This window comes from Heteronotia binoei, chromosome 6, assembly GCF_032191835.1.
Source record: "Heteronotia binoei isolate CCM8104 ecotype False Entrance Well chromosome 6, APGP_CSIRO_Hbin_v1, whole genome shotgun sequence".
NCBI classification, from domain to species: Eukaryota; Metazoa; Chordata; class Lepidosauria; order Squamata; family Gekkonidae; genus Heteronotia; species Heteronotia binoei.
In genome coordinates, this window is record NC_083228.1 from 102,905,853 (window position 1) to 103,050,031 (window position 144,179).

The following is a 144,179-nucleotide window of genomic DNA, read 5'->3' on the forward strand; positions in this document are numbered from 1 at the left end:
GAATAGTCAAAATTTGTGTTAAGTCCAAATGGGGATATAAGATCATAATTTATATATCCAATAGCATTCCTATTAATCTAATATTTTAGTGACATCCTCCCTTACATATGGGTAAGTCAAAAAGATTTTTAATTCTTAATAGAGCGGTGTCTCCTTAAAGTGCAGTGCCATTGGTGCATCTAGCACTTCATGTTTTATTCTAGAATGGCATTCAAGCACCCTCATTTTTAATTTCCTGGTGAACATTCCCACATATAGCTTATTACACCCAAATACAGTGAAATATACAATTTGTCTCCCAGCAGAGCCATTATATCAGCAATAGGGTCTGCATTAGAACCAGCAGCTCAATACTTAGTTTTTTACAGCCTTTTGTTTCCAAAGACCAATCATATATTAAACACACCAAACACTTATGAATCTTACAGAAGATGTTACCATTCCTGAGCAAGCTACAGTAGTAACTCTGGACCAGGGGTGGCCAAACTGTGGCTCTTTCACACATACCATGTGACTCTTGAAGCACCTACTACCCATCAGTTGGCTTGGAGAAGGGGTCTGTCTCTTCTCCAAGTGCATTGGAGAATGCATTAAAGTTAAAGTTGTTTTCTTTCCCCCTCCCTCTCCCATTTGTCTTCCTGCCTGCCTGCCTTCCTGTTTTGCGGCTCTCAAACAGCATAGCATCTGGTGCTTCTCCTAAAAAAACACCCCCTAAGTTTCAAAGGGATCCAATTCTATGAGCCCCAGAAGAGGATGCCCCTATACTCCATTATCTCCAATGAACAGAAGGCATTTAAAAGGAGCACAGTCCCTTTAAATAAGATGGCCAGAACTCCCTTCGGGGTTCAGTCATACTTGTCACAACCTTACTCCTGGCTTCACCCCAAATTCTCCTGGCTCCACCCCCAAAGTGCCCAGATATTTCCTGAGTCAGACATGGCAACCCTATCCACTTCTCATGGCAGCTATTTTGAGTTTGAGTCCAATACCCGCTGTCCAAATTCAATTCCAAATGTGCCCATGGGCTTGAAAGGTTGGGGATCCCTGTTCTAGAGAAAATTGGAATATAGTGCTACCCCCAATGATCAAGCATGTTGAGTTGCCTTAACCTCAACAGTGAGGCTGGCTACAGTGTTATACTTAGAAATGGGGAAACCATAACCAATTCCTGCTCCTCCATGAAGCCAAGTAGAACTGGAAAAGTAATTCTCAGCCTGACCGCAGCAGCAGCAGGAGGAGGAGGAGAAGGAGGAGGATTTGGTTTATATCTCACCCTTCACTACCCAAAGGAATCTCGGAGCAGCTTACAATCACCTTCCCTTTCTCTCCCCATAACAGATACCCTGTGAGGTAGGTGGGGCTGAGAAAGTTCTGAGAGGACTGTGACTGACCCAAGGTCCCACAGCTGGCTAAGATATATATATACCCAGAATTAAGCTCTGTTGATCTTAAAGGTGCCATTGGATTCAAACTTTGTTCTGTTGCTTCAGACCAACACAGCTTTCCTCCTGAATCTAAGCTATTGACTGTTTGGATGATGAGTTAATGTACATCTTTCCCTGGAATGACATGCTAATGATGTAAAGGCCTTACTACAAACCCATTATCTCAAATCCACTGTCCACATACTCTTCTTTGATGGTTTTGTGCTCAGTGGTATCTGTTTCTTCCCAGCATCTGTACCCATGGAAATGACCACTGGAGCATGGTTGGTTGGGCTGAAAAACAAAAGCTATGTAACTCTCTCCTCTCCCTTGTTATTATTTTAAATACAACCTTACAATGCGATCCTAAGAACACTTTGCTGGAAAAGTGAATAGAATAAAACTGATCAGAATTCTGAATATACCTATTTAGGATGCTCTCATAATGATTCAAAGTATGAAATAATCACAGCCATCAAATGAGTTAATAGACCAGAAGTACCCTATTACACATAGGTTGTTTGCCCACCCTTCCCCATACTTCTCCACAGCACTGTGGTGTTTTCATGCATCTTCCAGGTTTTCCCTATCTTTCCTTCATCTGTCCCAAACCTGCTTCACAGTGACATTGTGGGAAGGATCACAGCAAAACTGGGTTGGCTGCAACGTGGGTGAGAATATCTGGATTTCCCCAGTACCACCCACATCAGCACCAATTCTCATGCCCCGGCCCTCATGATGGACATTTCTTCCTCACATCACCAGTGGTTTTTTTGAGGGTTTATTTTTAAATTTGTAATTTTAAAAATACTGATATACTTAGAAATTGGTATGTCAGTTATCAGTTTTAAAAAAAAAAACTGCAAAAAGCTCCTCTGGTGGTGGGGGAGGGGCGTAGATGATTATCATAGGAACTAAGGTTAAGAAAATCCCGGAAAGCTTTCTATGTGGAAACAGCATTGTTGCTGAAAAGCATCACTTGTGAGAAAAAGACCCCTAATTTCAGAACATCGTAGTCACCCATTTGGTTGCCAGGGTGCCTGGAGACTCAACTCACACACATCTGCCAGGAAAACCTGGGTTTTGTCTACCAGACTGTAAGGGAACCATCGAGAAGTCACGTAGTGTAAAGTTGTTAAGTCCAATTACCATGAAAATGATATTCTGCTTCCTACAAGTAGTCACAATTTCCGTAGTTGTGATGAAGAATGGATTAGACCCCCAGATCTAGTTCTACTCTGTGTAGGAACAAGAGCAGAGGTGCAGGAATTGTATTGTTTTTCTCATGCTGATACATTTGGTGCCATTACATTGCACGTATGTCCCAAAAGGCCACTAAAAGGTCTAAAGGTAATCCCGAGCGCCACTCCAGCCTTTGACAACTTTCTAGAGGACATGGGGCCATACTGCGATGTAGCTATTGTGTTGACCGCAGTATGGAAAGCAGGGGATTCCTTTAAACTGATAGTCACAATTGGCTCTAGAGAGACCCAAAAGGTAGCCCTCTCCATAAGCTCACCTAAAGGAAGGGCATACCAATATAATGTGACCATGTGGAAAGATCAGACTTGGGTAATTACCAAGAATGAACTCACGGAGAAGGGCCCTCCAGATTGGTTTTTGATCCTAAACAATCTATGCAATGGGAAACGTTTGGCTGCCATGAAATTTACAAAATTAGGAACCTTTAGCACAGAACTCTTTTTTGAGGAAGGAGAATATACATTGACAGTAGGAACCTCCAGTCTAACGCAGCTACAATTTAACCCGTTGATAGCCAACAGTGAGACTCTCCTAGAAACTGACTCCCATATAGTTGGCTCACACGTTGTGAAAAGGGACATAAGGGAACAGGTTTTAATCCAATCCCAAATGCTGTTAAAGGAAATCCATGTCAGTCTTACCGGGCTGAACGCTACGGAATGGCTACCTCAATGCGCTCCATACTTGTAGCCCAGCAACAAAGGCTGGGAGGCATGGCTCCAGCTGTGGACAGGAAAAACCCATCACAGATCTAAATGGTTTGTAGGAGACTGGCTTGCACCAGTCGCTGGGGGAGTGGCTGTGCTAGATTCTATGAATATTGAAATTCTGACTAATACATTTGCTTATGCCACCTCATACATGTCTCAGTTGGGCAAACCCATTAATGATTCATTTCACACGATATCTGAAGTCCAGCATTCCATTAGTTCAATTTTGGTTAATTGGGAAAGGCAAATTGAAAAAGATTTTGCTCTCTTATTAAAAGAAACTCAATCCCTTCAAGGTAATATGTCTTTGGCACTAGCGTGTACCCAAGCCCAGTCTATGAATTTGGCCATGGCTATGGGTATGATCAGGCAGGCCACCGAAGGACATATCCCTTTAGAGATTAAACATCTGATAAAACCCAAAATTACAGACCTTGTATTAGACGCTGGTGGACGCTGGTAAACACTTCTTTCCTAGTGGAGACTCAGAAATTAAGTCTTCTTCTCCTAATGACGCATGCAAAAAGGTTTTTCTATGTACATCCCATCATTCCATTAGGACTGCAAACAGGACCAAATGAGGTTCTATATTCTCTAGACTCAGATAAATGGGCTAGATCTACTGGAAGGGGATGGGAAGCAGTGAGCATGCAAGCATGTGTGCACAAGGACAATTTGGGTTTCATTTGTGAAGAGCAAACCTTAAAGGCACACCACCCCTGCGTGACTCCCCTAAGAGACTCCCCACAAGAATGCCACTAGACCCTGAGGCATGAGAACACTTCCGCATTTGTTTATTTAGGAAAGGAGTGTGCGTGTGTGAGGACTTTTTGTGATTATGTAATCATTAATACCTTCCAAATTCAACCCATGCTTCCAGGAGTAAATAGATGCTTTTGCAATCTGTCCTCTATTCTGGGATGCGACCTCCCATCTGGACTAGAGAAGAGATCGTAATAACCCCTACCATATTTAAAATTGTTAAGCCAATTTTTCTAGGAATGGGTCTAGAAGAAGAAGAAGATATTGGATTTATATCCCGCCCTCCACTCCGAAGAGTCTCAGAGTGGCTCACAATCTCCTTTACCTTTCTCCCCCGCAACAGACACCCTGTGAGGTGGGTGGGGCTGGAGAGGGCTCTCACAGCAGCTGCCCTTTCAAGGACAACCTCTGCCAGAGCTATGGCTGACCCAAGGCCATGCTAGCAGGTGCAAGTGGAGGAGTGGGGAATCAAACCCGGTTCTCCCAGATAAGAGTCCGCATACTTAACCACTACACCAAACTGGCTCTCCGAAGCAATTCTCTATTAACCTATCCTCACCTGAGGCAAACCTTGCAAGAAATAAAGAGAGCTGGAGATACAGCTTCCATGGTGATAGAGCACAATGCCAAAGACATCTCCAATATTTTTACAAAGATTAAAGACACAGAAAAACACTCATTCCTTGACTCAATTTTGGGATGAAGCCCGACTTCGAGTGCAGTTTTGAAGGTGTTATTACACCCCATTGTCATAATCTTGGTATTCCAAATAATTTTCTGTGCAGCCCTAATTGGTCTTGAGTGCTGGATGAGAAAACAAATTAGGAAAGTGGAGATGTTCCAAACCATGTTGAAATACTGTCCCATACCACAGAAAAAATAGTAATTGTTGAGCCTCGACCCTGCATTCTCTCCTCAGAATTTTTCTTTTTTTTGTATTTTTGTCTTGTTTCACTTGACCTGGGTCTTAAACCAAAAGACCTTGGCATTAAGTTTTTTTGGTATATGCCTATTCTTTCTTTTACCATATAGAGGAAGGGCTTAAAAGCCCTAGATCTTTGTGGGGGTCCGAACCAGAGACGTCAAAAATTGGGGTTTGCCAAACTCCGAATGCTCTTAGAAGTCAAGTAGCCAACGCACAACAAGCTGTTGGACGCGTGGTTTTCCCCAGCACTCTATGAGCCTTAAGTACCAATCAGACTTGGAAGCAGGGGAAAGTTACCCAACGGCGCCCAAGGTTGACACCTGAACAGAACCTGTCCTGACCCAAAGAGCCATCTGGAAATGCAGATCACATCGGAGCGAAAGGGAACCAGATAGGTATGAGGACGAACCAGGGAGGTGAGATCGGCAACTTTTTCAGGACAGCCTTTTCCCGCCAACTTACCTCTTGGTTACAGCTAGGTCAGTACGACCACTGCTTCCTCACAAATTTAGTCCTTTATTCCTTTTTCAACTGCTTAAAGATCTCTTCCTTGGTCTTTGCATCCCCAAACATGTTTGTTTTGGCTAATGGTTATCCTAATCATTACTCCCAGATGACCTCAGGCTTGGTACATTTGCATTGTCACACTCTTCACATGCTCCAACCCACCAGCCGGGTGCAAAGGAAGATGGGAGATAGAGTTCTTTCCCCAGCTTGTAGTTATATGTGTTTTGAATGTCTTTTTACCAAAGAAGGTAGGGCCGTACCAATGGCCCTGAGGATTAAAAGAGGACAGGCACTGATACTTGTCCCCTAGAGCACGGTGGCTCCAGCTAAAAATTTTCCCCTTCCAGGGTCTCGGTGTATCAGAACAGATCCTCTTCAGATGCCAACTTATAAGAGTATCTGGAGTTTGGATCAGACACGCGGGTCCCTGGAGGGAGAAGAATGGTTGGGTCCATCTCAGCCGAGCCACGCAACGGGAAGCATTTGTCAATTACAGTGCCTGAGCATTACTGTGTGTTTTCCCAATCTACCACCAAAATATTATTGTAAATTGTGTTTTGCAAATATCAATATCTTATGTGTTTCTGGTGAGGCCAAAACACATACACACAAAGGCATGGAAGGTCTGTTTCAATGGAGAGGGTAATTTACATAGTCCCTCCTAATCAAACCCTCGTTTACATTCCCTCCTCCATCCCTTGTATACCGCCTCAGTTGCCAGCGGGAGGCAGCACTTAGTACAATATGTGACGTGTCCAGTTGACAGTTGCCCAGGCAGGAGATGTCACTAAAATGGTATTTCCAACTAGACATGGATATGTATATGTATTTTCAAGTCTATTCTTTACAAGGGAAGGTGAGCCAGTCCTTTGAGGTAGTCTATCAGCTGAACTGGGGAGTCTGAACCTGTATCAGGACCCCGAGGGAGCCCAGCACAAGACCATCAATGGCAGAAACAAGGGACAGGCCCCTGAACTCTCCAATGGGTTCGGAGAAGATAGCCTCTGCATGGGTATTCCCAATGGCGTTGGGAGGGGGGGCGGGCGGGGCGGTCCGCCCCAGGTCCGTGGGGTCCCCGCATTGCCAAGGGGGCCCCCAAACAATAGCCATGTTGCTGCGCTGCGAGGGGGAGCGCGCGCGCACGGCGGGGCTCCTCGTTCCCTTCCCTTCCCCCTCTCCCCTTTTTTCCCCCTCTCTCTCATGCAATCGGCTGAAAGCGCGGGAAAGGCGCGTCGCTTTTTCTCCACCCCCCTCCCTCGTTCCCTCGCCTCAGAGGCGAGAGCAAGTCTCTTTTCTGACCTCTTGAGGCCGGTTCTTTGCGGGAAAGAAGGCCGGCGTTGGCGCGCCTTTTCAGCCGAGGGGAGGCGCCAGTCCGAGGAGAGCCGTGCGCGGGCCTGTGCTCCGACTTGGGCATGTCTGCAGAAGCGGCAGCCAGACAGCAGCTGCCGCTATCCTCCGTGGGGCCAGGTAAGAGGGCATGGGATAGCGTCGTGGCTGGTTTCTGCCCTTTTCCAGTCCCTGCCGCTGTCAAGGGCGCTTGCGAGTTGGAGCCAGGGCCCATCATTAGGGAAAGGGATTCTTCAAATGTTCCCTCCCCTGGGCAGAAACCTTGTCGCTTGGACATGTCCGGGCAAGCTGGGAACAGTCTCAAGTATTCTGCATTTGCCTCCAAGATGTCACTTGAGCATATGTGATGCTCTTCACATACAGCATAAGCCTTGTTATTAATGGCCTGACTTTAAACTGCCTACCAGCTATGAATGGCTCTGCTCAGCTATATATGGCTTTGCTCACTGTGCTGGATTCCTCGTCTGATAAAGTGTGCTTAAGAGCACACGAAAGCTTACGTTCTAAATAAGAATTGGTTGGTCTTAAAGGTGCAACTTGACTCCTGCTTTGTTTAAAATGCTCGGAACACTTGGGCGCCTGACTTAAAGGAATTTTGTCAACTCCTGATAATGTATCTGAGGAAGTGTGCATACACCCAGAATGTAAGGAAGTGTGCATACACCCAGAATTAAACTTTCTTTAGCCTTAAAGGTGCCTCTGGACTCAAACTTCCTACTATTGCTTCTAAAGCTTATACCCCAAATTACACACACACACACACACACACACACACACACACAAGTTCTTTGATACATTGCTTCATGACTAGACATACCGTTCACCAGTGGAACCAGAAACTTGCATCTTTCCCCCCTCTAAATGTGACTTTGGAACCTTCTTTCCTAACAATTAGAAATCCAATTTTCACGAAGGAGAAAAATAGCTTAGAGTCCCCTTCTTCTCGTTTTCAATATGCTAACCATCTGGGGCTGTGGTGACTAATTTTGAATGGATTTAGAAATATCCTAGTGTGTGGATCCCCAAAGAATTCTTTGAGCCTCTCCAAAGCAATGGTATTTTTATCCCCCCCCCCCCCCCGAAAGGACAGCATTTAAATTAAAATTCCAACATTGGCGACAATGTGCCTTATCACATTGGATAGCTTTGTGTCATTGTGAAACTGAAGTAGCAATTCAGTCTCAAAATGGAGGGCCTGTAAGTTGTCCGAGGGAGGGCAGGGTTGGGATCTGGAGTAGAGACAGTCTTCTGTGGGCTGAGAATGCATTAGACATATTTCAAGAGGACTGCATCCTGGCAACTTTGCTGTATGTATTTAGCATGTTTTTACTTACATCGAATTGCTCTTTCATTTGGATAAGAGGCCAAGGTCTGGCTCTGCTGGTGGACTTTCTGATGGCACCTGGGTTTTGGCCACTGTGTGACACAGAGTGTTGGACCAGATGGGCCATTGGCCTGAACCAACATGGATTCTCTTACATTCTTATGTCTGAGGCAGTGGTGCCGGGTATTCTTGGTGCTTGGGGGGCAAGAGTGGGAGGGCTTCTGGAGTTCTGGCCCCACTGGTGGACCTCCTGATGGCACCTGGGTTTTTTGGCCACTCTGTGATACAGTGTGTTGAACTGTGTTGAACTGGATGGGCCATTGGCCTGATCCAACATGGCTTCTCTTATGTTCTTAGGTCTGAGGCAGTGATGCTCCATATTCTTGGTGCTTGGAGGGGCACAGTGGGAGGGCTTCTAGTGTACTGGCTCCTCTGATGGACCTCCTGATGGCACCTGGGTTTTGGCCACTGTGTGACACAGAGTGTTGGACCAGATGGGTCATTGGCCTGATCCAATGTAGCTTCTGTTATGTTCTTATGTCTAGGGCAGTGATGCTCTGCATTCTTAGAGCTTGGGGGGCAACAGTGGTCGGGGGAGGCTTCTGGAGTTCTGGCCCTGCTTGTGGTAGACTTCCTGATAACCCCTGGGCTTTGCCCACTGTGTGGCACAGAGTGTTGAACTGGATGGGCCGTTGGTCCGTTGGTCTGATCCAACATGGCTTCTGTTACGTTGTTATGTCTAGGGCAGTGATGCTCTGCATTTTTAGTGCTTGGGGGGCAACAGTGTGGGGGAGCTTCTGGAGCTCTGGCCCAACTGGAGGACCTTTTGATGGCACCTGGGTCTTTTTGGCCACTGTATGACACAGAGTGTGTTAGACTGGATGAGCCACTGGTCTGACTCAACATGGCTTCTCTTATGCTCTTAGGGACACTGACTTGAAATGTACAGACACCAGTCACCTAGCTCTTGTAAGCAAGGGTTTTTTTATACAGAGAAAATGTCATGCATTACCAGAGCTTTTTGAGTAGAAAAAGCCCAGCAGGAACTCATCTGCATATTAGGCCACACCTCCTGACATCACTATTGTTTTTGCAGGGCATTTTTGGTAGAAGAAGCCCAGCAGGAAGTCATTTGCATATGAGACCACACCCCCTGACACCAAGCTAGTAAGCAGTGGGGTGCCGCAGGGCTCAGTACTGGGTCCCATGCTCTTTAACTTGTTCATAAATGATTTGGAGTTGGGAGTGAGCAGTGAAGTGGCCAAGTCTGCAGATGACGCTAAATTGTTCAGGGTGGTGAGAACCAGAGAGGATTGTGAGGCACTCCAAAGGGATCTGTTGAGGCTGGGTGAGTGGGCAGATGAGGTTCAGTGTGGCCAAGTGCAAACTGCAAAGCAATGCACATTGGGGCCAAGAATCCCAGCTACAAATACAAGTTGATGGGTTGTGAACGGCAGAGACTGACCAAGAGAAAGATCTTGGGGTCATGGTAGATAACTCACTGAAAATGTCAAGACAGTGTGCGTTTGCAATAAAAAAGGCCAACGCCATGCTGGGAATTATTAGGAAGGGAATTGAAAACAAATCAACCAGTATCATAAACCCCTGTATAAATTGATGGTGCAGTCTCATTTGGAATACTGTGTGCAATTCTGGTCACCGCACCTCAAAAAGGATATTATAGCATTGGAAAAAGTCCAGAAAAGGGCAACTAGAATGATTAAAGGGCTGGAACACTTTCCCTATGAAGAAAGGTTGAAACTCTTGGGACTCTTTAGCTTGGAGAAACGTCAACTGCGGGGTGACATGATATAGGTTTACAAGATAATGCATGGGATGGAGAAAGTAGAGAAAGAAGTACTTTTCTCCCTTTCTCACAATACAAGAACTTGTGGGCATTCAATGAAATTGCTGAGCAGTCAGGTTAAAACGGATAAAAGGAAGTACTTCTTGACCCAAAGGGTGGAATAGATAAAGAACTGCTTTTAACAAATAGCTGACTGGCTTATTCTTACTTATGGGACATCCAGGGATCCCTGGAAAGATCTGATAGTAGCAACTAGCATAAAGGCAAGGGAAATCCTAGCTTGGGAGAAAATCTAAGTGATTAGACGTTCCATGGGGACCTCCTTATAGCTTTGCTTGTTGAAAACCACATCAGTATGCCTGTTTTTGTTTTCCTTGTTTTTCTTGTAAGCTTGCTTAATATAGAAGTCCCACAAGTTCAGGGCACAAGGGGAACAGCTGGGCCAGCAGGCTGCTTGTGGCATTTCCCCCTGTCACATGGTGTGGTGGGGTAATCAGGTTATCAATCACATGACCTAGATCGCACCAGCAGTGCCATCTTGGGGGGGGTGCCGCCCGCAAAGTGACACCACTTCCTCTTTCCCCCCCCACATGTGGTGGCCCCTGGGTATTCCTTCCAACATGCCAGCAGCCCAACCAGCCCGATCCATTGTTAGCTCTAAGTGTCCAAATGTACCCAGGGGTAAATGACAGGCACCCAAGAGCAGTGGTTCAACTGGGAACAAATGCTCATTAAAACTGAGACATCAATTTTTATGGTTATGTTTTTAAAATATTGTTGATAAATATGTTGTACCATCATGCATTGCAAGTAATCGGGTCTATCTGCATAAGTCGGCCCACGCTCCGAATAAGACCGACCAAATTTGAGGGATATTTGGACATGTATAATGGATTGTGTAGCACAAGACTGCGATGGCCCCTCCCCCTTCAAGTAAGCAAAAGGCTTGTTGAGGGACGGACCTCAGAGTGAGTGACAGGCTATGCTGATTGTGCACAAACCTGGATTGCTCTATTTTTAACTTTGTATAGGGGGAGTCCTCCAGCCAGGGAGGGATTCCAAGCAGGCTAACACCGGGTCCCTCAGGGCCACAAAGGCTCTAGATTAAAAAGAGGAGAAGGCACACTAGGCTGGCTTCTCCGAACCCATTGGAAGGGGAGGAGCACCATGCAGATGCAGACTCCCTGGTATGGAGTGTCAGCTCGGTGCCATTTTCTCCCAGGAAACATGACCATCTGTAGCAACTAGTGCTCAGTACATGCCCATAGACATTCCTTAAGGACATAATGTGCACATTCCAGTCAATGCAAAAATGGAACCTTAGGGTCTAGATAATGGGAAACCTGTTGTATTTGATGATGTATGTATTGTTTAAGGACATGTCAAACACAATAATGATGCAAACATCTCCCCCAGAAGCCTTTGCGATTGCCTGTTTGCATATGTAGATGGAAGCCTCCTCATAATTTGGTCTGACTATGCCATGTGAGTCCAGAACTGAGGGAGGTGAAGGAACCTGATCTGACTCGGGAAGTATCGGGAAATCCCACATTGAGCATGCTCTGCAAAGAATTTGGCTTCAACCCGGGCATTCTCGATTCAAGGGAGGGGGGTGGGAAGAATAATGACTGCCACTAGGCACTCTCTATCTCTCCCTCCACCAGGACATACACCTAATAGAGATATGGAAGAAGATTCTCCTCTACCCCCAGCATAAGAAGCTTATCGAGGAGGGGAGAAGAAGAATAGAAGGTTAAATAGTGGCTAGGAAACAAACGTATTAGAATAGTTATAGGGGAATAATGTACAAATTCAACTTGTAACCATGAATTCTGATATAATTGTGTACTTTTCTAATTAATTATTGATATAATTGTGTATTTTTCCAATCAATTATTGTTATTTATCTCGCTTGAATAGCAGCAATGATTTTATGAAATCACCCTTTTATACCAATGATTATGAAAATTGCAACCCTGTGTCAAAAATCCTGTATGCTGAACAATGTTGCCAATGTTCATTGCCTTCACATCGTAGTATTTGAGGAAATAGCCTTTGGCCCATTGGATACTGTATTTTCAAAGTCATTTTTGAATACTTTAGCTTAGTGGCTCCAGTCTTTTAGGTACACCCCGATAGATACTTGGCTCTCAGTGGGAACGTCGCCTGTCAAGATCAGCTGTGGACTTTTGTTGTTCAAGACCTTGTCTCCATTCGGTGACGTGGGTCTTGAAGGGGTGGAATCGTGAGAAAAAGACCCCTAATTTCAGAACATCATAGTCACCCGTTTGGTTGCCAGGGTGCCTGGAGATTCAACTCATACACATCTGCCAGGAAAAGAGGGGTTTGTCTACCAGACTGTAAGGGACTTATGTGAGTACTAACAACCACAATGTTGCGGCAGCACTCTGTGTCTCTGGAAGAGTGCTAACCAGGAGGAAAGATGGATTTCCAGTTGCTCCATGCGCTCACCATCTTGGCCGTTGCAGCGGAAGAAGTTGCGCCGCCAGGAACTGTCCAGGCAAGCAGATTCCAGCCTTGACCATAGAATCCATATCGGAAGGCTAACATCACCAGCAACTATCATCCTGCAGTGCCAGACTCCATTACAGCGAAGCGGGAGGCTCACATACTCAACAGATGTCACATATGCATAAGGTAATCAAGCTTATCTTAGGTGTGGATCCTGTCAGACTGCCTAAAGCCTTTGTCCAATGGAACCCAAGACAAAGGATGGTGCCAGTAGAGGAATGAAGAAGAGGAAGAACATCTTCACCCAAAGCCAAGTTTCTTTGTATAGATCGGATGTTACCTTAGGTAGCAATTTGGCCATCTATTGTCACCTTTTAGATAAGTTTTGATAGCCTTTTAATCACTTCCACCCCAATAATTTCACCCATTCTTTCCCATAATGGAGCCTCCCTCTTTGGCCCATTGTTACCTGGAGGTCCATTTAGGTACCCAAGGCCAGGTCTGCTCATTGGCCAGGTATGGGCATCCAATCAGGTGCCCCCAAAAAACTGGCTATTGGCTACCACATAAGTCATTGGTCACTGCCTTATGGTCATTGCGGAGCCTCCCCCTTTTCTGAGGTCATGTTCCAGCTGACCACCTGTCATCCGCCCCTGTACCTCCTACCCCCTAAGGGCTCATGGTAGTCCTTATAACCACAGTCCCAGCTCCCCACAGGTGTGCATCTAGCAGTATCCCATTCCTGCTGCTTAGATACATCCCCGATTCTTGGCCAGTTGAGGGTCCCCTTCCCCCTAGTCCTCGTTTGTCACCATTGGAGCCTTCCTTGAAGACTACGATCAGCAATTATCACCCTGTTTTCCATCCTTATGTTACCTCTATGCATTTATCTCTATTTTTATTAGGTCTGTATGTATGTTATATGAGTCTATTGTCTTGTATGTGTGTTCTATATTTTCTGTAATAAATTCATGATTGTTTTACTTAATTAGTGTCCTTGGTAAATTTAGCAATAATTTCTGGAAGTGGAATCCTGTATACATAGATTCTAGATCCTTTTTAAGCCAAAGGTGCCCACCTGTCAATTCCCCTACCTCTTTTGAGGTCATTTTGGCTTACACACTGTAGAAGACCAGAACTATATGTAAAATAATATAGAACTAGGGCAGAGCTATATATACTTTCCCACACACACACACACCAAAATTAAGTTGTTAGGACTCTGAGAGGCCATCAGGGAAGACAGATTTTAAAACCCTTTCCCCTAGAGTCACTTTCCTGCTGAAAACCATCACACCAAGCTCCTCCCCCCTCCGAAAACTATGCATATTCATAAACTAGCTTCTGTGGGCATACAACAGCCCCAAGGGGACTTTTAATGGAGAAATGGCCTGAGAGATAAGGGTTAAACATCGGTATTTCTATTTTAAATCTCAGTCCTGGCCACTACATTTTGGAGGGAGGGAAAATAAAAGAAAAATAGCTTCAACAAGAATTAAAGAACTAGATACACGATATGCAAAGCTAAAATAGTAAGAATTCAGCCATATTGTTTTGGGAAATAGAAGAACACAGAAGACGACAGTAAAAGGAAAAGTGGAACATTCTTCCAGATATGTTGTCAGTGGTGTCAGGGAGGACAACAACTTAACACCCCATGTGAAAGCAGAAGTTTGCTCTAAACTTGAGATGTTTGCTGTGTAAAAAGATCTTGTGCTGAGCACAACGAGCTAATTCCCCTTTTGTAAAGGTATCCAAGGAATAGAAAAGAAAACTGTGCATGGAGAGAAAGAATAATTTTGTTTTAATCTACCACTTAAGAAAAAAGTCTGCATGTTTATTTCCTGGGATCCATCTTTTAACCTCAGGATGACTCAACAGAGAAGAGTTCTGAAGTGCTATAGCAAGAGCTTCAAGACACCGCCTCAGAAGAGGATGCTGACTGATTGTAATCAAAAAAGCAAAGACATAAGAGATATGAAGACAGAACTATCAGCTAGTGGTGGGGAGACAGAAATTAGATTGGGATTAGGGTGGCCAGACCGTCCCGGTCTCCCGGGACTTTCCCGGTTCTGGCCCCCAATTCCCGGCTCCCGGGCTGGGTATACCGGGACCATTAGAGGTCCCGGTTTAGCTAGCCAGAGAGCCGGGGGCCGCGCACACGGGCGGGGAAGGCGGCGAGTGAGGGAGGGAGCGACCCTGCGCGTGCGCAGATCGCCCTGCGCACGCGCAGGGACGCTCCCTCCCTTACTCGCTGCCTTCCCCACCCGCGCACGGGGCCCGGCGGTGGCGGCGGAGGCCCGGGAGGGCGTCGGAAAGGCCCGCGCTGGTCGCTGGAGGCCCTCCAGCGACCACCGCGGGCCTTTCCGACGCCCTCCCGGCCTCTACCACCCCCCCCGGTGCTCCTCCGCCCGGTCCCATCATTGTGGGGCCCAGGGGGCCGGCGCAGCGGCATGCTGAAGCAGCCTGTCGGTCACTTCCGGGTTCCTGTCCTGCATCTCGACCGGTGTTATTAGTGACAGGCTGCTTCGGCGGGCCGCTGCGCCGGCCCCCTGGGCCCCACAACGATGGGACCGATGCCACAGGGACGGGCTCGAAACACTCTATAACCCCTCAAAAGAACAGCAGTCTAGCTCGCTTCCCCCGAGCCCTGCCGCCATAAGCCTCAAGGGGGCTCATTTTGCGGCATCTCCCGGCGGGAGGGTGGCACCCGCACGGGACACATATCAAATGAAAGAGGGGGCGCAGAGCTATCAGAAACAGTCAGCGGAGGGAGTCGGGAGACCACCCCACTGGGGGATCCACATCCCGAAAGTGATGAAGGTGGCGCAGATAGAGCCAACAGAGCCAACAGGACAAAATAAATAGGCTGCATTATGCAGCACAGTTGAGAAAGTGCCTTATCCCATATACTGATGAAGTATATACAGGATTTGAGAACAAAATTGTTTCCGGCGGTGATATTTGGGGGATTTTTGGGGACGTCACAGGAAGTGCTGTGAAGTCACTTCCTGTTTCCGGCAGTGGCATTTGGGGGAAATGATGTCATTTGGGGGAAATGATGTCACAGGAAGTGATGTCACTTCCCATTTCCGGCAGGTGACGCGAGGGAAATGATGTCACAAGAAGTGATGCCACTTCCTGTTTCCGGTGGTGGCATGACGTCACCGGAAGTGACGTCACTTCCTGTTTCCGGCGGCGCGCGCACACCCCTACCTCCCCCCCCCCCAGTGTCCCTGGCTGGCCTTCAGACATTATGGTCACCCTAATTGCGATACATTTATAGAAAATGTGAGTGAGGGTTGACAGTGGAAAGTAATGAACATGGGAGCCACCATGCTAAGGGACTTGGTGGTTTATATCTGATACAGTTATCAGGAAGCAACAGGAGCTAGAATCAATATAACATAATTTGTTATCTGAGAGAAGATTAGAAATAAAAACAAGATATGAAAGAGTGTAGAAACAAAATATACATATCCAGAAAAAATTACATTCTTCAAAAAGAAAGAGAACTAAAACCACACCTTGATTACAGTAAAAGCAATAACATTGAAGTCTGATTCTAGTATTACATGAAGAGATCCAAGAGCTGTCATTGTGTTTCTATCTGTTGGACATCTGCCATGGAATCTCTTCATATTGCTGAGGATTCTGGGAACTATACTTGAGTTCTTCCTCTCAGTTCATGGAGGGTACTGCAGGCCGGCCCTATTGAGAGTCACCTTAGCCCTTTCTGAATGATAAGTGTTGTTGGAAGTGAAGGTGCTGTCCCCCCTGCCTCAGCCTCCAGACTGCATGGCAACAGAGAACAGATAGCCAGATAGGCACACTGACCTTTGCAACGCTTTGTATAAAAATGGTTGGGTGCATTGTCATTCTATAACTTCATTAAGATATTTACAGGAAGGTGAAGACTTGCATGTTTTACCGATTCTCATTGTGTGCCGCAAGGATTATGAAATAGTAGATATCTTTTCAGAATATATTAAAGATAGGCTTCCCAACCCCCCCGCTCTGGCGGGGGACTTCTGGGTTCGCAGCCTAATCTCCCGCCCCCCAGAAATCAGGAAGCGGGGGTGGGGGGTGGAGGGGGGGAGAACATACCTGCAGGCTTCATATTGTTGAGATCCTGAGCCGTTTGTAAAATGTGTGGCCCCTTTAAGGCTGGGCAGGAAGCAGGAAGAGCTTCGGAGAACAGCCCCTCCCTTTTTTTTTCTTTCGTTTTCACAGCAAGTAGAGTTCTCCAATCTGGTAAGTATTTGTGTGTGAGAGAGGGAGGGGGTAGGGGATTCCCTGGTTTGGAGGCCCTCCCCCCTTTAGAAAGCATGGGGGGAGGGAAATGTCTACTGGGCACTCTATTATTCCCTATGGAGAACGATTCCCATAGGGAATAATAGGGAATTGATCCGTGGGTATTGGGGGCTCTGGGGGGGGTTATTTTTTGAGGTAGAGGCACCAAATTTTTAGTATAACATCTAGTGCCTCTCCCCAAAATACCCCCCAAGTTTCAAGAAGATTGGACCAGGGGGTCCAATTCTATGAGCCCCCAAAGATGGTGCCCCTATCCTTCATTATTTCCTATGGAAGGAAAGCATTGAAAAGGTGTGCCGTCCCTTTAAATGTGATGGCCAGAACTCCTTTGGAGTTCAATTATGCTTGTCACATCCTTGTTCCTGGCTCCACCCCCAATGTCTCCTGGCTCCACCCCCAAAGTCTCCTGGCTCCGCCCCCAAAGTCCCCAGATTTTTTTTTTAATTGGACTTGGCAACCCTCATTAAAGAACTTTTTGGTTGGTTTTTTGTTGTTGTTGACAGGATGTGATGCCAGATCCTCTTACTTTAGCTTGGCTCAACAGTGAATTATGGCTGTTTAAAAACATACTGAAAATGGAACTATTGTGTCTGCTAGAATAATCAAGGCGTGGCACCGCTTATGTAACAACAGTTTAAAAAAAAACATATCCTGGAAGATTTTGAAGTTGAATACAAAAATAATTAGACTGTTTGCTGGGGTGTAAAACTACAAGGTGTGAACATAAGGATAATTTTAAAAAATATTAAAATTGTGTGAAAGAAGCGGTCTTTGGTGTTTCCTGTTGAAATAATGTAGCATTAATTGTACTCATATAAGAATGTTTATATCAGATAAGAAAGTATGCTATTGCCTTTTTGTCTTTTAAAGGGTATTTCTAACACAGACATATCTAAAAACACCCCTGTCATTTTGAATATGAATTAGGATTTGGCTTATTTGAATTTAGTTAAATTAAAATGAAGCATGATAGACACAATCTCATTGTGAGTTTTTTGAAATCATTACTGTATGAGCATGGAATATATTTTAACATATATGTGCTTCACATTAACACTGGGCCAAAACCTGTTTCCTTGGCAACCAAATCCTGTTAATGGGGGCAACGGCAGATATTCAAAGGTAGTTATTATTGTTTAATTCCACAATGCAAATGGTGATCTCATCTTACATTTCTGGGCGGCTGAAGTTTCTTAAATGATAGGAGGTTTCAGCACTGCATATAACAACAGGATCTCCTGTCCTCTTCAACTGATTACTGAAAAAATGCAACTGTATGTTTTTAAAAGTAATCCCCACAGTAGTTCAGTGTGACATGTATGTGAATTTACAGTAGTAATTCCATATCAGTACTATAGAAATATACCTCAAGTTATAGACATATTAAAATAGTAAATACCGTATGTTTAAACCCTTCAGTGATTCACATAATCCTTAAGGCTTATCAATATGTACACCTTCTAAAATGACAGGGAGGGTGGGAGATGATCCGATTTGCCGTTAACTGTAGCACTGACCTTTCTTTCCTGTGCTTACTCTTCTGCCACTGTCCCCTTTGGAGTGTGTAGATCATACTCTCAGGGACAACTTCTTTCCTTCTGTTGACTCTATCAGACGAAGTTCCCCTTTTGTAAAGGTATCCTTTCTCCTTTCTCCCTACACATACCAAGAGAGACAACAACATGCTGTCCTCTCTTGGAACCATGAAGCAAATGGCCCTCTTGCCATCTGCTTCCATCCTTAGCTAGTAAGATAGTACTCTATTCTCTTTTCTTTCTAAAGCAGGGGTGATGAACTCATTTGTTATGAGGGCCGGATGGAACATAAATGAGATCTTGTCAGGCTGGCCCATGTGTGAACCTATTTAAGATTAGGTAGCAGGGATACAAACTTTATAAAGGGCACAAACACAATTAATTTTATTTTTTAAAAACCTTAAAATAAAACATGCTTAAAACATTAGCATTTGCTGGTCTTAAGGGTGCTTTCTTTGTATTTCTCCCATGGAATCCAGGGAACTGGGCAAAGGAAGCTCTGACTCTTTCCTTCCTCCCGCAGGGGACCAGGAGGAGGAGAAGCCTCAGCCAATAGAAGGAAGAGAGACTTGGCTCAGTAGCTCTGCTGTGCAATTGAGAGAACCTGGCAAAGCAAGTGGAGGAGCCTCAGCCAATTAATAAAATAGAGGCTTTGCTCTGTAGCTCCTGTGCAATTGAGTAAGCTTTGCAAAACAAGCTGTTATGCAGAAGGAAGCAAGTGAGAGGGAGAATGAAGCAGATGATAGCCAGTTGTTTGGGGGCCTGATAGGAGCCCTCCAGGGGCTTGATTTGGTCCCTCAGGCTGCATGTTTGACACCCCTGAGCTAAAGTGTACTTCCCAAATAAAGAGAGAGAGATTTCTGTTTTAAACTTGCAACGTGGCTCTGTATAGCTTTGTTAGCTGAGCAACCTGGTGAAAAGCACTCTGCTAGCTAGTAGGTACTGGACTAAACTATACCAGAGGAGGAGGAGGAGGAGGAGGAGAAGGAGAAGGAGAAGGAGAAGGAGAAGGAGAAGAAATTGGATTTATATCCCGCCCTCCACTCCGAAGAGTCTCAGAGCGGCTCACAATCTCCTTTACCTTCCTCCCCCACAACAGTCACCCTGTGAGGTGGGTGGGGCTGGAGAGGGCTCTCACAGCAGCTGCCCTTTCAAGGACAACCTCTGCCAGAGCTATGGCTGACCCAAGGCCATGCTAGTAGATGCAAGTGGAGGAGTGGGGAATCAAACCCGGTTCTCCCAGATAAGAGTCTGCACACTTAACCACTACACCAAACCAGCTCTCCAACATTGTGTGTGTGTGTCACGCCCAACATTTGATTGTGGCTGTGCTTTCAAAGGGAAACTCAGTTGAGCAAAGCTGGGCTAGGAGTGAAGATGGGTACGTGGTAAAGCCCAAATGCTGACCAGACAAATGGTCAGCACAGGGAGGTTGGCAATTCTACTTTTAGGGATGCCAGTCCCCAGGTAGGGGCAGGAGGCCCCCCAATTTTGTGGGCTCCTATCTGCTGGCCAGCTGGTCAGTGGGGGAGAAGCCCCATCCCCAAGGGCAACCACCAGAGACCACCCCTCTCCCTCCCCTCCAGAAAGATTTAAAGGGCCCTCCAGCTGATCAGCTGGAGCACACGGCCCACTGATCAGTGGGAAGGCCCTTTAAATCTTGCATGGGAGGAGAGAGAGGGGCGGCCACTAACCACACACTTGAACTGCAAGCTTCACCACTTGGAATTGTGGCACAAGCAGTCCCTTTCTAACTAGTGTCACACCCAATACTTGATTGTGGCTGTGGGTATTTGCTGCTTGCAGTTCAGGCACGCACAGCCCCCACTTGTAAAAAGCATTTAAAGGGACCCCAACTGCAAGTGGTGAATTTGCCGCTTGGAATTCAGGCATGATGATCCCCATTTGTAAAGGGACCCTTTAAATGCTTTTTATAAGCAAGGGCCACCGTTGCCTGAACTGCTAGCAGCAAATTTGCCACTTGCAGTTGGGCTGTGTTCCTAACATGATGACATCACTTCTGTGTAATGCCATCATGTTGGGGGATGTCCCCTTTCCCTCCAGGAATACTGCCCCCTCCCCAAGCTCCCCGATGGTGAGGAGACAGGACCTGGCAACCCTACCTACTTTCCTTGCCATTTTCATCAGGAACCTGAGGAAGTGGCAAACAGGTCTGCCAACAACTGCTTCTGTAATCTGTGTCGTTTTCAATTTAACATGGGTTTTTATTTATCTTAAAAGGTTTAGCAAGTAGGGCCTAGGGAGCAAAAGGTCACAGAGGGCAAGCAGGTGATCAAGTTGGTCCTGTATTTCCTGTGGGAGCCTCACCCCCTCAATCAGTCTGGCCTGCAGCAGGGAAGAAAGGCCTGGAGGTGAACTGAGGAAATTGCTAATGTCTTTGTAAGTATCTGATGGTCCAACCAAGAAAAAGCTGCATATTAGAAAGTTCCCTTTTAGGTGATCTTATTAAAGAAAGGTTTGTCAAGCTGTTAGATATTGTTTAAAACACCTTCCCCTCAGTATGGCCTGTAGCAGGAGGGAGAAGGCCTAGAGCTGAACTGAGGGAACCGCTAACTTCTTTGCAGGCCCAAGCCAGAGCAGCAGCAAAGGCCACTGAAGAGCAACTGCAGGAAAAGCAGCCCAGCACTTCTTTAAAATTAACATTTTAGACTTCCTCTTCTCTTTACGCTACTGTGCACTGTTTCCTAGAGTAGACTTTCTTCTGAGTCCCCTTTCTGAAGGTCACTAACAATCCTGTCTTGTCAAATGTTGCTGTGTTCATAGCCATCATGATGCAGTTTTACCTCTTGGGAGAGCCAGTTTGGTGTAGTGGTTAAGTGCGCCGACTCTTATCTGGGAGAACTGGGTTTGATTCCCCACTCCTCTACTTGCTGGAATGGCCTTGGGTCAGCCATAGCTCTGGAAGAGGTTGTCCTTGAAAGGGCAGCTGCTGTGAGAGCCCTCTCCAGCCCCACCCACCTCACAGGGTGTCTGTTGTGAGGGGAGAAGATATAGGAGATTGTAAGCCGCTCTGAGACTCTGATTCAGAGAGACGGGCGGGGTATAAATCTGCAATTCTTATTTTAGTTGTAAAGTTGTTGGGTTTGTGATAAATGTTTTATTACCTTGAAATGTATAAAACCATTTTCCCCCCTTTTGAAGCATTTTCAGATCTGCTGGCCCAGCTCAAGGTTGCTGTATATTGACCTGAATTCCCCCCAGCTCTCCAATTGTAAAAGGAGATTTAGGAGATGGATTTATATGGACAGGATTTTGCTGGGTTACATTTCCACTGGCAAAAACAGCATGTGAGATAAGTTTCCTTTTGGAACCACAGCAAACCTGTGCTTTCAAAGCCCAGTACATGACAACAAATTGCATCAGACACCTGTGTCTCAATTTGTGTCACACATTGTATATTTTGGCCCTAAACAGTTTCATCTATTTTGAGTCTAATCCACCAACCAATCAGGGTTTTTCATAGCTGCCCTAATAACTTCAGTACCTACATTTGTCACCAGGAGGCTCATAAACCTTAAAGAGCAGAGAATAGAGGTTGTGATGAAGTTTGTGCTTCAGGTTATTTTGGCTGCAGAAAAAGTATTTCCTGAGACTGATCTTGCTCTTACACTATCTGCAAGACGTAGTATGTGAAGGACTGTGAATTAGTATGGGTGTTTGCCAAAACTGGTAAATCTAAGCAAGATTCAGTTCAAAGTTTGTCTTGCATGTCTGGGTAATTGCAAATGCAAGAGTGATTAGTCTTCCTATAGTATATGGTACAAACCAGTTTGGTTTTAGTTGTGATATCCAATTGCTCCAAAAAGTAATTCCTTATTGTCCTATATTTCAGAGTGACACATGGGTTATTTGTTATGGAGATAGAGGGAAGGTGGCATGGTTCTGCCCAATCTTGTAAGATCTTGGCTGCTAAGCAGCATCAGTACTTGGATGGGGGAACCACCAAGGAAGACTTTGCAGAGAAAGGCATTGGTAAACTACCTCTGCTTCTCACTGGCCTGAAAAGCCCTTTGCTGAGGTTGCCATAAGTCAGTTGCAATGTTATGGCACTTAGGTATGCATGTGTTCTTGATTCAATGGTTTGGTAAGCAGGTTTTCTTCCTGCTTCCCCAGGGCATTGTGGTATATTTGAGTACCTCCACAGATCCCAGGACTTTCCCAGTTTTTCTCTGATTCTCTCCCTGCCCCCCCCCCCAAAAAAACGTTACTTTGTTGTGAAGTTTTTAGAAAGATTACAGTAATGCCTAGACCGCTGTGGTGTGAAAATTTGGATTTTCCCATCCACATGGCAGATATTTTCCCTGTCACTGCAGTGGCCATTTCTCCCCCATCATCACCAGGGGGCGTTTTTATTATTTTAAAAATCAGCAACTGGATATCTTTAGAGTAACAGTGTAACAATCTGTGTATCAGTATCTCTGGATTATCAGTTTTCATCTTTAAAAATGCTCTAGCCCGGGGCAGTCAAACTTGCTTCACGTAGGTGTTAAATAAATGTCAGATGTTTGAGAGCTGCAAGACAGGAAGGAAAGCAGATAAATGGAGGGAGGGGTGGAAAAAAGCAATTTTAACTTTAAATGCATTCTCCAAGCTGCTGGCTTGGCTTGAAGAAATTATTTAAAGAGACAAATGCCTTCTCCAAACTGGCTGATGGGGTGGTGGAGGCTTCGAGAGCCACACAATATGCGTGAAAGAGCCACATGTGGCTCCTGAGCTGCAGTTTGGCCACCCCTGCTCTAGCCCCTTTTCTTGCAGAGATATGAGAGCAAAGGCATATCTCTATAATGAAAGGGACTAGAGAGAGAGATCCTAGTACACAGAGTTTATAACATTATAATGATATTTAATTGAAAGTTTTTTTGGAAAAAAAATGTAAAAGCTCCAGTGGTCTGGGGGAGGAGGATAGCTGCTGTCACAGAACTAGGGTAGGGAAACTGCAGGGAAATCTGTTATGTGGAAGTCCTATTGTTTTTTCATGGTATTAGTAGCTGCTGTAGCAACCAGGATATGGTGCAAGTTGTCCCCATGCAGAAACCATATGTCTTTTTTTTTAATAAGATGCTAGTTGGGGCAACTCAGTAGCTGGATTCTGAGCAGACACATAACAGGTGTGTTGCTGAGCCTGCTTCGGCGGGGAGGGCAGGATATAAATCCAAGAAATAAATAAATAAATAAATTTCTGTAGCTGTCAAATGAGTTTCATCTGTTCTGGTAAAAGCAACATATTTTATACAAGCAGAGCATGCTTGACTTTTTAATGAGTTTATTAATGCTCACCAGCAAGATTATATAATTATTTTCCAGAGCAAAAGGAGTAGAAAGATACCATCATTCATTTCCCTCTGATGATCAAGCAACTAGAAACTTGAACGTAAATGTCTGTTTAATGGTGTAGTGGTTAGAGTATTGGACTAAGTTCTGGGAGACTCAGGTTCAAATTCCCCCTCTACCATGAAAACTGACTGGGTAATCATTGGGGCACTGATTCTTTCAGGCTAACCTTCCTCACAGGTTTGTTATTCTGATGATCAAATGAAGGAGGGGAGAATGACGTTGTAAGTTGCTTTGTGTCCCCATGGTGGAGAAAGTTGGATATAAATATATAAATAAAGGGTGGTATCCTACTTTAAGGTGGAACATGTCATTCCAGCTTAAGGACCCTTCTTCTACCCTGAGGATACCTAACCTTTTTCAGCCTGGGGCACATTAGGAATTTTGAGAGGAGGTGACAAGTGCCATGTCAAAATGGCTTCCACAGGAGACAAAGCTGAACCCAAAATGGCTACCTCAGGAGGCAGAGCCAAACATGACACCTTCCTCCTTAGTTTGCAAAAGAATCACAGAAGGGCAAAATGGTGAAAACCTGGGGAAAAAGAAGGAAAGCCTGAAAGGAGAATGGAACCACAAGCCTAGTTGCTTACCAGTCCTCGATCCTCCAGTGGCTGCAGATGCTGCTAAAGCAGCCATGGAAAATCCTTTCATTTGAACAAGAGCAGCAGTAACAAGCCCTGCATCATCACAGTGCCCTCCCCCAACACTTTCTGAAAAACTTGATGGGTGCCAGGTGAAGTACTTAGTGGGTGCTGTGTTAGGGAACACTGCTGTGGTTTAAAGAGACAAGTGGTTATTCTGGCAGCTAAAAGGCACTGGAGGGAAGATTTCTTTGTTCCCAGTCTATCAAAAAGGAGGCCTTTACTGAAAATCTCAGCTACAGTTGTTCCTTATATTTGGAGGATAGTCATTGGACAAGGATGTATATCGCAACCAAAGTCATGTCCTTGAGATAGGAAAACTACATAAATAGAGGTAAGTGAAATCAGCTGAGGTTCAAAACTGTTAGTGGACACTCATTTATATCTCATTGGTGAGTTGGTAACCATTACCGTAATCTGTAAATAGACTGAACATTGCTGAAGACGTGCAAGACAGTTTTAAAACACACACAATTCAGCCTCCAATTATGTTGTAATTTGAACATAGCACATGCGTATGCTGCTGTGATGTGAATAGACAATAGCAGTGGCATCAATTAACATATCCATATGCCAGCCGTATTTTATTATTCCAGCTTCAAAATCTTCACTCATTCAATCTGTTGGGAGTTTTCTCATTGGCCTGTAGAGTATATTCCATAGTTTTAAAAAATTAAGTGACTATAACTGCAGTAGTTCTGCTGCTGTGAAGACAGGTCCAGGAAAACACTTATTTTGTCATGTCTGGTGCCCATATCTGTTTGTAAACCTAGCCTCAGTTGTTTCTGGATTGCTTCCACTGCTGTTTGATTTGTGTCATGTCTTGAGGGGGGGGAAGAATGATGCATATTTTAAAAAGCTGATTTTTTTTTAGACATTGTGATTTTTAAGCTTTAAACCTGATGATAACACATATTGAAACAAAAAAAACTTAAAGACAGAGAAATTATTTGCTTAGAAAGTAGTTTATTCATGTTTAAAAAGCAGCTACCTGAGAATGAAGAAAATTCAAATCCATATAATAGAAAAAGGTTTAGGAAAAAAAATCTGAATAACAGTTTTTAGTTATTTAACAGGTTACACTTTTTTAAACCCACTGAAGTTAGTGAGCTTAGAAGAGTATAACTCTGGTTAGGGTTGCACTTTAAATGTTTTCCCTTAATTTGCGATATAGATCACAAATCATGCCTACTGATACATAATTCATGAGTCAATTTGTTGAGCATGCAACCATCTTTATTGTTTAGAATTCCTTTTAGAAGATAGGAATTTGTACCAGTAATACATTTGCTCATTAATTTTATTACCATTCAGTGTCATATGTACATATTGGTGCTGGATGTATATAGATTTAATACATAAACTCATTGGAAATACACAAAAGGTTTTGCAAAATTTCCTCAGGTTCTCAGTTTGTTCCATAATGGCAGAAGCAAGAGGGCATAGAAAAGTACAAGCTAAAAATTACAGATTCCAGCTGGATATAGCTTTGAGATGTTTGCTTCTTTAACTAGCACTTCAGCGTTAAGGGACTGCAGCATCAGCCACACCAAGCTGTTTTAATTCCTCCCCTCTTTTCCTCCTCAGGGAAATGCTGGCATTGAACACAAAGAAAGATATTTTCACATTCTAAGTGTTTTTTTAAAAAAATGTTAATGAATTTCATTTGAATTTTTCTTTGTCTTAAATATTAAATGCAGTTTAAACTTCTTTAGGAAAATGGAAGACAACTCTTTTCAACAACTGCTGTTATATATATATATATGTATGTTTAAATTCTCACAGCCTCTGTAGAGAATTTTGCCAGTTTCATTTGCGCAGTGGAAACAAGATAACGCCTTATTAATCTCCAAAGCAAGAGGAATGGCAATTTGGAGGTGATGTATTTGCTTTTGGTGATATTTAATTTCAGTTTAATTCATTTGGATTTGGATCATTAAAATGGACAGAGCTGGAGACTCCAGCCTGGAGTGCCTGCATTGACCTCTATGATGTCAGAATGTCACTGTGCAACGGTAACTAAGAAAAGCCTCTGAGGAGAGATAAAATAGAAAAAAAAACAAAGGAGCATTGCCTCCCCCTCCCTTAACATAAGATGTGTGCATACAGTGCATTGCAATTTAGAGAAGATACTGTGGTAGAGTCTGTGCTTTCCATCTGATCACTCAATCCTCATTTCGCTTCCTTGCTTACACTGTGAGTATATGTGCGCATGTATGCTACTTAAGTCGTCTTAGCATTATTTAGGTCACTATGCTTAAAAGTAGCCTTTACAGTCTTTCACTGCTTAAAGCTCAGAGCAATGCAGAAGATAGTGACACAATTTTTTTTTTTCTAAGAAGCTCTCCATCTTTATGCGCTCTTAAGGATGGCTGAGCATTTTGTAATGCAATCTCTACAGCAAAATAGCTTCCGCTTATGCCTGGCAGATATATTTAGCTCTTAACCTTCCTTGTGGTTAGCAGGGTGCAACACAGACGCAGGGACAGCTGATTGTACAGCTAGCCCCCATGTGCTTGTGATTTCTGATAATCCAGTGCAGAATATTTCAGCTACACAGTGTTATTTTTTTACATGCTTAACAATAAAAACAAGCAAAATACACAGGTTAAAGGAAATAAGAAAGCACAGCAAACAGACATACATTTAGGACCTAATACATACCATGTGAATGAAATCTTTCAGTCAAGCAAGAAGCTGTAACTGCTGATGTTCTGTCCAGTTCCTTCCTCCAGCAAGAGAGAGGAGTCTTCTTTTCTCAATAGAGGGAGACTGCCATTTTGCAGGCAGGTTTTGGCTACAGAATCTGAAACATTTTAAGATGGTATCGTTGAACATGGAGCTTCGCTGAACAGTGCATAGTAACGATTCATCCTGCATCATCAGATGATTACAATTTTTCCCCCTTTGTTCCCTCCCACCTAGTTGTTCTAAGACTCCGGTAGCAGATTTGCAATGTCACTTGACAACATTAATCAGATACTGCATTTAAGGTGAGCTGTCCCTTGCCTTTTTCCCCCTTACCAGATCTGTTCTGCTGCAGTGTGCATTATACTGCTGCAAGTCTTAAAATGGCAGGCAGGATTAATGTTGCTTCAGCTGCGTGCATGCTGTGGACACAGCATTCATTATGCCATGCCTAGTGTTTCTAATGGGAGCATGTAAATGGTCTGTGTGCCATCTCGTGCAGTAGGGAAAATGTGGCGTTTCCTGATGGTCATTGCCACTTAAGCCAGCCACCTTGTAGACTTCATTTTCTGCATACTGAATTGCCACTTTGCTGTTGCATTCTACAGCCAGTGTTACCTCTTATTTTTAATTGATTTTTTTTTATTAAAAAAAAACTGAACTGGACTTTCCAGTGGTGTCACTCTTATTCATCTTGCTTTTGACTGCTATTTAAATAATGTATGTTGTATTGTTAATTAATGGCAATATCGAATTAAACCCCCCTGAAACGAACATATTTATTATGCAGGCACATCCAATCTATTTTTAACTCTTACGCAGTCCGTGCACGTTGTGTAATGGGCTTTGGTTGCTGAGTTTTTCTTTTCAGTAAGGGGGTAGCGTTAGGCTGATTTTCAGCAGATGTGACAAGTGGCCCTTGCAGTGGTCAGCTTCAAGCTTTGAACCCTTCCTTGGAAGAAAAGAAGGGGGGGCAGGAAGCCCTTGCCGCTGCAGCTTTTTTTTTTAAAAAAACCCCACCTTAGATGAGGACATCTCCCCCCCCCCCCCCCATTCCCTCCTGTTCTTGCCATTGATAAGTTCAGCTATTCTGATACAGTCTCTTCAAGCAAGCAGCTTTTGAATACAGCTTTCATCTATTTATTTATTTTTAGAAGACCAAGATTTCAATGACTTTCCAACGCTTTGTATAAAAATGGTTGGGTGCATTGTCATTCTAAAACATCATTAAGACATATTTACAGGTAGGTGAAGACTTGCATGTTTTACCGATTCTCATTGTATGCCGCAAGGTTTATGAAATAGTGGATATCTTTTCAGAATATATTAAATAACTTTTTGGTTGGTTTTTTGTTGTTGTTGACAGGATGTGATGCCAGCTCCTCTAACTTTAGCTTGGCTCAACAGTGGATTATGGCTGTTTAAAAACATACTGAAAATGGAACTATTGTGTCTGCTAGAATAATCAGGGCGTGGCACCGCTTATGTAATAAAAGGGTTTTTTTAAAAAAAAACAACATATCCTGGAAGATTTTGAAGTTGAATACAAAAATAATTAGACTGTTTGCTGGGGTGTAAAACTACAAGGTACAAACATAAGAATAATTTTAAAAAATATTAAAATTGTGTGAAAGAAGCGGTCTTTGGTGTTTCCTGTTGAAATAATGTAGCATTAATTGTACTCATATAAGAATGTTTATATTAGATAAGAAAGTATGCTATTGCCTTTTGGTCTTTTAAAGGGTATTTCTAACACAGACATATCTAAAAACACCCCTGTCATTTTGAATATGAATTAGGATTTGGCTTATTTGAATTTAGTTAAATTAAAATGAAGCATGATAGACAAAATCTCATTATGAGTTTTTTGAAATCCTTACTGTATGAGCATGGAATATATTTTAACATATATGTGCTTCACATTAACACTGGGCCAAAACCTGTTTCCTTGGCAACCAAATCCTGTTAATGGGGGCAACGGCAGATATTCAAAGGTAGTTGTTATTGTTTAATTCCACAATGCAAATGGTGATCTCATCTTACATTTCTGGGCGGCTGAAGTTTCTTAAATGATAGGAGGTTTCAGCACTGCATATAACAACAGGATCTCCTGTCCTCTTCAACTGATTATTGAAAAAATGCAACTGTATGTTTTTAAAAGTAACCCCCCACAATTGTTCAGTGTGACATGTATGTGTATTTACAGTAGTAATTCCATATCAGTACAATAGAAATATACCTCAAGTTATAGACATATTAAAATAGTAAATGTTTAAACCCTTCAGTGATTCACATAATCCTTAAGGTTTATCAATATGTACACCTTCTAAAATGACAGGGTGGGGGGGAGATGATCCGATTTGCGGTTTACTGTAGCACTGATGGAAGGTATCAGATTATTATGAAAGGTGTTCATGTAAATTGTTTAATGGAAAGCAGCTCACATCACATGTCTAATAGAATCTGTAAAAATTAAACCCAAAGGTAAAATATATTATCTTAGTCTGCAGTGTCGCTACACATTTCACACAGTTTATTTAGGGGGTCTTACTCTCTGACTACAGTAAGTGTCATTACAAAGATGTTTCTCAGCAAGGCAGCCATTTTTGTTTCATGTCCTTGACTATACAACTGGTAGGAAGATGGTGTGTCGGTCGCGATCAGCAGCAAAAGCACAGGCTCGAAGGAGATATTAAAAGTATAATTCTGTTGACCAGTTATATTACTGCAAGTAGCAAAGCGATTTTTCAGGTACAATGTTAATTTGTACTTATTTCTAAAAATCACTAGTACAGTAAACTTCCAATAAGTATTTCTGTTTTAGAGAATTACCAATAAGTTATTTTAGAATGACTTCTTAATTCATGACAATCACGAATGCAGTACGATCAAGCTTTCCTTTCTATTTTCTTTTCAAGTTTCTTTAAAAACGAGTTGTTTCAAATGGTATTTTAACTGTCCTGTTCATTATACTGTAGATTTCATTCTTCACAGTTGAATAATTTTGATGGGGAATTTTTTTTAAGTGCCTTTTGAGCATCAGTTCTCAGTGACATCATTAATGTTATCTATTTCAGTCATGGAATTTTATGGTTTAAAAAAATGGCTTGTTGCCAAGTTTAAGTTGCCTTGTAATAGTACTGTGTGTGTTAATTCTTCTTTTTAAACAAAATTGCTATAGGCTAAAATAACCATCTATAAAACAGTTGTTCTTATATTCCCCTTTCCTACATCACCATATTTCAGTGTAGATGGTTTTTGATCTTTATTTTATTTCAGATTAAGAGGACATTTTCCTTTCTCAGATCATTGGTTTCCTACCATATTTAGGAAAAATGTATCTGTAATTTGCAGACACCTATTGTACTTACATTGTAAGTTATTTTACTTATTTCTGAGATTTATATATTGATGGCCCCCAGTTTGAATACTTCTTTGCTGTTCACAGCAAAAGCAATATACGCTCTGTCTTATTTATATTTTTGGAAGTGATGTGAATCAGAGAACTGCAGGTTTTCATCTGAGCCATCTAGCATCTATCTACCTTTCTTGGACTTTTTTCATACTAAAAAGAATTACTTTGGATGGCCATGTAAATTCATTTGTTCTTTCCAAATCGTCATTGGAATACAGAGGTTGCTTTGGATTGTCCAGTGGAACACGCTGGTTGTTTACGAATCCTTCCACAAATGGGCAAAAGCAAAAGGTATTAGCCTTATAAATAAGTAAAATGCATTGAGAAGACCAAGGAAAGCAGAATAAGTATCTTTATGAAAAAGGAGTTTCACAACTGTGTGATGCTTATAGTCCAGTTTTTCTCTACTACTCACTCAGCATTTATATATTGCTGTTCCATGCTGAACATTTTTCCAGTAGTCCATATCCTGCAAAGTACACCAGTACTACCGTATTTCCCCAGTATTACAGAATAAGGCACTATGGTTAATGGTTCTTGCACTACTGATGCTTGCTTTAATGTATTCCAGTGGCCCTTCAATTTGAACTCCATGCATTCACTGACAAATCCCTGATATATAACACCCAGATTTGGTTAATTGCTCCATTATATAAAAGCTTCTTGAACCAGCTTTTGGGAGCAGAATACAATTTTTGATTGTTGGGCATCTGCTAATAACATTAAGAACATAAGAGAAGCAATGTTAGATCAGGCCAATGGCCCATCCAGTCCAACACTCTGTGTCACACAGTGGCCAAAAAAAATTATATACACACACATATACACACTGTGGCTAATAGCCACTGATGGACCTCTGCTCCATATTTTTATCTAACCCCCTCTTGAAGGTGGCTATGCTTGTGGCCGCCACCACCTCCTGTGGCAGTGAATTCCACATGTTAATCACCCTTTGAGTGAAGAAGTACTTCCTTTTATCCGTTTTAACCTGTCTGCTCAGCAATTTCATCAAATGCCCACGAGTTCTTGTATTGTGAGAAAGGGAGAAAAGTACTTCTTTCTCTGCTTTCTCCATCCCATATCTTGTAAACCTCTATCATGTCACCCCACAGTCGACGTTTCTCCAAGCTAAAGAGCCCCAAGCGTTTCAACCTTTCTTCATAGGGAAAGTGCTCCAGCCCTTTAATCATTCTAGTTGCCCTTTTCTGGACTTTCTCCAATGCTATAATATCCTTTTTGAGGTGCGGCGACCAGAACTGTACACAGTACTCCAAATGAGACCGCACCATCGATTTATACAGGGGCATTATGATACTGGCTGATTTGTTTTCAATTCCCTTCCTAATAATTCCCAGCATGGAGTTGGCCTTTTTTATTGCAAACGCACACTGTCTTGACATTTTCAGTGAATTATCTACCACGACCCCAAGATCTCTCTCATGGTCAGTCTCTGCCAGTTCACACCCCATCAACTTGTATTTGTAGCTGGGATTCTTGGCCCCAATGTGCATCACTTTGCACTTGGCCACATTGAACCGCATCTGCCACGTTGACGCCCACTCACCCAGCCTCAACCGATCCCTTTGGAGTTCCTCACAATCCTCTCTGGTTCTCACCACCCTGAACAATTTAGTGTCATCCACAAATTTCAGATTGATTCAGTAGTTTAAGTGGGAAAAATCTGGATGGGAATGGACAAGGTGCAGATCAGTGCAAAACTAACACAAGACTAGTTTATTCCACAGGAGAGGACAAATTATGTGCATGGAAATGTACTGAAAGAAGACATAACTTTATAGCTATCAGGGCTTTTTTTGTAGCAGAAATCCTTTGTATATTAGGCTACACCCCACTTATAATAGCCAATCCTCCAAGAGTTTACAGTAGGCCCTGTAAAAAGAGCCCTGTAAGCTCTTGGAAGATTGGCTACATTGGAGTGTGTGTGGTATAGCCTAATATGCAAAGGAGTTTCTGCTACAAAAAAAGCCCTGGCTAAAATTATACAACATAAGGTCATCTGCTGCTTCCTTTTCTTCTATTCTGCTTACCTCCTTTGTCCTGCAACTATCCTCTGAATGAATTTGTATACAAAGGCTGGCAGAACAGGTGAGCTGGTCACAAACCAATGCATAGAAATGAATGTCAACAAAATGGAGGCTGAAAGGTTACGGCATCTATGAAAATATTCTCCAAAGGACTTCTTGCCTCACAACTATTACCCACCCCTCTTTCCTCATTGCTGTAGTAGTGGCCAGCTGACCATGATCGATGGTCTGACCTGCTGTTTGCAGAAATCAACAGGGAAAGCTTTTGTCTTGAGACAAAATCAGCTAGCACTGTCTAACCTATAAAACTGCTTGTAAAGAAATTCATTTTCTCCTGAGTGGTTGGCAAGGAGCAAAGCCTCCACTTTGCATTTTGACGGGATTTTTTTCTCTGGGCAGAGAAAGTCAGTTCGTTTGTACCTCAGCCCACCTTGGTACAAATTTTAATAAGTCTTATATTTTATTATTTATTTTTCATACTTATATCCCGCCCTCTCCACCGAGGCAGGCTCAGGGCGGCTAACAACATTTTAACATCAAACAACAAAGGGATGGTCAAGCCTCTCCCTTCTCCCCCACCCTTCAGGCAGGGAACTGAGGTTTTGGAGGAATAGAATTCTAGAGTGTCTCCAGGAACAAGCTTCCTGAAAATCTACAGGAAACACCTCTTTGACCTGATGTGACTTGGTCAGGGGTGGGATGTAGGGAGAGGAGATAAAAACTCTTTGTCACAGGAAGGAACTCTTTTATCTTGGGGACGATGCATTCTAGCTTTCCCAACCCTCCCGCTCTGGCGGGGGATGCCAGGATTTCCACCCTCTTCCCCCGCTCCCCCAAAAAACGGAAATGGGAGGAGGGGAAATGGCGGGCACCCCATCCCAGAGCGGGCGACGCTGCCACGCTGCTGCCACCCCCTCCCTCCCCGCAGCTGCTCCTCTGAGATGGGCCCAGGCTGAGCCCATCTCGGAGGAGCAGCCAAACCAGAGAAGGGGAGGGTGGAGGCGGGCCAGGAGCATGGCGAGCCGCGAATCCGGGCCCTTCTAGGACCCGGACTCGCGGCTCGCCACGCTCCTGGCCCGCCTCCACCCCCCCATTCCAACCCAGAGGCGGAGCGCGCGACGCTGCCGCGCCGCCGCCCCCCCCCCCCCCCGGCAGCTGCTCCTTCGAGATGGGCCCAGCCTGAGCCCATCTCGGAGGAGCAGCCACGGCAGCGCAGCGACGCTCCCCGGCGCCGTTTCCCCCCCTCCCCCTAGCTCCACCCCAGTGTCTCCTGGCTCCACCCCCAGAGTCCCCAGATATTTTAAAAATGGGACTTGGCAACCCTAATGCATTCATGAGAACTCTTAGCTGAGGACTGCAAGCAGGTAGCCATTAATCATGTACTCACCTGGGAGAGTTGGAGCAAACTTCAAGGTAATAGCACTGTAGAGATCGGGAACATCTAAGCTAAAGAGCCTGTCCTATATTTTACTGTCTGATCGGGTATGTATAGAGACAGGAACAGAGGATTTGCATTTTTGTCTATTCTTTTGGATTCCTTGCTCAGTCTGGTTCTGTGCTAAAAGTATGCTTGTAAACATTTTATTTTAATGAATTCTTGATAACTTTTGATGCGGAGAGTGGTTCTCTGTACCATAGACTTCCACCGTCTTGGATGTACATTGTAAAAGAAATGCCAAGGAAAAGACAGGCAGTTGGCAAGTGACTATTCCTCCAGGGGCGCCAGTGGGAGGTACGGAAACAAGGCCTCAGAACTTGGAATGAAAGCTGGAAGTCCTGCCATTCTCAGTGGGCAATTCCTTACAAAAGGGCAGGTGGTGGTGGAAAGCTACCCTGAGAGAGAAAGAAAAGCCCCTCCAGGTTGTAGAAACACCCAGGCGGGCAGGGCAGAATAGGGCCTGCAGGCCAGCTCCACCACACTGCTCTTAAAAACCAAAGCAAGTATGGTGTAGTTCAGAGGTGTCAAACATGTGGTCCAGGGGCCAAATCATGCCCCCAGAGGGCTCCTATCAGGCCCCCAAGCAACGGGCTTTCATCTGCTTCCTTCTCCCTATCTCTTGCTTCTTCCTGCATAATAACTTGCTTTGCAAGGCTTGCTCAATTGCACAGCAGAGCCACTGAGCCAAGCCTTTCTTCCTTCTATTGGCTGAGGCTCCTCCCCCTCCTGGTTCCCTAAGGAAGGAAGGAAAGAGCCAGAGCTTCCTTTGCCAAGTTCCTGGATTCCATGGGAGAAATACAAAGAAAGCACCAACGAGTGCTAATGTTTTAAACGTTTTAATTTTTTAAAACTATATATATTTAATTTGTTTGTGTTCTTTATATATCTCTGCTACCTAATCTTAGATAGGTACACACATGGCCCAGCCCAACATGGCTCAGCCCAACAAGGTCTCATTTATGTCATATCCAGCTCTCATAACAAATGAGTTTGACATCTCTGTGGAGTGTTAGACTAGGATTTGGGAGACCCAGGTTCAGATTCCCCCTGTCCCTCCATCATGGAAGCTTGCTGATCATTCACAACCTCAGCCTAACTTACTTCACAGGGTTGTTGTGAGGATAAAATGGAGAAGAATGATGTAAGCCACTTTGGGTCCCCACTGGGGAGAAAGGCAGGCTATAAATTAAGTACATACATAAAGAAAGCTACAGCAACTGAGCAGTGGAAAAGTCTGTTCTCTTTCATTCCAGAGGTCTCAGCATTCCCATGACTTGGCCTCCTCTTTTGTTTCTGTTGCCCTAACCAAAAATCTCTATGTACCTCAGCTCCCATAACTGTACTCTTCTTCCTTCACTTTATATATTTTTGTTCTGTTACTGTCCTCTGACATGCATGTGCATATACAGACAGACACACTAGTATTCTGCTGTTCCTTACAGAGCTCAGCAACAGATGGCAACAGTACACAAAGCTTTCACTCTCAAAGGAGTTTGTGTGCTGAGGGACATTCAGTGCAGATGGACATGTAGTATAGCTGGTTAACTACAACAAAATGGAAAAACAGGTGCAAATTTTGCCCACACCTCTGAGTACATGAGAGCAGGGAAAACATTGCAAATATAACCTAGCCTGTTGACAGGCTGGGCCACAGATAGATCTGCAAATAATTGCTTTGAGAATTTCCCTTGGGCCACAAATAGACAGGGCACAGTCTACAATAATAGCACAGGCCTTATGTTTTGCAGGCCTGGTTTTAAATGGACAGGGGATGGGTGATGTTCAGTGTGAACGAACCAGGGAAACATTTCTTAGGGTACATTACATTCCACTGTGATCTCTCAGTACAGGTATTTATGAGACAACAAATCTTGGGTAAATCTGTTCAAAATGGGTAATTACCTTTGGTCATAGCAGTTCCTGTAAATATGTTTTTTCTATCAATTACAGCCTCTTTAGATACTATTCGCTGCTAAGCCAATAGAGAGAAGTAGAAATGGTTAATTTCATACATTCCCAGTCTTTTGATCACTCTGATTTGCTAATCTAGTTTATAGCAAAACCACCCCACAAACTGCTAACTTTATAGTTTTGGTATTACAACACTGAATACTGTCTTTTAGGGTGTTTTCGCACTCACGTTTTACTGGCGCCACGACCCTTCTCACGCCGGCGGATCTGCATTGATTTCGCACTAGAAGCGCCGGCGCAGCCCATTGCGCCGGCTACTTCCGTCGCTAAGCCAGCGCAAACGGAAACCGCCAAGAAGCAGGAAAACGTTTGGGCTGCGCCGGCGCTGCGAAATCAATGCAGATCCGCCGGCGTGAGGAGGGTCGTGGCGTCAGTAAAACGTGAGTGCGAAAACACCCTTAGCTAGTAGATCTTCACAAACCACAGAAGAAGAGCTAAAATGAATTTCATTATACTGCTCTTGATTTCTTTGACTGATGCAAGCAAGATAATTGAGTCTAAGGACTTCATCCTGCAGCTCTCTTCCCCTAAGAGAGGATCTTTCAGGGTACAAAGTATTTTGGAGGAAGTCTCTTCTGTTGGTGGAAAGGATCCAACACTTTTAAATGCTAATATGGAAAGGTTTTTTTCTTTGTAAGATAATGCTTCAGTGCCTGTGCCTTGGGGTGAATCTGCAGACTGCTGCTACATAAGAGCTAGAAGGGGACTCCGATTGAATAGACAGCTTCAATCTTTCCTTGCTTCAGTAGCAGGTGACTCTTGTCTCCCTTCCCCATCTCTGAATGGCTGAGTCTCACTGCAGATTGAGATGGAATTTTTGAGCAGCAGTCCTTACAGGTACAGCAAAAGCTGCTTACTGAGTTCCTGTCTGTTTACTGGGAACTAGTGTAGTGAATGGAGGTGTACCAAAAAGACTTGGGCTCAAATCCTCTCTAACATAACTCACAGAACAAAGTAGGAATCCAGTAGAACCTTTAAGACTAACAATGTTTTATTCAAGGTATAACTCACAGAAATGTGGGAAAGCATGAGATAACTTCATTGGTGGGAAAAATGAGATGTAAATGTAGTAATAAAGATAAAGAGACACAATGTTCCCAAAGCACTTGGCCACTTCTTGGAAGGAACTGGTAAATAGTTATGCAATGCAATTATATTAAGTTTCAATTAAGCACTTTTAAAAATCCCTTCACTGTTGCACCACTTTTTAAAATTTTTGAGTAAATTTAATTTTTAAAAAATCCCTTCACTACATAAATTTAAAGTGTGGCTTCAGCTAAACATGCATTTGCTCTTTTGTCAATTGGAATTTCTTAATAATTAAGCAATGTATTGATTAGTTATTTACAAGTAACAGTTTCACTTTAAGCCTGTAGAATGAATTGCTCCAGAAGGCATTCAGTGACTAAAACGTGTCACAAACCACTAATCTGATTCTAAACTCATTCATTTCAGGTTTGTCGTTCACATTTCTCAATCTGTCAAAGGCACAAAACTTGATAATAGAATTGTAGAGTTACTTTTACTTAGCTTGTGTATAAGTCCTTCTGCTGCTAAAGATTGCTAGGATTTTGTCTTGAGTCTCAGTGAGAAAGGTGAGCTATAAATGAAATAAATAAAATCTGCTATCATAGACCAAGATAGGACAGCAACCATTATGTCAAGGCCAAGGATTTAATCTCAATTTTGAGGTGGGGGAGTAGAATTGGGAATAACTGCCCCTCTGCTACCTAGTGCAATGTTGTACTTCACAAGTATAAGACAGAGGGACTCCTGGGGGGAAGAGTCTCTTCCCCCTCCCCTTTCTTGTTGAGCTTGGGTACAGCTCCTAGGATCTCTGACAACCACCAATGTAAGGTGCAGTTTACTTTGGGGGGAATTAACTGCAGCCATGTATTTTTTTTTAAGATTTCAGATTTTTGGGTGACTCACCTAAGTGTGCAGGAAAATCTGTTTTGTGTAAGTGTGGCCCCGATCCACAGACTTGGTATCTGCAAGAATAGATATATAGATATCTGGCCTGTATTAATCCATGATGTTATCAAGATAGACAGCAGGTGAATGTTACTTTCCAGCATGATTACTACCAGATTTTGAGAGACTTGAGTAAATGACAAATACTGAAAATTTACTTTGAATTTAGAAACCTTTGGCATCTCTAATTGCCATATACAAAACTGTCTTTGTCTTAGGCAGCTTGGCTGACTGCAGAAAAGGAATACTGATAGCAGTCTTCAAGAAATAACTTTGATGACAGTCTCAGGTTTTAATTGTTTTTAATTCTAAGTTTTATCAGATATTATGAAATTATATCAAGCTAGAGCATTGTGGAGTCGGTGGGAGAGCTATTATTAAAAAAAAAACAATGATCATAAGTAGCCATTTGAGTTCTTATTTAGAATTAGTATTGCCCATACCATATTCCTTTGGCAATCATGTAGCAATAAAGAAGAAATTAATAATGCTGCAGATGTGTTCTTGGGCATACATTAGCCTGCAGAATGAGTTTCTATAGCATGGGCTCATGATTGGGGAAAATGATGGTTATGAGAAAGTACCAAGAGGGGATTTTAAATTCTCAGAGGAATTGGAACTACAGATTTATTAAACAAAAAATACATTAAGCTTGCTCAAGGCCTTGACCATAGAACATACTGAGTTCTTATTTCACCCCCTGAACACAAAGATACTTGTTTGCCGTTTATCAGCTTTGCTAGAATGTCTTTTCGTATTACTGCTTACTATTGATACATGAGTCTACCCCTTACCAAACTGTCAGAATGTCTTTCTGTATTTGTAGGAATAAGCAGATGTATTAAGTGTTATCCCATGCTAACATTATGCATCTGGATAGGATAGCATGGGATGACATTTTGTTCCCCTCCCCCCCAATTTTGATCATCCCTTCTTATGAGTGGCTCAGGTATTCCTTCAATTCTGTAACCAAACCAAAATGATAAAATACATTTATAACAATGTGACAAACAACTTCCTACATACCATACTACTCTGCACTGCACTACAATACACTATGATAAACCCCATGTATACTTATAGCTGGCCACTGCCAGATGATAAAGGAAAAAATGGCACACATTTGGTAACCATTATTTTTTCATTTAAATTGCTTTTATTTGTGTTTTTTAAGTATATAACAACTTTCAGAATGGACAGATTAAATAATGAACAAATGGAGATGGGACATGGCAGAACATAATAAAGATTTTATAAAGGATGTACTGGAAAGTAAATTCTTGCAGTACTATTTGGTAGGATTCAAAGGTGTGTGAGTGGAGTGAAGCTTGTGGAATAGGACATTCTTGCATTCAAGGGCACTGAAGAGGAGACTGGGGATACAAAATTCCCAGCGCCCAAGTAAGCTTGAGCACCCACTAAAGCTAGAACCATCGTTTTAGAGTTTCAGATGGTTGCTTTAGGTGCAGTTCTGCACTACAGCCAGTAGGGGCACAAGCAAGGCAGAGAAAAATGTGTTTATGGCTGCAAACGTTTTAAGCTATGAGGTTGAGGAAAATGTTTCTCTGTCATCAGTCAGTCAATATCTTCACTGGCATAAATTAAAATCAAACAAAGCCCTATATGGCGTGGGACCTGCCTACCTTCAGGACCACCTCTCCTCATATGTGCCCCAGAGAGCACTCAGTTTGGGGTCTCAAAACCTCCTTAAGATCCCCGGACTGAAAGAGGCTTGACTGTCCAGCGCCAGAGCGTTTTCAGTAATGGCCCCTGCTTTGTGGAAACATCAGGGCCCTGAGGGACCTGCCATAGTTCCACAGGGCCTGTAAAACCAAATTATTTAAACTCACTTAATGGTTGAAGGGAGGTAGCTATTACTCCACAGCACCAATAATCCCACTGAATTATTATAACTGAAACAAGAACATCAGAGAAATTAGAAATGCACATCTTGGTTTTAGGATTGTAAATTGTATGAATGATTTTATTGTGTATTTTGTTTTTAATATTTATATGGTTTAATTTGTTGTTGTTAGCCACCCTGAGCTCGTCAGGGGAAGGTGGGATATAAATTTGATAAAATAAAAATAAATATTAAAATATACAGAGTACAAACAAAAAACAGTCATCGCTCCAAAACTTTAATCTTATATTCCCTGATTCTCATAGCAATCAGAAAAAACCTCACTGTTGAGAGGGTGATATGGGAACACTGATCTGATAAAAGAAGAGAAACAAGTCTTACTTCTGGGAGGCTATGCTTGTTACACAAAATAGGGCTAATAACATCCCGTATTTGGATGTAAAATTCACATAAAAGCAAAATATAAGCAATCAATTCTGGTTCCCTACTGTTGCATGGGCAGTTTCTTTTGGTGCAAGGCAAATTCACAAATCTCCCATAGAGAACTGCTGATGGGAAGACATTAAATTGTGTGAATATAAAAGCATGACGTAGTTGTGGGGTGTAAACTAGGCTGCTGAAAGCCCCTGTCTCGATGTCATAGTAAACTGCAGAGGGGAACAAGTTTTACCTGCAAGAGACCAAAGGGTTTGTTTCTCAATGTCAAGGAGCCTCTGTTTCATGGATCTAAATACTTGAAGCTCATCTAACATAAAAAGAGAGTCCAGGTATATCAATGACTATTTTCCTCAAGATTAAGTGGAACCAGTGAGATGAAAAGGAATCCGACAGCCACAGAGAGATGTAACTACTAGGCCTTGTCCTGTATTTGAGGCATAACCAAAATTTCAGTTTGAGAGTCCAATGCTAGTTGCCAGAAGACCCTGCCCTGTCTCCAGGCACATGGCTGCATAACCTACACAGTTTGGGAGGGACCCCAAGGATACATCCCAAAACTATAGCCTCAACATGTGAATTAAATGAATTGATCCAGATAGGGATACCACAAAGTAATTGGGATACAGCTTTAGCATTGAAAACTTTCATGGCTGCAGGGACAAATTGGTCATACACATTAAGGAAAACTCTCCAGCAATTGTGGACAGACTACTTTTGGCCAATTGTAATGCTTGTTTCTTCTGGGTTGTCCAGCTGTTATACTGGAAGACAACTCCAAGAATTTAAAATATTTAATTTGCTCGATTAAGTTGCAATTAATGTACCAATTAAAACACCTCCAAGACTTCAAAAACACCAGAATTTTTGATTTTTCCAAGTTAGCAACAGGTTGGTCTCACAATAATATGTAAATGTAAGTAGGAGGCGGTTGAGACCTTTGTGAGTGCAGGATAATACAACCATCTCACCTGCATACAATAATAAAGGGACCGCTTGAGAGCCAAGTTTAGGAAAGTGGCCATCAACTGCATGTAAGGTAGATTCTATGTCATTCAAAAATAGATTGAATAAATAGGGAGCCAAGATGCTTAATGCCACAATTCATGGGGATCTTAGATGTTAACAGACCTGAATTCCTGTATCTAATTTGCCAGCTGGTGGAAGAATATCATTTCCAAATAAAAAATAGCCATTTTTCCATTCCCATCATGTGCATATTTCCCTATCATAATCCCTAAGATAATTCCCTAAAATAATCAATCAACCTGATATACCTGCATTTTCTCCCATCTAATTCTTCTGTGTTTTTCTCTCCCCTCCCTTTCCAGCCTTATTCCTTCTCATCCCTACCCTGACTGGAGAATCAAAACATATGTAGTAGTAGAACAGAAAACCTCTGTGTCAAGTAAATGTTTGCCAAGAATCTATCCAAGTAATGAAAGGGCCATTTTCCTCACAGACTTTACCTGCACTGTGATCTGTATTGATCTATATTGGAGGCTATAAATATGGAATAGTGGATGCCTAGCTGAATGCCTTAGTGTCAGTTTATATCACATCCTGAGTTACTAATTCATTGAATAAACTACTTTGAGGTGACATCAAGTGGTTTAAAAGGTTTTAAAAGGGGATTAGACAGATTCGTGGGTGTGGAAAGGTCCATGAGTGGCCATTAGCTGTGATAACCAAATAGAATCTCCATGTTCATGGGTAGTATACTCTTGAATGCCAGTAGGGGAGGCAACTTTTGGGGGTGTCTATTGCCTTTATTCCCTGCCATCTATATCTTGACATTTCCAGCATTTTCCTTTGTAAGTTTTGTCTACTTTTTCAATATCCTTTGGAGCAATAAACCATCTGGAAAACATTTTATAATGGCTGGCTGTGAGCTTAATTTCTGAGAGCCAGTTTGGTGCAGTGGTTAAGTGTGTGGACTCTTATCTGGCAGAGCCTGGTTTGATTCCCCACTCCTCCGCTTGCAGCTGCTGGAATGCCCTTGGGTTAGCCATAGCTATCACAGGAGTTGTCCTTGAAAGGGCAGCTGCTGTGAGAGCCCTCTCAGGACCACTCACTTCACAGGGTGTCTGTTGTGGGGCGAGAAGATAAAGAAGATTGTAAGCTGCTCTGAGTCTCTGATTCAGAGAGAAGGGCGGGGTATAAATCTGTAATTCTTTTTCTTTTAGTTGTAAAGTTGTTGGGTTGTGATAAATGTTTTATTACCTTGAAATGCATCCGTTTAATCATACATTTTTTACTTTTTCTTCTGTTTTTGACTGAAATAATTTATGTATCCATTGTAGTAAGTGATTTTTTTAAATTTTGAACTGTTCAAACTGAGTAATCTATTTTAGAGCTTCACCTTCCATGTTAAAAAACTAATCTTGAAATATATTGTAACCATAGTAATATATAGTAACCATTGAATGTGGATTCCTCATCTCTGATATCTTACTAGGACTTAAGTATCCCCTGAGCATTTACTGTATTGCCATACATTAAGAAACCACTTTTATTTCCTCTATTCTTATAGTGAGAAGTTTCTATTGGGGACATGAGTGAAGAATTTGGAGGATCCAGTAAGTTTTGACATGTAAACCATCTTCTCAAAAGTCCATTACTCCTTTCTTGAGTTATGATCATTTGGGTTGATTTCTTTATCCATAAATGATTATGTAAACCTTCAGCAAGGTCTGCTGATTCAAGTTTTACTATTCCTTGTCTTGGATTATTAATCCAATCTACAATTCAGACCAGACCTGCTGCTTCATAATATAATTTTATATTTGGGACTGCTCATCCTCTCTTTTTCTCATCTTGGAGCATTTTAAACTTACTTTTTCTATATGTATAGATAGCATTTGGAATGGAAAAATTAATTTTCGCAATTTCTTTTTGATTGCTGAAATTCTACCCAGCACAAAATTATTAAATTTTTTCCATCTGGATAAATCTGTATCACCTTCCAATAATTATTTTTGAAAAGATTTCTGTTTTGTCCAGTCACATTTACCTCCAGATATTTAATAGAATCAGTGGCTACTGTGCATTGTAATATCTTCCTGTTGTATTAAGAATTTTATTATAATTTTTATTACTTTCCTGTTGATTTTATATCCTGAAAAGGATCCAAATTTTTCATTATGTTTAATTACATACTGTAGTGATTTATGTGGATCCAGTACTATTACGACAATGTCATTTACGTAACTTTTCATTTGCAATTCTGTCATCCACTTTTATTCCTTTGATTGTTGTATCTTGTCTAAAATCTCTAATGCTAGAATAAATAATAGAGATGGAAGGGGGCAGCCCTGGCATGCTCCTTTTTAAATCAAAACTCCTTCCGTCAGTTTTCCATTTATAGTATTTGCTTGTTGGTTCAAGTATATACCTTGCATCCAGTTCCAGAACTCCATGCCACAGCACAAGAGGGCAGAAATATTTTTATAAAGTCTTTTTCAGCTTAGTATGGACACTGATGTCTAGGGATGGGCTCATACTGGGAAAATGCAGTTAAGTTCATGTTTCATAATGTGGCCCGTATGCAAATTGTCATGAATTTATAGCCACCTTACAAACTAGCATAGTTTGTGAGGTCTGTGGCTTGATAGAATGCCCCCCCCCCCCGAAGCAAGCTTGAGACACCAAACTCACAAGTAATCTATCTGCCTCTCTTCTAGCTGCCATCCAAGTTTGATGAAGATTGGATTTATGAGGTTCAATTTATGCCCCCCCCCCACAAGAAAGTGGCCTCAGGAAAATGCTTCCTGGGGAAATAACCACCTGTTATTTCCCCAGAAAGCACTTTCATAGGGCACCTTCTTTGCAGGGGACATAACTCAGACCCCATAAATCTGATCCTCACAAAACCTGAAGGACAGCTAGAGGAGAGGCAGCCAGAGTTTGGTGTCTCTAGCTTGCACAGGATCCATTCTATACACCCCTGAAGCCATTGAAGCTGTGCCTGTCAAAATTACTGCCTGTCAGTTGCCATTTTGACAGGCACAGGGTCAGAAGGTTCAGGAGTGTATAAAATGGATCCTGTGCAAGCTAGAGACACCAAACTTGGAGGGGAGCGTCCGGGGGAGGACCACTGTGAGTTTGGTGGCTCTAGCCTGCACAGGATCCCTTCTATACATTTCTGAACCTGCGCGTGTCAAAATGACCAAGGTTTGGGAGTGTATAGAATGGATTCTGTGCAAGCTAGAGACATCAGAGTCACAGAAGACCTTCCCATGGATGCTCCTCTGCATGCCCTCTTGCTTTGAAGTTTTGTGAACATTTTGATTGAACTGAGACAATCTGGGAGCGTATCTGCTCATGAACTGGCATGAACAGTGTCAAAGTTCATGCCCAGTGCCCTTGTTGAACCCCGAACGGTAAAATTTGTGATGAATTTTGCTTTGTTGTTCAGTTTGTGCCCATCCCTACTAATGCCTCACTTAATTAAACAGATTATTATTCTGTTCACATTAACAGAAAACAAAATGATTTGTTTTATTATGATGTTTGCTTTGAATCAGGGTCATGAGAGGGGGGCCCAGATGCAGTTTTGTTCAGGGGCCCAAGATGGATGTCTCCTGCTGCAGTTATGCTCCTAAAAGCCACAAGCACCATGGAGGATGAAGTGCTCTTGGCCTATAGCTCTCACTGAACCTGTGGACCTGAGTATGCTGGTTCAGTGGAACCAGAACTAGCCAAGAGCTGGAGTAGGACAACTTTTGGTTCTTGGCTCGAATAAGTGCAACTCTGTGTTGGTCTGTGGCCTTTACTTCCTGTTTCAGCTTAAAGTTTTACCAGCTGAAGCAGTAACTAAATTTAAGAAAGTGTTCAGCAAAAAATGTACCAGCTATAGTGTACATAGTAGTTGGTGTTTGCATCAAAATAGCATTACACAGATGAAAATAATTTTGAAACCTCTTCATCAGAAGCAGCAAGATGTTTCCAGTGTTGGCCACATGGCTTTTTTTTTTTTTTTTTTGCCTGTTACCACTTGCCTGTTAGTGCAGTGGTTTGACCTCCTTCATCATAATGGTTTGGATCCTGTTACCGTTAGGTGGATCTGTAACTGGTTGACAGATCGCACCCAAAGCATGCTTGAGAATGGTTCCTCATCCTCTTGAAGAGGAGTGACAAGTGGAGTGCCTCAAGGATCTGTCTTGGGACCTGTTTTGTTCAACATCTTTATCAATGATTTGGATGAAGGAATAGAGGGAATGCTTTTTAAATCTGCAGATGATACTAAATTGGGAGGGGTTGCAAACACAGAAGAAGACAGACACAGGATACAGGATGACCTTGACAGGCTGGAAAACTGGGCTAAAATCAATAAAATGAATTTTAACAGGATAAATGTAAAGTTCTGCATTTAGGTAGGAAAAATCCAATGCATGATTATAGGATGAGGGAGACTTTTCTTAGCAGTAGTATGTGCGAAAAGGATCTAGGGGTCTCAGTGGATCATACACTGAACATGAATCAACAGTGTGATGCGGTGGCTAAAAAGGCAAATACAATTTTGGGCTGTATCAACAGAAGTATAGTGTCCAGATCACGTGATGTGATCGTATCACTTTACTCTGCTCTGGTAAGACCTCACTTGGAGTATTGTGTTGTTTTGGGCACCACATTTTAAGAAGGATATAGACAAGCTGGAACGGGTCCAGAGGAGGGCGACAAAGATGGTGAGGGGTCTGGAGACCAAGTCCTATAAGGAGAGGTTGAAGGAGCTGGGGATGTTTAGCCTGGAGAGGAGGCGGCTGAGAGGTGATATGATCACCATCTTCAAGTACTTGAAGGGCTGTCATATGGAGGATGGCATGGAGTGGTTTTCTGTGGCTCCGGAAGGTAGGACCAGAACCAATGGGTTGAAATTAAATCAAAAGAGTTTCCGGCTCAACATTAGGAAGAACTTCCTGACCATTAGAGCAATTCCTCAGTGGAACAGGCTTCCTCGGGAGGTGGTGAGCTCTCCTTCCTTGGAGGTTTTTAAACAGAGGCTAGGTGGCCATCTGACAGCAATGAAGATCCTGTGAATTTAGGGGGAGGTATTTGTGAGTTACCTGCATTGTGCAGGGGTTGGACTAGATGACACTGGAGGTCCCTTCCAACTCTATGATTCTAAGAGAGGCTTTTCTTTTTAGGCACATTTGCCTCAACCTCATTTTTTACATTGGGACTGAATAATGTCCATTAAGCACCACAAATCATAAAATAGAGGATCAGTCTGATTTTGATGCAGTTTTATAAGCAATATCTTTATTTATGATCAGTGAACACAGAAGGAAAACACACCAAAGGATATAATAATTGCCTTGCTGCTTTGAGTCTTGGCGAAAAAGACAAAATAAAAATGAACTAAAAATTAAGGATTCATCTAGTACAGCATACTTGGTCTTCAGCAGAAGTTGGCTGTATGCTGCTTATACCTTTTATGCAGATTAACAGTTTGGTGACGTTTTAGTTTATGACTCCCAGGTACATTCTGAGCTTCTGAGAGTAAACTCAGAATTTAGGAAGAATTAACTTACGGTGGCAACAGACAGTCAATGCTCTAGGAATGCTTTTTCTACAGTATCTCATGGAGACTAGGAGGAACTGATTGACTGTCACCTTTAAAGACAACAAAGGCCAGAAGATGGTTGGTGATTGAAAGATAGATGGGGCTGGTGTCCTCTTTAACACTGAGGGAAAATACTGAAGAGAATTTTGAGAGATTTTTAGGTTGAATGGAACAAGGATGGATAGCAGTCAGTTGGTGGTTGTGGAAAGTGACATCAAGTCATAGCTGACTTATTGTGATTTCATAGGGTTTTCAAGGTTAGTTGGGCTTACAGAAGCCTACAAGTGATGTCATATGGGAGAAAAAGGCAGAGGGAAGTGATATGAAACAGGAAATTTAATTTTAAAATATGAATGTTGGTAAGAGGAAGTCATGTCACAGGAAAAAGAGGTGTTGGAGGAGATTACCTTTGACCTGCTTGTAACATCACAGAAAATATCACATGATGTCAGAGGCAAACTAGAAGGGGGAAAACAGCTTGGGGAAAGGAGCATGCTCACTGCCCTGGCCCTACCCCCAAGGGAGGGAGGAAGAGGCAGCCTACCTACCCAATGGTTGTTCACCACCTTCCTTGCCTGACACAGGGCTTGGGTGGGCTAAGCTCTGTCTTTCTCACATCACACAGGCCAGGGGTCACCTCCCTCATCTCACCTGGAGCTTAAACAGTCTAGATGTTGCCTCCCTCACTAACAGAGCTCTGGTGGGCCTGACACATCCCTTCTGCCACTGGGCTGGTCCAACCCAAGGGGGAATGGACCAACTGGGGTTTATTCTGGTGCCCATAATAGCCCATCTGCCCCTGCATTGTGTGATAGCATGCCCATCCCTTCCTTTGGGTAAGCTTTGCCATTCCTAGGCATCACATCCAAATCGCCAGGAATTTTCAAGCAAGAGTTCGCAACCCTAGTTAGTGTAGTGGTATAAGACCTGTAACAACAAAAGGCTTATAGAATAAATGACAGTATAGAAACAAGAATCTTGGGTGTACTTGCAAACTCATTGTTGTCTTTAGATAACTGACAAAAGTTCTCCAGGATGTCTTTTACCAACTGGGACTAGTTTGCTAGCTGCATTGCCTCCTGTAGAAAGCTGATCTGGCTTCAATCATAAGCTTCCGAATTGTTCACTACTTGAATTGTTCACTTGACTACTGTAATGTACTCTGTATGAGATTACCCTTGAAAACAATTCAGAAACTTTGGCACTTGCCAGAGTGACCATACTAAGCCAGTGTTATTTCATCTTCTGATTTCCATCTGTTCTGGACTCAGTATGAGGGAGGTGTTGTTTTGTGACCTTTAAAACCCTAAACGGCTTCAGTCCAGGGTACTTAAAGGATGAACTCCACCCATATCAACCAAGGGAGATTTTACATCAGCCTAGGAAACCTCCCTCTGGGTAACACCCTTAGCAGAGTTTTATTTGATGGACATCCACAGGAAGAGTTTTTTTCAGCTCATCTTCTGGGCATGGAGCAGGATAAGTGGGAGTGTGAAGGGAAGTATTTGTGAATTTCTTGCATTGTGCAGGGGGCTGGATCAGATGACCCTGGAGGTTCCTTACAACTCTATGATTCTATTATTTTAGTTTGAAACCCCCTTCCCCAGGAATTGAGAATGGCTACTTTCCTAAAGGCCTTGTGGATAAATTTGAAGACCTACTTTTCCTTGGAGCTAGGTCAATAAGAATGATGTGGCAGGGGGACTGGTATGATTGTACTTAAACCATTTTTTTATTTTATGCTACCTGTAATTTTATCTTAGTGCACTGTAAACTGCCACAGGGACCTTTTTAGTTGAAAGGCAGTTTGTAAATCAACTAACTAAACAGATAAATACTGAAAGTAACAGTGGCCATTTTTCATAGGTGAGAAATTACCAAGCAAACAAAACTCAGATGCTTCAAAACTTCATGCGGGTCTTTCAGAAAAAGAACCCATGCCTTTTCTGTCTATGTGCGGCATGGACAGAGAAATGCAAAACAATGCAGTATAACAACACAAAGTATAGTTTTGGACAGCAAGTCACCATCATGCTTCTTCAGCTGTCTTTTTAGAATGTTTGTAGGCCACCTTTCCCAGTATTTGCTTGAGGTGGTTAACAAGACGAAACGATGTAATATATACTTTAAAACAATAAGTCAAAATTATAAAACTAACCCAGTTTAAACATGGAAAAAAATCTCCTGCTGCCAATTCCATTTCCCCCCCAACTCAAGTATAAAAAAACCCCTCCCCAGCATCCATCTTTGCTCTGAGCCATGCAGTACCCCTCACCCCTTACATATTACATTCTTAGTGGGGATTGTCTCTCATCAAAGAATACCAACAAAACATTTTCCTATAGCATTCACACATATTCTCAAGTACATCAAACCTCCTGCAAATTCAACTCAACTAAATGAATTCCATAAAATTAACTTTCTGAATAGATAAAGCAAGTGGCAAGAAAAACCAGCTGTGAACTTGGATGGGATAGATCAGTGGTACTCACTCTACAGCCCACGGAGAGTGACATTCACAATTATCAACCAATTCACAATTATCAACCAAAAGAGCCAAAGTCACTTCCATCTCCAGCATGAGGCCTGGATCCTCAGGGAGGCTCACAATTTACCCATTCCTCTGGTGACTCAGCCATCACTCAGTGGTAGAGTATCTGCTTGGTATGCAGAAAGTCCCAGGTTCAATCCCTGACAGGTTCAGATAATTGATTAGCAATAGTTTAATTAAACCATGGTTCTATGTTACATGTGAACCCACACAATATTTTTACATTGTAGTTCAGGATATAAATATTTGTTTTTAAAAGAATATGCTCCTGTCTTAGAAAACAGTTCATGAAATTGGCCATGCAATACTGAATGTAGTGTCATAGGCGCATGCACAAATTATAGACTTTTAGTGCAACCACAGACAGAGTTACACTTTTGAAGTGCCAATGTTGCTGAACCTTAGAGATCCAGTGAAGTCAATTGGTTAGAAAGGTGCATTTCTGCTTATGCCTACACTGCTTCTGTACATTCGCTTGTGAAGTCTTTGACTGCTTAGCTAATGTATCAAAACAAAGGACATGACTCAGGCAAATTAAGCATTTCAAAGCTGACCCCCCCAGCCTATTTTAAAGTATGTGCTTAGATTTTCTATTGAAACCAAAGTACTTAATTTTGCCTAGATTATGCCTCAAGCATGTTAAGTTTCAAGACAACTTTCTCATTAGACTGGCTCTGTTAGTGTGGATATACTTTAAATCAGTGGCTCCCAACCTTTTTGACACCAGGGACCAGTTTCATAGAAGACAATTTTTCCATGGACTGAGGGGGGCAGTGCTGGGGTTTCTGCTGTCCCAGGCCACCCCCCTGCCCCGTCCCTGCCCCCATGGGGGTCTTTAAATGGGGGAGGAGACGGGCTGCTTCTGCCACCTCCCCACTAGTTGGTCAGGCAGCAGAAGCAGCCAATCTGCCTTCCCCTCCCATTTAAAACCCTGTTGATCAGCTGATCAGCGGGGGTCTTTAAATGAGGGGTAGGCAAAGGTCACTGCTGCGCTGCCCTTTCTGCCTGTCTGGGACCTGGGTGGACAAAAGAGGCAATGTGACCATGCTCTGAGGCTGCCTCCCCTGCAAGGGGTCCCATTACGGGTGAAAGGGGCAGTGCGGCACCTCTGCCTTGCTCTGCGGCCCAGTTGTTAACAGGCCACGGACTGGTACCAGTTCGTGGCCCAGGGGCTGGGGACCTTTGCTTTAAATGACCAAAGACGTGCAGTTTGTAGACTGTGCACTATCAGTGAGGCATGAGCAAATCAGAAATCAATTCCTTTTTTGAGCGAAGTCCTTGTATCCTGCTATAGAAAGAAGTGAGATGTATCTACCCTTACTTCCCAAGTATCAGAAAAGCTATTTATTGTTCTAAGAAATAATGTCAACATCTCAGCCATTTGCAGAACTGCTGCTATACAGTAACTGATAAACCGCCACATAACAGTTCTCATGACCCATATAGTATGTTAATTCATATGTTCAGATTTGCTACTGTGCTGCTCACCCACAACAAATATGGTTGCCATTACTTCTGCTTTTGATTCTTCCAAATAAAGGATAATTATTTCAGTGACACTGCCTGGAGAACAGTACATCTATAACTAGTTCCAAGAAGTTTTAGGAAAGGCCAGTAAATAACACAGATGTACTGTTTCATGTCTATAATATGTCAGGATACAAATACTGACAAGCAGGAAACATCTTCAAGTTGCTGTTAAAATATGGGGGCACAAGATAACACTGATAGTAAGAGTAAAAAAAATCAGAAATGTGTTTTGTTGAGGTTCATAACCAAGTGCTCAGTCTTTTGAAGAATTTCTCAATTGACTGTGTTCAATTCCACTATCTCAGCACGTCTGAATCGCAATATGAATTTTTTCTTTGTACTTGGCTCCATCTTGTGGTCACACATGCCAAGATAGAGTGTATATATGTGAGACAGATAAAGGCTGAAGATGGACTGGATAATAGGGAGAAAATGCATAGGGAGAAAATGCATTTATGGGTTTCACAGAATATAGTCAACTTTATTTTATAATAGATCTTAAAATATGTTTAGATTTTTGAACAAAGAGAAGCTGATAAAATTTTCCAAAAGTATAAGCTTTCCCACATAAAATAATGTTCCTTAATTTGCTAGATGTGACTTGCTAGGGGCTATGGCTGCAATCCTAAAGACACTTTTCTGGCAGTATGCCCCACTGAATAATATGGGACTTATGAGTAGACCTGCTTAGAAGTACTCCCTATAGCTATCAACATATCCCATCATGTCCAAATTATCAATCATTATTGGGCACACAGACAAGATCCATAATGGGCAGTGGTGAACTTCAAAGCTCCAACACTAGTGAATTCAAAGTTTCCAATTCAAATATTATTCCCCTGGCACCCAAGTGATTAACTGCCCTGAGCCTACTTTGGCGGGGAGGGTGGGATATAAATCGAATAAACCTAAACCTTAGTGGAGTTGCTAAAATACATAGTTATAGTTCTGTTGGTCAGTATTCTGCAACATAACAGGAAAAAGGAAAGAGAAAGAAGGAAACGTGCTCAAGGAAAAAACGATGACAAAAGTGGACTGCAGATGAAATAGAAGAACACTGTTGGATGGTGGGATCCTGCCTAACTTTACCAGGCATCTGGTGGGGGCAGGGCTGGAAGTGGCAGGCAGGCTGGCCTCTGAAATAAGTGGCAGTCCAGTGGACAGGTGATGGCCATTGGGCATAACACTGAATGGATGGGGGTGGGAGGAACCTGCCCAGGCCAAGGAGATCTTTTCTCCAATCGCTAGGACTTTAAGGTTATGTGGGTGGGATGGAAATGGCCCACTGGTTATTTAAGGAGGACCAAGAACCATTCCAGGGATGTTGTAATGATCCTGCTCAGATTGCTGGGAACCAAAAGTCAGTGACGAGGATGAGGAAGAGCTCCATGTTGCAACCCCCTCCCCGTATCTCACTGAGGTCTAGCAGGTGTTCTAGCAGTAGGATCAGTTTTGATGGAGGCAGGAAGAGACATACAAATACACTGCAGGATCAACTGATGCAGAAGCTGTAGTTTAATTGGGCTGTAAAGAAGAGCATAGTGGACTTCTGCTTTGTAGTTTAATATTGGCTTTCCATATTAGATCCAATAGCTGTAAGTAAAGTAATTTCCTAAGAAGACATTGGAAAATAATCTGTTTTGCAAGTAGGGTTGTCACCTCTGTGTTGAGAAATATCTGGAGATTTTGGAAATGGAGCCTGTGGAGAGCAGGGCTTGGGGAGGAGCCGCAGCAGAGTATAATGCCACAGAGCCCACCTTCTAAAGCTACCATTTTCTCCAGGGGATATGATATTTGTAGCCTGGAGATAGATGTAATTCTAGGTGACCTCTAGCTACCACCTGAAGTTAGCAACCCTACTTGTAAAGAAGGGTAATGGTAACATACCAAACTAGCTCTTAACAATCCTAGAGCTAGAACTCTAAACTAGTTGCAGTACTAATTTTATACTTAGGATGTAATCAGTTTAATTTGATTAAACTGAATGCATTCTGATGAGCAGGACAATGACATGTCTGAACCAACCCATACTTGCATGGTAAAAACCCCAGTTCACCGATTCTGAGGGTGTATGGGATTGCAGCTGAGGATACAAAGAGGATATGCTTATAGTTCTTTTTAAGGAAGCTAGCCAGAAGTAATGCAACAGATGTTTCCCCTAGTAATTTCATAGACTGCAGAAAAGTTAATTCAGAGACAACATGCACAAAAAAACACTTCCTAATACACCAGAGTTTAGGAGTGAAATAATTTAGGGAAGCTTTGGGGAGTTTTTTTTTCTGGGGAGGAGTTAATAAAATTGGTCACACGTTTATTGGAAATACAATGGGTATACAGGATGCAGGGCTGTAACTAGGATTTTTTGTTTAGGGGGGCCAGGGCGGCTTCAGCAGACTAACCTGGCTCCTTCCCGCTCTGGAATTAATCAAGAAGGAGTTTGGCCAAATTTCAGCTTTATCTTCAGAAGTTGCGCTTCATTTACTGAATTTCCAGGGGCTCAACAAATCCCTTATTGCACTTTCAGCCTGATGTGCAAGCCCCATCTGTGGACAGTAGGGTTTAATACCAAATAACCTCCCTGCGCACATTTGCTTTGGAGTCAGTTCCACCAAATCAGGGCTGGATCATAAAATACTTAAACTGGAGGCTTCCCACTCAATTCAGAAGCAACAGCAACTGGGTGGGCAGAGGGAGGAATGGTGGCAGCGGCAGTCCCTTTCCTACAGGCCTGTCAACACCAAGCAGTGTGTGCTGCCCCCATCTCCCTCTCTGTCTCAGCTGCCAGCAATGAATTGGAAGTCAGGGTTGGTAAGCAGTGGGGCTTCGAAACCTGGCCTTAGCATTTTTATAAACCTGACAGACGTAATCCTTGTCAGCGCCCTTCCAGCTGGCCCAGTTGTCTAGCTTTATCTGCAATGGTTCTTCTGGGCTCTTTGACTGTCATGCACCACTGGTAGTCTTTGACTTCTTCCTGGTCTGGTGAAGGAGATTTATGGGAAGTTCACTGCCATTGGTAATTTCTGCAAAGAATAGATATTCATTAAATTTTACTACAAGTAGATGGAATAACAGAGAGCATATGCTTAGCAAAAGGAAAGCATTAAATAACTTGACCATTATGGGATGCACATTTCAGCATTCTCAATTATTTTTTTACTTTAATTTTTTTTTTACTTGTACTGTTTGGAGGCTGCCTGTTCATTTTCTGAATTGAAAAAAGTAAAAAGTAACCATAAAGTAAAGTAACCATAACAATGGGTGCCTACATTTTGGGGGGGAATATGTCATGTTCAATATCGCTTACTGCTTTTGGTGCGCCTTTGTGGGCTTTGTATCTTCTTACAAAATGGCTGTGAAATCCTGGCACATGTGTGCAATGAAGATTCCAAGGCAATAAATCAGTTCCTTGGTATATACAGCTCTCAACAACTATGAACTATATATAAAGGAGCAGGAAAATGGTGTCTGTGTAGATCCATCTAAATAGAGATGGTGTAATAAATAGACACATGTACTTTAAAAAATAGTTCTGAGTTGGTAGAGGATTGCTTATGTTGTTTGCTGGAGGTGGGCAGGGATAGCAGATGGTACAGAACACAATGTGAGAGCAAAGGCTGATTATTCTAACTATTCCCAGGCAAGCAGTGTTAGAAAGTGATTTTCTGAGCAAATCAAGTGGATTCATATACCTTTGTCTCTAAGTATGCAGCAATAGTGTTTTAAAAAGGATTTATAAACCTCCCTCTTTCCTTACTTATTATGGGTATTCATTAGGATGAAGAAATAATAAGCCTTAGTATATATAAGACCCTTATTTTCACAGCAGCCATCAGTCCTTTGCAAACAATGGTCACTTTGTTGCCTAGCCAGCAGTGGGTAGCTGGGAATTAATTCAGTAAATTTTTGTTAGGTTGGACATCAGGAAGCAAAGTTGACAGCATGTATTTCTGGACTCAGGAAATAGACATCAATAGCTGCAGTTGTGAAACCTTCTTTGGACGTCAGATGCTTGTGTTTCTAATTCCACATCACATGAGCAAGTCTGACGTAACTGCAGACCTGGTCTATGGGAAGAACAGTCCCTAATACAGCATTATCTATGGGACTGTGGCTGCTTGCCTGAAGTAGTGGTCTTCTCAGTACGGTTTATGTTGGAGATAGTTTCTACTACATCAAGCTCCAAAATGATATAGGTTTCTACATATGAAGTAAAAAAGACAGAACTTTGTTAAATAGTTCAAATTTCAGGTCAGTATCCTTCTGATTCATGTGAACTAATATTTCCTGTTTCTCTCTCAGTGTAAACTCTGGAGAATTCTGGGCACAAATTTTAAGCTGATGTACATCTGATTTTTGCTTTCTGAAGGCTGCCATGCTTATGCAGAAACCAATCAGTGGCTTTTATATGTGCATATAGTGCATTGTATATCCCAAAGTATTCTCTGAATTTTTTGCCTAGGAAAGAGTAATACAAGTTGTAGTTAATTCCCTAGCATGGCTTTCTCATTTATGTAGTCCATCCTGATTACATGTCTTCAGACAATCCTATGGCTTTTCATGGCTCAGCTGTATTGTTTGTATTAGGATATTTGGTTAATATAGCAGAGTTTTGCCCAGTCATAGAAGTGTGATACTGAGTGTGGTAAATAAATCTCCCAAGAAGTATATTGCAAAAAAGGTAAACTTATATTTATTTAAGTAGATTCAGGTTGCACTTGAAAGAAGAGAGAGGAGCCTAATAAAAAAAAATACTTTCCCTATCATGAATGGCCACCTTGTCTGGCATCATGTGTGCGGGAGAATGAAGGCATTGTGTCTGCAGGAAAGTCCTGCAGAGACAAGTGTCTCCATGAACGGCCATGTAGAGTGAAAGGACAGACAGAGAGAGAGAAGAGAGGTCAGAGGGCAGCTCCCAGGTTAAGGCAATGAGAGGCAGCTCATTCAAGGAGATAACACCTATGTACACTTAAAGTGATGTCCAGCATGCTGAGTTGCTCACTCCAACAGTTTGCTCATCAAGATACTTGCTCATAGTTGAAATATGGCCATTACAGTACAATTAAACAATATGTACCTATAGGGAGGATAATCGTTTAGCTTTTGGGTCCTTCAAATGTACAGCCAAGGAGACCCTTTATGGCCATAAATTCAGGTGACTAGTTTTTTGCAGAATTAATAATTTGGTGCATAAAAGATAGCCTCAAAGAAGACTGAGCTTCATCAACACATTGTAGATTTTTAAAAATCAGCAGTTTATCTTCATTAATTATACCCAAATGTTGTCAGCAGCCCTGAGTTCTTTATTGGGATAGGGCAGAATATAAACCTAATTAATTAAATAAATACTGATTATTTTTGTTGTAGATTAATTATGTCTTTCTAGAAGCGGCTACCCAACTACCAAAAACATATAATCTCTTAAAGATTTTAATTTTTTTCTGATTGCAGTGCTTAGCTTGCTGAAGTCAGCAACAATTTTCTACTGCAACTTAGGTGGTACCTGAAGATCTACCTGAATTGCAGCAGATTTTCAGGTGCAGGAATCAATTCCCCTGGATATGATGACTGTATTGGAGGGTGGACTCTGGTATTTTACCCTGCTGGGAGTCCTCAGGTCTTCAAACCCAACCCTTTCCAGGTTTCACTCCAGAAACATCCAGAAATTCTCAATCGGGAGTTGACATCCCTACTGCAGTGGCATAAATGGGGAAATAACTCTCCCCTCTACCCCATTTCAGCACAAAAAACAGCTGTGTTCTGAGACCCTGGGTCTCTTTTGCTTTTTAACAGAATTTCCCGCAGATGCCGTGCAACTCTGGAAAGGCACAGTTGGGCCTGAGGAAGCAATATCTGACTGTTTAAAAAACAGCACATATAGTTTGGTGCTAAGCTCACCTTAGTTAGGCAAGCATGCAGACAAAACTAGCACTAGTTGATTACAAGCTACAGGGCAGCATTTAAAAACCAGAATGCAGTGGCTGCTTTCAGATGACCAAATGTCATGGTTTGTTCAGCCCAAAAATGAGCCTTGGAAGTCTGGACTCACATGCTCAGGGCCAGCCCTAGACCCTTTGGCACCCTAAGCAAGGCTAACTACTTGCACCCTCCCCGCTTGTCTGGGGTCGCTTCAGCCAGATCTCTCTATTCTATCCTATGGGCCCATAGGATGGAATGGAGAGATCCGGCCACTGCTGTGGTGTGACCACAGAGAAGGGGGTTAAAGTTTAAAACCCCTTCTCTAGTATTGTGCCACAGTGGCAGTCCAATCCCTCCATTCTATCCTGTGGGCCCATAAGACAGAATGGAGTCCCCAGGGGTGCAAAAGTAGGGAGAAAGCCCCTGCCGCCCATGCCTCTTGGGAGTCTCCTGAGAGGTGTGGGGTATAAGATCCTCTCTCTCTCTTTTTGTACCCCAAGAGTGCAAAAACAGGGAGAAAGCCCTGGCTGCCCGCAAGAGGTGCGGAGGGACTCAGGGACTTACCTTTCCAAGTCACATGGGGAAGTGCCCAATTAAGTGCAAACTTTTTATGGGGTGGTTTGCCATTGCCTTCCCCAGTCATCTACACTTTCCCCCCAGCAAGCTAGGTACTCATTTTACTGACCTCGGAAGGATAGAAGGCTGAGTCAACCTGGAGCCAGCTACCTGAACCAGCTTCCACTGGGATCGAACTCTTACAGGTAGTTCAAAACCAGAAATCTGATGCAATATACAAAGTAAGGGTAGAGGGAGTGAAAAAGCTTGAGGACTTCTGCAGCTCATTCTCCTCAGGAACAAACTATGGTTTGTTTGGTTTGTTCCTAACAGCTGGATACAGCCAATGTAGAATGCAAAAACGTAGAGATTGCTGTGCACACCTTCCATTAGAGGGAGCTACTTATCTATCTATATAATCTATCTACAACTCAGTCAGACAGCATAAAACATCCAAAAAACAGTGTCGTTAGGAAAGAACACCTAGGTGGAAAGAACAGTTCCAAAGAAGCAACCTGTTATTGAAGCTACACATATCTCTTGTGTGTTGCTTACAGTCCTGGATTGAAGGTTGAACTGGATAGGTAAGCTCAGCCCTAAAGTATGCTATATACACAGCCTGATCCTAAATCGAGACCTGGATGGACCATAGGCCTGTGTTGTCAGGAGCTGCCTAAATTGGCCCAGCAGGCCTAGCTGCTCCTGCAGCTCTGGCTCTCACTTCTGAAGCAGCTAGGGCTGGACCTACAGCTACGCTTGCCAACCTCCAGTTCCCTTTGAGAAAATGGCTACTGGGGAGGGGGGCTCTACAGCATTATACCTAGGGTTTTCAGCTCTGAACTGGGAAATACCTAAAGATTTGGGGGTGGAGCCTAGAAAGGGTGGTGCTTGGGGAAGGGAGGGACTTCAATGTGGTATAATACCATAGAGTCCACATTCCAAAACAGTCATTTTCTTCAGGTGACTTGCTCTCTGTTGCATGGAGATGAGTTGTAACAGCAGGAGGTCTCCAGACACTACCTGGGAGACGGAAACCCTAATTATATCCTACTGAGGTTTCTCTTCAGACTCCATCCTCCACAGGCTTCACCGCCAGATCTCTAAAAACTTTCCATTCTGGAGTTGGCAAACCTACCTATAGCAACCAATTGATGGGGAATTGTTGCTACAGGGCAGGGAGATTCCTTGCGCTTTGTGGTGTGCAGAAATGTTTCCTGGGAAACTATCAAAACCCGATTTAGCACAGCTCTCACTTGCAGAATCAGGATTTCTGTGGAGAGCCTACTATGGACCTGGGAAATTCCTGGAGCTTTGGGTGCACAGCATGGGGAGAGTGTAGTTTAGGGAAGGAAGGGGACTCAGAAGGGATATGATGCCATTTTACCCAGGGAAACTGATCTCTGTAGTTGGGAGATCAGTTGTCATTCTAGGAGAACTCTAGGCTACAAGTGGAGGTTGGCAACCATATTAAATCCAGGCTGCATCAGAATCTAAACTGTTAACAGAGGGTGATCGGAAGGTATGATCAAAGCAAGCCCTGGCTAGGCAAGCAGACAAATCTTTAGCAGCTCATCAAAGGAAACCTTGTCCTTGCTACGCGGAGGCAAGACAGATTTAGACAGGGAAGCAGGCAGACGGGAACAAGGCCAAGATGTAGTCATAGAGCAAATATAATTGTCAGAGGGTGACACAGACAAGAATGAGGAACAATAAATGTATAGGAAGCAGAGTAAAGGTCACTGATCAGTTGCTCATGGGTGTTGTTAGAAAGATGAAGAAAGAAATGTGTCAAGACCATTTTTTTTTCTGAAGGGTAATGTTATGGACATGTAAGGGGGAAAAACTGGCCTTAGACTTAGAATGACCTGAATTTGAGCCCAGGCCTGAGGATAATTCAGTCACATCAGCTAACTCTATAGCAGTTCTGATTTTTCAGTTTCTGACTATTGTGCCGATTTGGTGTAGTGGTTAAGTGTGTGGACTCTTATTTGGAAGAACCGGGTTTGATTCCCCACTCATCTACTTGCAGCTGCTGGAATGGCTTTGGGTCACCAATCACTATCTCAGAGTTGTCTTTGAAAGGCCAGCATCTGTGAGAGCTCTCTCAGCCCCAGCTACCTCAGAGGGTGTCTGTTGTGGAGGAGGAAGATAATGAAGATTGTGAGCCACTCTATGAGATTCGGAGTGGAGGGCAGAATATAAATCCAATATTATCATCTTCTTCTTGTAAGTGTAATAAAGTTTTAGGAAAGGATTAACTAACTGGGCAATTATGGGATGGGCAATCTAGCATCTACTTTTCTTTACTTTTACTTTTATTTTCTAACAACTGCTGAGTTGTACTGTTTGAGGCTGACTGCTTGTTGCCTAAATAAATAGAATTCCTGTTGAAATAATCATAACTGTGAGAATTTGTGCTGTCGGAAGGAAATACTTAATATTCCAATTCAGCCACGTCTTGTATGGAGCCTTTATTCTAAAACCATTGTTGATAGAAAGCTAAGAAATTAATAACAGTTTAGCATTTATACACTGCTTTTTCTGTGTTCAAACTGCTTCCCATACATCATATATCAACCCTGAAAGGTAAATAAGTGATGTTATCATCCCACTGCAAATCGGGTGGAGCTGAGGCTTGTTTGAGACCACCTAGTGAATTCATGACTGATGTGGAAATTCAAACATTATTCTGTCCTATATCAGTTTTTCATTAGCAATGTAATCTACCATCCACAATTCATTTTGTATCTATAGTTTCAGTAAGGGCTTTGAACTGAAACATCACTACAATGGGGCAGGAACACCTTCTGCAGTGTTTGTATTAAGTATGTATTCTCATGATAGCTTGTGATAACGCTATGGTAAGATTGACATTTCTAAACAGAAGTTTTGAGGTGTCACTGGAGGTGACATAACTTTCCTGTTTTGCTCCTGTTAACTTTCTTACCCCTCTCTCTCTCTCTTTTTTTTTTACAGATGACCATCATGTCTCACCTAAAAGATCTCAAAGATGACTTCCACAGTGACACTGTCCTCTCCATCTTAAATGAACAGCGCATTCGGGGTGTTTTGTGTGATGTCACTATAATTGTAGAAGACACCAAATTCAAAGCCCATAGCAATATCCTGGCTGCTTCAAGCCTTTATTTCAAAAATATATTTTGGAGCCGTACAATCTGTATTTCTGGACATGTATTAGAATTAGATGACCTAAAGGCTGAAGTGTTCACAGAAATTCTTAACTATATCTACAGTTCCACTGTGGTTATTAAAAGACAAGAGACTGTTTTAGACCTTGCAGCTGCAGGAAAAAAACTAGGAATATCATTTCTGGAAGATCTTACAGAAAAGACTTTCTCAAATTCTCCTAAACTATATTCATTTTGCAATGCAGAGAAGGGTGAAGTGAAAGAAGAAAAAAGACAGGAAGAGTCCGCTATCACAAATGGACCAAGAATTACAAATGCCTATTCAATTTTTGAATCTGAAAATAGTAATAATTTGTTTTCTCCTCTTGACTTGAGAGCAAGTTTTAAAAAAATTCCTGAGACAACTAAAGCATCCCAAGTTAGTCCAGAGAGGAATGGAGCTTGCAAAGATGTAGAGCCAGCTAGTACTTTAGCAGAACATTCCTATGCTGTTACTGCAAGCTGTGATGCTTTTCAGCGAAATTCCTTTTATCATCCTGAGAACAACCCTCTTTGTAAACTAACTGAGAATGGTTCTGAAGCAGTCCAGCCAGCGCCTTTGACAGAATCAACAACTCAAGTGTTCAATACACCAAAGACTGCTTTTAATTCCCAGGTTACTGATGTGCCTTCAGTAAAGGTACCAGCCCACAAAGGAACAAATGCAGAGAGTACACATAAAGTAGTAAGTGATCAGACAATTTCTCTTCCTAAAACACACACAAATACTGGCAATGTTCTCCCTTCCCAAGACAATGAAAATAAATCTGATCCTGTTTCAGGGTCAATAGTCACTGCCATTCCACACATTTATAATAGTAACTGTTGTACAGAATCATTTAATGATGGAGCCCAGTTCAGCACTCATCTTCAGCTTCACACACAGCCTCAAGAACCTTTAGTCTGCAAATACTGTAGTAAACAGTTTGAAAGTACTACTGGACTAGAAGCACATGAACAAGTGTGCAGAGGATTGAGCAATGTATGTGTTCAAAATGAAAATGAGCAGCATTATTTGGACAATTTTGCTGCTGCTTCTAGTGCAAAGACTGGTGCCTCGTATATAAACTCAGAGCCTGCAATGGATGAAAATAATCTCACTGATCATCCTGTCCCAAATTGCACATTGCCAGAAACAGACCACTTTGTGAACATGGTTGATGGACAGATACTTTATACTTGCAATGTTTGCAAACGTACCTATGTTACCTTGTCCAGCCTTCGAAGGCATTCAAATGTTCATTCATGGAGAAGAACTTATCCATGTCATTACTGCAACAAGGTATTTGCATTAGCAGAATATCGTACCAGGCATGAAATCTGGCACACAGGAGAAAGACGATATCAGTGTATCTTTTGCCTTGAGACCTTTATGACATATTATATACTCAAAAACCACCAGAAATCTTTTCATGCAATTGACCATCGACTAGGAGTAAACAAGAAAACTGCTAATGGAGGCTTGAAACCAAGCGTGTATCCTTACAAACTTTATAGGCTTTTGCCTATGAAATGCAGAAGATCATCATATAAAAGCTATGAAAACTCGTCGTATGAAAATATCCAAGTTGATGAAGCCACTTCTAGTACTTCCATAATTCAGAATACTATTAATTCTGAATTACCATCACTGAATTTTTCAAACAATATACTGTCAAATACTTCTGTTTCCTTGGATACAGCTCCATGTAATGATGCAGCAGCAGCTGTGAACCCATCACACATTTCTTCCCAGGAAGCTAGTGCATCACAATCAGTCCTTAAAAATGATATTACTTACTGTACTGCAAGACCATTGGCCTCTACTGAACTTAGCTCTGGTCCTCAGGACTATAAATCTTCTATTATAACATTTAGTAGTAGCAATGCCAGTGAAAATTCAGCCTCTGTTATTAATTATAGTAATTCAACGTCTTCTGTGATAATGCACAGTAGCAGAGTTTCATCTGTAATAATGCACAGCAATGCTATCAATGCAATAGGAAAAAATAATATAGGAAGCTCAGATACTACATTCAGCCAGGCAGCAAGTAATGACCATGTACAAGGGTTAGAAGACAACAAAAGAGCAAGAAGCAATAGGGAAAAGAAGAAAGTGCCACAGTATGACAGAACAGAGACATCAGAGGAGGTAACATATGTGGCAAGTGCAGTAAAGTCCTCTAACACAACCACAGATATTTTTGAACCTTTGAATAAGACTGAAACCTACATTGCAAAACCTGCTTTACCAGGAACATCTGCTGATAGCAACGTTGCCCCTCTCTGTCAAATAACCGTCAAAATTGGGAATGAGGCTATTGTGAAAAGACATATTTTGGGATCCAAACTGTTTTACAAAAAAGGCAGAAGATCTAGACATGAATCAAAAGAAGAGCATACGGTTCAGGTTGCAGAGCGAGAAAAGAGAGAGAGAAGCGTTTCTCGAGTCTGTAGGTCAGACTACATTGAGCTCAATGAAATGTGTGATGATTTAAGTGACCATGACTCTAATGATAAGCCCTGGAGACCATATTACAATTACAAACCCAAAAAGAAGTCTAAACAACTAAGAAAAATTAGAAAGGCAAAGTGGAGGGAAAAGTGCAGGAGCAAGAATTCCTACAGAAGAAGTGAAAAGGCAGGAGTCATAAATTATGCACTTAGGAATATTTCTGGAGAAAAGAATCTCAGTCAAGAAGATGATGAGAAAATGCCAAGTCTTCACTGTGAACTCTGCGAAAGACAGCACACTTCTGCTGAAGAAGCCTTAGAGCATTTGCACAGGGACACAGTTCCTTCTGAGTCTTACATTTGTGACTTATGCCAAAAACAGTACCAGAGTCCATCTGCTCTAAGGATGCATATGCGGAGTCATGCAAGAGAGAAACCCTACCCTTGCAAAACCTGTGGGAAGAGCTTTTCCATATCCGGAAACCTAGAGAAGCATGAACGTACCCACTTGGGTGTCAAAGATTTTGTCTGTCAGTATTGCCATAAGGCATTCACTCTGAACGAAACTCTGAAAATACATGAGCGAATTCATACAGGAGAAAAGCGCTATCACTGTCAATTCTGCTCTCAGAGTTTCTTATATCTTTCTACCAAAAGGAATCATGAGCAAAGACATAAACGTGAGAAAAGCGGGAAAGGATATGCATGTTTTCAGTGCCCCAAAGTTTGCAAGACAGCAGCTGCTCTTGGAATGCACCAGAAGAAGCATCTCTTCAAAAATCCCAAGCAAGAGGATAAAAAAGATGATTTATTTCATGAAAGCACTAAATCTTTCTTGAATCAACGTTTTGTTGACTCAGATGGACAGCACACAGCTAAACCTTTGATTGCTCAACGTTTCATTGACCCAGCTGAGCCTGAAGCAAGTAGCATTCAGAATGTTGGACTTTGAGAGAGAAAAATCAGAGAAATGAAAGGAAGAAAGACTAGAAATACAAGTAATTAATGCAAAAAAAAGTCTAGATACATGAAAATTCTAAAGAGGTATTATTCCAGATATAAATATGTTTAATATACTGTATAAAAATGTGCCATAAAGAAGCAAAAATTGGAATTGTAAGATTTCTGGTGCAGTTTCTTGTATGAAGTGCTAATAGCAGGTGTGCTTCATCCCATGGAAGAATGTCTGCACTTAGGCAGAGGAAAACAATCTGCCTAGTTGAAATCTTTTAGTTGGAGACTAAAATTAACCATTGAACTAGGTTAAAACCATTCAGAACAAAACAAAGGCAAAACATATCAGCTGACCAATTTATACTGGAAATAGAAAAATATGCACCCACTATTCCTAATCAGAATTCAATGTTAATTTGTTTTCAAAATTCAGTGCTGCACTTTAATTTTCCATAGTTCAGAATATACAGCATTTTGCAAAGATTCTAATTTTTTGTCATCAGAAAAAGCAGCACCAGCAGTTCTGAATTTTGAACACAGTTAGAGAAAAGCCTTGTGAGGACCGTTGAATATAATAAATCTTTGTGTTGTTGAGCGTGCACTACAGTGTTTTATGGGCTCATTATATGTTAATGCTATCAGACAGGCAGCTTAATCAGCAAAAGAGTTAAATACATATGGCATGATCCTCGTTGGACCAAATGTGCACTTGGGATGGGATTGATCTAGGATTAGATGGAACCCTTCCCTCCCTTCTGGACCATAACACACAGACCATTACTTTCAATGGAAAGCCTATTTGTGCTTCCCTGATGAGCATATAGCCATCCTTCTCTTTCCCAGGGTCCGGATCAACATTACTTATTTTTGAGCAAGAGTAATATGCATGTTAAAGGCCAGAGAAGATGAATGGCATGCATATATAGGGAATGTACATGGACTTCCTATTTAAATTCATTGTTAGCATACTGGAGCATATGCGCGCCTGTGTGTGAGGGCCAAACAAGAAAGATACACTGAGCTGTGTGTCAGTACCTTTCCAAGTATGTAGCTATGCCCATATTGGTTGGGAGTTGGATCTGAGATTTAATCAGATGCTAATGGGTTTAAATTCAAGTACTTAATTAACTGGCTTGTGTTTTTGGTTAATTGTCACTGGGTTTTACATGGATCCAGTTCAGTCTGCTCTTATGACATGAGAAATATAACAAATTTGTGACAGCCAGTGTTATTCCAATTAAATCTGAGCTCTGAAAGTCTTGATGGTTTATAGTGAGACAGACCTACCTAAATAGGATATGAGATACAGGCATTCTGTAACATCAGATGCAACATCTGAGTTTTCAGTGCTGTTTTTTCATTTTATTTATTTTTGGTACCTTCTTTCTTATTTATATATAATGTTTACCTTGGTAAAATTTTGAGATATTGTAAAAATGCACTATGCTTCCCAGGGGTGGTTTAATAGAATCTATGGAAATTTTGAAAATTGCACAGCCCCCAAATCTGATGTTTAGAGCATCTTTATAAAATTTCTTCATTTTGCTGCCCTTATAGAATTGCAGACTAGTATTGACTGAATTATAGCAGATATCCCCTGCTTTAGCTAAAGCTGCTCTGAATTTCCTGTATCTCACCAGGAAGACACAGACCAAACTTCTGGTTTCCATATAAGAAAACTAATGCAAAAAAAGAAGATAGAAATCTTGGTTTCTAGATGCCTTTATACTTATGAGTCCCTATGGGATTGAAACTCTGGTTATCCTGCCAATAGGGATATATTTCTGTGGCAGAAATATGGCAGAGATGGCTGTCCAACTCTTGGTTTTGGATCATTGGATCATTAAGTTGCATACCTCCTCATTGTCCTGCTGACAGGTGACCAGAGAACTAATTATCTACATTAGGAAGCAGTTTTTGGAAGATTTTCCAGCAGATAATGAGCATTTTTCTAATGAAAAATGTCTCTGGGCTTTGGCTGCTAGTTATACACTTTATTTGTGTTGAGGGTCAGCCATCTAATACAAATAGCCTGTTTTGTGAAGATTTGTTATTTATGGCTGCATATATGTCTATGGCTACAAATAAAGTTTGTACAGAAATCCCCCCCCCCCCCAAATAAAACAAATATGATAAGAAAGACATTCAATAAGATAAGCATTTATCATTGTTTTGTATTGGTATTGGAGAGGAGAAGATTTTGTTGCCGCAATCACGAGATTGTTTTGTAAGGCTATGAAAAGGGGGATATTTATGTTTTAAAGTTTTGGAAGGTATGTGGCTCCTAATGTATAACTTGGGGATGGCTCTAAATAATATTTTTAATACTACACCTGACACATTTTCATAACTATACTTTATTTAAAATGAATGGCTTGTATCCTAAAATCAGTGAATTGACTTATATTTACAGAAGGCATCTTTGCCACTTCTCTCTTCCTGCTTGAAGCTTGGAAGGCCCTATCAGAATAGCTTGTAGTGCCAAGACTGCAGCTGAAATGGGATTGGCAGAAATCCCTCTATTCTTGTATGAACACAGCATGAGTTGGGGGGAGCTGCCTCATTACATTTCTGGGTTGTTCATGAGGGCAGTGGCAAAGATTTAACTCTGTTCACAGATCCTAGGATCCTAATAATACAGGATTGGATCCAAACAAGCCCTTCTGTTCACAGACTGCCTTCTTCCTCTTACATATATGTCCATGAATGGAAGGGCATCTTTGCATCCACTTTAGAATACTTAACTTTTACCTGGTAGTTGTTTCATAAGAAAATAATGTAAATTAAATATCCCACAATTGATGCCAGTATTGAAAAAACCTTTTCTCTACACGTGAACGTTTTTTGTTTGTTTCTTCCATAGCCACTTTGGATCCCCTAAAATTAAATGTTTATAGTCTTACTTTTAGTGAGATCTCAAATAACTTATGACATTTTCAAAAATGACATGTATGTTAATGACTCTAGACCAAAGCAAATAATGTGTAATATTTATACATAGCTATAATTTTACAAATATTTTCTATAATTGTGTAATTCATATGCAAAATATCTTGTGTTTGTTTGAGGGCTTTGTATATTTTGATAAATTATAATACCTTTGTAATTCTGTATGTTCCCTACAGTTTATAGAAAAGCAGGTATAAGATGGCAGCATCATGTTTATAGCTAAACACTGGGATAAAATATTACTTGTCAAATTAGAAGTAAAACAAGTATAAATGATGGTACATATTGTTAAGGACAGTAAATTGCTACATTATGGCATCTGTATTTTAGTTTATAAATTATTAATATCTGGTGTTCAGAACTGTGAAAACAATCCAATTTTATTTTTTGTATTTCTTTCATTAAAATAACCTGTCTCTGTTTTTGGATTTTTAAAAAGAGATTATTTTAGCTTTCTTTGCACAATCTGCTATCCTCAAACTGCTCACTATTAGCACACTAAATGAAAGATAATGATTTCATTCTGAAATAAGTTATTTGAAAAATGAAGATAGTTTCAGCGGGTAGCCATGTGGTTTGCATATAACAATTAGATTCAAGCACCTTAGAAACCAACAAGATTTTTGGGGTATAAGCTTTCAAAAGTCATACCATCCTTTGTCAGATATGAAAAATGAAGGTGACAAATCAGCAGATGTATGCCTGAAGTCTAACTATATTTAGGCTAATGCAAGAATCCTGCTAGCATAATAATATGGCACTACAATAGCTTCTTTTCAAATCCTGAAAAACTGGTAATCACAGAATGATGAATAATCATAGGAAGATGTTTACTTAGTAATTTAGGTACCTATCCAGTAAATACAGATTCTACTTCTATGGTACTGAGGGGCTAGTCTGGAAGCTAGGACACAGATTGGCAAGGCAACATGGGAGAAAGGGCTGCTACTCAGTGGTAGAGCATATGCTTGACATGCAGATCCCTAGCCATCGCCAGCTTTTCTTTTCTTTTTAAGGATTTGGTAGTAGGTTATGTGAAAGATCTCTGCTTGAGTCCCTGAAGAACCACTGCCGGTCTGAGTAGCTAGTACTAACCTTGATGGATCAATGGTCTGATTCAGTACAAGGCAATTTCATGTGTTCAAGAATTTTAAATGGATGGATACAGATTAGTGAATTGTGGGTTATGCTGAATGAGAATGTCACTCTTTCTACAACAAGGTTCAGGGCATGGTTCTTCTCACCCATCCTTCAAAAAGCTCTTTCTGGCAGATCAGGCTAAGAGAGGAAGCTGGAGAAGGTATGTGACTGGCCTAAGGTCACCCAGGGAGCTTCTAGCCTGATCTATTCCTCCTACACACACCTTATCCACATTCTCTTGATATGAGATACTGGCAAAGGTCTCTAAATTCCTTTCTGCATTTGCCAAGGGGAAGCTTTGACATACAGCCTATTCTTTACTATGCACTTCAGCTGCTAACTGCTGTAAACATGCCAAGACTAAAGAAATGGTAATAAGCTGCCAATCTTTTCAAAGTGGGCTGCTGCCAAAACATCTGTTGCTTTTCTAACTGGGCATGAGTGAATCCTATTGCCTATGAGCCAAACGACACATGACAACATACATGAACCCACCATGGGACTCACAGTCGTATTGCAGCTGTGAGTTTCCAGTGGGAACTCCGCTTAAAAGTATCATGGGGGCCCAATTTGGAACACACTTTTAAATTGTGTTTCCAAAAGGAACTCCTAGCTGCAATATGGCAGCAAATCTCAATGCACGCACATTGTAACATGTAGTTTGGCTCTCTACAAGTATTTGGGAGTCAGTTGGTGGGTAGAGACAGAGTTACTGGCATTTCAGCCCTTGCCTAATAGAAAATATGTCCCCTATTATAAAATCATTTGCCAGTCAGACTGCTCACAAGACCTTATTCTCAGATGCATTACACTTCTGAATTTCAAATAACTTTCAATAGATTAATATAAGTTAAAGGTATATGCATGATTTAATTACATGAGATGAGGCTTCTGACTTAACCTCTGCATGGGAACAATGACATAAACTGAAAACATACATTGGGTACACAGAGTACATGTTACTTTGATTTCCTCTGTTCCCACTAAGCTAGAAACTTAATTTAAAGTCATCTGACATTCTGAAGAACAGGACAGCTACTGCAGAGGAGGAGCAGTACATGGTTGTCATGGCATGCCAGCTGTTTCTGATCTTTTGACAATTGGTAGAACGAAGGATACATGATTAATAAAAACTTTTGTTCTACAAGAAAAAGAGTTGGCCAGAATTAGTGGCAGTTTTACTATTGTGATTAGATCCTTTTGTGCTGAAGAGTCACGACATACGTGGATGATACAGCCTGCTGAATGAAACTGTATATAAAACACAAATGATGGTTGTTTTGTTCAGCAGCCCAGGAACGCACAGGTTGGTCAGAGGACACATTGTGAAAATCCAGGACTAGCTGCAGCCTGATGCTTAGAGAGAGAGAGCACTCCATCAAGTTAAACAATTTCACATCCCATTTATTTCACTGGGAAAATTCATCACACGCCTAACTCTTTCTCATTACTTCAATGAGACTTGAGGGCTGTGATTCTTGGCGTTCTTACTAGGGAAGTAAGAATCACTGAACTCAGTGGTCGTTTTCGCACTCACCTTCCGCCGGCGCGACCCCCCTCTTCACCGCGCAGGATCTGCGCGGATTTCGCACTAAACGCTGCGGAGCAGCCAGAAAAGCCGGAAGCTCCCGGCGCAAAAGCCGCTCAAACTGAAACCGCCAAAAAGCAGTTTGGTGTTTGCGTGGCTTTTGTGACGGGAGCTTCCGGCTTTTCTGGCTGCTCCGCAGCGTTTAGTGCGAAATCCGCGCAGATCCTGCGCGGTGAAGAGGGGGGTCGCGCCGGCGGAAGGTGAGTGCGAAAACGACCAGTGGGATTTACTTCTGAATAATAATATGATCTGCTGTTAAGTACCTAACTGGTTAATCATGCCTTAAATTGAAAGCCCATGCCATGGAACTCAGAAAGAATAATTCATTGCCGCATGGAGAACATTACTGCTGCATATTAACGCAGAAGATGTTAAAGGGATGTAAACCATCTCCTGGTGATCCCTGGCCTGAGAGACATCTGGCTGTCCTCAACCAGAATCAGGGCCTTTCCGGTCCTGGTCTGGTGGAACTCTCTGCCTAATGACACCGATGCCCTGCATGACCTGCTGCTGTTCCTCAGGGCCGGTAAGACAGAGGTGTCCTACCAAGCCTATGTTTGAGGACAGCAATGGTTTGTCTCCAAGATGGCCTCTCTCTCCCCCATGAGGTAAGGACATAAATTGGTCCTCTAAATGCCATCTGGAATAGTCGTGGAATTATTGCTTAAACTGTTCTAATCCAACTGTCATTGTATTTATTGAAATGTTGTTAACCACCCCAAGCCCTCCATGCAGGGGAGGTCAGTTTATAAGTTAAATAAATTAATAAATGTATTTATCAGACAACTTTGAGTTTTTATATTCTTAGATTGTAGTATGTTTTTTTGGGAATGAGCCCCATTGGAATGATTTCTAATCCCATCGGATTAACTCTAAACAAACATACATAGAATTGGGCTGTATGTTACATAAACTACATTTAAAATTTGTTTCACTCTGGTTTTCTTCACTATAAATAACTATAAGATTGCATGTGAATGTTAGTAATAATATTATAAGTCTTGTTTCTTCACTCATCTTTAATCACCAGGCAAACCTGCATGCATTACTGATGATGTTCAGTTTATTCATCCAAGTAATATTTCACTCCTTCTATACGATACTAGTGACAACCTGTCTTCCTTTGCAGCCACAGGCCTATAGCCAGGATAGGGCCAGAGGATGATTTACCCCCACCTAAGAATCTTTTTTAAAACCAAGCTTTTTAATTTGTCACACAGCAGCTTCCAAAAAAGAGGTCTTGTTTTTAGAAGAGGAACACTTTTCATTTTAAAAATGTGCAATAGCTGGTTTCCCCCCAAAGTGGTTTCTACCCACCCAGTTCTGACCTTCAAAGATTTGCCTAGGGTGAATTTAAGCATTAAGCATATCATACTTAAATAATTCTGAGGCTTAAAACTGTCAGAATAACAAGGTTTTAACAGGACTGCACTTACCTGTAACTGTTGTTCATCAAGTTGTCTTCTGTGCAGTTGCACATTGGGACTGCACATGCACAAGTCATCCTCAGAAACAGCTTTCTAGCTTCTGGTCATTAAAAAGGCACTCCTCCCCTCTCAGTGAGGTCTTCCCACCAAAATTGTTGCATGCCATAAGAAAGGCATGCCAATTTCCTGCAGCTCTCTTGAGCTGCTGGAACTCTGATAATGTGGAAAGCTCGCAGTGAGACAAAAGGGACAGACAGTGTGCCCGCACAGAAGACAATTCAACAAGTGACAGACACAGGTAAGAGCAATTCTGTTTTTGTCTTTGGTCTTCCATGCAGTCTCACATTGGTAGCCTAGCCAGCTACTCACCAATGAAGGTGGGGTGAGATGTTTAATCAAACAGAGAATATGATAGCCTTTCTCACTGCTGATTCCCAATTTACATCTATGTAATGAAGATATCACTGGACAATTACTCTATAGATGTCCAAGAGAGAAACACCACGAAGGAAGGCAGCCAAAGAAGTCAGAGCCCTGGTGGAATGGGTGCATACATAAAGCCAACTGCCAACAGCAGTGTGCTGATAACAGAATTTAATAGTCTGAACAATCCAATATGGAACATTCTGGAAAGAAGCAGCAGTGCCCTTATGAGAGGGCCTGAGTGACAAACAAAGAAAACTAATTCCTTATGAAAACATGCATGTGGCAAATAAACTAATAAAGACCTTTAACACTTAAAGTATGGACTGCTTTTTCACTTGGGGAAGATGAGTTCAGAAAAAACTCAGATAATGTAATCACCTGAGCCAGGTGGATCTGGAGATCATCTTATGGAGAAAATGGAGGCTGGGCCTCAGTAGCACCCTCTCACGAAAAACAAAACTATATGTAAGAGGAATCACACCTGAGTGCCAGTTTCCTGACCCTCCTAGCCAATGTAATGGCGGCAACAACAACAACAAAAAACACCACACACTTTAAGGCACTGGGCAAGTGGCCAAAGGTTCAAAGGGTAGTAACATTAGTCTACACACTTTAAGGCACTGGGCAAGTGGCCAAAGGTTCAAAGGGTAGTAGCATTAGTCCAGAGATAACATCAAGGATAGGCTCCACTGTGGAACAAGAATCTTTGAAGGGAGATTATATAGACCCTTAAGGAATTGCCTAGAAAAATAGTAAGAAAAAACAGTACTGCCATGCAAGAAATTGTGGAAGGCAGAAATAGCAGCCAAGTGCACCTTTACAGAGGCAGGAACAAGTCCTCCATTTTTCAGATATAACAGGTGATCATGATAAAGAAGCAGAGGACACAAAGGTGCATTATGACCAGTACCAACTAACCAGGAGCTGAACCTGTACCACTTTGTAGGCATAAGATTTGCAGTTAGAGTCCTTTCAAGAATGTAGTACTAGAAAAAATCATATGGGAGGATATAGCAGCCAGGCAGTTAGATGTAGTCACTGTACTTAGTGATTCCAAACCATACCTTTGTGTAGCAGGTCCAGAACTATTGGGAAGTGAATGTAGTGACCCCAAAATATGGTCATGAGGTGGGAGAACCCTGTCTGAAGAGGCCAAAAAGGCACCACAGCATGTTTTTGGATGTCTGATCCTGGCCAAGACCCTACCCAATAAAGGTATGGGAGGAAACACATTAAAAAGTCCTTCTCCCCATGAGATCTGAAAGGCACCAACAGAACAGGGATCATGACCAGTCCAGTCCTATAGCTGAAGCATGTAGCCTTCCTGTTAGTCCTGGTAGCAGTTCCATGCTGGAAAACCCCCAAGCATGGAAAGCAGGGAGGATATACTTGTTGGAAATGCATCACTCACATTGTGGTAAAGACACCCTGCTCCAGCAATGTGGATGGCTTGGATGCGAATGTTGTGTTGTATAGGCCAGTTTCATATTCTGGATGTTTCTACACAGAGAAATAGGAAACCATGCTGCCCTATTTATTCAGGTAGAACATGGAGACTATATTGCCTGTTTGCACTTGCATGATTTCATCTTGAAGAAAGTCTGTAAAATGAGTGAGAGCAAGGCTAATCCTCCTAAGTTTCAGAACAGCAATATGCAGGGTAGATTCTAAAGAAGACCAAGTGTGCTGTACGGAAACATTATCACTGCGCTCCCCCCAACCTATCAAGGAAGTATCAGTAGTTAAAGAAACAGGAGTTGGACCCAAAGAACATACCGTTTAGCAAACTGGGCTCCGCAGACCACCAGAGTAGAAATTGTAGAACACGTCATAGGATAGACAGCTTAGAACTCTGAAAATAAATACAGGGTTAAAAATTCCTTTAAAGACAGTTTTGAAGAGGTCTCAAATGCAGCCTGGCAAAAGGTACAACTGCAGCTGTGGATGCCATCAAACCCAATGATTTTTGAATAGCAAACACTGTTTGAAATCTGTTACAGCAAAGACTATGGACAAGACTCTGCGGTGCTGGCAAGAGTGAACATTATGTGAGTCCCCTAAACAAACAAGGCAGAGGGAATGTTTATTGGTCTATAGCATTTTTGTACCACATTGGTTACCTGCCCTGGGGCTGCAGGAGAAGTGGGTCAATAGTGCCAGTTCACAGTCAAGAGTACTACAGTCCCAAGGTCAGTTACCGGTTCATCAACAGGCAGAGTTCAGGGTCATCAAAAAAGGCAGAGTCCTGTTAATCTGAGATCATTTAACAGGCAGGTCCAAAAAGCAGAGTCAGGAGTCATTCTGTAGGTTGCAGTTTTCAAGGCAGGGTCCAGTGTTGTCGTCACAGAGTTCGCAAGATTGTGACGCATTGCTTCGATGGTCTGCAGGTCTTCTGGTCTGATTTATACAGGTATCTCTTAGCAAGCCTTACCTACAGCCATTTTCTTGGAAGTCCTTCTTTAGCTACTCGGAACTTTTGCCAGCAAACAGCTTGCACCTGGCCAAGAGCTGAGCATTCTGTCTTCATAATTCTTGTTGGAGTCTCTGCCTTTGTCATTTGACAGGTAGGGGTGATTCTGGACTGTTCATCAGCTACTTCAAAACTAGGCATGGGTGGCTCAAGGTCAGCTGCTTGCAATGAATCTTAAGGATCCTGCAGCTCTAGCTTGCTAACCTCAGGGCTGGCTGCACATGGCTCCCCGACTATTGAGGAGTTGTCTGCCATACTGGACTCAGACTGGCCCACAACATCACCTTTTTAAAATAAAGCCTTCTGAGCCATCATGAAAGTGAAAAGGAACAAGGACATAGACAAACCAAATGGAGATGAAGGTTAGAAACATCTGAGGAAAAGATCCAATGAAATGTAATGGAGCAAAGTGAAAGACGCTCTCTCCTGAAGGTGGCAAGAAGAGAACTGAGGGGAAATTACATTCCTCCCTCATGGCTTGTAACAGTTTTGGCAGGAAAAGGTCACCTTGTGTGCTAAGGGGAAGGAGCAAATTTTCAATCACCAGAAGCTAGAAAGCTCTTTCCAAAGATTGGCCTGTGATGTGGAACTACACAGAAGACTGGCAATGAAACAAGAGGTAATTTAAGGGAGTTATCCATTTAAGTGTTCATTAGAAGCTTCTGGGCTTAACTAACTGTTTTAAATCTCTCTCTCTCGGCTTGACTTCGCGAACAAAGATTTAAGAAGGGTGCAGTAGTCCACGTCTGCTGCAGGCTCGCTGGTGGCTGACAAGACCAATGCGGGACAGGCAGATCTGGCCACAGTGGCTGCAGGGAAAAGTCTGATTTGGGGTTGGTGCTGTAGCAGTGCGATTCTTCCTCAATCTCCTTTTGTCCTCAAGACCAGCTATGCGTGCGTTCTCAAAGGAAGAGACAGCCTGGTGGATGGTGTGCCTCCATGCTTTGCGATCTGAGGCTAGGTCAGACCACTGGTGATGGTTGATGCGACAGGAACCAAGGGATTTCTTCAAGGAGTCCTTGTACCTCTTCTTTGGTGCCCCTCTATTTCGATGGCCGGTGGAAAGTTCGCCATACAGAGCAATCTTGGGAAGGCGGTGGTTTTCCATCCTAGAAATATGCCCTGCCCAGCGCAGCTGCGTCTTCAACAGCAGTGCTTCGATGCTTGTAACCTCCGCCCTCTTGAGGACTTCAGTGTTGGTCCCAAAGTCACTCCAGTGGATGTTGAGGATGGTGCGAAGGCAGCGCTGATGAAAGCGCTCAAGGAGTCGCAGGTGATGACGGTATAAAACCCACGATTTGGAGCCGTAGATGAGGGTTGTCATCACAACCGCTTTGTAAACTAACTGTTTTAAATAAGCTTATGACAATAACAATTCATAGACTTTAGAATTCATATGAATTTGAGAACAGGATTATAAAAATATGTGCTGCTTATAATGAAATCACTGGTTTTCATTCATTTATTGGAAGCCCCGAGTAGTGAATAAAGTTGGTTATAGACCTGTGTGACCTCAAGCTTGTTTTGATCCCTGGGACTGCCCTTGCTTTTTTAGGAAGTAAGTTTGCAGGGTCATGTGACCTTTCAAAGGAATTTACAGGATCTTAGAAATATTCAGCAATCAACTTCCAGCTTCTAAACAAACAATTTACACCTGCATTCACAAATCCAGTACAGACTTGTAAAGCTGATAGCATCGAAACCAAACTTCATTCTGAATGTATAGGCCTAGAAATAAAATGATGATGCATATGAAACTGACCTCCCAGTTATTTCCTTCTCATTGTTAGTCCATATGGGCAGGAAAGGGAAGGAAGACATCTCGTCTTTCTCCTTTCTGGTTCCCATCGCTCATCAGTTCCCATCACTTCTCCCATATTCTGTCATGTTTTAGCTGTGATGTGAATCAGAACATGAACAAGAGTGACTTGTGTGATGGAATTATTATTATAAATTACTTGTATCTGCGTGAGCTAATATGATTCTAATTCCTTGGTGGGATTAGAGAGTTGGAAAATGGCAATCAGACTGAAAAGGAAGTGAGAGAAAGTTGAGCACTTAAGCAGGTTCAGGAAATAGATGTTTTTTAATATAAGGTTTCCTAGACTAACATAAAAAGTTGTAGAAATAAGTAGAGGAAGAAGAGGGAGAGACTGGATTTACACCCCAACATTCACCTAAGAGTCTCAGAGCGGTTTTCAATCTCCTTCCCTTCCTCTCCCCACAACAGACACCCTGTGAGGTAGGTGGGGCTCAGAGAGCTCTCCGAGAGCTGCTCTTGAGAGAACAGCTCTGAGAGAAGTGGCTAACCCAAGGTCACCTGGCTGGCTACATGTGGAGGAGTGTGACATCAAACCTGGTTCTCCCAGATTACTCAAATCAAACCACTACACCAAGCTGGCTCTGTTTAGTAGCTAATGTATCTGGCTTGCCTGAATTCAAACAATGAAATACAAAATACCATGGAAACAATGATAAAAATGCAAACAATTCTATTAAACAATAACTATCACAAAGTATACACAATGTTACTAAGTACCTCACTATAAGCACAAGCAACTATCCTAATGTCCATTTTAAATGCAAATTTCCAAAGAGTCCTAAAATGGAGTATGCAGCATATCTAAAGTCTCTCAAATACGTCTAATACAAAATTTCACTCCGACTGGACTTCAGCAAAGCATGTAGCAACATCAATAGGATCCAGACAGCCCAACGATCTATCAATATGGATTGTTGCAATGTCTCTCTTTATCAAGAGCTTGAGATCCTTATAGTATAATTCCGGAGGAAACAAAGTAATTTATGCAGAATTTGATAGCCTCCAAACAACAGTAGGCAGTGCAAATATTTTCATTAGACTTCTCACATTTGGACCCATACTACCCACAAGGAACACTGCCTCTGCCTGCCCCACAACACTATCACTGCTAGGGTTTCCAATCCTCAGTTGGGGGCAGGGGATCATTCAGTTTGGAGGCCATCCCCCCGCTTCAGGATTATCAGAAAGGGGAGGGGGGGAGGAAAATGTCTGCTGGGCACTCCATTATACCCTATGAAGACTGGTTTCCATAGGATATAATAGAGAATTGATCTGTGAATATCTGGGGCTCAGGGGGGCTGTTTTTTTGAGGTAGAGGCATGAACTTTTCAGCATAACATCTGCTGCCGCTCATAAAAAAAACAAATCCAAGTTTCAAAAGACTGGACCAGGAGGTCCAATTCTATGAGCCCCAAAAGAAGGTGCCCCTATCCTCCAGTATTTCCAAATGGAGGGAAGGCATTGAAAAGTGTGCAGTCCCTTTAAATGGAGTTCAATTGTGCTTGTTACAACCTTGCTCCTGGTTCCACCCCCAAAGTCTTCTGGCTCCACCCCCAAAGTCCCCAGGTATTTATTGAGTCAGACCTGGCAACCCTAATCACTGTGGAATTTGATCCAAATGACATGATCTTCATTATGTTCCTCTAGAAGTAACCTTCCTAGAATAAAAGAAACAACAATATAAAATATATGCAAAGCCCTAGCAATCTGAATTTGTGATAGTTTTTTAACGCTGCCTTTCAACCCCCCCACAGCTTATATAAAGTAATAATGTACAGTCACACAGAACAGCAGCAATGCAACAAGGATTCAGAAAAGCCACATGAAAGCAACAATAAAAACTAAAGTAATAAACAGTTATATAGTACTAATGAAACCTTGATACTGCCTTTAAGAAGTGACATGAAATAATTCCAACAGCTACTGATAAGTGATACTAAATTTGTAGGCACAATTACAAAAAATGTTCCTTTTCTTCTACCATATCCTATTAAAAGGAATATTTTCTTGTAAATGTTCCATTTCCATAGTGAGGCTGCATCCAACAGTTATATATCCATCTGCACTCAATGTTCTGAAACCACCTGCTTACATCCTCCTACTCCTATCCTGCTAAAAAAAACCTCTTCCAAAAACATGTGGATATTTTTATATTATGCCATATGTATTTTGTTTCATATGCTAGACTTTCAGCTCACTCAAAGCTGTCATTAACTAGCTTATCATTTTAAAATATCTCTCTGGGCCCATCATTAAAGAAAATACAAATAGAGAGCTACAAAAGCCACATGGAAGCTGCTTAGAATTAGAATTCTAACGGTGTTCATGTTTGGGCCAGATATATTTGAAAGGTTGCATGTATGCTATATTGCACTTGACAGCTATTAAGGGAATACATTTTACGAATAAGAAAAAGTAGTCATTTATCCAGACCCATGATGTCCAATTTGTTCCAGAGAAGATCCCTGGGAATAGAGTCAAATGCCCCTTTTAAATCAAGGAAGGCCGCAAACAGCCTTCTTCCCCCTCTACCACTGTATTTCTCTATCAGATGGTTAAGAATTATACAGTGGTCCATTGTAGACTTGCCAGTGGTCCACTGTAGACAAAATCCGATCTGTTCCCTACTTGGGAGATTTTGCTCTTTCATCCATGAAGTGAGTTTTTCCAGGAGGTGTCTCCTGGAAAATTTGCCTGCTATGTCAAGCAGACTAATTGAGCTATAGTTCTCTGGTGCTTGTGGGTTACCCTTCTTATAAATCGGGACAACTATGGAATTTGTCCATGATTCAGGCATGGTCCCTGTTTTATCAATCACTGTGAAGAGAGTTGCCAGAGGGAAAGCCCACCAGTCAGAATTGTTTGTAAATAATTCTAGTGGGAGTCCATCTGGGCCTGGGGCCTTCCCTGCCTTCAAATGATTGATTAGATTATTAATCTCATTAGGACTAACAGGGGGCCATTCAGGTAGATCAGCGGGGATTTGTTCTTGCTGATCAGATACAATGGTCAGAGGGTCAAAAAATAAATGGTGGAAATGGTCTATCCAGACCTCAGCAGGAACAGAATGTCTAGAACAGTGGCTCTTCACATCAGAAGCACCAGTAACTAATGACCAGAAAAGCTTACTGTTAGAGGCAGTAGAGACACTAATAAGTAAATCCCAGTTCTTAATAGATAATTGTCTTTTCTTATGAGCCACTGTATCTTTAAGCTTATTTTTCAGTTCGAAATAGCTCAGGGGGATATTAGCAGTGAGGCTGTTAAGATAAGTGTGATATACTGCATGCAGTTGGCATTTCAGTTTTTGGCATTCCTTATCATACCATGGGTCTGTCTTCCAAACAAGGGGACTTGTGGGAGGAATCTAATTTCCCCTCCCTTCACTATTTCCCCTTTCCTGAAAACCCCCATGAACTCTCCCTTTTTCCTACTTCCTTCTCTCCTTAGCTGCAGATTGGAAAATTCCTGGAGAACCTGTAAGCTGCCCTAAGCCTTCATCAAATCAAAGAAAATAAATAACATAATAAAATGTGATAGAGACCACCCTCCAAAGCAGACATTTTTTCCAGGGGAACTGATCTTGGTCATCTGGAGATCAGTTATAATTCAAAATTATCTCAATCTCCCACCTGGAGGTTGGCAATTCTAATATATATAAAAAATTTTGCCACTGTGTGACACAGAGTGTTGGACTAGATGGGCTGTTGGCCTGATCCAACATGGCTTCTCTTATGTATCCATGGTAGAAATGGCTGTTTTGGAAGATGGAGTCTAAAGCATTATACCCTTCTGAGATCCTTCCTCTCCTCAAACTGCACTGTCCCCAGGCTCCACCTCTCAAATTTCCTGGAATTTCCCAACCTGGAGTTGGTAACCCTATCTCCTTCCCACCCAACAGCCAACCTACCTTTATCTGCCCCTCTGTCTTAAGCTTCCTCCCCACAGCAGCCTCTTCCTAGGAAAACTGTGGCCTAGATTTTTAGTGCCGGCCACTGGGCCAGGTTTACTTGCAAGGTAGGGAACTCTCAAGGACTTGTGCAATGGCACCTCACTTTCCCCTCTATCCCTCTCCCCATACTATTTTCTCTTTCCCTCCCTCTGGCAACCCCTTATATCCTCTCCCCTTCTCCTGCCTCATTCTCTCCCTCTCAGACATTCACCAACCCATCTTTTATGTGATCTTTAGCTGTATTTATTATTTATTTCATTTATACCCCACACTAATTCCACTTTCTTACCTCATAGTTGGGTTGCCAACCTCCAGGTGGAGCCTAGAGATCTTCCAAAATTACAACTCATCTCCAAAGTATATAGGTCAGTTCCCCTGGAGAAAATGGCTGCTTTAGAGGGTGCGTTCTATGACAGCATATTCAACTGAGGCCTCTTCTTCCCCAAACCTTGCCCTCCTTGGATTCTACCACAAAATCTCCAGGACTCTCTTAACCTGGAACTGGCAACCCTAGTCAGTCCTGACCCCCAAGGAGTCCTCCCTCAAAGGCCAAAAATAGGCCTGGAAAAAAACTTTCCCTCTCCTCCTGCCTGGAGTACTGTGGTTGCTTAGTAACAGCCACTGAGGGAATCTATTGCTTAAAGCTACAGGAGCTTCTTTTATCATTTTGGGTTTTTTTAAAAACCTCTTCAATGTTTTTTAGATTTCACATTTTTTCTGCAAACCTGGGGCCCTTCTCAGGTTTGTAGAAAGAACTGTCTTGCCCGTTCGTATATTATAATATAACCCCATGAATTGGAACAGATGGTAATAGAATCACAATGAGGCTTATATAATATTAGTAGTCCACATGGGGAGATGGATGGGCAGTTTTTAGCAGGGAGGCCAGATAGTTGAGTCCTTGCAGTTCCCACTTATTGTCTTCTATCACTCATGTGAAAGCAAGTTTAATGGATTCAGCACAGTTTAAGTTCAGCTGCCACAGACCAGTACGAACAACTGCTTCTCTAGCGGAACTGGAGAACTAGAGTTTCATACTTGAATCTATTCTTTGGATTCAATCCAACCAACTTTTTCACTTTGTCTCACCTAATTCTGTTCTTTACTATAGCCCAAATCCCACATGACTTTTGTTCCATGATCCCAAGCAAATCCTTTTTGGTGGTCAAAGGAGATCCTTTTCTCCTTTTGTCACCAACAGAAGAGCTGGCTGGATCCAACCCTTTATGTTTACAGTAGTCAGAAATAGTGACATGAAATGAAAATGCCACAGCAAAGGTGATTATAGCAAGATGTGGAGCAAAACAGTGGAAAGACCACTGTTGAAGAAACATTCCACTGATTTTTCCAACTTGGATAAGTTTTGGTCAGTTTCAAATACTTGATTTTTGCCCAAAAATACCCAAGCAGAGTGGTAGCACTCAGCTACATAGATTTCTGAAGAAAAACTGTTATTTAGATTTCAGTCTAAAAACTATTAAACAGTTTAAAACAGCTAAAAGATGGTGATGCATAACTAACATTATAATATAACCCCATGAACTGGAACAGATGGTAATAGAATCACAATGAGGCTTATACAATATCAGTAGTCCACATGGGGAGATGGATGGGCAGTTTTTAGCAGGGAGGCCAGATAGTTGAGTGTACACCACCGCAACCCAAAGCCTGGCAGAACAGTTCTGTTTTGCAGGTCCTTTGGAACTGCAGTAAGCTCCGCAGGGCCCTAATTTCAAGTGGGAGCATGTTCCACCAGGTGGGGACCAAACAGCCCTGACCCTGTTTGAGGCTAAGTGGACAACCTGTGGGCCATGGATAACAAGTAGATGTTGGTCAGTGGAGTATAAGGCTCTCCATGGGGGATATGGGAAGAGAGAGATCACTGCATACACTTGGTGGCCTGTTCTGCATTAGTTATGCTTCTTCTTGGAATTGCATTATCGGGTAATCCTGATAAATTTTTGTTTCATGCTGAATTCTCTTATTTGCGGGTACCACAGGTTTCAGACATATCATCTATGGTTTTTAATATATACATGAAGCCACTGTGAAAGGTCTTGACAGCTTGCTTTCACCTAGGATTGGCAGCCTCCAGGTAGGACCTGCAGATTCCCCAGTATTATAACTGAACTCCAGATGACAGAGATCTGTCCCCATGGAGAAAATGGCTGCTTTGGAGGATGGGTTCTAAGGGCTTCAATGTCATAGATATGTGAATGGCCTCCAGTTCTCCCTCTCATTTCCATTAAATCCTGGGAAAACAGAAACAATTCTGAACTTCTATTTGAAATCAGTGATTGAATGGATGGGGATGAACAAATTGAAGAACAAAGGCGATCTTAAATTGCTTTTGATCAGGAACAAAACTGAACTGGGAATAGGTGTTGCATATTTGTTACGTCCATCACTGCTTCAAGATGGCCAGGTGCTGGCCTAGAATGCTTTTCACCAGTCCTTTCTTAGATGATATCTAACCCTATTAACTCAGGCTTTAATGTCATTCAAACTAGACTACATGACTGTGACATGCTGCATGTGGAGCCTCTTAAGAGTTTTTAGGAACTGAAACTGGTCCAGAATACAGCTGCCGATTGTTGGTAACTTGAGGCCTCTAGAAACATCAGCTGGTTACTAGTTAGTTTCTACACCAAATTCAAAGTCCTGTTTTAAGAATTTAAAACAGATATAAATATTTCAAGGATTTCCTTCTCTCATATAGACCCTCCACATCATCTTTGATAAGGTATCTTCTCTGCACATTTTCATCTCCTTTGGTAGAAGTGGTGGCCATAGGAGACTTGGACCGGAAGCAGCTCTCTAAGCTCCAAAGCAGAAGTCTTTCACATCATTAGCCTACTGACCCATTTTTTCCCTTTCTTCCAAATATTTATACAGCATATTCTCTATCAATTATGGCTCTTGAGGAGGTTTTATTCATTCCATTTTAATATTGGTTTTGGAAGGGGAAAATGCTCCAATAAATAATAAAACCAGAGGAAGCTATGCTACTTTTTCACACACACACACTCTTTACACTTTTGTTTTCAATACTGTACACCAGGGGTAGCCAAATTTGCTTAATGTAAGAGCCAAATAGAATAAACATCAGATGTTTGAGAGCCACAAGACATGAACATCAGATATTTCAGAGCTGCAAGACAGGAAGGAAGGCAAATAGATGAGGGGAGGGAGAGGTGGAAAGAAAGCAACTACCGGTAACTTTAAAGGCATTCTCCAAACAGCTGGCCTCCAAGCACTCCCCCCCCCTCCACTGTGCCACCCCTAGTGCTTGCTTTTTGCCGCCCAGCGGGTAGCTGGTGAGGCAGAGGAGGGCGGTGGAGAGAGGCGGGCAGCAAAAGCAAGAGCAGCAGCGGCGGTGAAAGGGCACCGGGGGTGGTGCAGCAGAGTGTGCTGGAAGGGAAGGGAAGGGAGAAAAATACAGAGAGAGAGAAAGAAAGGAGGGAGGGAGGAGACCCAGTCACTGCTCTTACTGGAAAATGCCTTTAATATTCTGCGTTAGACGAGACTTTATATAATGGAACATCAAGAGTTTTTCTGAAATGAATCCTCCGTCCCACATTCAAGCAGAGACTAAACCCAGACCCGTGTGCTTCAGCTATTTTGTCCTTACCACGTGCCCAATCGCTAAAAACACAGTCCAGGCACATATTGTAGAGGCGTGGCCGGAATTTCCCTTAGTGAAGTGTGATGATCCTACTGGCGGAACAATCGTTCCAACTCCAGGCAACCAACCTTCCTGTCAGTTACGCCTCGCCAGGCAGTGAAGTGGGTTCTGCCCTAAGAACTGTGCGGTTGTGGGGGGGGGAGGGGGGGGAGAGTTGCTCGCAGCGCTGCTCCTGCTGCTAACAGACGTTTCCTTCCTTCGCTCTAGCTGGCGGGAGGGGGCAGGGGCGAGAAGACACAAAGCGCATGCGCCTCGCACCGCCGCATCCACCCCCGCTCCGCCCACCTTACCGCTTCCGACCAATGAAAGAAGAGAAGTGGGAGGAGCAGGGAGTTGTGGGCGGGGCTGCGCGGCTCGGGCCTTTGCTATTTCCACTATAGCCGGGCAGGGGCCGCTGCAGTTGTCTGTGCAGTTGGGCGGGTGGGATAGCGTGCGGGAGACGTTTAGGCTTTCCCCTCCCGGGTTGGCCGCGCGGTGGGTGCCCCGCCTGCCATGGCCGCCGGTGAAGGGAGCGATGAGGAGGCGCGGGTGCTGCAGACTCTCCGCTTGAAGATTTGTGAGTGACTGGAGAAGGGCTGGGTGAAATGCAGGCTGGGGACGGGGGGTATAAGATGGGGACGGGGGAGGGTAGAGCCGGAAGGAAGGGCCTTCGCCTCGAGGCGGCATCACTGACTCAGCCGCCGCGCTAGTCCAGCCCTCGCTGCGTTCCTCTGAGGCGCTGCTCTGCCTTGCCTTGCGGGTGGTGGGGAGTGAGGAGGAGGAGAAGGAGAAAGGGCCTTGGGAGGCAGGAAGGGGGCCATATGGAGGTGGGTCATATAGGTGAAGCACACCTGTGGGGCATGCTATGGGATCCATTAAATGAGGTGAAGTGTTTAAAATCAAAAGTACTGGGGGCTTCCTAAGGGTCTTGTGGAGAGGATGTGGGCATAGTGTTGACATTAAGTACTTCACATATGCCCGTTTTTCTGCAATGGGAGCCCAAAGTGACTAATGTTTTTCTCTTTGCCTTCGTTTTATAATCACAACGATCTTGTGAGGTAGGTTAGGCTGACAGTGTGTGACCTGCCCAAGGCTGCTTTGTTAGCTTCTGTAGCAGGATGGGGATTTGAACCTGAGTCCTCCAGATCCTTGTCTGACACTGTAACGACTTCACCACACTGAACCTTTGACAACAGCCTAAAAGGCAACCGATTTCTGTATGTTGGCGGGGGGGGGGGGGGAGAGTCTGCCTAGGGAGGGGAGGCTGGTGAGCTTCTTGTGAGAGCACTGGGGAGCATGACTTGGGAAGACAAGGGCAGAAAGGATTGAGCAAAGCCATCCTCCTGACATCCTTTCTCAGTGCTGGGTGAAGCAGGTGATTCTTTCCCTCATCCAGTCAGTTACCTTATAGACTGTTTCAAATATTATATGGTGGCAATCCTAATTTGCTACTGAACATCCACTTGACAGAGAACTCCTGGATTCCTGGCAAGCGTGTCTGTTCACTTCATGTGTCTCTAATTATTTGTCATAGTCACAATTCCGTTTTATTTAGGGGTACATTTCTGATACACTACATATGAATTAATGCCAAGAAATCTGTTCTCATAGTTAATATGTATTAATACACATAATTTATATTTTGTGGCATTCAAAACATTTCCCATACATTGTTTTTGAGGCTATATGTGAAGGTGGCTAACATAGTGGGGGAGGCTTAACAAGGGAGTGAAGAACAATGTTGTGGTGGCTGTAGAGAGGGGGAAGCTAGCGAAGAGTGTGTGATATACACAATATTAAAATAAGAGAAACATATATGAAGCTGCTTGCAGCAGATAGGCAGGCCAGGAGGGATCAGGGGTATCTTGCATATGAAAAACAAGTTATGAAGTTTTGAGACCATTTATATAAGGTTGTTTGAAGAGAAAGAAAAAATAAAGTTGGAATGTAGTGACCTGCGAGTGAAATAGAAATAGACCTGCCAGTGCTGAAGTGAACTTGAGCTGCAATCCTGTGATTAGTACACATTTAGAAGGTATCAGTTGAACAAGGTTGCAGGTATATAATGGTACTGCATGTTTGGAAATGGCATGGGTGGAGAATCTGGGGTTTTTATTCATATTATTCTGGTAGGATAGAATTCACTGTCACAGGAGGTGGTAAAGGCTGCCAGCATAGACAGCTTCAAGAGGGGATTGGATAAACATATGGAGCAGAAGTCCATCAGTGGCTATTAGCCACAGCATATTGATGGAACTCTCTGGGGCAGTGATGCTCTGTATTCTTGGTGTTTGGGGGGACAACAGTGGAAGGGCTTCTAGTATCCTGGTCCCACTGGTGGACCTCCTGGTAGTGCCTGGTTTTTGGCCACTGTGTGACACACAGTGTTGGACTGGATGGGCCATTGGTCTGATCCAGCATGGCTTCTCTTATGTTCTTAGATGGCAGTAGCAAAAATAGTGGGGAAGGGGATTTGAAAGTGTGCTTGAGTTGGTGGTCTTGGCTCTAGTTACGGCTGCAGTTGTAATTGGCTGAGCAGTTGAGCAAAAGTATATATTTTGTAATGGCCACAGTCTGTATTTGGAAAGCAAATGATACAATAATCTTGCTGTATCTCAGCAGCTGTGGGTCTCTTCAGTTGTGGACCTCTTGAAAACCTTACGTGTGCTACCTTGAGTTCCGGAGTGGAAGAAAGGTAGGGCATAAAATAAATAGAGCTAATGGAAGCAGTGCCAAGCTAATGGAATGGCATGGCATGGCCCTGAGCCTGCCAAGGTGGGGGAGGGCGGGATATAAATGAAATTAATAAATAATAAATAAATAAATAAATAAATTGTTTAGGTGGGAAATGCTCCTTGGTGTTTTGATCTGTGGCATTATTAAGGTAACATTACTTGAAATGAAAATGTCATTTTTGACAGAGTAGAGCATCATATCTGGGTGTTCAAAGTGTTTTGCTTAATGTTTTAAAATAAACTGATGAACAAAAACTGAAATGTGTATGAATCTTGTGAAATGCATGATGTAGCAGGAAGTTTGTACAGGACGTTCTGGAAGTGGTTATTTGTTACTTGTTTCAGTACCTTAATGGAATGGAGAGCAGTAGTATCCATGTTAACCTGGCCAAATAGTGGCAAAGAAGTTTATACATTCGGGAAGCTAAAAAACTTAAGACTGAGTGATCAGAAAATTCAGTGCACGAGAGAATAAATGTGATGTAGCTGACATAGATTTCAGAGTAGCTAGGACAAACAGGATGTAGTGGTTTTCCGAAGGTGGGGGGGATAGAAGTACATTCATGTAAGTCAAACGTAACCCACTTCCTTTCTCACGCTTTTATTCAGTCTTCTACAGAATGACTTGTAGCAGTTTTAACATAATTTTAACATGGAATTAGATTTCATAATGTTTCCTTTGAAGATCATCTATAGAAAAGTAGCCTTAGATTGTAGTTCTAATGTGCATACAATGTGTTGTATCTTCATTATCAGATTCATTCCCTATAGCAGTTAAGAAGAAATATATTGCATAAAAATTGCCTCTGAAAAGTTCCTTGTGTTAGATATAATGTATGTTTAGATTTTGTTTAAAATCCCAACATGTAATTTCTATTTTATAATAGTTATGGTGGTATTGGTACTTCCTGAACATTGCCTTTGTGTGGTAAGCCAATCAAATAATAAATTTGTGTGTTACAAAGGCACAAATTGGCTATCTTTTTGATAAATTGAAGGGATTAATTTGACACTAAAAGTGACTATTGATTAAGGTGGCTCTTCCTTCTGATGTCATTATACTTTGTATCTTAAGAGGTTGGGACTTGTTGTTTCCTCCTGCTGCTGCACTGCAGCCCATGAAATGATGTCTCCCTCTACCAAAGTCAGTAAAAGGTAAAGGTAGTCAAGCACCAGTCATTTCTGACTCTGGGGGTGATGTTACATCACAATGTTTTCATGGATGACTTTTTTACGGGGTGGTTTGCCATTGCCTTCCCCAGTCATCTACACTTTACCCCCAGCAATCTGGGTATTAATTTTACCGTCCTTGGAAGGATGGAAAGCTGACTCAGGGGCCTTCACAAAAGCATAGGATACAGAGTAATAGTCTGTAGTGCATTGAAGGAATTAACAAAAATTGCCCTCTCCACAGATGCAACTGCTGTTACACCATTGAGAAGGGACCCCAGAATTGAAGTTCATGTTCTTTACTCCCTGTGACACTAATGCAAGAGAACCAAAACAACCTTTTAAAAATCAGAAGATCTTCATTACGTTGTATGCTAATTTGCTGTTCTCATAAGTAGAAGTATCTGCCTATGTATATAAAACATTTACTGCCATTTCTGTTAATTTGAAGAAGTCTGCTTGCACATGAAAGCTCATGCCTTGAATAAACTTTTGTTGGTCTTAAAGGTGCCACTGGATTCAAAAATTGTCCTGCGGCTTGAGACCAACACAGCTGCTCACTTGGATCTTTAAAAAGTTACATTAGCTCTCTTCACTGATAAATTAAACCAGCATTAATTGTTTTAACATTTGGAAATAATAGTTCAAAAGGTAATTGTTTATGTTATGAGGCAAGAACTTTATGTGCAGTCTTTGTGTTTAATTTAATACAAACATTTTCAAACATTGTTGAAAGTATTTGTTCATATTTGATAAGCATATATTTAGGAATAGAATAATTTTATAAATTGTTTATAAATTGCAGGTGTCTTAACTACATTGGTTTTCCAAGAGAGCTGTAAGTCACACACTGGGCTACAGATGTGTGTAGCATTATTGTGCCCTGAATTTTTTTAAATTGTACATTCATTTATTTTTGTAGTCATAATCAATATTTATGCAGTGCTTCCTTAATGCTGAAAACCTTTGAATAGTTCTCAGTAATCCTTATAGTAATTTTGTATAATATGATAGTGTCACCCCAGATAAAGCAGGTCTAGGGGAGAGATAGCTGAGAGAAGAATGGTTGGAGTGCACTTGAGTGTAAATACCGTTGAATTCTGTGGAACTACTTCAGAGTAACATATAGGATTAAGTTCCATAGTCACCTATGGTTCTTGGTTGATTTGTGATGGGAGCCAGATTCTTCTCCAGCTTGTCCTCTTCATTTGACTTTTTTTGGCAAGTACAATATGTTGTACTTCATTTGTTTGTTCATATTTTAACTGGTTGCTGTATCTGAGATCAACTCATCCTAGGTCTCTCTGCAACTGTCTGTAGGTGCATGTGAGGCTCTTCTGCATCTAGTGGTGCAGCCTCTTTTCACAGCCAAAACAAGGCCTCATGTCATAAAACCACTTCCTCTGTGGAAATTGCTGCTTAAGCCACTGAAAAACAGTAGATTGCATGCTCCTTATAGGTACTGCTTTCTTTCCAAGGGAAAGAAATGGTGAATAAGCTGGTTATCTAGTGACAGTGCTGTTAATAGTTATAGCTTAAAATAATCAAATGATCAAATACAGTATGTGGAACTTTCTACCTTCAGGGAACTCTTTCTGCATCAGCCTCTCTGTTATAAAGCCCCAGAGCTTTGCAGAGAATTCCAGGGCATGTAGCTATGATTACATTCAGTTCATATAGACTTGTCGAGCCTGTTGGCTTCACTGTTGCCTCACTTGAACTGAAAGTATGACCTAGAACACAACCAATGCTCTCCAGTATTTAACTCCCTATTCTACCATAAAGATTGATAGTGGCACGCAAGCTGTTCTCAGGGAAGCTTGTCCTGCATTACTGATAGTCTTTATTAGGAATGCCTAATAAGCTTTGGAAAATAATGGGTTTTACAGTTTGAACACACCTAATCATAATATTCCTGTAATGCAACATTTATTTATTTATTTTCATTTCTTTGAGAGGGAGACCAATTATGTGGGTTTATGTCTAACCTGTAGTATTATTGGGCCTTTATTACCAAAATTTATTTGACAGGGATGCTTGCATGTTAGTAACAGGAACCTGAGATCACTGCCATAAAATGGTTCTCCATTGCTGTTTGTACAGATATTGGTTTGAGTGTGCAGTATTTGGTTGATTTAGTGATGTTCTAAAATGCTTTTCTTCTGAGTTTAGGCAGATCCCAAGTAAAATGATTTCCCCAGGGTTAGCAGAGAAACTGATGTAATGCATTATTTACCTAATTTACAGAAAAGTGATACTCCTTTCTACTACCAGCTTTTAAAAGTTGCACTTATAAATAAACCAATACATTGCCGAAGTAAAATGGTGTAGTAACAAAGCTGGCATACTACTTTTATCTACTTTTGGCACTCATTTGCATATTTCACTGGCAAGGTGTTATCCCATGTTTCCTTAGTAAAAAACCCCATGTACTCCCTACTGTAATCTGTGAACATTTATTCAGTACAGTTCAAGAAACTGTGCAGACTTCCACTGAAAACATACTAATTAAATGAAGTCTTTATAATAGACTATTAAACAAGATAGTGTTTTGTGAAAAAGAAATAGGAAATGGTTAACACCTAATCTAGACTGTGTGTTTATGTTGTGACTTGCAGCCATATCCCTTTAGGCTGCCATAGCAAGCTGCATCAAGCCTAACCGGTTACCAAGATGGGATTCCTCTCTAAGGAAAGTGCAGGTGTGGCAGGAAGTGGTGTTAATGAGACTGTGGGAGGAAGCCTTCTGTTTATATCAATACTGAACCTGTTCCTATCATGCTGTGCTATTCTGGAAGGGATAGCCCTTGTCACAAAAGAAAGCACAGGCCTTGACTATGATGAAGTTTCCTTTTTTAATTTCTGTTTTCTGTGGAATGTTTTCTTGCTCTGGGTTGCCTTCGATTAGTGGTGTGGGCTTTCACTTAATTAAAAACATTAATGAATTATAAGTATAGTAATATTTTGTGATTTTCCTTTCTGGATGAAAGCTCTGCAGTGTAGCTATAGTGCTGCAAACCAATTGCATTTCCCCCCTCTGTAGTGTTTAAAATTATTTTCTTGTCTCACTAGGTGAAGCCAAAAACTTAGTGCCATACTCTGGACCAAACAAGATGAGAGACTGTTTTTGTACAATCAATCTAGATCAAGAAGAGGTTTTTCGCACTCAGGTAGTAGAGAAATCGTTAAGGTAAGCCATTTATCATTGTGTAATATCAATCATTGAATAGTTGTTCATTCACAGAATAACTTGAAATGACCCCTAGAAAAGCTTGATGTTAAATAACGTTTTCCAGATGAAGCCTGTTAGTGAGCGAACTTTCTAAGATTTTTGCTGGGTCCTTCTCATAAGACTTGCCTATGGGAGGTGGTATGAATAATTCACTTCAGTATGTCCTCCCATGTGCACCTTAGGAATCACTCCAGAACAGACTTCAACAAATCTTAGATTGCCATGGCACCTAGACATTCTATTGTGACACGTAGGATGTTTAGGAATGTCTTTATCGTAGCATATCATAGAAATTCTCATTTAACGTACAAAGAGCTGGATCCGACCAGTTTTTGCGCTGATGACCACCAAAAAGACTGCTTAGGTTCTTGGGACCTACATGAACCATGTGAAGTAAGTGCTATAATAAACAGAGGAATTGGCCATGGTTGAGTAAAAAGACTGGCTGGATCCCACGCAGATCTTGTTTATCTCCTTTCAGCAGGATTTTTTTGTTGTTTTACACAAAAATAAGTGTGCATGAAGTTCTTGTCATTGCTTGTTTGTATGTAAACTTAACTCTACACCATTCAGTGGTGGCAGATGAATTGATTTCTTAACCAGATTTTCTACGTTGGCCAAATATTGAATTAAATTGAGCTTTTTAAAGTAGTAATATTACAAATTGGGGAAAAGTTAGGATAGATGTAAAGGTTATTTTTTGTTGCCGTGATGACAACTAGGGTTACCTCCATGTTTGTTTAAATATTGCAACACTTTTGTCATAGTTCCAATAAAATGAGAAGCTGCAAAGAGGTTAGGGTTTGTGACAGCAATAATTAGGATGTGATCATTAAAAAACCAAAATCCTGAAGGCTGAAAAGTGACTTTGGTTTCCATGTTTTGGGGCTGGCTCTTGGAGCCAAAGAAAATGTGTAAAGAAATGTGTAGAATAATCATGACATCAGCATCAGTCACAAAATCAACGTTGTACATTATTTCATTGTAATTTCTGCAGAAGAGTTGTAGAGTGTTTCTGTAGGTTCTCTAAATATACCTATAATATCTGATAATGAAAACGTAGCTGTATCAGCTCAAAATATAACTGACATCTGGATAATAATGAAGAGGCAGGGTAGCCTTGAATGTCTTACCAGTCTGCTTATTGTATGGCACAAGCTTTCACCGACCCCTCTCCCTGCATTTTAAACCAGGATGCCTTCACAGGATGTAGCATGTTAAGCAATGTCAGTGCTCACTTTGGCCAATAAACCACTTCCACATTATAGGGAGGGCTATCCCATTGACTTTACTCTCCTTCAAAGTGAGGCTGGAGATTGCAGAAGTTGTTGCAGTTCAGATTCATGAGAAACCAGCTTATGAATGGACAGAACTCATGAAGCAAAGTAAGGTCTGTAGAAAAGCTGTGCATTATGTACCTAAACAAAATTCCTCATGTTGAGTCATTATCTTCTTCCATCCATTTAATTAACCATTCAATTCTAAATGAGTAACAATATTTTTGGAAGTTAGGAATACTATCATGTCTTGCACATCCTACATATTAACCTTAGATTTCTTACAATTCTAGAAGTGGAACATTTTTGCATAATTTTTAACTCTTGTTCCTATATTACAGGAACATTTCAAAATGGGAAATTCATTGTAAGCATAATTGACATTTTAATTAACTTAATTTTACCTAACAATGATAAAATTTAACTTTGTCCACAAGGATAATTTGTTTTAATCTTTTTCATCAGTTTGTCAACATTTAGTTAATACTTTTTTAAATGGAGTCAGTAAAAGTAGTGCATTGTGAGACCTAGGCCAAGATGAGCAGAAAGAGCTGTTTCTTTGAAGAAGGCTTGTGTTCCAGAAGAGTTCTTTATAAGTTTTTGCATTGTATTATTATTCTACTTACCAGAATTCTCTGTAATCAGATATTTTGCTAAAGCGCTTTTTGACTTTTTTCTAGCCCCTTTTTTGGAGAAGAGTTCTACTTTGAGATACCAAGGACATTCCAGTTCTTATCATTCTATATTTATGACAAAAGTGTTATACAGAGGGACCTACGAATAGGTAAGTTAGTACATCACTTAAATAGGCAAGGACCATGAATGTTCTGTGGTTATTTAATTAAAGGTTAAATAAATTAAAACTATTCATGAGCCTCTTATTCTAAAGCTTTGGTAGTTATCTAGTTGCAGACAGTGGCAATTATAACTGAACTAATGGTGGGGGAGGGCTTTCAATAAGAAGCACAAAGAAGGTCAGTTATGATTGATCTTTGTACAAATAGAGGATGGTGACTTAGTTGCTTTCTTGAAACACTGTATCCAGATTCTCTGCAGACTGACTGATACCTGTCACGTGCTTTGACATTTTATTTTAAAAATGGCCTAAAGCTTTATTAATCAGATTCTTGCTTGAAAAGATGTCTTGGCCCTTATGTGAGGAATGAAACTGTTCAGTTTTCACAGGTATCTTGGGAAGTTCTGTATACCAAGACTAGTTTTCCTTTTTCTCCATGAAAAAACATGATCATTAACCACTAAACATGAATCAAAATTACTCAAATGGTATCTGGCTGTTTAGCTATGAGAACATAAGTGGGGTACAATTGTTGGATTGTGTATCTAATGAATTTGTTATGCAAATGACATGCGTGGCTTTTCTACTGTGCTGTAGAGTATAATAGGATAGCTTGCACTTCCCCATTATTGATCAGTTGGCTTTGCTCCTAGTTAAAATAGTGTCTGCCACAACCTTTGATGCCCTTTTAGCTTTTTGGTACCAACGTTTCTGTATTAGTTTGTAGCTTGACTTTCTGCAGCCTGTATTGTTGCTGTATTCTCACTGTTAGACACCTTAATTTTCAAGCTGTATTTAATTTCTTCCAGCTGGACCTGCAGGTTGGATAGTCTAGATATTTTCTTACAAGACTAAGCTAGAATAGCATATCTAGCTACAGGGATACCATTAGGATTCATACAGTATTTAATATTCATTGCAGAAAGTTGCTTAGGATATGCAGTGTAATAATGTTTAATTTTTCTTTCTATGAGAAATGCAAGTACTTGTTAAAATTATTTCTGCCCCACCTTTTGTCTTCAGACTTATGGTGGCAGACAATGCAGCAAGCTGGTTGTGAGTATACAAACTGTAATAGTTAATACAATTAAAACACACGCAAACTACAATTTTTAAAAAAACAGTGAATATTTAAAATATTGATTTTGATAGAAACACAGAGGAGTAAAACCAGCACAGCCAACTTTGCTGAAACAATTTACCTTCCACCAAATTGACCATGGAATAAGACTGCCTTACGTGCCTTCTTAAATTTAGCCAGTAAAGGCACCCTCCTTGCCCTTATTGGCAGATCATATCAGAGCATTGGGCCCACCATGGAAAAGGCCTATTCCTCTGAATAGTTCTTGCCTTCAGAATGCAGTGGGTGCAGAGGAGCATAAATGGAGATGTAGTTTGGTAAGTATGAGGGCTCTAGACCATGAAAGGCTTTAAAAGTAATAGTCAGCATTTTGAGTTGAGCCTGGAAGCAAATAAGTAGCTAGTGCAGTTAATGCAGTCTCAAGTGGCTGACCCTAGTAGGGAGCCTCGTTGCCACATATTATATCAGTTGGAGTTTGCAACACTACTTTGAAAACAGCCACAGGTAGAAAGCATAACTGTTGACCAATATGAATGTTATGGTAGTATGGATCAACACAGGTCAGTTTACAAACTAGGTGTAATTGAAAGAAGCAATAGCACTGAGCTGCTTATCCACTAACTGGGTCAGGTCCAAGAGTACACTAAGCTCTTAGCTTAACCTACTGTGGAAAGGATAATGGCATCTATGTCTAGTTAATTGTGAGAATGTCAGTTTTAAAGTTGAACACAGTGATCAAGCAACTTATTTTTATGTTCTTTCCTATAGGAAAAGTTGCTATTAAAAAAGAAGACTTAAGCAGATATGCTGGCAAAGAACCATGGTTCGTTCTTCAGCCTGTTGATTCTAACTCAGAGGTTCAGGTAAAATTGATCAAACGTGAAAGTTGTATTGTGTAAACCGAAAGGTTGTCTCCTCTTCCCCTAGAAATTGTCTTGTTCTCAATATAAAACCTCACTGTACTGAATAGAATTACTACAATTGATTGGTTTTTCCTTTGGTTTCTAAATCATAAATTGTATATGTGAATTAAATAATACTAACATGTATCCAGTCATGAGATTTGAATGGCACTTTTCTTTGGGAAAGACAGATTTTTTTGTGGGAGAGTTATGGTTATTTGGAGTCCTGTAATGCCTCATATTTGTGCAGGACAATTTTTCCCCATGTGTTCCTTCTGCTCAGGCTTCTTCAGATTGATTCTCTTTTTACTTAAAAGAAAGGATCAGAAGTACATACAAACAGGTCCTTCATGTGAGGGGTAGACAGATGTGTTATAGCATGCTCTTCACTAGAGTTCATCTTTTAGAAACCCTGGAATACTGGGATTGTAACTTTTATTATCCTGAATATATACAGAGGTTTCACACCAAAAGTAAAATTGTTAGCAGTTAAAATTTGTCTTCGTTGTCTTCTAAATGTGAAGCAAATTGTCAAGGGTAAGGTCTCAAATACCCCACAAGATAATTTTTGGATGTACTAAATAGAGTTTGGAGTTGGCTGCTCTATGTTATGCCCCCTGGGCACATGGATAGCTGTGTAAATTCTATAGCTGGTCTCTCCTTTTTTGGACCTGTTCTGTGTAATGAGTTGGAGGATTTGGGAGTGGAGCTTACAGAAGTGAGGCTTTCTGTCTCCCCATCCCACATAACCCCCCCCCAACTTCTATTCCTTATGGAAGGGGGAACAGCAGGAACCCCATGAACAGAAATCAGTAGAAATTCCCCTCACCACTTCCACCAACATAGGTATTGTTCTTGTTGTTAGAAACTGACTGTAGGATCCAAGCCATTGTTGTATAACATCCATCTAAAACATTAGAACAGTCAAAACATGAGGTGTATGTGTGCAGGAGGAAAAATACAGTTTAAAATATCATCAGTGTTTTGTGTCAAACTTTATTCTTCCTCCTCCCAGGGCAATCTTAAAGCTTAAAGTGCACTAAAAGTCATAATTGCTTATTTTAATAACTTTACTCATTTTAAATATGAATTGCATTCCCTTTTAAGGATAACTCATATAATTTTTCCAGCTGCAGCAGCTGTCCTGAACTTTTCTGTGTTCCAACATACCCATAGGTGATAATTATTATGAAAACCATGTGTGTGTATAGAATAAAATGCACCATGATAGAGTGGTGTGTGATAACAGCTGCATGTGCATATTACAGGTTTCCCACTTCACAGAATTGCTTGACACTTTGGCAGTGTGATAAGTGGAGTGGCAGTAGGGCTGTATATGCAATTCATGTTCAAAATAATTCTGATTTTGTATATCTCCACTGTTGAGAGCCAGCGTGGTGTAGTGGTTAACAGTAGTGGACTCGGATCTGGAGAACTAGGTTTGATTCCCAGCTCCTCCACATGAAGCCTGCTGGGTAACCTTAGGCCAGTCACAGTTCTCACAGAACTCTCTCAGCCCCATCTACCTCGCAAAGTGCCTGTTGTGGGGAGAGAAAGGAAGGCAATTGTAAGCTACTTTGAGACTCCTTAGGGTGGTATAAAAACCAACTCTGTTTCTTGTTGGGCAGCTAGAACATCCATAGTAATTTTGCCTTTCAGTGAATGCTTCCCAGAGAGGTTTATGTTACATAATAGTTGTGGGGTGAGAGGGAAATTTCAATCCCTATTCAAAGATTTGTCTGTCTTACATCAAACTTCTTGTTTCTAAATGTTAACACATCTGTTGATAGAATAGGTTTCCTTTTCTTTGAGCATTTCTAATATATCCAAAGTGGTATAATGTAGCTGGAGACCCACCAAAAGGCATATGGGTGTGGAGAGCTCATCTTGCCATTCTGTGTGCTTGGTTAGAATTGGGCCCTTGCAGCATTTTTAAATCACTTCATTAAAATGGCAATTGCATTCATGGGTTGGGACTGTGGACACTGTCATGTTTAGTTGGCCTAAAGCTACATAAAGTGTGATGTGATACTAGGGACCAGATGGGTCTCTAATGCAGATATTGCTGTCTAGGGTTTCTTGGGGAGGTGTGTACACATTATAGAATCTGAAGTTTCTTAGCTTCTCATTTTGCAGGCCATTACCAGGCATTCTTTTTCAAGAGTTCTTCACACTTTTAAAACACTATAGATTTGCCTATAAAAGCTGAAGACTGTTGTTGAGATGCCAAACTTGGGACTGGAAAAATGCAAGTAGTTTGCAGTGGTATTGAAGTTTAAATAATCTCGGTACAACTGTTTAGACATCAGTGTACAGGGAGGCAGTGGGATCTCTTTTAGTATGATTACCACACAGATGGAGAAAGTGAGTAATCCAGCCACAGTTGAGCTTGTTCATGTCTGCTTAAGTTTACTAAATAGTTTCATCTGTATTGATATCAGGTACATTCCCTTGATGTATTATTTTCTTACATTATTTTAATTATTTTCAAGGGAGCTGAACTTTTCACAGGCTTTTTAAGAGTGGAAGTGTTTCAGACAACCTTCACTGATTGAAATATTTCACCATTTTGCAAGGCCTTTATAGGACAATAATAGCAGTTAATTATAGAGATGCTCAGTGTCTGAGTCCGGAAGAGTTCTGTCAGTGACTTATTTATTGCTTCCTAAATAACACACCTTGTTTGTTTAGGGTGTGCACATGCATGCACATTGTATTACTAATAATTTATTTCGTAGTTGGTGTGTGTGTGTGTTAGAGCCATTTTTCAATGTAATGCTTATATAGTTGTTGAATACTACTCTTTGCATAAAGCTGTTGTGAGGTTACTATTTTGATCTTTATAAAGCATATTGAAGTATAACTATGAGGTTCTGTCGGATGGTCTTCATTTTTTAACTTCTTGGTATATAGAGCCAAAAAAGAGGTTGTGTCTTAAATTCCAATAATGTAAATAATAGTAAGAAGCTAAATATCTAAAATTTAAATATTGGCAACACCAAGGTTCATTTTCATATCACATCTCATTAAGCTGCCTTATACTGAATCAGACCCTTGATCCATCAAAGTCAGTACTGTCTACCCAAGCTGGCAGCAGCTCTCCAGGGTCTCAGGCGGAGGTTTTTCATATCACCTGCTGCTTGGTCCTTTTTAACTGGAGATGCCAGGGATTGAACCTGGGACCTTTTACATGCCAAGTAGAGGCTCTCCCCAAATTTTGTAAGTTGTCTTCATTTTTTTAACAGATGACAAATTTTAGACTAAATTTTATGTTGGAAGATTGCAACATATTTAACCGTTGAATCACACCTGCCAAATCAGTGATAGTGATAGCTAAATTTTGTTGATGTAGAGGTGATGGGCAAATCACTCACATTCCTTGGCTCAACAGAAGGTGGCACTAAACAGGTCAGGGTGTCAGTCTGGAGTTGGAACAGTATTATCTGTAATCAACTGGCTGACATTCCCTCAGATGAATGATAAAAACACACAATGTGTGGCATCATTATGTATGAAATCCTTTATTATCATCACATAAACATATGAAGCTGCCTTATACTGACTCAGATCCTTGGTCCATCAAAGTCAGTATTGTCTACTACCTAGGGTCTTCTGCATGCCAAGCAGATGCTCTACCACTGAGCCATAGCTCCTTTCAAATAGACAGGACAACAGGATGGCAGAGATAATGCTGGTTTACAGTCTTTCTGGTTCCCTTTGGACATGTAAGAACAAGCTGGTGGCCTTTGAAATAGCTACTTTGTATGTTTTCCAGTCAACTACTTTAACCCTAAATGGTGAGAAGTATTTGAGTTCAAAGGGTGTGTTAAATCATATAGATTCTCTTTAGCAGAAGAGAACTGCAAATTGTTTGTCAAAATATACCTAGCACTAAGAGAATATTATAGAATATAGATAAAGACTTGGACTTTTAAAAGGTCATAATATGTTAGGTTACACACACGCACATATATAGGGCTTTTTTTGTAGCAGGAACTCCTTTGCAAATTAGGCTACACCCCCCTGACATAGCCAATCCTCCAAGAGCTTACAGTACACCCTGTAAGAAGAGCCCTGTAAGCTCTTGGAGGATGGGCTACATTGGGGGGTGTAGTCTAATATGCAAAGGAGTTCCTGCTACAAAAAAACCCATTAAATATTCTCATTAAATATTCTCATGTTATTATGCTAATATATCATGTCATGGTTTGTGTTTGCTAAACTATTCTTGTACATGAAATAAGAAATATCTTCAGTATCCATATTAGTAAAACTGCCCATATTTTGTGTATTTGAGTAATTATAACAAAACTTATTTAATACATGTTTCTCCCCTTTTCCCCACTCCCCTATTCCCCTTCTGTACCCCTATTGAAAATTGAAAATAAAAATCTAGTAGACAAAATATATCTAGCACTTTCTGTAACCTATGAAAATGTGATATGTCTTGGTGCCCAGATACCGTTCCAGGAATGTTACAAGACTGTTTACTAACATAAAAATTGCATTGATGGATCAGGCCAAAGATTTATCTGATTTAGCTATCAGTTTCAGAAACTGGCTAAATGTCCCAGGGAAGTGTTGTAAATAGGGTATAATTGTAAGACTCTCTTATTGCTGGTCATCTGTTATCAAACGTATGCTATTTCAGAACATGGATGTTCCCTTTTAGTAACATAGAGGGTAGCCACTGCTTTTGAACCTAAGTGGTGTTTTCATACTTCCATATTTTGAGTAGCATTTTAGAGTGGCTACTTGGTTGTAGTGCCGTATTCCATACTGTATTAGACTAAGTTAATACACTTATTATAATAGTTGCTTACAAGTATGCCAAACCCTATCATTGGAGATACTGTTTCTGCTTTCTCTGTCTAACAAATAGTGATCAATAGGCATGGGCACGAACCAGGAAAATTGTGATTCTTGTTGGTTTGTAGTTCATTTGATTGCCTGTACTGGTGGTTTGTGTTGGTTCATGGTTTGTTTGATATCCCAACTGGTTTGTGGTTCACTTGGTTCAGGAGGTATAGAGATGCCAAACTCACCAGGAGTCTTCAGCAGTCTCTCCTCCACCCACCCTTCAAATTTGGCAAAGATTGGATTTGGAGTATCCAAGTTATAGCCCCCCAAAGCAGGTACCCCCAGAAAAGCTCAGCTTCAGTTCTCAAGACAAGCTCTTCTCTCTTTGTACTTCAAAGTGACAGCAACTGAAAGCAGAATGGGGGTTCTGTGATTGGCTCCCAGAGCTGCCAATCAAGCTATGGATAACTGCTGTGAGTGTTAATAGGACTCTCAGAAGTTCACCCCCAGTGTTGCCTAGGAATTAATTGAATCAGCACCAGGCTTTCTGAAAAAAACAAACTGCAAAAGCAAAACAAATGAACCACCAATGAAAAAAGTTGATTAGTTTTCCTGTTCAGGCACGGTGTGACCAAATGAACCTGTTTGAAACAAACCATGAACTGACCCAGTTCTTGCTTGGACTTTGGTTTGTTTTTAGGTCCATGCCCATCCCCAGTGATCAATGACTACTTTCCCATTCTTTCTTCTGTGGCAAATTTTGAAGGTTGATGTGTTAGACATTTAAAATTTAAAATCTAAATCTGAGTACGAGTCATTTGATATCCTTAAGTTCATCCCTTATGTAAGTTCTACCACAGAAAGAAAGATGAAGCAAAATTTAAATTCTAGCTTTTTAATCACATGACTTGAGAAAGCAAGAGTACTGTACTGTCATAGCTCAGATTTGCCATAATATTTGTATAAGTTGTGAGCTTCAATGTAATGTTATTTACATACATAAGGTGGAAGAGACAAGAAAGTTCAGATTATGATTTTGCAGTGAAATGTACTTGATCTCAGAAGTACTTAGTGGAGGTTCTTTGGTCAAGTGCAAAAATCATATAAGATTCCCTAGGAATCTACTATCTTTAGACCTTTGCAATCAAACTACTAGTTTTCTTGCTACTAGCTTTCCTGATATGTGACCTTTATAACGTTATAGAAGCAAGGAAAAACTTTTGAAAGCATAAAAAGTTTTGTTGTATGCCAAGTAATATTATTGACATGGGCTTTTTCAAATGAAACTTTTTTTCATTGACAGGGAAAAGTTCATCTTGAATTAAAACTGAATGAACTGATTACAGATAATGGATCAGTCTGCCAACAACTAGTAGTACAGTAAGAATATTAATTCTTATTCTAGTTTTGCTTGCTGTAGAAAACCAAAGGGTGTGGTAAAACTTTCAGGAACATTATCTACAAAGGACAAAATCTGTTAAGAATGCTGCCAAATGAGTAATCTGCTTTACTGCAGAATTTCTTGCAATCTCACTGGCCTTGAATTATCTTATTTTACACAAGGACCATTGATGATCTCACTTTGAAGCTATATGTGAAAATTGTTACTTGCTCAAGCTTTGCCAGGCAAGTATAAAGATTGCAACTTGATTCAAATACAGTTTATAATCTGATGTTGTCTAGTGTTACACTCAGTGAAATATTAGAACAAGTAATCTCCAAAGCATGGCACAGCAACTGATAAGACGTTCTATTTTTTTATAGTTTGCTGCTTTATCAAACATGTTAAGTGACAAATTTGTCATGGTCAGGCGCTGGATAACAGGCCTTCTCAAAGCTGGTTATCCTTAGATTCCTGAAAGAAATGTGACAAAAATCTGACACTAGGGAAATTATGCAGATGAGATTACAAAATATTGTGCTTTGGGAGTCTTTTGACTGTATGCATGTTAACATTCATCCCTTGGAGTTTTAGCACACCTGCCATCCATGATGGCCTTTCATGTAAAGTTATGCTTGCTTTTTCAAAGAATGGAATATGAGCACTTTGAACGATTTCAGAATCATTTATTTCAGGCATTAAAATTTATGATGTGTGGAGACATATTAAAATGAGTAAATTGCCTCAATTATATTGTCCAGTTCATCCCAAATTTCTGATGTAATAGGATTAGGATTACAGAAATCTGAGGCAAAGATGAACAAAATATAAGAGTTAACAAAACATTAAACAATGCAGAAATGATATAATGTAGTACATACTATATACAGTGGTATTAGTCCACAGTCTGTTTCTCTTCTTACAGCATCTTTCCAAACCATTCCATTATTATATAACCCTATTACCTATGTAAGAATACCTTCTTGAATTATTCAGTTTCTCATAGTTTGCAGAATACCAGGAGAGTGGTGGTCTTCCTAACCTCCTTATGCAGGCCATTCCATAAGATGGGAGCTGCAATACAGAATGCACATCTGTGGGCAGTAGATCCTACCCATTTGCAGGGTGGCAGAAGGCCCTACTCAGATGAGTGAAGCTATCATGTTTGAGCACAGGAGAGATGGTCCTGCAGATGTGAGGGTCCTAGGCTATGAAGGGCTTTATATGAGATAGCCAGTATCTTGAATTGCATCCAATAACTGATGAGCAACCAGTGCCGTGACTGTAGGAGTAATATGTATGCTAGTATAATCTCAGTGACATAGATCTAGTTGGCCATATCAAGCAAGTTAAGGTAGGGAGCAACTTCTGTGCTAAACTGAGCTGGAAGAAAGCTAATTGTTGGATCCAGTATAACCCCTAGCCTCTTAACTGAGTCAGCAGGGGTCAGCTGAAACCCATCAAAGATGGGAAGCACAATGTGATTCAAGATCACCTTCCTAACCAGCATTACAAAAGTCTTGTAAAAATTTAGTTTCAATTTGTTCACTCTTAGTCATTTAATTACAGCAGACAAGCAACAACTACATCACCAAGAGGTTTGCTTAGGGAGATATAAAACTACATTTATCAGTATACTGATTACAGCCAACCCCAAAACAGCAAATGATTTGTCCTAAGGATTTTATGTATAGGTTGAATAGCATGGAGATAGAAGTGCACTGTCAGACTCCACAAGTTAGGTCCCAATTTGATAACTGGTCTCCAGTGGCAACCCTTTTAAGTCTGGTCCATGTGGAGTGATTTGAACCAGTCCAAAGCAAAGCACATCTTCTGATAACTGCTTCTGTCCTTAGATGCCTCAACAAGATGGCATGGTCTACTGTATGGAAGGCTGCAAATAAATACAATGGGAGCAGGAGGCATAGTCTTTCTCTACATTCCAATGTGGGAGAGCCCAGTTCAAATTCCCCCTTCTTCCATGGAAGTTTATGGAGTGACCTTGGCCATCTCAACCTCACCTATCTTACAGGATTTTTGCTAGGACTGAATCTAGAATGATGTATGCCACCCTTGGAGAAAAGACAGGATAAGAATATCTTCAATAACAGTTAGCTTATGTTGCATAGTTATATGCAGTAGAGGTGGATGTCTGGCTTTGTTCTTGTATCATCCTCTGCATTGATCGTCATTTTTCTGTTCTTTAATAATTTATAAGATAGCTGTGAGGTGGGGACTGGCCAAAAAGACTTCATTTCTTATTGCTTTTGACAGTTGTGCTTGTTTACATTTTTTGCATTTACTGGGGTAATGTTTAGAAATCTAAGATACTACTTTCTGTGACTTCTATGATGTACCTTTCTATGGAATCCCAGTCACTGTGTTTGTAGCTGTGGAGGAACGTATTATTTAGTTCTTGTAATTGTTTTGTAATACCGCAGAAGTTCCTAGAATGATATATAAATGTTCAAAGTATATATTTATCCTCTCCCTCAAGCTCCATAAGAGAAAGGTCAGATGCAATTCAATTTTGCAACTCATCAGATGCAATTCAACTTTTCAACCTTTAATTTTCCCCTTTAATTTCTTTTCTTAACACTTTCTGCTATATGAGTAACTTCCCCCTTTAAACATGCCCCTGATTCTCTAATTTAGATATGAAAATTGTAGAAGTAATTTTAGCTATGGGTAGCATATTTCTGCAATATTAGTTGTCTTTGTGTTTCAGCTCTTTCCTTAATGAGCTTACTCTCTGATCTGGACCAATCTCTTTAGCATTGTGTTTCCTAACAGAGCTCCCCATTACAGTGTGTAAACTTTTTTATTACTACCTTCGGTATTTAAAGATAAGATCACTAAGAGTTCCCACTTGTTGCCACATCAGGTGTAAATTTAGATCTTGAGGCACTGGTGCTGCAGTTTAAATGCCCATTTCAGGGATGACACAATTCATGTATAGGTAAACAATACATTACACTGGCTCCCTGGCAGTATGCAGGGGCCTCCCCTGCTGATGTCACCTTACTAATTAGGGGACTGTCAGGGCTGATTGAGATGAAATTGTGGCTTAGGTGTCAGTTATTCTCTGCCTTCCTGCCTTTGATTCTACATATAATTCTGTTTTATTTAGAAAATCTGTGTGTCCATTTGCTTTGCAGACTATTTCCTTAGTTTGCATATTAGAAAGCCTCCAAAGCAACGCAGGGGCTTCAGAAGACATAATAAGGGAAACTCACTGCAGTATAACCATACAAAAAAAGAATAAAACAAGCAGACAAAAACATGATAGTACTAAATAAAAACTTATATTAACTTGAAGGACATTTAAGAATTTTATTACTGAAATACATATTTGAGTATAATGTAACTCTCAGTTTAGGATTTCAGTAGATAATTCCATAATTTTTCCAAGTCTGTAGGAAGCTTCTTCTGGGCCAGTATTTTCCCCAGACAATTAGAACTTGTGAATGTAATTGTACTTGAGATCCAACTCCTATTTAGCGAATTTATTATTAATCAAGTTAATGTACTAAAAGGTAGTATCATCCTACCAGCAATCACCATAGTTCCAACTATTGTAGAGTGGCTACATCACCCAGAAGACATACTAAGATGCTGTAAAGTAAGCTCTAACCTGTTACCTAAGAAACAACATACTTTGCCAGAATGTAATCCTACAGCCATTTTATCATATGATAGCCTCCAACAGAAAGTCTTCTCTGTTACTTTTATCAGATGAGACTGTATATTTAAATATTTTTTCAGATTTAAGCAGCAACTTTATTTTAGCTGGAAGGTTTTATGGTTTTAAACTTATGTATCCTGTTTGTTGTTGTTGTGCATTGCCCAGAGCCAGGATGGGGCAATTAATTAAATCTAATAAATAAACTGATTTTGAGCTACCACATCTTCAGATACATCCCAGTTTTCTTCAGTAAATTGGAAATTGATCATTTTCATCAGGTTGGATCTAGCACAAAATTTTGGCTTGTGCTAGAGTCCTTGTGCAAATAGAAGTGCAAGAAAAATATCAAAGTAGCCACTTGTGCTCAATTAAACTTATTGTATCCCCATTTTTATTTCCCCACTTGTGCTTCCAAATTAAGAAAATACTGATGAAATGAAAAAAGGGGAACACAGTGAAAAGCTTAAGAAATAACAACAAAGAAACTGTGTTCAATATTGCTACAAAATCATGCAGATAATATCTATACAGTATCAACAACACATAACAAACCAGTAACAAGTATCAAAAGGCTCAGTTATAAACAATGTCCTTGAAATGTGACAGAAAATCCTCCTCCAGGTATTTTGCTGGTAATATTCCCAAATAGATATAATCTGATGTATAGAAGCCTCCTGAGATGTACAATGCAATTTCTGGATGTCTTGACGCATTTCAGAGCATAGCCCTTCGTCAGGCAGTCTTATTCCACTTAAGGATAATTCTATTGGTCTAATTATTTACACATACAAGAAAATTTTCCTTTTCGGGGTCCCAGTTAATACAGTCTCACAGCCATGCAGCTTCACAAATTGGGTAGCTTGCCACTTTTCCCTTGTAGTTATTTCTTAGGCAAATTAAGAAAAGCACAATGTTTGACACAAGATCTTATGCAAGCAGAACTTTGTTAAATTCATTTGTTTCAACTTCCATTTGATTGGAACAAAGCCTCTGTGGTTAAATTACATTGTAATCTGCAGCAGGTAAGGATGGGTATAGACCAAAATCCATGATGGTCCGGGGGAGGGGGTGTGTTTTATGGACTGTTTGGCTAATCCATGCAATCATGCTTTTCAGTGGACCGCCCACAGACTACAGATTTTTCCAGGTGGTCTGTTTTGTCCATGGGAGCATTCTGAGGACCAGACAATCCAGTGCCAAGGCATTAATTATCAGGCAACCAGGGTGGATGCAGGTGGGGCGTTTGTCAAGCTCCTTCCCCTTTTGCACCCCGATGCCAGTCTGCATGCAACTTGCTAGGTAGATGGGCATCCCGGGGAGGTCTGCTGTGACTTTGATGCCTCTAGCTTCTGGGTGAGTTTTTGACAGACTCCTTCCCTTTTATATATTGGACACTAGACTCTCTGCCCTCACCCCCAATCTAATCTATATGCAACCTGGAGGGCAGTTTGAAGAGAGTCAGCTGGAGGCTCCCTGAGAGTTTGGTATCTCTAGCTTGCAGGAAGGGCCATTCTAACACATCCCAAAGTCACGGACTTACAGACCCTGGACCAGTTTGGGATTTATTTTGAAAGACTTGATAAACTTTGCAGTGGCAGATGCTGACAACATATGACAGAAATTTAATTTTCACTCTTCTGTTAAAATATGTTACTAACTGTGGAGTCCAATCTTATTTCAGCAGATCTTTACATCCAGTAGTGCCTGTAGTAACAGACATGCTGTCAAACTCCAGACCGCTTAGGGCATCAAATCTGAAAACTTAGTTCCTTGAACTGGGTCCAGTAATGCTGGCAACCAGTGGAGCTATTTATAAAACAAGTGTGATATTTTCCATTTTTTGCAGACACCAAAACATAGTTCTACCAAACACAAAGCAGTTATAGTCTCAGCCAGTTGACATTCCTAAACAGACTCCAAGCGCACTTATCTGTAGAGCAAATTATACCATTCTAATCTGGAAGGCCCTGAGACATATTTGATGGTGGACAGATCCTTCTGTATTAGCAATGGATGCCACTGGTGTAGTAGCCAATGATAGGCACCCAGAGCCACAGCTATTATCTAAATTTCCAGAAGCAAGAGGAAGGAAGGGCCCAAACACATCCAAAATGAATTTTTCTCAAGGCAGGAAGCCCTCAACATTCTGCACCATCTTTATCTTACCCGGGTTGAGCTTAAGTTCATTCACTCTCATCCAATGAGTTAGTGGTTTCAAGAATCCATTGAAGACTTTCAGTGCTTCATCTGAGTTTAGTGAAAAGGAGAAATAGAGGTAAGGTTTATTAGCATACTTCACATCTCTGTGTGACATTCAGCAGTATGGCGCACCAAATTAAACCTTATATAATAGTCTCTGTGGGTGGCCCTGTAGTCTCCCAGTGCTTGTCCATTACTAGCCTTTCCAGTTTGTAGTGTTGGGTCAGTACAAGGTATCTTGTTTTAATCATATCCACCACTGTGTTGTTTAGCCAGGACACTTTTTTGGTCTATTTCCTTTAGTAGAGACATCTGTGTGTTTACTTATCATTGTCTTCAGTCTAAGGCCTGGGCTAGGTAAGTTTTTAGCAGAATTTTTAATTTCTGTGGATTTCTCACCTCTCTGCTTTAGAGGTTAGCAGCACTTGCTGTGTGAATTAAGGCCACTGCATAGTAGGTTCTCCTCTCAGTGTCACCAATCATATGGAGCAGCTACTTTGTGGCTCTGAATTGTTTTGTTTTTATATCCTTCCTGTCATCCAGTATGAAATTTGAAGCAACATTCATGGTGTTTTTATGAATTCTTGCTAAATGCACTGACCAAACCTTAATTTGCTTAGCTTTAATAAAGTTGCTTGATCATATGCTTTCCGATCATCATAAGATTGACATTGTTGATCCCTGCAAGGAATGTAATATATAGCCCCAGCCTGAATTTTCAGCCAGCTGCATTAGTATTGCCAGTCCAATGAAAACTAGAGATGAAGGGCTCTGATCACGTATTCTTTATTTTATTAAAGCAAAGCTCATAAGCTAATTGAATGTTTTGCAGACACAGGAAAGTTTAAAATGTAGAACTTGCAATGACTTGATGTATCTTTGTCCATTAGACATGAAACTTGAAACATTTTATACAAACTTGACTGGATTAATTTGTACTTTGATCTCCCCCCCCCCCCCCCCATTGTAGTTTGAAGGAATGTCATGGGCTGCCTCTCATCAATGGACAGAATTGTGACCCTTATGCTACAGTGTCTGTTGTGGGGCCTTCAAGGTAATATTTTAAAATGTGTTGAAGTGTAATATATTGAACCAAGGACCGAAGTTCATGAGAGACTGCATGTCCACCGTTGGATTTCTAATCTCTTAAATAGCCATGGAAGGAGGAAGGGATTTGCATTCGAACTGCTGAGTATTGACTTCTTCCTGTCACTGCCAATGTGAATTGTTCCTCTGCAGGTGCTTTTTGGTCCATTGGGGAGAAAACTGAATAAATACCTTTTCCAGTGGGCTAATCTACATCTGAGAAAAGGGCACAGAAGGAAAGTTTTTTTTAAATCTCCCAGTACCACAGTCTGGGTTATCTAAGTTATTCTCCTTCCTCATCTGGAAGATTGACTCACAGATCACTAATGTCTTAGTTATGCACTAAATTGGAAATCATTGCTAGTGATTTAAGAACTTTAATTTTCAGAAATCAGTGGATAGAGGTCTTGTTGAACAAGAGAATGTGGTGTTAAGCAGGAGGTTTTGTATATTGACAAATGTCTTTTTATGCAGCAGTACAGCTTCTTTCAGATATTTAATTTAAATGGAGAATAACTTTTTCAATTAAAACTAGAATGTTCATAATATGTAGAGCTGTTTGCATTAGGAAAGGCTATTTGGTGTTACCTTTGAAAGCATGTGAAATCAGATGAAAAAAATAGTGTGGTAAATGCTGACTGATGAAGAAACTAAGCCAGTTTTGGCTACTACGTATATCATATGCTGATATCTAACTTCCAAAGCCCCAAATGCATACAGTTGTTTGTGGGCCAGCATCTACAAATAAAATTACAATAATTTATTAGCATATATGAAATTACAGATTTTACATTTCGTCATTTAGCTATGTTATAACTGTGTGTTTTAAGTTCTGTGTGGTAAAACTGTGCCATATTGGAACAGGAATGACCAAAAGAAGACAAAAGTAAAGAAGAAGACAAGCAACCCACAATTTAATGAAACGTTTTATTTTGAGGTAACTAATTTCCTATCAACCTGTTGGTGTGTTGACTATTTATGCTGTTTTAATGTTCTCCCAAGCTATTGAAATGCTAGATCCTGAGGAAAACAGGGGGAGGGGATGGAAGAGAAAAGATGGTGTATGATGAATGTCAGCAACATCATTCACATAGACTGAACTTAATTATGGTTGGAAACAAAGTTTAATATGATTAGTTGGAGGCATTATGAAATAGGTGTGATTAAGGATAGATTTAAAGGGAGCGAAAGGGGTGCTTAATACATATTGAGAAAAGGCATTCCAGACAAAAGAGGCAGCAAGGGAGAATGAGTGGAGATAGAAACTAACAGTGCAACATGTGCAGAGTAACACCAGTTTAAGCCCATTGACTCCAGCTCTGAATAGAATAGCACTATAGGAGACCTTAAGACAGCTGATGGTGATACTGGTGGATGAGTGAAAGTTACAGGGTATAAAGAGGGTATACAGGATATTAAGAAAAACAAAGTTACAAAAATAATGTAAGGCAAAGCCATGGAGAGCCTTGAGAGTAAAGACAAGGAAACTTTTCTGAATACAGAGAAGGAAAGGAGATCAGTAAATGGATTTAAGAAAGAGTATTAAATAGTTTGAGCCATGAAAGAGGATACTCATTTTGAGTATACACCTTTGGGTAGAAGTAAGAAGGCTGCTGATGAAAGAGGAGCACACAGAAGGTTGCAGTAGTCAGAAAATCAGAACATGAATCAAATATTTAAGTTGGGGAGTGGAGAGAAAAATTGATTTTTCTAGTGATGCATAGGCTGCAACTGCTTGAACATGAGACAATAGATTCAACCCTAGTGAAGAAGACTATGTTTGTGGTTAACAGTAGCATTGATAAGTGTAACTGAAAGCAGGAAGTTTGGGAAGATGAGCTGTTAAATCTTGGACAAGTGGAGTTCGAGGGAGCAATGCAACATCCAAGCAGACTTATTTTGCAAGCAGTGATATAAGGCTGTATGGAGGGGTGTGGTCTCAGATAGTGAGGTGTAAGTCACTGTCATAAGCAAAGTAGAGTTAGTAAAAATAATGACATTTTATGAGGTCACGGATGAGACAAACACACCATTTCGCACTAGACCTTTAATCCTGGTTTATCTCTGTCCCCAAACTGACATTCTGCACTAGAATCAGAAAATCAGAGAAACCAACAAATATTAAAAGATTACAAAATAAAAATAGACCACCTGCCAAATCTTATTTTAAAATGTGTTGCAATGATATGATTAAAAGTTTTTAAGGTAGATGTTTTGGTCTTTATATTTGTAGGGTTTAAATTATTGAGCTGTAGATGAAATCCAGTATGCTTCCAGTGTTAATTTTTAGAATTTAATTCAAAGTTTGTTCAGTGCTGAAAAGTCCACTATCAGGGATTCTCAGTTATATTTGATCAGCATGCACAGGTTCTGTTTTCTTCAGTGGGATCAGCAGGTTGATGCTTGGAGATCAAAAAGGAAATAAGATTGATTACTACCTTAAATTTGATCAGTAAAATCAATTTATTTTGAGGCTTATCCATGTGAACAGTTGCAAAGACGAACTTCTGTCCAATGCTGACATTATTTTATAGATATGGCAGAATATGTAGGATAATTTTAACTTTTTTACCTGAATGACTGCATATGGTATACACGACTGTGGGGCTTTCATCTGCCATAGCAGATATCTCTCTCTACAAATAGGGAGCCCTCAAAATTATCTGCTGGGAGAAAATTAACTATGGGAAGAGGGAACGGGAACAAAGTAATATTGCTTTGTGATCATTCCCTTTATTTTCTCAAACCCTTTCCACTTACAATTGCTTTAAGTCCTTTGTCCCAAAGCAATGTGAGAGGTGAAAAATTTAGTCCAGACACAATATACCAAATGGTACTGTTTGAACTACTAGTTCTTCTTCCGCTTTGGACAGGAATATAGTTCAACCTTTGTTTAACCTTGAGGCAACCATTGGTAGAAGTGAGTTACACTTCCAAAATTAACACCATCCCATTCCTGCTACCGTTGCATGCTCTCTCTGGTATATGCACTGTCTCATGACAGCCAGTTTAAGAGGGAGGGGCAGAGAATAATTTTGACACACACACCCCCGCCTCCCCCCGCTGTCATCTTGCTATAACAAAGGGGCTATATAGGAGTCTGACAAATCAGGCCTACTGTATATCTGCATATAGACATGCTACTTCAGAAATGTGTAAATTGGTAGGTGTACCTAAATACTTTAGAATTTCTAATCCTAATCTAGAATGAAGTACCTGCATTTAGGAAAAGCCACTGCAGATCAGATGTGGATAGCGTTCTCTTGAGACATTTTGGGAATTCTTCTTGGCTGTTTGCTGTAGTAATTGAAATCAAATTAGGAGTTAAATGTTCTGATTACATTGAAATATGGTAGTGCTGACAACAATAGTGGGCTTTGTCTCCTGTCTGGCAGGGGGAAAAAAGCACCCTCTCTTGCACCATTTGAATTTGACTGCAATGTTGTTGCCCCTTAGAATGTAATGCAGGAGTTATGGAGGGATGGTGGCTCAGTGGCAGAGCATCTGCTTGGTAAGGTTCAATCCCTGGCATCTCCAACTAAAAAGGGTCCAAGCAAGTAGGCGTGAAAAACCTCAGCTTGAGACCCTGGAGATCTGCTGCCAGTCTGAGTAGACAATACTGACTTTGATGGACTGAGGGTATGATTCAGTATAAGGCAGCTTCATAGGTTCATGCTCATATGTTCAAATTACTTTGCCCTTTGAGTTAAAAGATAAACATCCTTCAGACATCAAGGCTACAAGGGCTGCCATCAAAATACCATTGCTGATGGTTCTTGATATGTAATTTCTATGTAGTTTGGAGGATAGATGCCAGTTGTTCTCCATCACTGGCTTCTAGTTGCTAGTGTACATCCTACAGGGCTTGTTTATCCAGAATGATATCATAGATAGATCATTACTAAGATGATGTTTCTAAAACTCTAAAGAATGTGTTAGCATGGCTTCCTTCTTATATTTCAGGCTATAGAAGAAAATTATTGGTTTTTTCTAGGTTTCGGAAGGTATAGACTTCAAAATGGGTACTGTAAAAGAAGAAACAAATTACTTTGAATTTTACTTACAGGTAACCAGGTCCAGTAGTTACACCAAAAAGTCACAGTTTCAGGTGGAAGAAGAAGATATTGAGAAGCTGGAAGTCAGGTACATTCTTAAGTATGTTGTATGAAACAGTCAATGCTGTTTTATAATAAAAAAGAAAAAGTTACTAAATAATTGCTGAAAACTGACAAGATAGTCCTCCAGTTTTGGGAAAGAACCCCTTAGTCTAATTAATATGCATTCAGACTTTGCACAGTTCAGCTGACATAATCTAGTTGTGAAATGACAAGTGTAGTATATTTGACAAAAAAAGAATATATTACCTTCCATACTTATTTACATATCAACCCAGGACTTGAATGCTTTTTTTGCCCGCTTCCTTTGTTGTGGGGCTAAGATACTAAGGATCTGCTGTTGGCTCTTCTTAGCTTCTTCCTGGGGTGGGGAGAGGAGTATACAAAATTGAAGCTTCCCTCCCAGGCTCTTATTTGCTTTGCTTTTTAAAAACACCTTTTCCACTCAGGCTTGGGGACACTAACCAAAAAAGGCTCCTTAGAAAGCTTGAGAGTCATGGAGTAAAAGGACAGGTCCTCTTGTGGATCAAAAACTGGCTGAGTAATAGGAAGCAGAGAGTGAGTATAAATGGGCAGTCTTCGCAGTGGAGGACGGTAAGCAGTGGGGTGCCGCAGGGCTCAGTACTGGGTCCCATGCTCTTTAACTTGTTCATAAATGATTTAGAGTTGAGAGTGAGCAGTGAAGTGGCCAAGTTTGCGGATGACACTAAATTGTTCAGGGTGGTGAGAACCAGAGAGGATTGTGAGGAACTCCAAAGGGATCTGTTGAGGCTGGGTGAGTGGGCATCAACGTGGCAGATGCGGTTCAATGTGGCCAAGTGCAAAGTAATGCACATTGGGGCCAAGAATCCCAGCTACAAATACAAGTTGATGGGGTGTGAACTGGCAGAGACTGACCAAGAGAGAGATCTTGGGGTCGTGGTAGATAACTCACTGAAAATGTCAAGACAGTGTGCGTTTGCAATAAAAAAGGCCAACGCCATGCTGGAAATTATTAGGAAGGGAATTGAAAACAAATCAGCCAGTATCATAATGCCCCTGTATAAATCGATGGTGCGGTCTCATTTGGAGTACCGTGTGCAGTTCTGGTCGCCACACCTCAAAAAGGATATTATAGCATTGGAGAAAGTCCAGAGAAGGGCAACTAGAATGATTAAAGGGCTGGAGCACTTTCCCTATGAAGAAAGGTTGAAACGCTTGGGACTCTTTAGCTTGGAGAAACGTCGACTGCGGGGTGACATGATAGAGGTTTACAAGATAATGCATAGGATGGAGAAAGTAGAGAAAGAGGTACTTTTCTCCCTTTCTCACAATACAAGAACTCATGGGCATTCGATGAAATTGCTGAGCAGACAGGTTAAAACGGATAAAAGGAAGTACTTCTTCACCCAAAGGGTGATTAACATGTGGAATTCACTGCCACCGGAGGTGGTGGCGGCCACAAGTATAGCCACCTTCAAGAGGGGTTTAGATAAAAATATGGAGCAGAGGTCCATCAATGGCTATTAGCCACAGTGTGTGTGTATATATAAAAATTTTTGCCACTGTGTGACACAGAGTGTTGGACTGGATGGGCCGTTGGCCTGATCCAACATGGCTTCTCTTAACAGATCTGTAAAGAATTGTAATGCAGTAATAAAAGCAAATATACCCCAATTAAATTATCAGAGGCTCAGCCTGTTAAACACCATATCAAGTGTCTTGGCAGTTTCAAGAGATTCCAAGCATCATGGCTTGGCACATGGCCTCTGGAAAGCCATCTAAAGCCATCCATAAAACCAGCCTAGCAGGAGAGAAGGCTAATTTTGAGCAGAGGCCAAATTATGTAATGTAGTGAAAGGGCAGTTGCCAAAGAATGCTGGGCAAATCTTAAGAGGGTCTACATGCTCATACGTAAATGTTTACATCCACCTTAGGTTGCTATGGGCTGTAAACTTTTAAGTAAACCCAGAAGCTAATTGTTGACCAATTTAGTTTCAGATACAGTATAATATGCATATGCCAGCATATGATAAAGCAGCCTTATTTTGCATCATATAATATTTTCATATTGTCTTCAGGAATAGCCCAACATAGAACACATAGTAGTAATCCTGTCTAGAGGCTATGATATCATAATTCATTGTAGGCGTATTGGTGGAGTCTAGGAAGGAGGATAATTCTTTAATTAATTATAATTGGAAAAGGTTTTTAGTTCAGACACTGCACAAAATCGTATTTAACTAAGTTAATTATATTTGTCATGATCGGGCTAAACATGGGCAATTCTGTTGAGTAAAATCATTTATTTTGTGTTATGTCTGAACCAACCCAGCCTGTGGTTGTTTTGCATATAGTAGCATAACTATGATAGAAAAGATCATCTGAGTGTAAGGAACAGTTTATTTGTTAATTTGCCTTCAACTGGATGTCATTGAGTTTGGGACATTCCCATTAATAATATCACGATACATCTCTGGTGAGGTAAGCAAACAACAGTCATACCACAATACATCTGGATTTTATTTTCTTCTTCTTAACATATGTGCTGTCTTAGCAGAAATGTTGGTGAGGTAAGATTTAAGAACTCAGAGTGCATGCCTCTGAAAGTCTGCAATAGCTTTTTAGGTTGTGAGACCTGAAGATGTTTTATATTTTAAAAGCATGTGTCAATGAAGTGCTGCAGAAATGACAGAGTGATTAATAAATAGGAATTATAAGAGTAAAAATGAACTTCAGGTGCCTGAGAAGAAAATGGTTGTGTCACTTTTTTCTTTGAATGCATAAATACTACTCATTATTGCTTTTCTTTTACTGACACAGCCTCACATCTTAGCCGATAGACTGACCTATTGCATTGATTGCCTGTAAAGCAATTAATAAGACATTTTATTTTTCTTGTGGTAGAAAAAGTATTGGGTGTGAGTCTAACCTTGTTTGCATGCTGAGTTGTTGTGGTGTTGTACATGATTTCATTAAGTTCGACCTGTGATTAAAATTATGTAACAGTCATAAAGTTACAAAATCAGTCATTAAATATGATTTTAACTTTCAGGGTTGATTTATGGAACAATGGGAACTTGGTGCAAGATCTTTTTCTAGGAGAAGTTAAGATTCCTGTCAAGACGTTGGGAAGTGAATCCTTCCAAGCTTGGTAAGCAGCTATTCAGGGTATTTTATCAAATGAAAAGAAAAGAGCAGCAGCCAGGTACCAAACAAGTTGTATACCCTAACTCTTCAGAAGGTAGAATTACTGTGGTTCATTGTTATGTGTTTAAATTTTAAAAGTGTGGGGTATCAAAAAAGCTTCTTTGTTTTGATAGTGAAATCTAAAAGTTGACCTTGTCTACCATTCTTTTAAAGAATCTCAGCATTTAGCAGGCTGCAGGTGGCCCATCAGCGAATCACCGCTTACCTTCTGAACGTAAATCAAGAGTGTTAACGATATGTCCCACATGCTGTATCTGGCCCCTGGAGGGCCCGAATCCAACCTGCCAAGCAATTGGCCTTCTGCTGCTTCCTGTTCCTTGCATTGCAGCTCCTTTTGCCCACTCTCTCCTATTTCCTGCTTCGCAGAGAAAAAGCCTTTCCTCAATTGACTGAGGAAGGGAGGAGGAGAGAAAGAGCCAGAGAAAGCCTTCCCTCAATTGGCTGAGGAGATGATGCACCCCAGGTATCTGAACTGCTGGACTTTCTTCAGAACTGATTCACCCACAGTGATGCAGGGAGGGTGATAATCTTCCTGGGGTGCAGGCTGGTGGAGAACTTCTGTCTTCTTCAGACTAACTTCTAGGCCGAATAGCTTGGCAGCCTCTGCAAAGCAGGACGTCATATGCTGCAGAGCTGATACCGAGTGGAAGACGAGTGCAGCATCATCAGCAAACAGTAGCTCTCGGATGAGTTTTTCCATTGTCTTGGAGTGAGCCTTTAGTCACCTCAGGTTGAACAGGCTGCCATCGGTGCGATAGCGGATGTAGACACCATCATCATCATGTAGATCTACTGTGGCTCTTTGAAGCATCATGCTAAAGAAGATCGTAAAGAGAGTTGGTACGAGAACGCAGCCTTGCTTTACACCTGTGCCTATTGGGAAGGGCTCCGAGAGGTCGTTGCAGTGTCTGACTTGGCCTCGCTGGTCTTCATGTAGCTGGATGATCATGCTGAGGAACCTTGGGGGACATCCTAAACGTTCCAAGATTTGCCACAGGCCTTTCCTGCTAACGGTATCGAAAGCTTTGGTAAGGTCGACAAAAGTCACATATAGACCCTTGTTCTGTTCCCTGCATTTCTCTTGGAGCTGCCTGAGAACAAATACCATGTCGGTGGTGCTCCTGTTAGCTCTGAAGCCGCACTGGCTCTCTGGGAGGAGTTCTTCTGCAATGGTGGGCACCAGTCTGTTCAGGAGTATTCTGGCAAGGATTTTGCCTGCGATGGAGAGCAGGGTTATCCCCCGGTAGTTGGAGCAGTCTGACTTTTCCCCTTTGTTCTTGTGTAGAGTGATGATGATTGCATCGCGAAAGTCCTGTGGTAGTTTGCCTTGTTCCCAGCAGGTGACAAGTACTTTGTGAAGTGTGCTATGTAGTACTGTGCCCCCATGCTTCCAGATCTCTGGTGGGATTCCATCAACTCCCGCTGCCTTGCCACTTTTCAGTTGCTTGATGGCTTTAACAGGTGGGGATCTCATCCAATTCTGTTTTCACTGGTTGAAATGGGGTGAGGTGGATTGCTGAATCTTGAACTACGCGGTTGGCACTGAAGAGAACCTGAAAATACTCCGACCACCTGTTCAGTATGGATGCCTTGTCTGTGAGGAGCACTTGGCCGTCTGCACTACGCAAGGGACTCTGAGCCTGATATGATGGACCTATACTGCCTTCAGGGCTTCGTAGAACCCTCTTAAATCACCAGTGTCTGCACACAGCTGGGTTCTCTCTGCAAGCTTGGTCCACCACTCGTTCTGAATGTCTTGAAGCTTGTGCTGGAGGTTGCTACATGCAGCGCAAAAGATTGCTTTTTTCCCGGGACAGGAGGGCTGAGCAAGATGTGCTTGGTAGGCAGATCTCTTTTTCGCTAGTAATTCTTGGATCTCTTGATTGTTCTCGTCAAACCAGTCCTTGTTCTTCCTTGTGGAGAACCCGAGGACTTCTTCAGAGATCAACAGGATGGTAGTTTTTAGGTGTTCCCAGAGTGCTTCTGGAGAAGGGTTTGTGGGGCAACTGGGGTCCTCAATTCTTCACTGGAGTTTTGCCTGGAAGGTAGCTTTAACTTCGGCTGACTGAAGGCTGCCAACCTGAAACTTCCTCCGGGGGATACCGCCTCTCCTGGGTGTAGATTTAAAGTGAAGACGGAGATTGCAGCGTACAAGACGATGATCCGTATGACATTCCGCACTGGGCATTACTCGGGTGTGTAAGACATCTCGAAGGTCTCTCTGGCGCACCAGAATGTAGTCGATAAGGTGCCAGTGCTTGGACCGTGGGTGCATCCAGGTTGTCTTCAGACTGTTCTTTTGCTGGAAGATAGTGTTGGTGATGGTGAGCTGGTGCTCCGTGCAGAATTCTAGCAGGAGGCGCCCGTTGTCATTACAGTTGCCAGTGCCGTGTTTGCCAAGTACTCCTTTCCAGGCTTCCGAGTCTTTACCTACTCTGGCATTGAAGTCGCCAGGGATGATTACCTTGTCCTCTGTAGGGGTCTTCCGTACGAGATTGCGTAGATCAGCATAGAACTTGTTCTTTTCTGCAGGATCTGCTTGAAGGGTTGGGGCATACACACTGAAGAGTGTTGCATGCTGCTTGTTTTGAAGTGGGAGGCGCATGGACATGATGCGATCTGAGTGACCTGTTGGCAGGTTTTCGAGTTTGGAGGCAATGGAGTTCCTGACCATGAAGCCAACGCCAGAAAGGCGGCTCTCAGCCTTTGACTTACCCGACCAGTAGAGGGTATAGCCAGCACCGTGTTCTTGAAGACTACCTTCCTCAGGGAAACGGACCTCACTGAGAGCTGCTATGTCAATATTCAACCTGAGAAGTTCGTGGGCAACTAGAGCAGAACGTCGTTCAGGGCGACCACTGTCTACTGTGTCAAGCATGGTTCTGATGTTCCAACATGCAAGCTTTAGTCTTTGCACACTTTGTGAGGCAGGTGCATGCCTTTTCTTTGTTGTTATTTTTTGACCGCAAGTAAGGATGCCCGTTGACCGCGGCTAGCCAACTGGGATGGGGGAGACGAGCTTTGTTTAGACCACCTTTTCTAGGCCCCTCTCCGTGTGGAGCAAGCAGTGCTGTCCCTAGATAAGGCTGCTTGGTCGTTCAGGGTGCTGCCGAAAAATGCTTTCGTCTCCGGGTCAGCATCAGGCGACCAATACCCTGAACCGCCTACATGCAGGATCGGGACTGCGGCTTCCAGTGGCATCTTCCACCTGCCGTTTCGCCCCTTGCCCATCGCTGCAGGACTTGGTGTGTTGTGGGTTGTGGATGTGGATATGCCCTTCAGGCCTGCGCAGAGGAATTTTTAGGTGAAGCACAGTGTGCGCGGTACTGGCTCCACCCTTTCACCTTGGGGTCATCTGCCATGGCCCAGTAAGCCGGGACGCTGGCAGCGAGTCCTCCAGGTGGTAGGTGTTACATTAACGAGCGCTATCTGCCCGGGTTTGATGTTAGAGTTTTCCTTCTCTTGGCTGGCGAGGTTGGTGAGCCCAGCCTGCCCATCCGGTTATACCGCCGGACATTCGGTCGCACCATGACGTGGCGAACTCTGTGAGAAACGGGGGGGACCAGCGGGAAGGTGTTGCCACGGATGCAGTAATGCAGGAGAGGCCATTGCAGTGACCATCTGCCAGGCATAGCCGGACAGTGACCACGCAGCGTTCATTACACCGGGAAAGGAGAGGCTATGGGGGGGCAGGATACCCAAGAGGGAGCCCGCCCCTCCCCCCTAATGTACTGGAAAATTAAATGTTCCCCCACTGGTTTTTCAGTGTTGTGGTTTCTAATAGCAGTAGAAAAGAGCAAGAGTCTAGCAGCACCTTAAAGACTAACAAAATTTGTGGTAGGATATATTCTTTCATGAGTCACTTCTCACTTCTTCATACTTATTTCTGTTTATTCTTTGTATTCTCCTGGACTGAATCCTCCTGTGCCAAATTGAAACCTAGGATTCCTGCCTCATTACAAATGTTGATATCTCTGTGCCTACTACCCCTTTCCATATCAAGCCTGATATTGCCATTCAGCTTCTGAATCATCTTTACAAAGTTTATCTCTCTGGTACCTCATGTTACGTTTTATGGCACACATGGCTTGGCTCAACAAGGTGACATTTATGTCAGATCTGGCTCTCGTAACAAATGTTCAACACCCATGACTTAAAAATTTCAAGACTGAAAAGGTAATGTTTAAAGAATAGCTGTCATGCCAGTAAATGCCAAATGTGTGTACAGGCTGACAAGAATCTTCCAAAATAAAGATTATGATAGCTATAAAAACAATATGTATGTGTTTCATTCCAGACCTAAACTTAAACTGATTCTCTGCTGGCCTGATGTGGCAGCATGGCGTGGCAATTGCTGTTAGACTCAGACTTGTAGAATCAGGTCTCCCTTTGTGCCTTGAAATTTACTGGGCATCTTTGGGCCAATTATTACCTCTGTCTAATGTACCCTGCAGAATTTGTTAATGGTAGAACAGTGGGGAGTAGGCATTTATGCTACAGGATGGGATAAAAATGTGACAAATTGTAAGTGAATGTGACATGAGCCTTCCATTTTACTTTTACTTTTTTTTTTAAGGTACCTTCTACAACCAAGAGATAATGGAAATAAGTCTTCTAAAAGTGAAGATCTTGGGTCACTTAGACTGAGTATATGTTACAGTGAAGACTGCGTGCTTCCATCTGAGTATTATGCCCCCCTCAGGAACTTGCTGCTAAAGTCAACAGAAGTTGAGGTAGTTGAATAGCACTTTTTGGAGGGCTGCCTGATGCTTCAGGAACGTAAAGCAAAGCTGCCACTTCCCAGACCACATTTACCTGTTAAGCAGTGTCATAAGTTTACTTTGCTGAACATTACATTGCTTTTAAGATGTCTAAAAGGTTATCCAGATCAGCAGCTGAGTCCAGAAAATAGTATAAATGCACACTCATGGGAGAGATTAAATGTTTTGAAAAGCAGGCTTTTGTGTGTTTCAGAATCCATTTGTGATATAGTTGAAGGTGAAGTGCGAATTACACGATTTAATATACACTTATATTCTGCCTTTCCAGATACGTTTTCCTAATAAGTGTATAATAGACATTTGTGTGCCTAAAAGTAGTTCCAGGTATTACTTAACATGGAACTGCTTTATTTTTTACTCTCTTAAAAAGTGTACAGTAACTTCAGAACCCAACTGGATAATTCTTTTCTGCCCATAGTGGATTCAATAACTGCAGTAATTTTTAATCAGCCAGCAAGACCATGGAGACAGAAAAGTTAAACTCTTCCTCTGTCATGAGGCAGGCTTGGCAAATCTGAAGACCTAGTATTCAAGACAGCCTTCCCAGTTTCTATCTTGCATTGGAAAGCAGGGTCTTTGTAGTTCCTGAGCTTGGACCTAGGTGGCAGAATCAGTTTATTCAAAATAGCAACTTCTGTCAGCCATCCTGTGTCCCCACTGTATCTAATGTACTTAGGCATTTAGATGGGGGGAGTACTTCAGAAGACCCACTCTCTGAATATGGATCACCACCCAGATTTTTTTTTCCTTGTCAGCATCTTCTCCTCTCTGCCCCCACCCCCAGCTGAGGCAAGGTATGCGTTTGATAGAATGGAACCTTCAGTAATGCTCAGCCAAGTCTGATTGTTTCTTCATACTCTGTATCACACTGATGGGCTGACCCCAATGTGACCCACCTCTCTAATAATAAGGGAAATCCCCTTGAGATTTTTACAGAAAAATTGCCACAAAATTCTAAAAGATGTGGCTGTAATATTGTCCCAGAACTAGAAAGATTAGGCCCACAGACATAAGGGTGAGGGGTGGCTGTCCATGAATTCTCTTTCCTCTTAAGATCACATTCCAGGTCCTAAACCAGGAGCAAGTACTGAAGGAGGCAAAACCAGCAAGGATTTGCCACCATTCCTGGTGCTGGAGATAGTTTTAAAGGGTTGTCTCCTCAAGTTGTTTCTTCCAAAAGCTAGGGCAGCTGCATTACTTATTTCCCATATCCTTGGAAAGAATTGGCTTAGTGTTAGTCAAAGAAGCCCCATCTTACCCCTGTTGGCAAAATCTCTGTGAAAGGAGTAAGGCTTTAATGATGGATGCTTCATTTGGCATTCCTTCAATGATCCCTCCTTCCTAAGCAAGGTTTTAATTGCTGTGTTTATGTTTTGTATATATTTTAATGCTGTTTTTGGTTTGTTTTAATGATGGGGGGGTTGATTTTAATGGTTTTAAAATGGGCTTTTATCATGCATATTTTAAATTGCTAGCTGCCCTAGTAAGGGCAGAAAGGCAGGATACAAATTTTGTAAATGATTTTCAGTCAGAAAGGGACATGGAGCTCATGGCTTTCATATAAGAGATCTTTAAAAGGTTAGCCCCTCGCCAGTTCAGATCCAAGCTGATCTATATCCGCAGGGACAGTTCACTCAGGCTTAGCCAAACAAGTCTGAAACTTGTGAAGCAGGGAGTCATTCAGCAAGCAAGCTAGAACGACACTACAACAATCAGCAGAGTTTTCTCTGTCGTAACATTTCCATATTTGACTTTTCTAAGGGGAGTTCCCTTACATTCTCCAGTATTAACCAGATTCCCATGTCCATGGGTTACTAATATATAAAGGATTCCTGTTTGCAGGTCTGAAATCCATTCTGATTATAGATCATACATGAAAGGTAGTGTCACTGGTGGCCCTCACCTCTGCCAGTGGGTTTTGTGAAATTGGGACCCTTTCAGTTATGAAAGAACTGTACAGTTTCTATGAAGATTGACAGAAATGTTCTGCACGCTGACCTATTTATTCAGTAGATAAATTGATAGATTTATTTGCTTCTTTGAATTTGAACTAATTTTACAGAATTTTTCTGCCCCAGTCTTCCCTGCACAAAAGAGAAATTGTGGCAGAAGCTTGATATGTGGTATTCCCTACTGGCTTTACACAAGGTCACACAAATTCTGGCATTTTGAAAGACATGTTTACATCCTACAGGACTGGCTACCAAAGGGAGGTTATTGGATCCACAGTTGTCGAATTTTGAAATTGGTATTCTTACGTTCATATTACTATTTTCAGATCAACGTAACAAATATTTGTTTCCCCCCTCTTTTTTATAGCCAGTATCTGCTTCTGCTGCTTACATTTTGGCTGAAGTGTGTCGTGATAAATATGATACCATTATACCTCTTGTACGATTGTTGCTTCATCATCATAAACTAGTACAGTTTATCACTGCAATGGCAGAATTAGAACTGAAGGACACCCAGTAAGTGCTTGATTTTTTCTTCTTCTCACTCCATTCAATATTTGTATCTGCAAAGTGTGCAAATCTTCATGAAACTTGTCAAACAATCTTTTCTATGGAATTTTGTCAACAGAAATTTTAAAATGTTGGCAGAAGATTAAAAATAATGTGTGCTTTTTCCTGTGGTTCTAGGTAATTTTGTTTCATCCAGCACTGTTTCTCATCTTCACTATGATCTGATATTCTAGGCATTTATGCAAGGCAAATCCTGTCTTTTTAAAAATTCTTCTTCCTTTTTTATAATAATGTTATGCACTGCTCAAGAAAATTTGAGCTTTTGTGGAAATAAAAAGTGTGTTGGGAAAAGAATACATCGGATGGTGTGCGTGTTTTGTTTTTAAAAGCTTGCTTTAATAGCGAATAGATCTGCTTTTCCTATTGTTGATTACAGTCAGTTGTGCTTATATTTCACAGAACAGCTTTTGGCTAGACAATGAGACAGTCATTTGGCACTGAGTATAGCTTTGCAATATTAAACATTAATTTTTAAAATTTTCTAATACCATTTAAAAGTTTCTAGAAACTTCTCAGCAGAATCTCTCTTGTTTATGATTTTAAGACTTCTCCTGTGCTGAACATTTATTCAATTTGTATTACAGAGAAGCTAATACGATCTTCAGAGGAAATTCTTCAGTTACTCGATGCCTGGATGAGATGATGAAAATAGTGGGAAAGCACTACCTGAAAGTTACCTTAAAACCAGTTCTAGATGAGGTATGAATATTATGCTTTAAATGCCTGGTGGCTTATTGGGCATGCTGGAGAAATATCAAGTATATATACATCGTTTCCTCCAGCACTTTACACCATGGTGCATGTGTTATGTTGATAGTCCTCAGCCTACATGCTGTTGCGTGATTTTGCCACCGATGTTTTAATTATTGTTTACTGTGTTGTCTCTGATTCTGTAGTATCTGTTTTTATGATGTTATTTTAATTCTGAGGTGTTGATTTTATTGCTGTAAGTGGCCCTGAGTCTGCTTGCAGGATAGGGTGGGATATATATCCAAAAATTAAATATAGTGAATTTCTAGTCTGCATATTAAACCTGGATAGTATCCTGATGTTTATGAGCCCCATACCAGAATATTTTTAATACAGTATCTCTTCAACTACAGCTGCTTTTTCCTTTCTGTATCTTTTGACAGCTTCTGTTGGAAGCATATTTTTCTCCTGTCTTGAAAATGTCTGTTCTCCTTGTTAGCAAAATTAGTTTTGTTTGGAACACTTGACATGGAGGCTGTATTTTTGAACAGCAAGCATGCTGTTTATGCATGATGAAGGCTATTGATGGCTGAAGAAGACTTGCCTATTTAGATGCTTAGAAATGTGAGCTGTCCTTTTTGCCAGCATTATCTCCTGACCTTTTGCCTATCCATATTTTATAGGTCAGTAATGGGGGAGGGGGGAGAAAGAGCTGCAAAAAAAAAAAAGGATCTCCTCTATCTTTTGTAATAGCCTTATTGAAGGCTGTTATTAATAGTTGATAATCAGAATACTCATTTACAAAATAATTAACTTTAAGTCAGTTTACTTACTATGAGGAAAAAATATAGATGTAAAAGATTCTTGTTGTGGTTGTACCTCTGCAATATAAGAAGAAAGTGTGGGTGGGAAGGTGAGTGGAGGTAATTCCCATCCTGACAATGTTTTGGATGAAGACAGAGTTCCCTTTAGCTTTCCTCTTTTTTTCCTTTGAAGAATCTGCCTTGAATTACTGGGAAAAATGAAATATAAATACTTAAGGGAAGAAAGCTAGAAATCAGAAGAAAAAGTGCATGTAAAGTACAGCTGAGCTGACACAGTGGATAATAAACGAAAAAATAATACATTACAAACCTCATGGATATGTATGCATATTTGTACATAAACACACATACAAATAGCTTCTGATAAAGACCCTTTTCAAATAATTCTTCCTTCAGATATTATTCATTATATTGCGAAGTGGTCACACTTCCATATCAACATAGTAATACAAAAAAAGTAACCATCTTTTTTACTTCAAGCATGTAAACTTCTAAATTATTTAAAATATTCCATATGTAGTAAATAATATCATACAGGGTTTTTTTTTAAGGAGCAATTGATTCTAACCTTTTTCAAGCCCGTCTAATTAGACTACAGTTGATACATATGAATCTAAAAATTGCATTTTACAGGGACATGAGTCAATCTGTTCAACACTGAGATGCCACCATGAATGCTAGAAGCTTGTATGGTAATGGGACAAATGCCCTGTAGCCTGCCTCACCCAAAGGTAGCAACAGTAGACCTTTGCACAGTTGTCTTAGGATGGGAAGACACTGTGTTTTCATATCTCCAACCAGTAACCAATCAAAACTATATTTTTGCCTCAGATATGTGAGAATCCAAAGCCTTGTGAAATTGATCCCTTGAAATTGAGAGAAGCTGAAAATGCTGAAATTCACAAGGTAACTATTTTTTTCCAGTTTATACTTAGAAGTTTGTATGAGTAGCTTATATAACTTTAATAGTAATTTTGCTATTGGTAACAAATAAGATTACTTAGAACTTTTTCTTTCCCTTGCTTCATTATTTTTTGTCTGCCAATATGATCTGTTTTAACTTCTTTATGTAGAGCATTGAATTAATAGAATTTGTGTGGAATGGTAGATAGACCTTATAAATTTGTCATCAGATCCTCAAGCAAAACTTTACGTGGCTTTGGAAGTTACTTCTATTCAGTTCTTTGATAAAATGAGAATACTAGTGACCTGAGAGAAATTACATTGTACCCTGAAAGTAGTATGAATGTGTAATATCTGTCAATGTTGATGTGCTTGGTCTTACCTGGTAAGTTAATAACCTCTGACTGCAGTGTAAGTAGTAAACACTGACATATAGTCTCCATCCCATCAAAGTTTTGCTGAATGGTTATTTAATACACAATATTTAATTTAATTTGCCCTGGCCCCGGCCTGATGGAACATGCTCCCACATGAGATCAGAGCCCTGCAGGACCTTTTACTGTTACTCAGGGCTTGCAAAACAGCTGTTCTGCCAGCCCTGTGGTTGAGGCAGCAGGCATCCAATGAAAAAGACAGCCTCCCATACTGAAATCACTAGCAGGGGCTCACAGACAGAAGAGCCTATTCAGAAGATCTTGGTCCCAGGCCAGCTAGGGTCCTATACTTAATAAGCACCTTGAATTGTGCCCCAGTAAATAAGTAGCCAATGAAGTTCCTTCAGCATTGACATAATGTGGTCTCATTAATGAGCTCCAGATAATCTGACTGCCACATTTTGCACTAATTGGAACTTTCAAAACTGTTTTCAAAAGAAGCTCTATGTAGAGCTCATCATCATAATACAATCTGGATATGACCATTGCATGTATAATTGTGGCCAAATCATGCTGCTTAGGAAATATTGCAGCTAGACAAATCCTTATATGTCATATGTGTATGCCAGAAAGTTTCTGTTTGCTTTTAAGCATGTTTTAGATCTCTCTCACCATAAATTGGTGTCTGTTTTACTTTGTCATGTTTCACAGGTTTTTTTATTTCAGAAGGGGACCATGGGTTGGATTCAAACTAAGGTGGCTATTTCTACTTATGTCCCCCTTTTTCACTATAGACCCCCTTCATGTTATTGCTCAGGGTCTCCTGTTCCCCCAGGAACAGCATTTCATGGTAATCAGTGTGCTGCAGTGGGAAGTGAGAAGTAAGAGAGGTATGTTCTGCCACTCAAAAATTCAGTCTGGATCCAGACCCAAGTCTGAAAATTCTTGATGAAAATAGACTAAAACTCATAATATTTCATGTGGTAAAACTTATAGGTTTTATATAGTCATGGCTTTCTGAAATTGTTCTTGCAGGAAAACTTACGCAATTATGTCGACAAAGTATTCAGTACAATTGTACAGTCAAGTATAAGTTGCCCTACATTAATGTGTGATGTATTCTGCTCTCTGAGAAGTTTGGCTGCTGAAAGATTCCGCAGTAAGTGTGCTTTCTAAAATATGTATTGTAAATACTTCTAGCCTTCCTTAGACTATATAGAAACCACATGTGTTTTATCATTTAATAGTATTAGTAGAATCTGCATACTTACTGAATCAAAGCACCAACATAGAAAAAGGGCAAACTCAAAAAGAAAAATGTGGAAGAAATGGACTACAGAAAAATAGATAGTGTTTTAAGATGTTGCAATGAGTAATATTTTGAACTGCTGCTATATAATTGTTGATTCATTTAGTTTTGCACAACTATACTAGTAACTAGTTTGTCTGTAGAAAAAGTAAAGCATTGGTTCTGCATGTATTTAATCACCAAACAGAATTGCCCCTTTATAAATGAAAGCAAATAGCTCTGCTTTGAAAACCACTTGAACAGTGTATTTCTTGAAAAATAATGGTTAACGCATGGCACATAATATGTAGCAAAGCATCTTTCATCATAACCATATTGTCATTTCATGCTAACTGCTAATTCTTGCCTATTGACATTGAGTTGGATCCAGACTATATCATAAATTTTGTTCTGGTTGCAGAACACAGCTTTCCTGCCTCTTTCCTCTTGTCCACTACACCCTCCAGCATGCTGCTCCTCAAGACTCAGGGGAATCCCTCAGAACACTGCTGGGCACCATGTGGAGTAGGAGTGAGAACTGGCAAAAAAATCCCACACACCACTGTGGAGTGCCATTCCACTAGCGGGAAACAGGCTTTGGATCCAGTTCAATGTCCTCTTAAGGCTTTTGCTGTCTTCATTTCATACTAAGTTGTAATACATTTTACATTTCATGGTTTTTCTCTGCAGATGACCCTCATGTACAGTATTCTGCAGTGAGCAGCTTTGTGTTTCTTCGTTTCTTTGCTGTAGCTGTAGTATCGCCTCATACTTTCCATTTACGACCTCACCATCCAGTAAGTTTTGATGATGTTCTGTTGAAACATTGTAGGCAGTTTAGGAAGTTGTATATGGGAATTAATTTAGTATGGTAAGATGAAGGGAAAAGACTAATAGTTTGCAGACCACCAAGATTTATTAAATTAACTCTAGGTAATTATTTCTGTCAACATTGCACTGTGCCATCTTCATGTTAAAAAGCACTTTCTGCTTGGCAGGCAAGCAGTGTAGGTAAAAATATATAGATATATTGCACTAATCATGTTAACACATATTTCTAAACATTTCCCATTGATTTTAAAAGAAAAATATGCTGAAAGAGAGTATAAGAAGCTGTGTGGCTCTTGTTTTTGACACCTGATTTTATCTGATAGCCTTGCTAAGAGCTTTGTAGGAAGCACCAGTTGTGACAGTTCACGTCAGTTATATTTCTTTCTGTGTGTAAGTGGGAAATACATGAAGTGGCCTTTCAGGATCATTCTCATATTTTTCTATTATGGACTGTCACCAAAATTGAATTGTGTATTCCAGTGTACATGTATTATAAAATCATCAAAGCAAGAGGAAGAAGACTGCACTAATAATCTCCCAAGGGAAAACATTCTAAAATCCTTTTTTTTAAAAAATTATTTTGTTGAATTATTGGCGTGCATTTCTTTGGTCAGCGCAGTTCCTACAGATAAATAATGTTTTGTAGTAAAGTTTATAAGTTTTGGGATACAAGATATTACATTTGGCAAAAATGTACTCAATATAGCAATGACTTGTCCTTAAATTCTGGTGGTTACCCATGTTGGTCTGAAACAGCAAAACGAAGTTTGAGTCCGGTGGAACCCTTAAGAACAATAAAGTTTTATTCAAGGTATGAGTTTTCATGTGCAAACTCATACCTTGAATAAAACTTTGTTGGTCTTAAAGGTGCCACTGGACTCAAACTTTGTTCTTGTCTTTAAATGACATTGAATTGTGCCAATTGCTCCTTAGTTTAGTGTGTGGCTCTAGGATCTTGGAGCAGTGTGCTTTCAATGCTGTCAGCTCCACACTGTGCCTATTGACTCATTTTCACCTATTCACACTACTGTCTTTGCTCACTCTTGGCCCTCGTGCCTCTGTTTAGGTTGCAAGACACTTGGTATCCAACTATGGCAGTGGTATTAGTTAGCTTATTAGTATAAGCCTTACTAAATAGACAGTAATTTAAATGTATGGTATTAGTTCCTGCATTAGTTGCTGCATTTAATACTAATTCCATTGATATGATATAAATTCATAGTGGCATTAAGATACATATTCAAATGTACTATGTTCTCACATGAATATTTAGAATTATGTATGTTCTCTTTAAATGTTATGATAAAGCATACAAACCTTGATTACTCAGATTAAAATTTTAAATGTCAAATACTAGCTTCTACTTGTCTAATACTAGCCACTAAACCAGCATGTAAGCCTTGATCATATATAAGACTCTTGCGGTATCTTTAAAAAGCTTCATCTGTTTTTGTACAGTTAGTTTATTTTTTTGTAGAGAGAGAATGTAGCAAATATAAATGTATGTAGCTATCTTGCATTATTATGTATGATACTTTTGAGGCAAATTTGGGTGTATTCTATGAACCACTGCTGTCTTCATCTCAGTGAGACTTATGTGATGAGAGTTCTGTGTAAATCCTACTGCCATGGAGACTGTTTGGCAGAAATTACTCTTTCATTATAACAGTATAATGTCAGTTAATTTGCTGGTCACATTCTTCAGTGTAGTTGAACTTTGCTGTAAGCTATCCGTTTTCCTTACTGCTTTCCCTGATGATGCTTCTAGGATGCACAGACATCTAGAACGTTAACCCTCATATCAAAAGCCATCCAAACACTGGGAAGCTGGGGAAGTTTGTCCAAAAGCAAACTAGTAAGTGCATAGTTATTCCTTCCTCCCCCCTTTTTTTTTTGTTTCTGATGTCATTTTGCTAAGTCTTATTGATATATGTCTTCTCTCTTCAGTCAAGCTTCAAGGAGACATTTATGTGCGATTTTTTCAAAATGTTTCAGGAAGAGGAATATACTGAAGCTGTCAAAAAGGTATTTTATCTATGCATGTTTGGGTTTTTTGAAATACACTTTTATTTATGCCACAGTTCATCCAAGGAACTCAGCACTGTGTAAGAACACAGCAACATTGTTCTCATAACAGCATGAGGTAGGCTAGAGAAAGAGCAAGTGGCTCAAATGTAATCCAGCAGGCTTAATGATTGGGTGGAAGTAGAATTTGCATCTGTCCAGGTCTAGCATTCCTTCTTACTATTTATTAAATTTAATTATTTTTTAAAAAGTGTTTATATCCAAATCTGATCAGGGTCCCCAAAGTGGCAAACATTAGAACAGGATGTCAAACATACAGCTCATGGGCCAAATCCAGCTCCTACAGGACTCGTGTCTGGCTTGCAAGCAACAGGCTCCCTTGTGCTTCTGTCTCTCTCTCACACACACACACATACATGCACACATTTATGTGTGTTAAAAGGAAGGGGCATGCATGTTGGGATAAGGGGAAAGGAGAATTAAAAGGAAATTATTTTGGCTTATTCTAAAAAGTTTTTTTTTTAAGATTAGATTTCTCTGTCCCTATATGGGATTTTCTTTCAATCCCCTCCCCCTCTTCCCAATTAGGAATTAGAACACTTGTATTGGCTTCCAAAATGCAGTTAAGGTTTTATATACCAGTTCAATAAATCTCCCTTTCTCCTCTCCCACTTCACTGGCTGCCTTTCTTCACTCCCCCTTTGCTATCATCAGTAGCACTTAAGTGGATTTTGCCCAGTCTGAAATCGACACTTTATTTCACTTGGAGAGATCCTTCTCTCCAGTTTAAACAGATGAAGAAAAAGAAAAAAAAGAAACCTAACAGTAAAGCCTGCAAGCTTTATTAGTAGAAATCAGCAAGAGTCCTGTAGCACCTAACAACATTTATGGCAGGGCATGAGCTTTTGTGAGTCACTGCTCACATCTTCAGATACAGCTAGAATGCTAGTCCAGTGGTCATTATATCTTGGAGAGTGGAATGATTTCAGATGTCAACTGACAATAGCAGACGTTGGAATGAGACAGGAAACCTATGTCTCAATTCAGCCTTGGAGGATGCATTCAGCTTCATTACCAGTTGCAGTTCAGCAGTCTCTCTTTCTAATCTCATTTTGAAATTCCTTTGTAAGAGAATTGCTACTGTTAGGTCAGCAATGTCTTTGAAGGTTAAATGTTCCCCCACTGTTTTTTTAATGTTGTGGTTTCTAATGTCAGACTTCTGTCTGTTTATTCTTTGCATCTTCCTGGACCAAATTGGGACTAGGTTTCCTGCCTCATTACCAATGCTGATCAATCAACCACCCCTTTGCATATCACACCTAACCCAACCAGGCCTGCTGTTGTCATTCACCTGCTATTGTCATTCAGCATCTGAAATCACCTTATATCCCTGGTACCTCATGTTACATTTTATGGTACACATGGCCCTGCCTAACAAAGTGGCATTGATGTTATCTATCACTCATAACAAATGAGTTCAACACCTCTGCATTAAAACATTTGAACAATTAAAAACAGTATTTAAAATTATAGAACAATTCAGTAAAAACACATAAAATGCCAGAACCAGGGAAGAGGGCCAGTAACCATTCTTTCATTTGGTATGCCAAATGAAAGAAAAAAGTCTTCATCGACTGGTGGGAGACAGACAAATCTCCCTGAGGACGAGTTCCAAAGTTTTGGTGCAATGATGAAGAAAGCCACCTGCCTAGCCCCAGATGGTGGGAGCAACCAATGCAGGGCCTCTGAAGATGATCAGAGTGGGTAGATTCATATGGGAGAAGGTGGTATTAAAGGTATATTGATCTTGGGCCATACAAGGCTTTAAAGGTCAATACCAACACTTTGAATTGAGCGCAGAGCAAATTGAAAGCCAGCGTAGAGAGAACAAGACTGGTGTGATATGGTCCCTGAGAACCACTCCAGTCAATATTCTAGCCACTGCATTCTGTACCAACTGCAGCTTCTGGACAGTCTTCAAGGGCAACCCCACATGAAGCACATTGCAGTAATCTAAAGTTGATGTGCCACAGTAGAAAGATCTTTTCCACCCAAAAAGGACCAGAGCTTGTGAAAGATACCTCTGGACACCACTGCTACCTCTTTAGAGCCAGTTTGGTGTAGTGGTTAAGTGTGCAAACTCTTATCTGAGAGAATCGGGTTTGATTCCTGACTCTTTCACTTAAAGCTGCTGGAATGGCCTTGGGTTAGCCATAGCTGTCGCAGGAGTTGTCCTTGAAAGGGAAGCTTCTGTGAAAGTTCTCTCAGCCCCACCTACCTCACAGGGTGTCTCACAGGGGAAGAAGATATAGGAGATTGTAAGCCACTCTGAGTCTCTGATTCAGAGAAAAGGGCAGGGTATAAATCTGCAATCTTCTTCTTTATCCAACAGTTTATAACCATTAGATAAAACTGAGATGTCCCTTCCTTCCACAAGATGTTCCCAATTTATACCCCATTTAGTAACCCACTGGTAGGATTTGTCTTAAAAATGTAATACTCTATATAGTTAAAATAAATATGACAGGGAAATGCAAAAGCAGCTTTGAAAGCATAAATTTTAAAAACCACCGTAGGGTTTAATAAAGGATGCTTTATAATTAAGTCTGAAGAATAACTACATTCTTGTGTTCTCCATGTTCAGTTTTTAGATGAAGTATCATCTACAGAAAGTAAAGAGCCAAATGTCATGAGTGAGCCAGTGCATCTAAAAGAAGGGTAACTAAAATATGAAACATTGTATATTGACCTACCATTTTTCTTAACCATGGTATTTTTGCCTGTTTTGGACTGCTGCCTCTGAAGTAGCTTAGAGCATCTGCTTCCCTATTTGAGCACAATTTCCTTGAAGCTGTTTTGGACTGCTGCCTCTGAAGTAGCTTAGAGCATCTGCTTCCCTATTTGAGCACAATTTCCTTGAAGCTGTAGCACTTAGGCTTAACACAAAGGTTTATACAAAGGAATATATTTTCATAGATGCATAAACAGAATTCTGCACAAACTATCCCTGTTAATACAATGCCATGTTCTTGCCATGTTCATTGCTCATTTTCTACCACCACACTTTCTGTAGATTAAAGATGGAAAGAGGTTACAGTTTCTCAGAGTTGCAATGTTTTAATGTGCCCTCTTTTAAAACTCCTGGTGAAGTGGAACAGTGGGAGCTATTCTTTTTGTGTACAGAAAGAGCGATGTCTCCTGTAAACTAAGCCCATTTGGAAGGCTTGCATCTTGCTGTCCCAGACTTCAGAAGGCTAACTAACTTAGTCTGAGACCATTCAGCTTCCATCTGCTACTATTCAGCTTGCTTGCTGTATTACTGTGGTGGTGGAAAGTGCCATCAAGTCACAGCTGACTTGTGGTGACCCTTTATGGGAAGAGACATTCAGAGGTGGTTGCCATTGCCCACCTCTGTGTCACAACCCTGGTATTCCTTGGAGTTCTCCCATCCAAATACTAGGCATGGGCCACCTTGTGTAGCATCCAAGATCTGATGAGATCAGATTATAGCTTCCTTTTAAGTGGTCTTTTTCGATGCTGCTTTGAATGCTGAATTAGGAAAATATTGGCTTATAAATCTTTCAAATGAATTAAACTATTAATTGAAGGTAGTTCCAGTTCATGCATAGTTCATGTGATTCACGTGTCATCATGGATCCATGGCTATATACACTTTCAGTTAAGGTTCCTAAATATCCTTCAGTGTCTAGACAACTGCCAATTCCAAATAATACTTAAATGCTTTAATATGTTGTCTGTGTAGTTTCCTGAACAAGGTTTCCTTCTCATACATATAGAAATTGCACCTTCTAAGTGGCATCGCTCTAATTTGGATGTGTTTGGCTGCATTTGGAAACTCTCAAAAAAATTTACACAAGTATCCACATGTTTCTCTTGTGTTTCTTTTCACAGGGATATGTACAAAAGAGCACAAGGAAGAACTCGTATTGGGAAAAAAAATTTCAAGAAACGCTGGTTCTGTCTTACGAGTAGAGAGCTCACATATCATAAGCAACAAGGTAGCAGTACTGGTTTTTATTATGTCAGTATTTCAAGTTATATAACATGGTCTGTTTGCAGATTTATGCAAACTGTGTTCTTCTGTTCCAAGTTAACTGAGTTAATTACGGTATGTTGCTATATGAAAATGCCTTTTGACCAGAGGTCTAACACTATACGAAAGTCAATATTGTCTACCCTGACAGATAGCAGCTCTCCATGGTCTCTCACAGAGGTCCTACATACTACAGTGTACCTGACCTTGTTAACAGAAGTTGCCAGGGACTGAATTCGGGACTTTGTGTTTAGATTAGACACTATGTAGGGTAATCTCCATTCAGTCCAAAGGAGTATGAGTGCTGCTAATCCAGATCCTCCCATCTCCCCCATCTTTCATGTTAGTGAATAGGGATTGACATGACCAGCTCAGTCATCAGGTAGAAGAGAGTCAACTGGTAGAGGAGAGTCAGTCACTTTGTCAGGCAGGGCCATGTGAATCTGGTGTCTCTAGCACCTCAAACCACATTTTCCCAGGCTTTGCCCATCCCTATTGGTAAGCACCAGTTCAGTAGGGGGAAATATAATTCTCTTGTTATGAGAGCATCTTAGAAGAGGTTGACCTGGTCCATTTTACTGAAAGATAGCTGAAAGACAGAAGTAGTTACAGTGCATGACTGGACCATCATCAACTTTAGTACGTAGGCCAGAGGGGGGTGTAGCTGTGGCCCATTGTTAGCCTCCATCTTTCAAAGACATCCAGGGTAAATTCTGTGTTCCTTCTGTTGGGTTCCACAGACATATAGGAAATTATCCTGGTGGTGTCTGCTTAACTGTTCAGCTGATAATGGTCAAGCAGCATGGTGTTAGAGATTGCCATATTTATTGTCCTGAAAGACTAGCTGCCCGGCAGAGACCTTATCAAGTAGCACTCAGGATGTTATGCAGGAGGTTCAAACTCTAGGACTGGTTCAGATTGTTTTGAGCCCTAAACACAAAGGCACATTCTGGATTAACTCATCTGCTAAAGGCATATTTAATACATGACCAGACCCTTCCATAGGGATGGTGAATCCCTATGGTCTGCCCTGATCTTGCTGTGGAATGCAGAGTTGACAGAAGCTATAGACGAGCCTGCTGTACCTATTGCCCTCCATAGCATTCTCCCCACTCCCTCCCCCAGAGCTGGGGAAAATTCCATTGGTTGGGCAGTGTCTAGATTGATGGTGGAAGAAAGGACATGCTGTAGAGCCCATTGGAAGGCCTATGAAGCAGAAGTGGTGGTGACAAAGTTTCTTCTTGCTACTATTGCAATATGATTCTGAGTATTCAAGGCCTATTGGCTACAGTCCTTGGAGAGACAACCTTGATTATTTAGTAAAATAAATGCTTGTAAAATTGCTCTTATCCGGTTCAATTTGGACTCCATAAAAAAAAAACTTCCTTATACTGATTCAGGCCACTGGTATTTCAAAGTCACTATTGTCTGCTCTGACTGCAGCAGCTCTCCAGGATCTCAGGTAGAGGTTTTTCATATCACCTGCTGCCTTTTCCTTTTAAAATAGAGGTGCAAGGAATTGAAGAAGACCTGCATGTAGAGCAGATGCTTTACCACTGGGCCACAGTCCCTCCATGTTTTTGGCAGAATATCCTAATAATTGTTTGGATCATTTTGGATTATTCACCTGCTGAAAGCTGACAGGTTACTTGCGGTTATGAAGCCACCACTTGCAGGCTGGATCCTTGCCCTTGCTGGTTAGTTAAGGGTCTTTGCCTTTATGGTAACAAAGTTCATTAATGCCTTTCAGAGCAAGGAAAGTACCCTTCAGAATTGAAATAGGAAGTTTTTTGTCATGATGAGTATTCATTGACAGAAGGGTGAACAACATTCTTTGTTAATTTTGTTAGATCTTTCTGCTTCATTTGATATGGCCAGTAATATAAATGTGTTAGTTCATGGTGAACAGCTTTTGGGAACATCCCAAAAAAATCTTCAGAAGGATCATCTTATGTCATGGATCATCTTATGTCATGCTCAGTACTGCTTTGTTCACATATTTACTGTTTGCCCAACAATGGCTTATTTGATACTGTGTTTTTCTTTCTTTCTGAGGATTCAGGGCTTGACTGAAATGTCCTTTACCACATGAACTACCAGATTAACTGTTGAAATTTCTAATATATGCTAGCCTCAGGTCTCGGATTCAGTGGGAGCTCATAGGAGCACAGCTTCTGAACTTTTCTGAGAGTTCCTCCTCCTGCTGAGAGTTCCACCTCCTTGTCCATTGAATAGTATGTGCAGCTGCATAACAATCCCTGGAGGAGCTCCACCACCTATTTTTCTACAAAATGACCCCTGACTAGCCTTATATATTGGATAGTGACTATAGGATAAGCAAGCCCCTCCCCCCATTTATTTACCATCTGCTTCTTCCAGGGGGTTGGGGAGAGATATAGGATTCCATGTTCACTTCCGTATTTTACTAAGCATTTATCTAAAGCAAGATCATTAGCAGTGGTAATGATATTTTGCTTGCATACAATCTTAATTCTTTACACAGATAAGGAACCAATTTACAGTGTTCCAGTTCGAAACATTCTTGCAGTGGAAAAACTTGATGAGAGCTCCTTTAACAAGAAAAACGTAAGTTCTGTTTTGAAATACTTGCCAAAAATACAGATATTGTGCAATATATATATTGCCAGCTATATATATATACTCACACACACACACATACACACACGCACACATACATACATCTCTTGTAAAATTGCTCCTATCCGGTCCAATTTGGACTGCATTAAAAAACAAACTTCCTTATACTGATACATATATACACATATACACTATATACACATATATTATAAAGTCCTTTAAAAATATGAAGAGCACCTACAATGCCCTATATAAAAACTAACAGCCAACAATCTCAGCAAACAAAAGTGTTTTGAAGTCTTGGTTTGTTTGGGAAGTCTTGTTTGTTTGGGAGTTTTGGATGGTTTCTTTTTTTCAAACTTCTCTTGAAGAGGTGCTTGATTAGTAGATGCAGCACAGTTGCAGATACCGCTGTTGATGCTTACAATTATTCTTTCCTTCAAGTTGTTTCTTAAGCATTAGGATAATGAATGACTAGGCACTCTGACTAGATGTTCCCTGATTTTGAAATAGATGATGTTCTGGACAAGAAAAAGGGCATTGTGACAAATAGTTATGTAGGTGAGAGTTATGTAGGAGAGAGAGGAGAATAGCTGGTATATGTGGCAGTGACTGCCAGCTATATACTGGCAGAATAAACTTCTTAAAGCTGTTTAATAAACCTGTTATGCAAAAAAAATGTGCTCTTTCTTCACATTGATGTCTCCTAAGTAAGCTCAGCTAGTAGCTTTATGAAAAAGTCTCTTTGCTTTTTTCAGATGTTTCAAGTGATGCATGTTGAAAAAACACTTTATGTGCAAGCAAATAATTGTGTGGAAGCTAGTGAGTGGATTGAAGCTCTCTGCCGGGTAAGCAGATGCAACCAAAGGAGACTAAGTGTTTACCATCCCTCTGCTTTCTTGAATGGGAACTGGCTTTGCTGTAAGGCCACATCAGAGAACACAGTGGGTTGTACACCATGCACTGCGTAAGTAACTTCTTCAAAGAAATGTACATATGTCTTAGAAAGTAAGATCTGCTTTATTTTACAGTGACTTCTAAATCAGGCCTAATAAGGAAATGTTAGTATGTTTAGAGGCCATGTCAGTCTTATTTCTGGGTTTGAAATCCTTCTCTTACACCTTAGTGTGCTGAGCACCCATTTGCAATGAGATTCAGTTGAAAACCATAAGAACAACCAGGAACTGAATCCATGAAAGAGTGCTGCAAAGTGAATCCATAAAAGATGGAGAAACCTCCATCTACTCATAACTATAAATCAAAGCAATTATATGATCATCAACATGTGTTGGCTTAAATACAGGTAGATTTGTTTATCATGACTACCACAAGCTCTTGGGATGTATCTCTCAGTGTGACCTCAGTATGAAAGCTGAAATCACCCAGAGTTCTCAGCACTAACAAAACCAGTTCAGGGAGCCTGTCATACAGCAAGGGAATACACCTCCAAGTCTCTTAACTTTTTTATACCCCAAACAAGACATATGTGGAAAGCAGCTTTACTTCATTGCTGTTGTGTGGAGTAGGGATGGGTATGGAACAGGAAAATGATGGTTAGTGATTTGTTTGAATGCCTGAACCTGAGCTTTGTTTCATTTTATGATTCATACGATTGCCCAAACTGCTTCATTGGCTCGTTTGGTTCCGGAGGTGTAAAACTCACCAGAAGTCTTCAGCGGGCTGACCTCCACCTGCCTCCAAGTTTGGTGAAGATTGGATTTAGAATGTCCAAGTTGTAGCTTCCCAAAGCAGGTGCCCCCAGGAAAACTCAGCTTCAAGTATCATGACAAGTAGCTTTTCTCTTGTTGTACTGCAAAGTGAAAGCAGTGGAGTTAGGGTGTCTGCTTCCATAGAGCAGAATGGCACCTCTGTGATTGGCTCCCAGAGCTGCCAATGAAGTTATGGACAACTGCTATGGGTGTTTCTAGGGCTCCCAGACATCCACCCCCAGCATTGCCTAGGAATTGATTGAAACAACATCAGGCTGTCTGGGAAAATGAACCACAAAAATGAACCAAACAAACCACCCAGGGAAAAAGGTGATTCATTTTCCAGTTAGAGCATGGTGTGAGCAAAGAAAATGATTGGAAACAAACCATGAATTGGCCCAATTTGTGTATAAATCACAGCTTGTGGATTAGGTCATGCCCATGTCTAGTGTGGAGTTAAAGCATCTCATATTGTTTTACAGAGAAACATCTTGGCAATAAAAAAGAGCACAAACAGATTCAGTGAGTCACTGATGGAGTTCACTTGTTGACAAGTTAGAAGACAAATGTTAATTGTCAGATCCCCTTCCCCTTTTCCACTTCTTGACTGAAAACCTGTAGTTGAACCTGGCAGCATGGATTGCTCCTCAGGAGCCCCAGTGCTGTTTAAATTCTCAGTCAGCCCTAAGGTGGGAAATTCACTTAGCTCTCAAGAATATATTATTCTGCTTTTCCCAATTTAAGACAGCTGTGTAGCTGTTATCATGATAGTTGCATTGAAGAGAATAAAGCAGAACTGGTAGAACATTGGCAGGGCAGGGTTCAGCCTTCCTGGACATGTGGCTCAGTCTTTGCAACTCCTCAGATTTTTAATGTGCAGGATAGCAACTGCAGTATTAAGTCTTAGGCCTGACTCTTGTAGAAAACCTCTGCAAACAGAAGGAATTTTTATTATTGGGGTGGGACTTTCCTCCCCTGCTGCTGCAGCCCAAAATGTCCCTGAAATGCTGCTCCTGTGGGACAGTATGAATGTGGGGATGTTGGTCTGCAGCATTAGGGGAAATCAGCAGAAATCTTGCCCCATTTTAGTTAGCAGGAAATGTCCATGGGTTGCCCCTGTTAATTTGGTAATTTTGTCCCCTCAAACATTTACCCATTCTGACCATGGGATGTTTGTACCTCACTTTTGTTTAACATCATTAGTAGTAGTATAGCCCACTGGCTACAAGTTGATAATTTTACCTTATAGTTGTCATTTTTGTCAAAATCTGTTTTTTAGCCTCTTGTGTGAGCACCAGTATTAAGATATTTAAACTCCATTACAGAATGGCGTTTTATAACAGTACTCTGACTCTTTTATACCTTGTAATTGTAGAGGTGCACCTGCTGATATTCAGATAGAGATTGATGGAGATAGAGAAACTGAGAGAATCTACTCACTTTTTGCTGTCAACATGCCAAAGCTGCAAAAGATGCAAGGTACTGATATAGCAATTCATAAAAGTAGCACCAGCTTCTTAAATATAGTACTGGTGAAAAATAAGTTCTATGATATTAGCCCCTATCCATTTCCTGTGTCCAGTTTATTCTAAAATTAATATTGGACAAAATTTTGCTGATATTGCATGAGAAACCACTTAGTCCCACCCTTCAGCTATTTTTAGGCTATGCTCAAAACACTCCACGAGTATGTATCCCACTTACTGCATTAAATAAGGTTGTAAATGTGCACACAACCTGTATTTAAGATTTATTCTGGTTTTACGTCCCTCTTAACAGAACATACTTTTGTTTCATTGCTGTGATAGAAGCAGGCAGTGTTTTTCCCCGTAAGCACATTAGTGAAGTCTTTGCAAGATTCCATTTATTTAGAAAATTGTTAAATCTGCGAGGATTAAATACAGCATAAATGGAAAATGTTATGCTCCTTTATTTACTTTTTTAAATGTCCCATTAAAATTCTATTTCTGAATAGAGAAGCATTGTTTAATGGAAATGAAAACTTCTTTAAATTTCTTCTTATTTTTAGAGGCTTGTGGAAGCATAGCAGTGTATCAGGGTCCACGGAAAGAACCAGATGACTATTCTCATTTCACAATTGAGGATTCCGTAGCAACTTTTCAGACACTTCAGCAAATTATATCTATAGTAGAAAAGTTGTCTGAACATCATGACAGATATCAGAAGAAAAGATCATCTAGTGCTAAATATGGCAGTGAGTAAGTATTTCACCCTCGGAGAGGTTCAGCTCTTGTCAACTTGAGGATATATCCTGGTGTAGTCCATCACTTAGCAGATTCTAAGATATCATTCAAAAAATTCTTGCCATGTCACATAAATGAATTGCTGCGAAAAGAAAGGGTGGAATAAAAACCAAACATAGAGATGTGATAACCATAAGAGATGTGATAACCATAACCAGTATGCTGTTAGTCCTTCTGGGACTGTGTGGAGCTGTTTCAGTTCATACTGAAATGTACTTCTTTTTGTTCAATTCATAATTCTCTGCTTTCAAACTGTTTTCTGCTCCTCAGATAGCAAAATTCTGCAAAATTAATAGCAAAATTAATAATTCTGCATTTAGAAAATGAAGGCATTTGTAATTCTAAATTCCATAAACGTGCCAGCAGTACAATTTTACATGCTAATGAAGGTGTACATTTTCAATTTTATGAGATTAAAGAAGTAAAGAAAATTCAGGTTTGATTAATATTTCAGTTTTCCTCAACATTTCCTTTTGGGGGAAGGTGTAGAGGGTTTCAAAATGTCCAAAAAGTCTGCATCTCTATTGGTATTTTGGGTATTGCCTATCTGTTGCATTCTTACCCTGCCCTTCCTTAAGGAGCTTGGGCAACATGTTTAATTTCCTCCCTTCATCTTATCTTCACAACAAACCTGTGAGATGAGTTAGAGTGAGAGTGGGCAAATGACCAAAGAACACTCACCTTGCTCCATGGTTGAGTGGAGATGTAAACTCTGGTCCCCTAACTTCTGATAGGTGCATCATATCCAAATGGCTCTGCCCATGAGCTTCCATATAATTCTTTTTATGAAGTTATATGGAAGTTGAAGTAAAGCACTGCACTTTAATATGCATTAGTTAATTTTCCTTGGGTTACCAGGGGCACAATAACTAAAGGAAGTGGAAGTGGAAAGTGAAAACTTTCCCAGATGAAAATGGTCCTCATGTAAAAAATCAGAAACATCAGAGGCAAGGATTAATTTTTTTTTAATATGGCATGGCAAATATTTTTATGTGGGATGAAGTTTGAATAAAAGGTCATTCCAAAAACAATTTTCTTGCTTGAATCTCTGAGTGCGGTCCAAGAAATACAGGAATTTGGGGGAGGTGGGCATCTGAAGCTCCAGAATATTTCTGGACTTTCCACCAGTCCTTGGGGCCTTAATTATCCCTTTGAGAGCGTATTTTGGCTCTGCCACAACTACAAACTACTAGTGCTCATAACTAGCATAGAAACAGACTTTATTAGCATATTCTGCACCTGTGCAGAATTTGCTTTACATTGTGCATCAATTTTTAAAAACTGATTTTAAAACTGAGCTTTTTTCTGGTGTGTTCTAAGAGGATGCTTTTGAGTAATAATTAAGGGGGGCAGCAGTTCACCTATCACTAAGCGAAACTAAGCCTAAGAGTAAAGCGCAACTTGTGTTTGTTTTTTACAGAGAAAATCCAATTGTTGGAAAAATTTCCTAACCAAAGACAAACTGCAGCAGTTGAGTTTGGATGAAACTGGAATAATTTTCACTTTGTCAAAATCCTGGTTTTATACTAATTTTGGAGTATTTCAGAATGTATATTGGAAATTAGCTGTGTTCGATCTATTTAATATTTAATAAGGAAAGACCAACTTGGGAATCTGATTCTGGTTTTGGGAGCGATTTTCTATACTGCTCAAAGAACAAAGTTTCAGAAGATGCAAGTAATCATGGACTTTCTACACTTCAAAGGAGCTGTCTAAAGGAATAAGCTTTTTAGAAGAGAGGAAAATAACTACTATCATGGAAGGGATTGTATATCTGCCAAATACATCATTGTTTAATTAATGAAACATCAGTACCTGTTCAGCAGATGGCTCTTGGCATCAAGAATCCCAAGAGATGATAAAGGATCCAAAGCTTTATATTCAACGCACAGCCACTTTTAAAACTGCCCTATCTTATTCTGCTGATCTATAGGAGACATGTTAAAAAAGAAAATGGTGGTACTTTTAAATGTGCATTGACAATTTAGCAATGTTTTATTTAAGAGATATTACTGAAACAGGACAAGTCAGGGACTCTCCATCTTGTTTACAGTTGGGGTAAGCAGTGAAAGGAGTGACATGGGATCATTGTCTACATCTTTGTCTTGATAAATACCAGCTATGAATTATTTTTTTAGCTATCAGGGCTTATCTGGAGGAACAAGATTTCAGGGTATTGGGGAAATATTACTAAATACTACATGGCATCCTCCTACTTAAAATTTAAAAACAGCCCTAAAGACTGGTGTTAAACATCAGACATGAGTTGCATTTAATTGCAAATAGTTGCTTTTGAGAAACACTCCAAGCACTTTAGATATCTGGATAGCTCCAGATTATATTTCTAGATACTTTGTAGTATCTAAATATTATGATCAGTTGAATGATCGTTGTTGTGGCTTAAAATGATGCTTTTTGTGAACTTTTTTATATCTAGTTTTTTACTTGTTAGGTGAAGTTTGGAACTCAACTTTGCCTTTAGGATATCTTAATCTTGCCTTCTTGATCTGTGTCTTGCCATAGGCTGATAAAAATGTCTATGTAATAAACAAGCTACCACATGAGAGAAGAAAGGCTAACCTTCCATTTGTCAGTATTATTGATTATGGTACTAGAAACCCCATTTTGGGAGCAACTTGCTGAGCACTATTAGAATAGATATATTTCCAGTGAAGACATGGCCATAGTATTTGTAGATTTCCTCTTTTCTTTTTTACTTTTTAAAAACAGTTACTGTTACTTGCGCAAATTTTAACTAATGTTGTTTGATACAATTCTGGTATAATAGCTAGAAGATATCAGCTGCTTAAAATATTATTCATTACTGGTAGTATGGCATTGCCGAACAAATTGCAGGGATGTCACCAAAGGATCAAAATACCTGATCCAGAAGCTTTCTGCACCAGCAAATAAAAGCTTATGATCCTTTGAGCTACTTTATATATGCTCATGAAGTTGCATGCACCTGGTGGGAGATTTATTTATTTTTTTAAGAGCTAATCTTGCCTTTTCAGACATAGCTTGTCATGTACTAGCCCCATTGGGCACATGGAATCTATGGCTCATGGGTTTACAGTAGATAGTATGGAACCAGAGGGAATTGACAACATGAATGATATAGTGGTTGTGCAATGATAACAGTAGAAATAGAAGACCAATGAAATTAAATAATATCTGGAAGGTCTAGATTAAAATGGATATTATGTGGGATCCAGATGTGATGTGTGGTTTGTGCAAAGGAGGCTTATAGATAGCTGATGGTGTTCTCCAACTGACTATATTGGATAATAATCTTCCCATGCTGTTTACTCAGAAAAAGCGGGTGGTTTTAGCCAAAGCAACATACTGCTAGTCATCATTGTGGCTTCTGTGCAGTTCCACATGGGACTGTGCATGCACACAGGTCTGCCATTGTGGTTTTATTCAGAAGCTGCTCTAGTGTTTTAAATTAAAATGTTATTCAAAATACTGAAAAATTATCCACTGAAAAGTGTTTGTATAAGACAGAGATAATGACTGCAGCCATTTTTAATAGGAATATCTTGCTAAATGGAGAAAATACTAAATATTTGAACATTGGCTGTTTATCACAATGTGATTGATTGCAGTACTAATGGGATCAAATGATCATTTGTCCTTGTTTTATTGTGTCTAAGTCAGACACTTGTCCATCTGATTAGCTGTATTCCAAAATGTGATCAGCAATATTTGAATGATTTGATAACATCTTTGATACAAGAGCAACACCATTGAAGATCTGAAATTTCTTACTGATTATGTTCAGCATCATAAATAGTGGAATATGATTATGTAGAAATACATCATATGATGTTCAGTTTTAGGAATTAAAATGTCACTTATTTAGGCTTCTAACAGAAGAGGACCATTTTGCACAATGCAAAAAGGAAGCCAAGGTTTGTTATGAAATGTTCCTTTAACAAGGAATTTCAGCAAGTCACAGCTGCCTGACAGGTATACATGCATGAGATGTCTTTACCAGCATGTTGCTTGCATTCACATTCTTTGGATGTAAACCCAATCATGCAATGTGTGAAGTGATACTTTGTGGCAGTCTATAAGAACATAGTAAAATAGTATTCTAATTGAAGTTTCAGCCTTGGGAATCATACATTAAAAAGTATCATGCTGCTATTTTGTTAACAGGCCCCGATAACTTTTTTGAAAATTTTATTTAATGAATTACAGTCAGCTCTACCAGTAATGTTTTATGAAATGCACATGCTTTAGTAAACCTAGCAAAGCATTAAATGGCTCTTCTGTATTTGGCAGACTGCAAAAGGGAAACTTGCATAAACAGCAATGGGT

At 40.9% G+C, this 144,179-nt stretch overlaps 2 protein-coding genes across 13 annotated transcripts in view; both read left to right on the forward strand.

Moving 5' to 3' along the window:
- Positions 1–20,527: 20,527 nt before the first annotated feature.
- ZBTB38 (zinc finger and BTB domain containing 38) lies at positions 20,528–67,292 on the forward strand. Of its 8 annotated transcripts, none has more exons than XM_060242278.1 (6): positions 20,528–20,790; positions 26,169–26,260; positions 27,309–27,376; positions 28,226–28,315; positions 42,747–42,792; positions 60,307–67,292. In XM_060242278.1, the coding sequence occupies exon 6, from the start codon at positions 60,307–60,309 to the stop codon at positions 63,901–63,903; it is 3,597 nt and encodes a 1,198-aa protein (XP_060098261.1). In that variant the 5' UTR covers positions 20,528–20,790; positions 26,169–26,260; positions 27,309–27,376; positions 28,226–28,315; positions 42,747–42,792; the 3' UTR covers positions 63,904–67,292. The 8 variants fall into 8 exon arrangements, with proteins under 8 accessions (XP_060098261.1, XP_060098262.1, XP_060098263.1 ...); XM_060242275.1 differs by lacking the exon at positions 20,528–20,790 and adding an exon at positions 24,492–24,717; XM_060242277.1 differs by lacking the exons at positions 20,528–20,790; positions 42,747–42,792 and adding an exon at positions 24,508–24,717.
- Positions 67,293–83,725: 16,433 nt separating this feature from the next.
- The window catches only part of RASA2 (RAS p21 protein activator 2), a 60,821-nt gene continuing 367 nt past the window's right edge, over positions 83,726–144,179 (forward strand). The window contains exons 1-24 of one of the 5 annotated variants that reach the window (XM_060242253.1): positions 83,726–83,920; positions 90,320–90,437; positions 92,437–92,540; positions 94,402–94,496; positions 100,639–100,715; positions 107,571–107,654; positions 108,551–108,623; positions 111,753–111,841; positions 114,836–114,934; positions 119,567–119,723; positions 122,091–122,239; positions 122,878–122,992; positions 124,639–124,713; positions 126,120–126,243; positions 127,063–127,169; positions 128,972–129,058; positions 129,151–129,228; positions 131,873–131,946; positions 133,141–133,247; positions 135,786–135,868; positions 136,639–136,847; positions 138,965–139,068; positions 139,619–139,808; positions 141,274–144,179. The exon at positions 141,274–144,179 is cut by the window's right edge and continues 367 nt beyond it. In XM_060242253.1, the coding sequence (XP_060098236.1) occupies positions 83,857–83,920; positions 90,320–90,437; positions 92,437–92,540; positions 94,402–94,496; positions 100,639–100,715; positions 107,571–107,654; positions 108,551–108,623; positions 111,753–111,841; positions 114,836–114,934; positions 119,567–119,723; positions 122,091–122,239; positions 122,878–122,992; positions 124,639–124,713; positions 126,120–126,243; positions 127,063–127,169; positions 128,972–129,058; positions 129,151–129,228; positions 131,873–131,946; positions 133,141–133,247; positions 135,786–135,868; positions 136,639–136,847; positions 138,965–139,068; positions 139,619–139,808; positions 141,274–141,304 (2,493 nt within the window). In that variant the 5' untranslated portion in view covers positions 83,726–83,856 and the 3' untranslated portion in view covers positions 141,305–144,179. Of the gene's footprint in view, positions 83,921–90,317; positions 90,438–91,747; positions 91,865–92,436; positions 92,541–94,401; positions 94,497–100,638; positions 100,716–107,570; positions 107,655–108,550; positions 108,624–111,752; positions 111,842–114,835; positions 114,935–119,566; positions 119,724–122,090; positions 122,240–122,877; positions 122,993–124,638; positions 124,714–126,119; positions 126,244–127,062; positions 127,170–128,971; positions 129,059–129,150; positions 129,229–131,872; positions 131,947–133,140; positions 133,248–135,785; positions 135,869–136,638; positions 136,848–138,964; positions 139,069–139,618; positions 139,809–141,273 lie in introns of those variants that run through there. The other 4 variants (XM_060242254.1, XM_060242255.1, XM_060242256.1 and 1 more) reach the window with 4 other exon arrangements.

Bases quoted from the DNA above. Each gene is read 5' to 3' on its own strand.
- ZBTB38 (XM_060242278.1), top strand. From the start codon at position 60,307: ATGACCATCATGTCTCACCTAAAAGATCTCAAAGATGACTTCCACAGT.